At 39.0% G+C, this 116,168-nt stretch overlaps 10 protein-coding genes across 15 annotated transcripts; 2 read left to right on the top strand and 8 right to left on the bottom strand.

The window, feature by feature from the left end:
* The first annotated feature begins 11,994 nt into the window (after nucleotides 1-11,994).
* Nucleotides 11,995-14,877, top strand: LOC102223648. Its single transcript, XM_005805050.2, has 3 exons — nucleotides 11,995-12,545; nucleotides 12,677-12,710; nucleotides 13,773-14,877. The coding sequence occupies exons 1-3, from the start codon at nucleotides 12,312-12,314 to the stop codon at nucleotides 14,156-14,158; spliced, it is 654 nt and encodes a 217-aa protein (XP_005805107.1). The 5' UTR covers nucleotides 11,995-12,311; the 3' UTR covers nucleotides 14,159-14,877.
* A 6,570-nt stretch (nucleotides 14,878-21,447) lies between these two features.
* Nucleotides 21,448-24,682, bottom strand: LOC111608550. Its single transcript, XM_023333378.1, has 7 exons — nucleotides 24,186-24,682; nucleotides 23,640-23,889; nucleotides 22,805-22,873; nucleotides 22,672-22,705; nucleotides 22,460-22,516; nucleotides 21,968-22,196; nucleotides 21,448-21,819 (listed from the first exon to the last, which is right to left on the bottom strand). The coding sequence occupies exons 2-7, from the start codon at nucleotides 23,835-23,837 to the stop codon at nucleotides 21,639-21,641; spliced, it is 768 nt and encodes a 255-aa protein (XP_023189146.1). The 5' UTR covers nucleotides 23,838-23,889; nucleotides 24,186-24,682; the 3' UTR covers nucleotides 21,448-21,638.
* A 4,510-nt stretch (nucleotides 24,683-29,192) lies between these two features.
* LOC102233598 (transmembrane emp24 domain-containing protein 1-like) lies at nucleotides 29,193-37,691 on the top strand. The gene is made up of 5 exons (XM_005805090.3): nucleotides 29,193-29,474; nucleotides 33,393-33,490; nucleotides 33,616-33,805; nucleotides 36,356-36,523; nucleotides 37,019-37,691. The coding sequence occupies exons 1-5, from the start codon at nucleotides 29,277-29,279 to the stop codon at nucleotides 37,067-37,069; spliced, it is 705 nt and encodes a 234-aa protein (XP_005805147.1). The 5' UTR covers nucleotides 29,193-29,276; the 3' UTR covers nucleotides 37,070-37,691.
* A 689-nt stretch (nucleotides 37,692-38,380) lies between these two features.
* LOC102223910 (dynamin-2-like) lies at nucleotides 38,381-62,272 on the bottom strand. Of its 5 annotated transcripts, none has more exons than XM_023333695.1 (20): nucleotides 61,808-62,271; nucleotides 58,356-58,429; nucleotides 57,678-57,827; nucleotides 57,383-57,586; nucleotides 56,496-56,594; nucleotides 56,226-56,386; nucleotides 54,891-55,033; nucleotides 54,673-54,808; nucleotides 54,431-54,498; nucleotides 52,718-52,856; nucleotides 49,091-49,177; nucleotides 48,919-48,989; nucleotides 47,485-47,539; nucleotides 45,839-45,949; nucleotides 45,651-45,760; nucleotides 45,453-45,564; nucleotides 45,149-45,316; nucleotides 44,071-44,297; nucleotides 43,211-43,447; nucleotides 38,381-39,037 (listed from the first exon to the last, which is right to left on the bottom strand). In XM_023333695.1, the coding sequence occupies exons 1-20, from the start codon at nucleotides 61,966-61,968 to the stop codon at nucleotides 38,998-39,000; spliced, it is 2,553 nt and encodes an 850-aa protein (XP_023189463.1). In that variant the 5' UTR covers nucleotides 61,969-62,271; the 3' UTR covers nucleotides 38,381-38,997. The 5 variants fall into 5 exon arrangements, with proteins under 5 accessions (XP_023189463.1, XP_014326507.1, XP_005805108.1 ...); XM_014471021.2 differs by lacking the exons at nucleotides 38,381-39,037; nucleotides 52,718-52,856 and adding exons at nucleotides 40,910-41,787; nucleotides 50,263-50,401 and having other exon boundaries at nucleotides 61,808-62,272; XM_005805051.2 differs by lacking the exon at nucleotides 38,381-39,037 and adding an exon at nucleotides 40,910-41,790.
* A 2,744-nt stretch (nucleotides 62,273-65,016) lies between these two features.
* Nucleotides 65,017-72,892, bottom strand: LOC111608535 (CMRF35-like molecule 8). Its single transcript, XM_023333316.1, has 8 exons — nucleotides 72,029-72,892; nucleotides 71,877-71,933; nucleotides 71,153-71,470; nucleotides 70,329-70,451; nucleotides 69,479-69,511; nucleotides 66,601-66,693; nucleotides 66,338-66,381; nucleotides 65,017-66,242 (listed from the first exon to the last, which is right to left on the bottom strand). The coding sequence occupies exons 1-8, from the start codon at nucleotides 72,066-72,068 to the stop codon at nucleotides 66,018-66,020; spliced, it is 933 nt and encodes a 310-aa protein (XP_023189084.1). The 5' UTR covers nucleotides 72,069-72,892; the 3' UTR covers nucleotides 65,017-66,017.
* Nucleotides 72,893-74,791: 1,899 nt separating this feature from the next.
* On the bottom strand, nucleotides 74,792-81,674 carry LOC106699796 (CMRF35-like molecule 7). Its single transcript, XM_014471011.2, has 5 exons — nucleotides 81,559-81,674; nucleotides 76,411-76,713; nucleotides 76,190-76,225; nucleotides 75,980-76,087; nucleotides 74,792-75,196 (listed from the first exon to the last, which is right to left on the bottom strand). Exons 1-5 carry the CDS (start codon nucleotides 81,599-81,601, stop codon nucleotides 74,922-74,924), a joined length of 765 nt encoding a protein of 254 aa, XP_014326497.1. The 5' UTR covers nucleotides 81,602-81,674; the 3' UTR covers nucleotides 74,792-74,921.
* A 1,251-nt stretch (nucleotides 81,675-82,925) lies between these two features.
* LOC111608571 lies at nucleotides 82,926-88,169 on the bottom strand. The gene is made up of 5 exons (XM_023333458.1): nucleotides 88,046-88,169; nucleotides 87,583-87,906; nucleotides 85,387-85,428; nucleotides 85,100-85,227; nucleotides 82,926-84,555 (listed from the first exon to the last, which is right to left on the bottom strand). Exons 1-5 carry the CDS (start codon nucleotides 88,119-88,121, stop codon nucleotides 84,241-84,243), a joined length of 885 nt encoding a protein of 294 aa, XP_023189226.1. The 5' UTR covers nucleotides 88,122-88,169; the 3' UTR covers nucleotides 82,926-84,240.
* Nucleotides 88,170-91,385: 3,216 nt separating this feature from the next.
* LOC102233856 (CMRF35-like molecule 3) lies at nucleotides 91,386-96,914 on the bottom strand. Of its 2 annotated transcripts, XM_023333372.1 has the most exons (6): nucleotides 96,796-96,914; nucleotides 96,380-96,700; nucleotides 94,440-94,553; nucleotides 94,305-94,355; nucleotides 94,073-94,209; nucleotides 91,386-92,228 (listed from the first exon to the last, which is right to left on the bottom strand). In XM_023333372.1, exons 1-6 carry the CDS (start codon nucleotides 96,830-96,832, stop codon nucleotides 91,914-91,916), a joined length of 975 nt encoding a protein of 324 aa, XP_023189140.1. In that variant the 5' UTR covers nucleotides 96,833-96,914; the 3' UTR covers nucleotides 91,386-91,913. The 2 variants fall into 2 exon arrangements, with proteins under 2 accessions (XP_023189140.1, XP_023189141.1); XM_023333373.1 differs by lacking the exons at nucleotides 94,073-94,209; nucleotides 94,305-94,355 and having other exon boundaries at nucleotides 94,411-94,553.
* A 6,110-nt stretch (nucleotides 96,915-103,024) lies between these two features.
* LOC102234113 lies at nucleotides 103,025-108,626 on the bottom strand. Its single transcript, XM_014471023.2, has 6 exons — nucleotides 108,317-108,626; nucleotides 106,159-106,506; nucleotides 105,212-105,379; nucleotides 103,457-103,552; nucleotides 103,345-103,376; nucleotides 103,025-103,266 (listed from the first exon to the last, which is right to left on the bottom strand). Exons 1-6 carry the CDS (start codon nucleotides 108,384-108,386, stop codon nucleotides 103,111-103,113), a joined length of 870 nt encoding a protein of 289 aa, XP_014326509.1. The 5' UTR covers nucleotides 108,387-108,626; the 3' UTR covers nucleotides 103,025-103,110.
* Nucleotides 108,627-111,597: 2,971 nt separating this feature from the next.
* On the bottom strand, nucleotides 111,598-115,435 carry dnajb1 (DnaJ heat shock protein family (Hsp40) member B1). The gene is made up of 3 exons (XM_005805055.2): nucleotides 115,075-115,435; nucleotides 112,849-113,468; nucleotides 111,598-112,365 (listed from the first exon to the last, which is right to left on the bottom strand). The coding sequence occupies exons 1-3, from the start codon at nucleotides 115,283-115,285 to the stop codon at nucleotides 112,132-112,134; spliced, it is 1,065 nt and encodes a 354-aa protein (XP_005805112.1). The 5' UTR covers nucleotides 115,286-115,435; the 3' UTR covers nucleotides 111,598-112,131.
* Nucleotides 115,436-116,168: the final 733 nt, after the last annotated feature.

Raw genomic sequence — 116,168 nt, 5'->3', positions numbered from 1 at the left:
GCTAATCAGTCGCGTCAATCCGCCATTTTTTTTCCCTCCTCGCAGTGATTTTGTAGTCTAAGTTCAGTTTTGCCGCAGTCTCTTAGTTGGTAAGTCAAAAAGTTTTGCTTCTGGGATTCCTTACATCACCCCAGTGCCTGGCTAAATGTTATTTTTCTCAGCAGCTCTACCCACGTGAGTGGGGAAAGTCCGCTTCTGTTAGTGCTGTGTGCTAGCTTGTAGTTACCCTCTGAAGACATAACTGTACTGCATGTTTTGGATATAATTATTTGGCTTTTTTTTTTTTTTTACACATAATTCAAATGCATTCAGTGACGTTCGTGATGCTCCTGTTAGCTAACTCCTTCATTATGTCGAGGCTTTGTTTACTTCATTCACCTTGCGCTAGCGTTAGCACAAGATGCTAGCACATCTTAATACGTATCTGACATGCATAGACGCTAGAGTTAAACGACACTCCATGTTGTAGACAGGACAAGTCATCTTAAACTTGGGAATAAAAAGGTTCTCTGCCGGTGGATAAAACATATTGCTGCTATCAAACTACAAATATGGCCAAAAGGGGTGAAGTGGTGCGTTAAATAAGGGTAAACGATGGATCTGTGGAGCTACAATATCGAGAACTTCAAACCAAAGCATTGCAGTTCTACTGTATATAGACCATAAGAGAATGATTTACATGTGAAAAGGAAGCGTGTAAAAGCTCAACGTGTTCACTTGAATAATCAAAATTGTCATTGGAAAGCAGTTTTTTTGTGTCTATGTAGCTTGTCTGAGTGATCTGAATGCAAAACGTTTGTGACTCTCACCCAGTGGCTGCTGGACACAGGCTCCAACTATGGTCGTCACAAACAAGCAAAAAGAAAGAAAAGAAACCTGTAAGGATGACATTTTCACTAAACTGTAAAAAGGCTAAAAAGGTGATTTCTGGAAAATTTCAGTTTGCTTTTAATTAACCACAAGATTTATTTAATTCTTGAAACAGAAATGAAGCTGTGTCATATCATGTATCTGCATTTTTTCAACCTCATTGGAAACAAATTAAGATTAAAAAAACAAAACATTTTAGTAAATGACGAAAGACGTAGTGAATCACAAATGAGCCAGTCCCGAGTTAATTCATATGGCCTGCAGGTGCCTCCAGATGGTTCTTAAAGGTGTGGCCAAGTGCAAGTCATGGATGGCTCATAAAAACTAACCAATTCTGGTTTACCCATTGTTGGGGCTTTTACAAAATCATATTGGGTTTGTTTAAGTAGTGCTGTCTCTGATATCCCATGGAGCAATGCAGGCAGTCACTACACAACTAGGATCCTCACTAACCTGATGGTTTCAAGGGTAAATATCGTGACTTCTGAAGTATTTTCATATGCATATGTTTCTCAACTTAGGAGCAACAGCGCCACCTAGAGTTACAATTAAAGTCTTCAGTAGTTGCAGACTTGTGTCCTTGTCTGAAAATGTGAGAAAACTTTTCATATCTCTTTCTGAATGATTTTAAGTGTTTACTATTTTAATTATTATGGGAGAATACAACTAAAAGTGACTTTCTACAGTTTAATTTTTTTAAATTTTTCTTTAAATAAAGACCTGGGAGCTTCACTTGTAAATACACTTTTAACTATAAGTATTTTTATCACTATTATTACTGTAATAAGTTCAGATTTATCTTTAGTCACATTGATTACTGCAACAGCGTCTTCACAGGTCTGTCCAACAAATCAATCAAACAACTGCAGTTCTCACTAAAACCAGGAAGATAGAGCACATAATACCAGTTTTAAAGTCCCTCCACTGGCTCCCTGTAGCTCAAAGAATAAACTTTAAGATACTGTTAGTTTATAAATCACTGAACGGCTTAGCACCACAATACATTCAAGGTCTGCTGTTGTTGTATCAACCTTCTAGACCCCTCAGGTCTTCTGGTTCTGGTTCTGCTCTGCATCCCCAGAACCAAACAAGGAGAAGCAGCATTCAGCTTCTATGCACCACAAATCTGGAACAAACTTCCAGAAAACTGTAAAACAGCTGAAAAACTGTCTTCCTTTAAATCAGCGTTAAAACCCACCTGTTAAGAGATGTATTTGAAACGTAATCAATTACGAATGTAATGATGGCACTTGTCTCTATGTCGTGTTGTGATTGTTGAGTCCATGTTGCATGACTTTGTGTTTGTTAGGTTGTAAAGCACTTTAAAATGCCTTGTCGCTGAAATGTGCTATACAAATAAAATTTGATTGATTTGATTGATTGATATTTCAACAACCAGCCTGTCTTAGCAAAAAGGAAAATACTAAGAGATGATACGCAGCTCTACATCTCAACATCACCATGTCACTCCGGACCCATCCGAGCTCTGAACAGAAGATCAGAACCAATCGGGTCGTGGAGGTGTCACAACATTTTTTTCAGCTGAACACAAACTGGGTGTTCAGCACCTGTGTTTCAGAGTAAACTTTCCTGAACTGTGTATCTACAGATGTCGACCGTTTTACATGACCAAAATCCACAACTACTGCTCCATCAAATAATATCATGTAGGAACTGATTAACTCTAACCACATTATTAAAAAATATTCTATAAACATTGGTAGAAAGTCAACCATAAGCTTTTAATGTTTGAACCATGTAGTTGAGTGAAGTGACACAGAAGAAGGACCAGGCCGCAAAGGTATAACCTGACAAGATTTATTGAAGGAACTGGATGAAGGGGACGAATGAGCGAGAAAGCTGGAGGGCTTGGGCGATGAAGACCCAACGTGGAGGTCTTCAGGAAAATGTGTGCCACTTTTTTTCCAGAGCGCTCTTGGGACTCTGCAGACGAAACCTGGGGCAAAAAGGAGCAAAGCATGGTTATGAGATGGAGGGAAGGAAGAGGGGGATTAGGATGATGGGATGAAGAGGGATGGGGTAAAAGAGGTAAAAGGTAAAGAGGGGTAGGGTTGAGGAAAATTAGCAGAGTGAGAAGAACGGGTGAGCAGAGCATAAGGAGTCTGCTTGGGAAGTTGGAGGTGTGGTTTTGGCCGTGGCCCTGCTCCAGAACCTAAGTTAACATATTACCAACCCTCAAAACCCTCATTTTGAGGGTTTCTTCCTTCTTGTAATTGTGTTTTCCTCCGCTAGGTGGAGCCTGTGGTCTGGTATTCACCCACTTCACTGCGTCTCCTATCTCTATTAATATATACGTAGGCCTAAAGTTAATTGGGATATGGCTGTGAAATAAAATCTTCAACCTACCCAATGTGTCTGGTCACCTTTAGAGCACATGTTGCATTACAACTGTGATAGTGTTGTGCATTTAAATGTTGAAATGAGTGACTATATGAATGACAACTGTTTACTGAGAGCAACACGTCTAAGGTGGTATTTTGAGAAATTGAGAAAGTTTGGTCCAGTAGCAACCAAGTACTGCAAACCGAGAAATTTTGAAGAAAGTTGTCAGGTTTTTAATTTACAAAAACTTCCCAATGCTTTGACCTCTGGGACATTTGAATCCCGCCCCTATTCCGTACTATCACAGACTTTAAGATTAGGTGTAGAAACCATACTTCTGCACTTATTTGTTTTCTCAGTTTTCTCCTGTTGCTTCATGCTAAAACAGTTCCTTTTAACATCCTGATCAAAGTGGAACTGAGCTTTAATGGGCAAACACTAGACTTCTCCCTTGACTCAACTTAAATGTACGAACAGATCTAAATATCATCTTCCTTCCTACTGTCATTATCCAAAGTGAAACGTGTCCTGCAACAACATCTGAAGACATCAGGTCGTTAAATCTTAGTCACAGATGGATCTATAAAATGAATAATAACCCTGCACATCCAGCGGTTATAAAGGTCAACAAAGTGAATGTTTTGGTGTGGCCGTCACATAGTCATGATCTCAATCATGAGGAAAAGTTGTGGGTAGATATGACAAGGTGGGAAAACCAAAACCTTTGACCCAAGTCACACAGTTTAAAAGATAATTATCCCCTGACTCTGATTTAACTTCTGAATTCAAAAAAAGTTGGAAAAAAATAACTTTTAACAAAAATTGTCCTTGAAAGTTTTCTTGCATTTGGCAAATAGACATCATTTTAGTCATTCTAAGTGACCTAAAACAAGAGAAGTTCGGTCTGATTTAACTTTGATTTGGTTTCATTTGAACTGTTCAGTTTAGGTGACACACAAGAATGTGTTTTAGTTTGTTTAATTAAGGATGAATCAACAGGAAGTAGTTGACTGACATTTTTACGCCTGTCACGCAGGACTTGTAACTTTTTTATTGATCGGATGTAATTTTCTAATCTGAAATGCTGTGTTTACATTACCTGTTATTAGAAAACCATCATAATTAAGATGACTAAAAAATCAGTCTCTGCTTCATTAATCCATATAAAGTGTTTCACTTGGAGAGACTTGCTGAAATAAGTACCCCCCTGCAATGGCACTGCGCCCCCCACTTTGGGTACCACTGCGCTAACTTAATGGAAGAAAAAGTTATATTTCTTTACTCCTCCAGGGGGCAGCAAAAGCTCTTGAACTGGAGGTTTTTCTGTTTCTGTACATACAGTAGAGGAGCACTGAGTGACATCACAAAAAAACAAGAAGAAAGAAAGCGAATACCTTTCTGAACATGAAGTGAAAGCCACGGCAGTGACTTCCCAGGGAGAAAGCCCAGCGCATCACTTTGCTGTTTTTGTTTTGATTGAAAAGTGTCAGAACAAAGTCCTGACCGCAGAAAATCCAAAACAAGATCCATGTGTCCAGATTTATGACGCTCCGGTTGCGGCAAATCGCTCGCATCCCTCGCCTGAGGGAAATGACGTGCGCCTTCCTTCTGTATTTCAACACTTACTGTAAAAAAGATTTCATGTCTAAACGGTGAAAGGTTTGATTCTTATTTCTCACGGTCAGTACTTCATCATTCAAGGCTGACGACGAAAGACGCAATAACAGATGTCTGGACATTTGCAACCTATAAAATGTAATAACTCCCTTGGACGTTTTACCTTCTTTAAAATAAATAAATGAATTAGTATTATTATTAATAATAATAAATTAATTATGATCAACATTTTTGTTTTATCAAAAAATTATTTGCTAAAAAATTCTACAAAATAATGATAATTAAAGAACAATTTGTCACATGAGATAACAGACTGCATTAATATTCACGCCCTTCAAGTCTCCACCAGGCTGCACATCTGGATGCTGGAGTTTCACCCCATTCTTGCAAAGCTGTTCAAACTCTGTCAGAGACTTTGACTGGGCCATTCCTGAACATTCACCTAGATTGTCTTCAGAGCATGTCTGTGTGTCTTCTTTGTCTCGCTGTAAGTGAATGATGGAAACCAATTACTCCTCCTGGATCGCTTGTATTGTTTTTGTTGTCTTAGTGGAACCCAGGAACACTGATGAACCAGTGAACGGACCTCCCAGACACAGCAGGTGTCCTCATACTGCGACACACTGCACTCCGGTGATCTCCATCCCACTCATCGTCAGACTACAATCACCAGTTGGCTGGACCTCTGTTGAATTAAGTCTGTCACTTTACCGAAGAGAAATATTCATCCAATCATTTCTTTTTTTCGTCTTACAAATATTTATGTATTTTGGAGATTAAAGAGTTTGTTTTAATCAGACAGCCATTTTCTTTTTGTCTGTGATTGATTTGTAAACTCAATAAAAGGAAAAAACATCCGAGGGAATGAATGCTTGTTTAGGTAATTCATTTCAGTCAAGTTTGAACACATTGAAAGACCTTCAGGCAGTTTAGACATTTTTAGAAAAACAGAAAGTGATCCTGGGTTTTATCCCAAGCTTTAAAAAATAAACATGGACTTTTGAAGATCTCTGTGTTCTTTAAGGAACAGAGTTATGTGGGGGGGGTTTCTTGCCCCCACAAATGCTTATATGACATTTAACAAGAGTTTGTCCTGTTTCCATTGTTAATTTTCTCATTTTCTCTGTTTCGTAGCTACTTCCTCATCTGTCACTCCTACGCAAAAAGAGTCCCTTCATCTTTTCCCATCACACTGCTGCATTTCTCAATTTTCATTCCTTGTGATGTTTTTTTACTACTTAGGCACTTTTTGTTCAGTTTGTTTAGAAAGCACTCTGTCTCTTCATGTGATGTGTGGACTTTTGCGGAGCTGCAACAGTGAAAGTTCCTGAACCGATTTGAATCTTCGAAAAAGATGAAAAACAAAAACTCCCGAGAAACCTCAGGGAATAGAAAGCGCATTACAAAGACACGTTCTCTCCAAAGTAAAAGTCTGGTAAAGAAACTTATTGTAAAATGACAGCTTTGGAGTTTATGTGGACTCTTTTAGCCAAGGAACAACTTCAGTAAGATCAATAATTTATGTAAAGTGCTAAAGATTAATAACTGCAGATTTCATATATCTATCTAAATTGATCCTAATGAGACGACATTCTGTTTATTTACCACCAGTTTACAATCCATGTTTTCTCAAGGCACTTTACAAAGAAAGCCACTTCAGCTGAATCACAATTGACTCAAAATTAAATACATCAACTGTAATGTCTGTATGAATGGATTGAGATGACTTGTTGTAAATTGTAAAGTGTATAAATAAACTCAACTGAATTGGTTTCCGATTTGATCCAAGATGTCAAAAAAAAAAAATTCAGTTTATTGTCCAAAGTAGTTAAAACATTTTTATATTAAAGGAACCCCGCTTCTACAAGTGTTTGTGACGCCCCCTGAAAACATGACGCCCTGGGTGGTGAATCAGCTGACATGGATCAACATCAATTACTTTTGGTTTGCACTTGAAATACTTTCTCCACACTGAGAAAATGACTTTTGGAGAAGTTTCTGTTTGTCTTTGAGTTACAGTCAGAACAGTCAGAACCCCCGCTAAACAAGATGTTCTCAGGAAGACCAGGCAATAATTGAACTTGTTAAATAAATAAATGCATTCTACACAGATATCAGTTTTGAAAATTCCAATATTAATATATAACAATATTATATAGTGGTAATCAGAATTATTGGGCAAGGCTGTGTGCACAAACAAGGGATTCAATGTTAGTTTTCAAGCACGAAAAAGCTGGAATACTAATAACTACAACATGCATAACATGTTGAATTGTTAGATAAGCATATTTTTTATAGATTAGAATAAAAAAAATGCATTAGGGGAGTCTGGAAAATTCCTTAATTTGTGGAATGGTCCACAAAAACGTCAGTAACTGCAGTCGCTCCAACAGATTCCAGGCTCACAGAACCTCTGGGAGAAATTATGAACAGACTGTGCAGCTTTGCCAACTCAGAAGTTTGTTTTGTCAAATATGAGATGCCTAACTGAGGCCAGGAAGCTTGTGATGAAGGTTGCTTTCTTGAAGCACTCTGATGTATTTTTATTTATAATATGCAGGCTATGTGGTACTGGTAATCTGCAAACTTTCAAAACAAACAAAAAAACATCAGAAGAGAGAGAGAGAGAGCTAAAAATGTGACGGCATCAGAAGCGCAGCACTTGTTAGGTTGCTGAAATTTACATTAGAGTGACTCATTAAAGTTAAACCCAAGGCACCTTCTGACTCTTGTTTTTCTTCATGCAACAGTTCAGTTCCCGTTTTTGCGGCTGACAAACATTCCTGTAAAGCCAGCATGCTGCAACATCAGCGGATTAAAAATAGAGTCTGAAGATGATTACCATAAATGCCACGAGTAAAGCTGTGGAAAATTAGTGCTTAATTTACTGTGGGAAGCCCTCACCATGTGCAACATTAACCGTGAGCGGTGCGTGACTTGTCTCACAGTAACAACGCCAATGTCCAGACGGGAATCCAACAGATCAAATCAGTTCAGCCACTATGCAATTAATGACTAGCACCTACTTTCGTCTAATCGGATCGAATTACAAAATGTTATTCTGACCCAGACAATGTACATCTGAGCAAAAGCATGTGATGAGACGCAAAGCTCTGAGATGCTCCTTAATGTTTTACAGGGCCGCATTTAGAAGAGTAAGGGCCACCAGGTCAGAGCCGGTCATGTTGCCACATCTGTATGAAAGTGTCTGTTTGCAAATTTTAGTAAAGTCATACGTAGGCCTTTACATCAGCAGGTGGTTTGAAATGTCCTGTGTAACCCGGCACCATGCTGGTCCCTGAAAGACGCAGTATAACTTCAGAATTTTCCAATATTTGAGCATTGCCGAGAGTTTTAATGCAGCATTAAAACTCCACATTTTAAAAGGGCCAACTCAAGGCTCCAAAAATGAAATACACAGATTTTATGTTAAAGGGGTTCGTTTACAAAATGTAATATGAGCATCGTTTGCAGTCAAATCACCAAATACTCAATTTTTTTTATGTAAAAGTAGACCAACACAAAGTCACCAACTCAGTAACCAGAGGTTGGAGTTTAGCCAGCTACATCTTATGTCCTCTTTTTAAAACAGTAGATAAATCTGGGGATTCTACTGAGACACACAGAGCTGATAACGGATTCATTTTTGTAGACGTTAGACGCAGAAACAGTGGAACTCCTGGGACCTGGAACCTGGAATTTATTTATAAACAGGTTTGCTCTTCTGTACTAGAGCCAGAATGTGCAGAGGCACAACCGGTACAGCTCTCATTAGGAAACGTTCTGATGTGAAATTTCCTCCTCCTTTTGATTTAAATATAAGTCTGAAACAGAACCAGCCCCAGCGCCAGCACCTTCACCTGGAGAAGGTTTGCGAGATGCAGTGTGACATTCTCTCGCCACAAACCTAAACCTATTTTTTTTGTCCGTGTGTGTCAGAGGGCAGGTGTGTGTGCTTTCACTTATGTGCGGTCTGTCTGTGTTTTTTTTTTTTTTTCTTTCTTCCTGCACCACCTCATCTCACCAGACTTTTTCTTAACCAGAACCTCAGAACATAAATGTTTTCCATGATGCAGCTGCGGCGCCTGACCAATGAAACACCTTGTTTCATAAAGAAGACTTGACCGCTAAAAGATTAGACCTGCCCTGTTCTACACGAGAAACACGGCAAACTTTAACACAAGCGAATGTTTGAACTTTTCTTTCCCATAGGTGACACGTAAGAGCTTTTTCTTGCAGTTAGCGGATGCCCTGTTCTGTTTAATGCAAACAAAATAACAGCAGCATGAACATGTTATTCTTTGTAAATATATATACTGTATATATAGAGAGAGAGATTTTTTTTTTCAGCTTTCACACACATTTTCTTCACCACAAACCTCAGTGTATTTTACTGGGAATATTCCGTGACAGACCAGCACAAAGTAGAGCAAAACTGTGAAACTGAAGGAAAATCTGACATGATTTTCATATCCTTTACAAACCTGAAGAGTGCTACATCCACTTGCATTTTCAGCTCCTTTCACTTTGACTCTGGTAAATAAATCCCAATGCAACCAACCGCCTTCAGAAGTGGCCTCAACAGTAAAGAGAGTCCATCTGATCTCACTACAAATCCAGCTGTTCTCTGAAGGAGGTTTTGAACAAGCAGCATGTGGGATGGGCACGGCTAGCTAAACAGTTAGCTGTGCCAACCCTGAAGCAACTAATCACAAACATTAGTTTCACAAATGTTAAAACCCTGTGCTGACATGGTGTTTAGGGAAAGCTAGTGCTAAAAACATCCATGTTGATGCCTTCCTGGTCAATCCTAAGCGTACAGCCAGAGCTACAGTCAATGCAAATCCATGTTCTAGAATGGCCCAGTCAAAGTTTAGACCTAAATTTCATTGAAAGTATGAAAAGAACTGAGAATGGATGTGAGCTTGATGTATTTGGCAAAAAATAACTTCTCTTCTCATATGGAGACATCTAAGTCCCGAAACGCTGACAGTTGCAATTTGATGCTTTCTACAAAGTATTGACTCAACATTAACGCATGACACACACACACACACCCACACACACAAGATTTGTAAAACACAAACACGAAACGTTTCATCTGCTTCACAGTTATGGAATGGTTTGTGGTTGCTCATCACATGATCCCCAAAAACACACCAGGAAGTTTGCAGCCATTGAGCAGCAAGACGTGGAAAGTTCATGGACTGTGTTTTCTTTTGCAATGCACCGCACAGTCCAAACTTCTGTCCACACAACAGACTTTCCCTCTGACGTAACCCGAGAATCTTATTTTAGGATATTTTTCGGTCACACGTCCTCAGGTTTGTTTTGTTTTGGTCGAAATGGATTCCTGTGTCCCGTCGATCAGCGGCCTACGTCACAGAGTCTCGCTCCGCTAAGTAGTCTGGTAAATCGCTGCTGAGCGCCAGATAAGAATCTGATTTGGAAACGACACACAGCAAACATCAAAGTCGGGATTTAAATTTGGCCTTTTGAGTTTTGGCTGTTTGATGGGACATTACCATTTGAAATGTGATTGTTTTTCTTTTCTTTTCTTCTTCTTCTTCTAGCGAAAACGTCAGTTTGGTTGTTTCTAACATGAAAACTCCCAAATGGAAACAGGAAAGAAAGAAGTTCTTTTTCTTTTTTATTTCCTAATGAAGTTGGCAGAGTTTAGAGGAACTTTAAGCTTACGCAACCAGTTCATAAAATACCTTTTGCAGGAAAAATGTCAACAAAGTGCAGTTAGCTATAACCACTGCATGTGGCTGACGTCAACCTGGTCGCATAACGTGCAAAGCGGAACCGAAACGATGTTCCCGTGAATATATTTATTACACAGCAGCAGGCAAGGGATGAAAAGGCTTAAAACAAATTCATCTTCCACATGAGTGTCATAATCCCAGGAACAATGGAGAAATCAGATGAGAAATTCAGGAGCACTACTCAAAGAGTTGGTTTCTCGTGTTAAGACACGATTGTTTTCACAGTTACTGCGAAGCCTTCAGTATAAATGTGATATTTTCATATTGCATCACGTTTTGAACCAAGTAGATTTGATCTGAGCTTTCCGTTTAGAATCCAGAACTCCACAATTTTAATGGAGCCATTTATGTTTAAAAACAAAAATCTCCCAAATGTTTGGAGACATACGACAAAGAGTGGAGTCTTGGACTCACCCAGCGTCCCCCCCGCCCCCGACTGGGACAGAAAAGGCCTTTTCTGCCCTACCATCACAAATGTAAACATCTCAAATTCATTTTGCTCAGACGAGGCCAAGATGTAGCTTTTCAGTGACGCAAAACAGAGAGCGTCACTAAAAGCTCTCTGTGTTCATGCTGAAGCAAGGCAGAGGATCTGTGATGCTGTGGGTCCGTTTTCTTACAGAAGGTGAAAGGAAGCTGAACTCTTTCCGAGAATGGAGGATGTGCAATAACTGCATGACAACTGGTCCAATAAAACCGAATGTCTCGGATCAACACGAAATCGTTCCATAAAGTCAAATCTCTAGTTGATCTTGATTACTGCGCATCCGGACACATGTCATTTTATTATTGAATTTGGGAAAATCCTTCTCCCTTCCTTGGAGTTTCATCCAGCTCCATCTGATAACCTGCCTCTTTAAATACGCCTGCACAGCGTGTTCAAACCCATCACTCTATCTCTCTTTTGCTGACCTGGCCTCTTTCTCCCACGTGTTAAACTTTATCGTGTTGGAATAAAAAGAGAGAAAAATCCCGCTCTTTCTCATCATGTTCAACATCCACCCACGTGCGCTCCACCCTTCCCATTAATAGAAAATACTTTGAAGCGTCTCTCTGTCGTGTTGGGGCCCCTATGGAGAGGGCCCCCGTCCATGTGTTCTGGTAAGAGTTTGTATATATATATTTTTTTGTGACTGTATAGGAATGTAACCTGGTAATAAATACATAATAATAATGATAATAAAAAGCCCTGGGGTGATACTTTTTCTCTCTTTTCCTTTCGGTTTCCACGACACACGCTCTCCTCTCTGTTGCACTTGCGCAACAGAGAGGAGAGCCGCGGAAAGTCTAGTTTTCGCACCTCCAGTGAAAGCCGCTGAGCGAAAGCAGGGAGGGGAGGGGAGACAGTTGGCGTGTGTGTGTCTGTGTGTGTGTGTGTGTGCGTGTGTGTGTCTGTGTATGGAGGCGGGGAGGGAAACCCATGACTTCCGTATTTTTTTCCTCTATCTGAAAGCGTGCTCTGGAGAGGCCCTATAAATGACCCTGTCATGGTGCTCGGAGCCGCCACACTCTCCCAAACAGCAGGATTGAGCTGAGGTGATAAACAGAGCGGACTAAACTCCCAGGAGGCAACTGACCCATCAGCTGGAGGACTGTCTTTAACTTCTTCTTTTTTTTTTTTTTTTTACTTCTTTTTTGTTTTTACAATTCGCATCTTTTGAGCGTTTCGCGCCGCAAGACAATCTCGACAGCCGCAGACAGACAGACAGACCAATGGAGCAAAGCAGCAACCAAGCGGACGTGGAGTCGCTCCAGAAAAGCGTCGGACGGCGTCGGAGCTTCGTGGATTTCTTCCTCGGCATGTCCGTCGTGATTCTGTTCGTGGCGGTGACGGCTCTGGCTGTCGGCGGGCTGCTGGTGGTGAAGGAGCTGCGCTCCGAGCTGCGTGACCCCGCATCTGGAAGCGCCCGCTTGGTGGACAGTGGGTCCGCCTCTCCAGGTTACAAGGTAAACCGCGTTTTCGTTAATGACAATCTTATAATGCCTTATTATAATGCTTATAATAAGTTGGGTTTTTTTTCCCTAATCTTTGATTGTTTTCTGACACGTGTCCTTTTCAATGTTTTTTTCCTCAACAGAGGCACAATTTTGCGTACTTGAAAGCCGCAGAGAGTGAGTATTTTATTTTTATTTGCCCTAATTTCAACAAAGCTGTTGCTTCTTTTTTATTATTTTTATTTTTTTTAAATGAGCTCACATCTAAAATTAATTCAACAAAGCAACAATAACTACTTCAAGTGTTAATTGGCAACGAGAACATGAATTCACTGTGTGTTATGTTAAAGTGCCACAGTCGAATAAAACAAATAAATAATATGATAGAGTGAAAATATGATAAAAAATAATTATAGTTTTTATGTAGAAAAATTCGATACAATTATTTGACATTCTGCCAAATATAGAGGGTCAAAAGCACTGCAATTGAATAAATATATGTAACTGTGATAAACCTGTGATCAATTCCTTAAAAAATAGAAAAATGTGTCAATATGTCAGTTTAATTGCAAAATAGAATAATGAAATGTCTACTGTTCGTCATGCAATGAAATTAGATTGAAATTCAGATTTTTGGTAAATATGGAGCACGAAAAGGGACAATAATAATAATAAATAAAGGTTTATTTGTGTAAATATTAGTTTTCAGCATGTACTCAGTCGTGTCTTGTAGGAGCTGCAGCTCAGTTTGTGTAGGCAGGATTCACACGATCAGTCTGCACTGCTGTGCAGGTCAGCCAATCAGATGTCGGGTCTATTGACAGTGAATAAACTGCAGAACATTAAGAATAAAATGTTTATGCATAATGTCAGCATGAACTGAATGAAAAGGAAACTCTGACTTTTCCGATTGTGTATTTAAGAAAGTATTGACTCGTTTAACTACAGATTTTAACAAACAAACAAAAAAAAAACATTTATTTAATGTATTGATTACACTTTTTTTTTTGAATTGTTGATGTTACATGCTATCACATGCAGAAAAATGTATTTTATAAATATATTTCGGGACTTTTGGCCCTCAGTCCCTTTCTCCCTTCTCATTCTCAAAGCCCTCTAAAGGGTGTTTTTCTTCTGCATGTGAAATGTAAAAAAAAATGTAGGTTTAATGGATATTATCTGCGCTTACAAACCCCATGTAAGCACCTTCTAACCCCCCATATGTTTGTCTTCTCTTAGATAAACTAGACAACACTACAATGTCTTGGAACGTCGCCCAGTCCACTCTAGGGCCATCAGTTGGGAGCAACTTCCAGTACGACCCATCGAAGCGATCCCTGACGCCATCGAAGACGGGGATCTACTTCATGTACATCCAAGTCACTGTCCAGTGCACCCACAAATGCCAAGCAGGCACCCTCAAGCTGGAGGTGGCCGACAAGCTAACCTGCCATGTGGAGCTTACGGACGACGTGGAGAAAATGCCCGTGAGTAAAAAGTGCTGGACGGTGACCCAGCTGGAGAACCAAGACCTGATCGCTCAGATGACTGTACCGAAGGAGACACAGGAGAACTGGAGCTTGGACCACAACAGATCGGGCCTCGGGTTGTTCCTCGTAGAGTGACGATCTGCGGCCGCGGATGTCCAGAAGAGAACGGGACCCTGACCCTGTGGGTGGGGGGGGCGTCGTAACACAAACGCGAACACCAGTGAGTTCTGTGTCTAAGCTCAGGAAGGTGGAAACGTGCCGGTGCCGGTACCAGTCAAGAGTTGAGGTGGGATGTTTTGTTTTTGTATTGTTGTCTTTTTTTTTTGCACTGAAGATTTAAAACCAAAGAGTCTCTGCAAGGACTTTAAAGAAATCTCAGGAGAACCATCACTCACCTGTAAAATCCCCCTCCTCCCAGAAAAAACTCGGTTTTCTTGCTGTGTATTTATTTTAAGTTTTATTTATGTATCTATATTTATAACGCTGCGGGAATGTATTTCTGCTGTAGATGCCACTACATTTGTCTTGATGTGCAATGCATTGTTACCGCACTGATTTGGTTCAGTTTTGAACTCGGGGAGCTGGATGTTGTTTCATAAAAAAGGGCAACACGTCGTCAAGGAGACAAAGTTCTGCAATCGCGACCAGCGATTGCGGACGAGACGCATTCCACGTGGAAACTCGCGAGCCGGGAAAACGTTCCGCCTGTGAGAAAAATGTAAGTCCTGTGGACAAAACTATTCAAACGTGAATGTATGTTGTTGTGATCCATGTCAAACATGGATATAATGTTGTTAACTTTATTGCAATAATGAATAAATAAATAAATAAATAAAAATCAAACCGTAAAGTCATATCTGCAACTCTTCAAGTGGATTTTGTGAAGCTTTATTTAGGTGAGGGAAAGTTCCCCGGTGTCACGGAGGCTGTAACGGGAACTGGACGCACATCACATCCTGTTTGTTGATTGCAGCGAGTGGTTTTGAAAAAAGAAAAAAAAGAAGAAGAAGAAGAAAAAAACCTGTGGGCCAGCAAACATACACACTTTTTTTTTTTTCTTCTACACCTCCTGTGTTGATGTCAAGCAAAACATTTCCGGCCACAAGATATGAGAAATCCGCTTTTAATTTAGCCAGCGCAGGCAACAACAACATCAAAAAAAAAAAAGTTCACAGATTGCTGCGTTGCTTCCTATGAAGATGCAAAAATGCCTCTTGAAGGAATGATTGGTTTAACACGTCTGATGGATTTATTGCATTTAAAGGGCGCTGAATGTGCAACTCTTCCGTTTTGCCACATGCTTTCACTTTATGGCCCCAATTCATCGAAGGTCATAGGTCATCATAAATATCAAAACTCTGATTGGCTTATTAAGTAACTTAGTTTTAGCACAAATAGCACCTTCCCACTGAGTTTCTCAAGAATTGCATTCCTAAAAATATTTAATTTCAAGTTTTACATCTTCATAAACTCATTTTAAAAAAGTTCAGAGTTTAGGAATCCCTGCTGAAGAATAAAACTCAGAAATGCAAGCTTAGAAAAAAAAAAACTAACAAAAAACATCAAAACCCACAAACTTCTTGCTATCTGACAGAATGAAACTGAAGTTGTTGTTTTCTGAAACAAGCCGATCGGTACCCTAAAAGTTTTGAAGTGTTTGTTTTTAATCTTTGATCTTAAGAAGTGGATTATATCCAATAGTCTAATTTGAGATTTCATGACTTAATGGTTATTTTAAAGACCGGCATCAGTTCTAGATGCGTCTCAAACGGTCCAGTGAACTCATCAACAGCACAGGCCTGTTAACGAACCATCATTTGATTTTAAGTGTGATGAACCAGGGAGACAACTGAGATCTGCAGGACTCCAACCTTTTGGACTCCACTGGAATAAGGAGATGAAACGGGAAACGTTTGCTGCCCAAAACCCCCAAAGGACAAGGAAAAGTTCTAGCTTGGTCCAACTCACATGCTGACTGCTGTCAAATGATTCATGGCGTTGGACAGCAGTGGTGGGCACATGGTGGTCACCTGGAACTGGACGGCGGTGGAGGTTGTGATTTCCTTCGCTTTGGATTCCGGAGCAGGTCAGTGCGAAACTTTTCTGAAGGCTTAAAGACACTAATGAGACGAGGATAAAACACAAACTTGGTGTCTCGCAGGGATTTACCTGAACAAGAAAATAATTATCCAAACCACAGCGCACAGGCTGCCGGACTGGCCGTTTTGGCGAAACCAAGAACAACCGATTAAAAACAGACTTTTGAACAAACACACAGCAATTTGGAAAAATGAGGAAAAAATGCTTGTAATGTCTTGAGAAAGATGTTGTATTTGATCACACAGAAAATAGTAAAATTCAAGGGTTATCTTATATTCTAAAGATTGTCACTGTATGCACCGAAGGTGTGTGGTTGATATCAGCTATTTGCAAAGACATGTTACACATATAGAGCCAAAAACTGCTTAATGCATTTCACTGTCAGTCAAAAATCAAACCAACCCCAGGAAACGCCACATTACCAAATTTGGACTTCCTTCACGACATGGGCTAAACAGAGCTTGCCCATGTGCAGAAACTGAATATGCATTACTTAAAATATATATATATATATATACATATAAATATATGTATATATATATATATTTTTTTTTTACTATTTTTAAACATTTGACTTGGAAAGTCAAAAAAACATTCATCATTTTGAGAAAATCTAAGTGTTAAAACTGAGCTCTGGGAATGAATGCGAAGAGTTTTGGTAAGTGAAAGGTCAGAATCAAAACCTTAACCCGAGAGCAGAAATTAAACAAAATGCCACAAGACACGTCACACCTTGCGAAAACAATGCCGAACACGTTTTTACTGAGTTGATGCGTGAAAATACAATTTTTTAAAAATCATTTCACCAGCTAAATAAACTGACTCCTCGTTGTCTAAAAGTGTCCGATGCGAAACAGCAAAGCAGTGGGAAGCTATTCTTTCACTTTCTGAACTGATTATGCAAAAACATTAAAAAAAAAAAAAAAAAAAAAAAGTTTCAAAGAGTCGAACATCAGAGGCACATCAAACACTCCAGCATCTGAAATTACTAGCGTGCTGAGCTTAAAGGAACGCTGCCTCAGTTTCTCCCTCGGCGCTTGGCTCAGTAACCCACAGCCACGCAGTTCTGAGTCACTCTGAGCATCGTTTTTACAGGTAGCTGCTTTCACACCAAAAGCCGTGCAGAAAACAGGCTGAAGGCAGAAACCCGGTGAACCCGGCGGGAGGCTGACAGTAAGCGCTGCACGCAACATTTAGAGGAAGAGCGACGGCGCAAGACGACAGGTTGCAAATCTCAGACTCGCCAAGTTGTGGTCCCCTTTTGTGTTTTTTTTTTTTTTTTTTTTTTTTTTTTTTTGCTTTGGAGCGACAAAAACCCACGCTGAGAAATTTGAACGGGCGCATTTTCAGCGTGTCCATATCTCATGCAAATTTTAGTGTTCAGCGTGGAAGCTAACAAAAGAAGTCAGGAAGAAACAGCACACACGATTTACAGCCTGAATTAAGCTGATGTACTTACATTTACATTCCTTTTGTCTTCTCCGTGTTTTTTTTTTGTTTTGTTTTTGTTGTTGTTGTTTTGCTTTTTGGAATTTTAGGTCTAAAATTGGTCACTTTAAATTAGAAATCCACCAGTTCCTTTCCACATTCCTGCATCCAGCATGACGGAGGCGTTAGTGCAGCAAATCAAAAAGTCGCTTTAGGTGGTGATGTGAATGCTCCCTGTTAAATCCGCCTGCAGTGTAACGCAACAAAGCTCAACCTTACCTTAAAAGCCTGCTGAGAAGCAGCCGTAACACCTTTTGCCTTGACGCCACAACACCTGCCGTTACTTCAGCAACGCTTCCATATGGCGCAACACCCACTCTATGGCATCCTGCCTACTGCAGTCTGCCTAATATAAACCCCAACACGCCTCTCTTGAAAGGAAAAGGACGACAGTGCATTGCAAAAGAATTCACAGCCTTAAGACCTTTGCTTGCCCGACAACCCCGCGTTTCTAGATATGCTACAGAAGAGGAAAAGGTTGCATTCTTTTCAAACTGGTTTGCACGCAAAATCTCCAAAAGCGTGAGATTTAGCCCCTTTTAGTCTGGTGCCGTTGAAAGTCATCATCGGTTGGGTTGAGGTGTAAAGCAGGTTTAGGCTATGAAACAGCATCCCGAGCTTTTGCACAGAGGATCTGGTCAATGAGAAGACTACAACACAAACTCAGTCCCATCGGTCTCGTAGATTGATGGGAAGATGCATTGGAGGCAAATACAAGGTGATACCAGAAGAAAACCTGTTAAGAGATTTTAGGGGAAGTTATCATGAGATTTAGTTTTTCAATAGTTGGTTAGGAGTTTTGCAAAACCTCTATTGCAATAAGGGCATGTCTACTTGTTTCTAGTTTAACCTTTAGCTTCAGGATGATTGGCTTGCACTAAAAAAACAAAGATTCTTCCCAATCGAGATGTGAAGGCTGATGTTCCTACATGCATCTTACCCAAGTTTGCTCTGCAAGAGACCGTTTATTTACATGTGCAAATGCCAGGACCTGCAGCTCTGACGTGGTGAGTTAACACCACAGGTCTGTGACATCTGGTTTGTAAAGAATTGCCTCTCTAAGTAGTTTTAACTCAAAGACTCCTGATCATTCCTCACAGCAGAGGTTTAAAACTTGATTATCATAAGAAAGGGTGCTTGGAATCAGTCTTTGCAACCAATGTTGCTTCGATATCTACCAAAGTTGGGTGCATTTTTGTATTTCCTGGGCGGGCTCCAAAAGTATTTTTGAGGTCAACCTTGATAATATTTTGCAGAAACCGCTTGTCACCGGATCAGTAAACTTACTATGAAAGAGCACGCTGAGTCGACTAGCAGCACCTTTGCATCAGGTGATCGGGGGCGGTTGTGGTTTACGTTTCTTGTTTAAATTAAGGGGTGTCACTGCTGTTTTCACAGTCAGACTGGGGTAAGACTAGAGTCTTTTATGGTTTGGGTATGAAACTCTCCTGTTTCATGTTTGCCAAGTCCCACAGTGCAGAGTGGTGACAGTGCTACCTTTGCATGCAGGCATTTTTTGCATTTGTCAGCTTGTTTACTGACTCATTTCTGCGGTTTTGTGCCTTTCTGCAGTCTGCTCTGTGGGATAGTGTGAAAGCATTGGAGCACGTTGCTCTAAGGACGATGGCACAGCTGCACCGCTTTTCTTTCCAGTGTGGTTATTTTTGTTGTAGCAACGCGTGTTTTTGCCCAGGTTTTGTTCAGAGCCACCATTGTTGTCTCAAAGGGCGTCCTCACACCTGATAGTCAGGTGGACTCGGCTGGATCAGGGAACAAATTTTGCAGCATTTCTTACATTTTCAGCTGGTGCAGTTTGCTTTCTCACTGCCCTGCGTCAAACACGCCAGGCCATTTGAAAATGCTGTTCCTCTCGCATTTGCTTTGGTTGTACTTACCCAGAATGCCCTGCGCTACAGGCCACCTCCTGCTTTTGGAGCGATGTCCGCCAGTCCCCTTGGTGTTCACATATGAATTTTAAGCACACAAGAGTTCACTTCAACTGAACTGAGACTGAGGTTTTTAGGTAGACCAGAGTTTGTTGGTCTTTGTCCGCATCAGAGTCCAGTTGCGTATTCAGACCTCCACAAATGAGCCAGACAGATAAACTACAGTTGGGTTATAGTGGATTGTAAAGGGATGCTGTGAATGCTCCCTGAAGCACGCTTTGTTCTGAGCGTTCTTACAGAACCTTTAAGCATTTTGTCACATTTCAACAGCAGACATCCATCTACTGGGATTTTATATGACAGATCATACAAATGAGTGCATAATCAATACTTTGCGGAAACAACCTGCAGTCACAGCCGCAAGTCTTTTTATTCAAGCCTATACCGGATTTCCGGATCTATGGACTGAAATGTGAAACCATTCCTTTTGGTTTTTTTGCAGAATAGCTCTCTACCTCCGTCAGATCGAAATCTACGAACATAAATGTCAAACTTCACCACAGATTCAGAGTTGAAATTTGACCTGGACTTTGACTAGGCCATTCGAACAGGTGGATATGCTTTGATCTAAGTAATGCCGGAGCTCTGGCTGTACGTTTAGAGTCGTCCTGCTGGAAGGTGAAGAGAAGTGTCCTCACCCCGTGATGATGCCAGCGCCATGTTTCACCCGAGGGACGGCGTTTTCTTCAACACACAAAGCGATAAGTTGGGCCAGAGCACCCTCTCCCACATATTTGCTGTGTCTTGTGGAAATCTGTATAGAGTTCTTAGGAGTTCCTTTAAAAAATGTGTTGTTGTTTTTTTGCTGTTGACTTTTCCATACAGGCCAGATTTCTCCTTGCTCTTCAAGATGCTGTTCGTTTACTACTGATCTCTATTTAATAATTAGTTGATTTCTGCCTGCAGTTGGTTGCGCAGTTGTAACACCATACTTCATATGTACAATGTGCACATATAATCTAAAGGATAGTTTGTGTGTTTTTGAACACACCCTCTTTTGTCTTGATTGTGACTATATAATCTGGTCGGCGCCGCAGGCTTCAAATAAAAGGTGTAAAGAATCCAGCATTTTATCATGCAGCTGAACATTAATATGATGCAACAAAAAAAATAGAAATATGTGTAGCACATTTAGTCCAGAACAGTTTTCAAATCAAAGCTCTTGGGCCAAGCATGCACAGTTTCTTGCACAAGAAGCTTTTATATGTTTGTTTACCAGAGCACCTAAATGTGTAGATGTTTATCGAGCTCTCGCAGCAGGAAATGACCCAAATTTCTGCCAAATGCAGAAACATGTTCGTTCCTCTCACCGGTGTCTCTCAGAGGTGACCTGCTCCTCCACCTGGCGGCTTTTTTTTTTCTTTCTTTCTTTTCGTTTCTGTGCTCTCAGTTCAACTTGTTTCCAAGTGTGCAGAGTCGCGTTTGTCTTTCTTTTTGCTCTGGCAGTTCTCGACAGAGAACCTTAATCACTGTCAAACTTTCATTTCCAGACTTCTGCGCTGTCTGCGCCTATTTTTTTTTGTTTTTTTTTCCATCTGAAACTTTGCTGCGTTTCTGAAACTCACTCACTGTGGGAAGAGCTGAGTCAGCAACAAGTAGCACTTTATTTCACTCCTCCTCCTTTCTGCGTCCTTACTCAACCACATCCTGCTCCTCACACACACACACGCACACACACATAAATACAGTCATGCATACATACACAAACTCTCCCTTAAGCTGGTTGCACATTTGTACACCTGCAGCCCTGTAATGTGGGTTGACTGCGGTTTAAAGTTGTCCAAGTTGATTTTTCTCTCAGGTTATCATCTAAACAGAAAAATAAACAATATATCTATGGCTTGTGTTTATGCTACAAAGAAAGAGAGCCTCTTATAATTTGTTTTTTTAGCATTTTTTTTATTTAAACACCAAAATATGAAGAATAATTACAATGTAAATATATATTTAATCTGAATATCAGATACTTTTATATCAAAACTATTTGTTTTTTCATTGTTCTCAGAATTACATCCATCAGTTGTGGTGTACATATTATTAGACTGGTCGAAGAACTAGCACAGAGGTATTTCCATTCTTGTCTAAGAGTCTATCCAGATGGCACCCAGACAGTTTTCATTGGCCTCAGGAGACAACGTTTCCATGTTGCTCAGAGTGACATAAATTTCATCTCCTTCTTGCAGGAAGAAAATCCCAGACAGAAAACTTCTCCATTTGTTCTCGCCTGAAACGCCATCCGAACGTTTCTCTAGGCCCCAGTTACTGGAAGAAAAACAGTGAGAAGAGTCAGATTTGGTTACATTTGTGTTGCATTCAGGAGGCTGGGGGGGGGGGGGGGGGGGGGGGGGCTTATGCAACGACAGCAAATGTGGAGAATTGAGGAAAAGCTAAGTAAAAAAAAAAAGCCCACCTTTTGGACTTCAGAAGATTTATAGATGTAGCATAGCCACTGGGATTTCTCATGATCTTGTGGAAGATAGGTGACGTCGCCTCCAAAACATCCACTACCAGCTTGGAGTAGATGTAGTAGTAGCCTTCCTGCTTGATTATCAGTCGGCTGTTGAGGTACTCCATTCTTCTTCTGTCGTCGTGACCCAGTAATGTCCATTGCACTACATTGTCATTCGACTTCTGAGCTCCTGAAACACAACATTCATACGTCACAAAACTGAAACGGGAAACTGAAATAAGGTTTTTACTGGACTCCATTCAACTTTTTACACTTCCCAAACTGATTCTTGAATAGACCAAGCAAAGACCATGTTGCTCCCTCAACATGAAGTTGTGTTAAGAAAAACAAAATAAAATGCTTAAAAAGTGAAACGTCAACATAATAAGCTGATCTGATGACCAAATGTGGGTTGAAAGCTGGTTGAAATTATGACATCATGGGGATTCTTACCCATCAAGTGAGCAAAGGGCCGTTTCTGTGGCTGCAGTGGAGGAATTTCATTGGAATCTGTTGAGGAAACCAGAAATCATCATTTGTTAAATCAACAAACTAATCAACTAATGTGGAAAATGATAAAGTTCTGGGGGAACAAAGGCAGTAATAACAGCGGCATCTCAATGCTTTCGTTGAAAAAGAAAAAACACATTAAACATCTTTCCAACCTGGAGTTCCTATTCGACTCGATGTCCTCCCATTCTGGAAAAAAAAAAAGACACAAAAAAGTGGATTTGTTTAAGCAGAAAAAAACAACTCAGTGTCTGACGATTCACAATCTGTGTGCACATATATATTTACCTGCTGCTCAGACTTCACAGAGTGGGACAGGTTGTGGCACAGATTATTAGACACGCAGCCAGAAAAGGCCTGCAGGGAACGAGAAGGAAAATGAGCGTGAGCGATCTAAAAATGAGCTGGCGAGTCAAGTTGACTATGAATGACTGAAAGGAGAAATCGTTGCATGTAGGAACAGAAATGCCTGGTGACAGTAAATCATTCTGGAAAAGTGACTAAGAAGTGCAAGCCCTTTTTTTCCTCCTAATTTGGAAAATGGAAAATCTTTCCATTTAAAAAAAAAGTATTTATTATTATTATTATTATTATTATTATTATTATTATTATTATTATTATTATTATTATTATTATTATTATTATTATTATTATTATTATTATTATTATTATGTAAAAAGTGGTAAAGATAATTACCACAATGAAATACAAATAGAAACTCTAGAGACAAAATCAAATCTGACCCTGGTTAACCCTAAGATCCACAAATTCACAACTAAATTTAGGTTTTAGAGAATCCAAGAGAGCACGAAATAAAATAGTCAAAGTGTCATAACAAAACGTAAAACGTGGCTTTAAGACGAGGGTTAACGCTACATATCTGCAGTTTATAGAGACAGAGCGAGAAAGGAAGTACGAATTCACACTGAAGTCTTATGACGCCTTCGTCAGCTTTGACCAGAACTTCACGAGTAAGAGATGACCCAAGCAGAATCTTCTTCTACGCTGCCATGTGACGTAGGAGAAAATATGCAAATCGCCACGCGGAGGAATTTCCAGTTTCACTGAGCCCTAGAGGGTCTCCCCTCATTCGAGCAGACATGCCAAGAGACACTCTCCTTACCTCGGTTCTTTGGTAAAGTATGTAGATTAAATATCCCTCAACAAAGATTGACAGCGCGAACAGAGCAACGAGAAGAGGGAGGAACTTCTGGCCCACTCTGGCCCATGCTGACTTCTTGCTTCTGGGCACGGATAAGTAGCTGGCCTGGCTGTCCACCACAAACACCTGCGGCGTGGGGGCCGAGCCGTCCTCTGACATCCTAACTGGATCACAATCCGCCTGTGCTCTAGCGTAGCTTGGAGAAGAGTTACTGAAAAGGAGAAAAATGGGTCTTAGCTTAGCAGGTAGCCGGAGAAACAAAATGTGAACGATAAACGCCAAAAACAAGACAGCAAAGAGGCATAAAAGTTACTTAAGTAATGTCAGAAGGGTCTAAGTTTACAGCAGACACATGTGGCGCAACCAGAGCCTGGAAGCAAAGTGATTTCTTCACATCCTCACTACTACTTTGACAAAGACAGTCATCACTGGTCTAATGAATCAAAAGAAAGACAAGGCATACACATAATTGTACACAGTCCTCCAAGTTCTTTAAATGAATATTACCTCAGATGTAAGTGTCCGTCCACAGCTTAGTCAACCATCCAGCTCCTTCTCACTCAGACCTCTGAAGATTGTTGGCGATTGTTGGCGACCAGCACAGGCATTCAGAACCAAAAAAAACCCCCCCCAAAAAACAACCCGAAAATAACCAATAAATAATACTATAAATCTGTTCTACCAAGAGCTATTTTACGTTTCTGCCAGATCTGTCCATCTCTGAAGGGAAAGGTCCTGTCAGTGTTCAAACTTAAATCCTTCCTCTGTAGTCGTATTTGCTTGCCTGCTGTCAAATGTCACTTATATTGCTTTTGAAGCAAGCTATTGTAAGGAGGAAATGAAGATAACATGGGGAAAAGACATGTAGAGAGCGAGAGAGCAAGAGAGAGAGAGAGAGAGAGATCCGTCTGTGTGTTTGCATCTGTGAGGGACACTCCCTGCTGTATATAGCTGTCAACTAAAAACTGACACTTCCCTTTTGCTTTCTGCAGTGTTTTCCCTTCTTCTCCCTCCCGATCATGTGCACGGTTTCTCTGTGTTTCTTTTTTCTGACTTCGAAACTGCCTCGATTTTGTGAAGTCTCTCTTGAGCCTGTGATCTCCCGATGCGTTGGGCCGTGCTTGTTGTTGTGTTTAAGCTTCACATTATCAGTAGCCGTGAGGTTGAAGCAGTCACATCCTTTGTTTGACCGCTACACATCTCTGCTACCACGGGTTAGCACTATGACCCACAGTGCAGCTCATCTCTGTCTCCTCAGTCAGCCCGAGCTGATATATCTGCAAAAACATCTCAAGTTGTCTTGCATGTTGCGAGACATTGCTAATTGGACAGCAGCCGCCTGCAGTGGATGTAGACGTGTTGCAAAAGACCAAAATTAATGATGCAACTTGTCCTCCGTCTTTGGATTTCTACATATAATTACCGTCATTGTCTTGTCGAGGAGTTGCTTCATTTTACTTTTCTGCTCTCTTCCTTTTTTTCCCTATCAGTTTTACTTGTGATTCATGTTGATGTTACAGCATGGCCCAGTCAAAGTCCAGAACTAAATCCAACTGAAGATCTGTGACACGACTTGACACAGATTTTAAATATACAAATGTAAACCAGACTTTTCACATATACATTTTATGTTGCTATTATTCTTGTTATTATTAGCTAGTATGCTAGTTTTGGATTATTTAAGCTGCACAATTACTGTAAAGTTTATCATGTGATTCATGCGTACGAATACTTTTTCTAGGCACTGCCTTCACTTCAACGAGATTTAATCTCTCACTGCTAACTTCCTCTTCTCGTTCTCAACATGTGTGAACTGAAAAGATTCTTACATCAACATTTTCACAATGTTGATGCAAAAGGTATTTTTTTATGTTAACTATGTCCTATATTTAAGCTAACCTTTTCTCTAGACCTTGTAAGTTTCCCTTTTCTCTCTCTCTGTCATTGGAGGGAACAGTTTGACAAGACAAGCTCCATACGGCGAAACCTCACAATTCACTCTGGCTTACTTTCTACCCACACACTGTAACCTCTCACACAAGCCAGACGCGTTCACTGACTGCCTGGTGCAGATGAAGATGCAGAGAGGACTGACGGAAGTCGGCATGCCGACCAAATTAGGGGCCCTGCCTACAGCGCCTGCGGCTTCTGCGTGTCGAGTGGAGGGACAGTAAGAACTAGAAATGCCCTGAGACATATTAGGTCTCCATGGGGTTAACCTTACTGTAAGGCTGATGGCTCAAAACAAGAACTCGTTTTGGATAGTGGTTTCACACCACTCTTCGCTAAGACTCAAATAAAGTTGAGCTGGAAGTTTCCTTCCACTCATCATGGCCGTAAATGGCTCCCTCGTTTTGGGTTTCGAATGTTTTATTTGAGCCGAGGTGTTACGGTTACATAACATCCAAAGTCCAATCATGTTTCTAAAGGACAACTGGGCACACGAGCTTGGGTTGGTTGTAGATTTTGTACTCATCAATACAGGGTTAAAGTTATAAACTTCAAATTTGCTTGTATTTGTAGAGAACTTTATCAAGTCCAGAGGACTCCGAAGCTCTTTACGCCACATTCAGTCAATCACTATTTCACACACACATATTCACGCTGTAATACCTGCAAGCTACAACTATTAGCGTGTTATTTTGCCCATTAGTGGGTAAAATATGTATTGGACACATCACAATTTTACATTTTAAACATATTTCTAAATATGCCATTGGCAGGACATTTTCACCAGGTGTTCTGATCTAAATTACTAGTTTTCAGACTATTGTTAGAATGTCATGACCTATGCAGTTTCAGCAATGATATCTTTAATCATAAAAATACATTTTGTCATTAACACGAACACTAAAATTAGACTTACTATAAGAAATGTAAGTGTTAGTGCTTTATCAAGTAGTCGTAGGGGAACGAGTTCATCCTGACATACAGGTATCACCATGGTATCACATATTAATGACATTTACTTTGAGGTCTACAAATGTCGACTTTACCGCATAACATTTTCCACCGCACCAAAACAAATTCCCCACCGTCAACATCAACACGGTTTGTTCTTACTTTTTCATGGTGACTCTTTGAAGAAGTGACAACCTGCTTACTTCCTCTTGGTTCGAAAACGGACACTTGTTTTCACGGTTAGTGACATATGGTGATTTCCTGGACCAGCGGTGGAGTGTCGACTTGTTCAGGATGTGTGCCCACCTCTATACAACTGATGTGACCCTGAACAGGACACAGTGCGTAGAAAGCAAGGTAGTGGATGATTTATACTGATTAAATAGCAATTCGCAAGAACCTCCCCACCCCCAGCAAAATAAATCAAAGTAGCAATGTATACTTTCATAAACTGACAAACTATATTCAAAGTAGGAAACACTTTATTTGACAGGGTGTGAGTAAGACTGACATGACGCTGTCGTAAACAAGACATAACACCTGTCACGAACATGAAGGAGTCTTTATGGACGTCTATGACGTTGAAGTGTCATTCGGTAAATAATGACACTTTAATGCAAAGTTGCTTTAAAAGTGGCATTGAATGTCCATTAAAAAATGCCAACTTTGCGTTAAGGTGTCAATATTTACAAAATAACGCAAAGCTGGCACTTTTAATGGACTTCTAATACCACTTTTAAAGCAACTTTGCATTAAAAGTGTCATTATTTATCGAATGACACTTCGTGACAACAGTCACAGCCGTTCATAAAGACTCCTTCATCTTCATGACAGATATTATGTCATGTTTATGCACACCAGGTCAAAAAAAGGTTTTACCAAACGGTTAAAAAAGTATGAGTCTCAAACCATTTAACCCAGTGGTTTCTTCCCCACCCTCTCACATCCAGCTAAATAACATTTCCCATTTCCAAAAGACAAATTCCCCAGGTGATTTCATCTACCTTAGTTCCCCATTTGACAACATTTCTACCCTTTTTTAATTGCTGCTCTCTGACAATGATTTATGTTGTTTGCATTACGGTCAGATACATATTTGTTTGGGTTGTGGTTAGTGTTGCGTGTAAAAAAAAAATCTCTGTTCCTGAAGGTTTGAAGAAGTTCTTATTGTCTTATATTTCTTTATCAGTTTAATTATCACTATGAGGTGAATCGCTGGCATTTCAAGAACCACACAATGGCAACAAATAATTACTACAAACCTGCCTTGACATTTTTCAATAGAGAAACGTTGATGTCAGATGCAGTACTAAAATCAGCCTTCCTGTTTTATCTTTTCCTGTTTAGATATTTTTGTTTGTTTAGTATTAAGTAAAACTGGTTAATAGCTGAGTGAAAAAGAATATATGGGAGGTAAAAACTGACTTTTACCTCCCATATATTCTTTTTTTTTTAGTTATTTATTAATACCTTCACTACCACCAATGTTTTTCCTTCATCATTGTGCTTTTGTAATGTTTGTAAGAAAAAACACACACATTAACCCCTTAGCATTTCTCAATATTATCATAACAGCAGTTAACACTTTAGCTTGTTCTTCAGCTTGTCTCCAATGTAAATCCATCTATTTTATAGTTGAAGGTTGAAAAAGATTCTTGTCTGAAACTTTAAATAAAACATATAGTTTCAGACATGTAGACATATAGTTCATACAATATGAATAAGTATATTGTTAAGTTATGACAGTATACTTATTTATGTTGTATGAATGTGATCTGTTGTGCAAACTTCTAAAAGATATTGTCAGAACAGTATGTTTCTAGTAAAGACATTTTACATTCAGAAATGCCATCAATTGCTCCGTTTGTATGTTGAAAAGTTCAGTTTGCTGTAGTCAGGATGACGCATAAATTTGGAATCATTTTTGGACAATTTTGTCTCTGCGGCAGATATATCTGTCAATGTCCCCCTCCAGTGTAAATAAAGCACAGTATGTATGATATACCGTCTGGGTCATTAATCTGAATCTGAAGCTTCCCGTGCTCCTTTAATTGAGTAATTTGAAATGAGGTCTCCTTGATCACTTCTGGCTTATTCTTCCTGATTTGCTGAACCTTGCGTTTTAAGTTCCTGTCCACGTAAATGGCAGCAAAATCTCACCATGACTCACAATGAAAACATAATCCGTTCCAATAGATGATGTTTTCTCAGTATTATTACCGTCATCGACTTTATTATGTTACAGGGTAAGCACATTGTATGTACTAGCAAAAAAAAAAAAAAACAGTATTACGTTATAATATGAAAACTTTACTGTTAAAACAACATTTTTGCGTTTGTACAATGTATTATAATTATATGTCCTTACATTCATACCATATAAATATAAAATTGCTTATGTGATAACAAAATATATTTAGTAATAATGCGTGATATGTTTTATAACAGTATTTTTTGTTTGTCTGAGGCGCCAGCTCTACACTTCCGCACGATTCCCCTCACTCTCCCTTTTAAAGACGTCGGGTTGTTCTGATTGGTTAAGGGCTGCTACTCTTCCTCTTGTGATTGGTCGCAACCTCTGCCTTTGTCAGCTGGCATCTGTCCAATCAGAACGTCGCAAAGTTGTTCTGCGGAAGACGGATGCGAGGAAGATGTTTGTAGTCAGATAGCCGAGCGTTTGAGCAAATTTTCACCGTCATGGAGGCTTTCCGGGGCAGAATGAGCTGCAGGGGAGGACTGCTCGGCCTGACGGTAGCCTTCCTGTGCTGCGTGGGTTCCGTGCAGTGTTTTGGGCAGAGCCAAGACAGCGAGTTCACGTTTCTACTTCCAGCCGGAAGATCCGAGTGTTTCTATCAAACGGCAATAAAGAACGGCACGATGGAGGTCGAGTACCAGGTAAATGCTCGGTGGTCAGTGAACACAGTCACACGTTGTCCTCACAAACAGCTACATACACATCTTTAAGTTATTGCCCACTAGTTGAATTAAAGCTTTGTCAATTCTCAGAAGCTGTAATGTGATTAGAGTATTTAAAATCTCTATTTATCAAACACAAAATGTATAATTTTTGCTCCAATGTGGACTACACCACTTACAAAGTGTGTATTGTATACATAGTATAGTGTGTATAGCAGGTTCGTTCATATAAGTAATGGTTTTAAATTCACAAGACGACGAGGGAATTGCATAATTATTGCATCCAAGCCTATACAGGTCCTTCTCAAAATATTAGCATATTGTGATAAAGTTCATTGTTTTCCATAACGTAATGATAAAAATTGAACATTCATATATTTTAGATTCATTGCACACTACCTGAAATATTTCAGGTCTTTTATTGTCTTAATACGGATGATTTTGACATACAGCTCATGAAAACCCAAAATTCCTATCTCACAAAATTAGCATATTTCATCCGACCAATAAAAGAAAAGTGTTTTTAATACAAAAACAGTCAACCTTCAAGTAATTATGTACAGTTATGCACCCAATACTTGGTCGGGAATCCTTTTGCAGAAATGACTGCTTCAGTGCGGCGTGGCATGGAGGCAATCAGCCTGTGGCACTGCTGAGGTGTTATGGAGGCCCAGGATGCTTCGATAGCGGCCTTTAGCTCATCCAGAGTGTTGGGTCTTGTGTCTCTCAACTTTCTCTTCACAATATCCCACAGATTCTCTATGGGGTTCAGGTCAGGAGAGTTGGCAGGCCAATTGAGCACAGTGATACCATGGTCAGTAAACCATTTGCCAGTGGTTTTAGCACTGTGAGCAGGTGCCAGGTCTTGCTGAAAAATGAAATCTTCATCTCCATAAAGCTTTTCAGCAGATGGAAGCATGAAGTGCTCCAAAATCTCCTGATAGCTAGCTGCACTGACCCTGCCCTTGATAAAACACAGTGGACCAACACCAGCAGCTGACATGGCACCCCAGACCATCACTGACTGTGGGTACTTGACACTGGACTTCTGGCATTTCCTTCTCCCCAGTCTTCCTCCAGACTCTGGCACCTTGATTTCCGAATGACATGCAAAATTTGCATTCATCTGAAAAAAGTACTTTGGACCACTTAGCAACAGTCCAGTGCTGCTTCTCTGTAGCCCAGGTCAGGCGCCTCTGCCGCTGTTTCAAAAGTGGCTTGACCTGGGGAATGCGGCACCTGTAGCCCATTTCCTGCACACGCCTGTGCACGGTGGCTCTGGATGTTTCTACTCCAGACTCAGTCCACTGCTTCCGCAGGTCCCCCAAGCTCTGGAATCGGTCCTTCTCCACAATCTTCCTTAGGGTCCGGTCACTTCTTCTCGTTGTGCAGAGTTTTCTGCCACACTTTTTCCTTCCCACAGACTTCCCACTAAGGTGCCTTGATACAGCACTCTAGGAACAGCCTATTCGTTCAGAAATATCTTTCTGTGTCATACCCTCTTGCTTGAGGGTGTCAATGATGGCCTTCTGGACAGCAGTCAGGTCGGCAGTCTTACCCATGATTGGGGTTTTGAGTGATGAACCAGGCTGGGAGTTTTAAAGGCCTCAGGAATCTTTTGCAGGTGTTTAGAGTTCATTCGTTGCTTCAGATGATTAGGTTCAAGCTCGTTTAGAGACCCTTTTCGTGATATTCTAATTTTGTGAGATTTTGGGTTTTCATGAGCTGTATGCCAAAATCATCCGTATTAAGACAATAAAAGACCTGAAATATTTCAGTTTGTGTGCAATGAATCTAAAATATATGAATGTTCAATTTTTATCATTACATTATGGAAAATAATGAACTTTATCACAATGTGCTAATATTTTGAGAAGGACCTGTATTCTATAACATGCTAAGCTAAAAGTACACGTTACCGTGGTTGTTGCCCCAAAATTTAATAAATGCGTCCAAAGTTATATTTGGATGCATTTAATGAATAGATAATAAATAAATGAGTAAATTTCCAAGCACAAACCAGAACCTCTCAGCGGTAAATTGTTAAATTCATTAGTACATTAATAAAAAAAAGTTTTAATTTGTGTGAAAGTCCAAATGATGTCTATTATCCAGGACTCTAAACAAATCTATCAGTATCTGTTAAACTATTCAATATATGTAGAGTTACTCGTTTGTGTAAAAAAGCACACATTTCTGTTTTGCATAATCCAAAACGTCTCGCTTCAAAAATCAGTCCACAAAAGGAAATTGTAAACTTTTACTACCAAATATGTAGAAAATTCACAACCGTTCAATATTTTAGGCTGTCCTGCTGTGACAAATATGTCCAACGTTGAAACAGTTTTAGCTCCACTGCTGTCAGATCTGAGAGGGCGCCGAAAATTACAACCACATCTCATTCGTGAACTCATCGCCACATAAATAGGAAGTTGCTCTTCAAACCGTGTATTTGCTGAGCTTGGAGGTCTTCGTGTCGGTGACGTCATTGTTCTCACCATAGAAAGAGGAACTTGAGAATATTTCACTCAAGCATTTATTTCTCATTTTATTATGTAGTGGTCATTATATCCCAGTGCTTTTCAGTGCAAGTCCTTCTTTTGGTGTATATCTATATATATAATTCAATACAACTGACATCTCAAAAGCACTGTACAATATTACAGTCAAGCCATACAGTCAGGCCAGTTACAGTCCAAATAATAACGCAATACAATCGAATTCAATTGATTATTTATTGCCGGTTGGTAAAAGAAAGGTATGTTTTAAGCATAATCCTGTAAGTAAACAGAGTGTCTACCTCAGGGACTTAAACTGGGAGCTGGTTCCAGATAACTAAAGATCTGCCGCCCATTTTACCCACAGAATACCATTTTTGCGTTTCCTTGTGTCCCCGACGTTTGTTCAGTAAATCTTCACTTTTGCAACAACGGATTTAAGAGATGGATGCCAGAAAGAAGCAGAAGCCGGGAGAAACCAAACCCAAAGAATACATTTTTTTGGTTTCATTGTGGGAGTTTGAAGATGTGCTGAAATTGCAGACTGAATGCAAAGGGACAGAGACTTATGTAAAACCCTTGCTGAAAATATTCTTATATCTTCTGCAAAAGATATAATAATATTATTGAGTTTTACATGTTCTACACTGAAAAAACATCTTAGTGTACTTGAGATAAGATCAAACAAACTAACAACTAAACTTTCCGCAAGATATTTGAGCTTGTTTGTAAGTAAATAATTTTTTAATATTGATTAAAAAAACCCTGGTTCAACTGGCAGATTTGTTCACTTATAACAAGACATTTTTCCCATCTTCTAAGTGAAATTATCTGCCAGTGGAACTAAAACTTTTTCATCAAGATTAAGAAACTGTTGACTTAAAACAAGTTCATATATCTCGCTGAAAAGTGACTTGTAAATTATTTCAAGTGTGCGAAGATATTTACACTAGAAAAGAAACAGAATACTCGGTGAGATTTTGTGTTTTTTGCAGTGTACCGTCCTTGAATCGTTTAAAATCGCCACTGTGTTTGTGAATCTACATTTTTAAGAGCACATTCCTGTTGCTTTAGTGTGAATAAAAGCAGTTCTGCAAAAAAAAAACAAAAAAACAGTGGAGTCTTCCTACTCCACAGACGGTTGGTCCGTAACGCCATGTTTGGAGAGCGACCTTTCTGCCAGTAGTTGACATTGTCTGTTTGCTCAGTATGTAGATCACCTACTGGTTTGTTGAGCGCACATTCAAGAGTCAAGGAGGGTGTGGCCGAGCCTTTCACTGTTTGGGCATTTAGGAAAAAGGTTAATAGACACAGTTGAAAGCGTAATTTCTAAATCAGATTGTGAAACGAATCTAAAGATTTGTCCTCTTTTGACTGTACGATCCGCCTGTGGTCCCAGGTGATAGCAGGAGCAGGCATGGACGTAGACTTCACCATCATCTCCCCTCAAGGAGCCCGCCTGATTATCGAGAATCGCCGTTCTGACGGAGTCCACGTGTAAGCAGGCTTTAAATCCTTGATCAAGTTTCACCTCGCCAGCTTCACCGTCTGTTTTCTCTCTTTGTTTTTTTGTTGTTGTTGTTGTTTTTAAAACCTGTTTGTCTGCGTCTCTGTTGCCGCAGGGTGGAGCCCATGGAGGAGGGAGACTACGAGATCTGTTTCGACAACGGCTTCAGCCGCTTCTCGGAGAAGATGGTGTTCTTTGAGATCATCATCGAGGGACAAGGAGGGGATGTGGGAGGAGACGACGAGTTCCCGGGTGTAGAGGAGCCCGACGGGAGCCTGCTGGAGTACAAGCTGGATGATATCAGGGTGAGAGAGAAACAGCAGAAGAAGGTCTAGCGTCTAAGATTGCGATGCACGCGACGTGATAGAATGCCAGGTGTTCGTAATGTCAAGAAACAAGACGGTAATAACGCCAATGCTGTAAAATTGAACTAAAAATCATATGATTTGTTACGAAACGATCGTGAAGGGATAGAAAATATTGACCCACTGCCAAAGAAGATATCTTGTCTGTCGTCAATGAGGCACAAGTACAGCTCAGACTCAGAACTTTCTGCTTAAAAAAAATCTTTTATGTAGGTAGAATGAAATCATTTCTGTTTTGTCACAATATTGCCACAGTATTTGTACTGTATAGCTAGTTGAAAATAAAATAATAATTAAAACTATTTATAGTCTTGGACACGTTGCAGAAGGCGGTGAAAGAAAAACAGGGTTATTAAACCACAGAGTGTGGCACGCAGCTGAACTTTGGACTGCATCTCTAGAAGGAAGGTTTTTGAAAAGATGATGTCCTCACTGTGCCAGAGGGAAACTCCTCAAGCAGGCCTCTCCTTCAGCAGCTGCTAGCAGGCTAGCGATTAATGCTACGTGAGTAAACCTTTAGCTGGTCTGGCTTCAGAATGGTCTGGTATCTATTTAGACTTGTAATTAATTATTATATAGGGTCAATGCTGCAAACTTTGACATTAAGAGCCTTATACAAAGCAGTGTGTCTGCATATCCTTAAAAAGTCTTAAAAACACTTAATTCATGTAATCCTGACTCAGAATGTCCTAAATTCATTAAAAAAACAAAAGTTAAATGTTGTTGTGGTAGGATTAGTTAATGCTATGTAGAGATCCTACTCAGATTTCCGTTTTCACGCAGTTAGATCACAGTTTGAGTCACGCACACATACCTTCACTGCATTGTGTGACTCCTACGGTTAGCTAGCTGCTAATATGCGCTTGCTAGCTAGTTAGTTTCTTTTCTTTTTTTTTTTACATCCATAACGTATAAGTGCAGATTTATTTCCAGTTCATCTTTGCCATTGTCTCACTTCTGTTGTTGTTGTAATTGAAAATAATTGAATTGCTTCCACTACCAAAAGTAACGCAAACATTGATGCTGATCTTCAACTGTTAACTGATGAATTTTACATGACAAATGCAAAATTTTCACCGTTATTTATGTACAGTAGAAGGTGGCAAGAGTGAACTTTATCTGAGTGTTTTTTTCTTTTTAGTTTAGACATTTGAATCGTTTTGAATTAGGCATAACATTTTTAGTTACAGTGTATTCTTGTCTTTCAGCGCAATGCTTTTAGATAGGGAAAATTACAGTTTTGTCATATCCTCCTCTCTTATTTGATAATGTTATAAACAGTAGGTCAAACTTGCTAAAGGTGGAAAAGGTTATTAAATGATTGGTTTTTGCTCTCATTTCTTCACAGATTCGCTCTATTTGACCTTTTTCAGTATAGATTTGTGGAAGCGACGTGTAGAAAAGGCATCAATTTAAACATTGTGGCCCTCTTGTTAGCAGCACCGTTTACTGGTAGTAGTTCTCATCTGAAAAGGGCAGTTGTTGTTTTTTTTGTTATTAATAATACATGCCTGATGAATTGTTCCTTTGTCAGGAGATGGAACATGTTTGGCTCGTGAGCCGCAGAAAGTCTGAGGAAGTGGGAAATTTAGAAAGATGGACTAACGCAAAGTTGGTTTTTGGTGTTTACGTGAGACCTGCTGACATTTAGGAAAATGTGCCTTTGCGGCCTGCTGGATGTGGTTAGATGGCTCCCAGTTTATGCTGAACTATTGTTTGTAATCTTTAGCTAATGGGAACACGCCTCAGTGGCTGACAAGTTTAGGTAGGAAATAAATCCTGATCTCAAAGGCATGCTTAGAATGCCATAAAAAGTTATTGATGCTCAACCTGCTAAAAACATGACTAATATTAGTAATTTGTAAAGAGGACGTATGTTTGAACTTTGACTTTATGTACTTAGAAATGTGTGAAGAGAGTAATTTGTTTGGGGAAGCCCCTCCAGAGGTTAGTGATGTAACTTGGCATCTCTTGTTTAAGGTCATGTTTTAGGTCTATATATATAAATATAAATTAATAACTATTTTATATATATACTGTATATATATATATATAGAGAGAGAGAGAGAGAGAGAGAAATTTCATCAGCTATACAAGCAGACTCAGGGTGTTTGCACATCCTTAAAAGGCTTAAATTTGTGTATCTAAAATTAAGGCCTTAAAAGCTTTAGTTTCAAAAAGTGATTTGGCCTTTAATATATTTATCACAGGTCTTAAATGTTATCATAACATGATTGTTTAATCTTGTATATTCTATTTGTTTTGTTTCCTTTCTGTCAGGTTGTGTTTGAGTCGACCAAAGTTTCCGTTAAGATATGGGTCTTAAATTGCATTCATAGTGGTCTTAAAAAGTCTTAAATTTGAGTTGGTGAAACTTCAGAACCCGGAGACGAGACTTGTCCGTGGTGTAGTTATTCCTTTTTTCTTTTTTTGTTTAGCATTAGCTTGTGTGACTTGAACACCGTCGCTCTCTGCTCGGTTTCCCCTCAGGAGACCATGGACTCTCTGCACAAACGCTTGGAGCGTAGCCGGCAGATGCAGACGGTCTTACGGGCTTTTGAGGCGCGGGACCGAAACCTCCTGGAGGACAACCTGTGGAGGGTCTCGTTCTGGTCGTGTGCCAGTGTGCTGGTGATGCTGTGTGTGGCCGTAACCCAGGTGACCGCGACACGACTCGCTAATTCACTGCATTTTAACCAAACGTTACAAAGTATGACGCGCGTCCATCCTCCTTCAGTCTTTCTTTTGATTTCACTGATTTTGTCAATTTAAGTAATGGTCGGTGTGATTTGACATTTACATATTTTATTCCACTTTATTAGGGCTTTTGAGGCCTAATAACACTTTCTCATTGAATTCAATGAGAAAGTGTGTCCAAACTTTTGGTCTGTACTGTATTTATATGTAATCAATGAAGGAATAATATAAAAATTGGATCATTTATTTGTAACTACAGCCAGTAGTGCATCTATTCAGTACTGACCTGAATAAATATGCATTTAACTAAAACATTTCTATTTTAATTTACTGACATCATTTTGTACGGATCTTTTTTTTGGCTTTTTCTCCAAGAATCTCCTGCATTTACGAACCAGTACCGGGACGGTCTTACTGGCGTTTTCACTGATTTCTGTGCTTGTTGCCTTTCCGCAGGTCTACACCGTTCGCAAACTGTTTGACGACAAGCGGAGAGTCTGCACATAGAGGAAGCATGCCAGACAGACGGGTAAACAGACTGTGAGCAATAATGACATTTCTTTAAATCACAAAGTGTAACCAGAAGGTGAAGAGGTATGACAATGGGGAAGTTGAAATTCATTTTGTTTAGTGCCTTTAATGCCACGTCTGGCCACAAACCAATAAGGAAATGTGCGTCAGTGCAGTCCTACGCCTCCGAAACGGGGCGAAGGGGTTGGGATTTTTCGGTAAAGGTAGACGGTTCGCCTAGCTGCCACGTTGCTGGTTCAGAGGATAATAACGTGCAATAGTGCTGACTCTGCAGTTGCGTTTGTTTTAGTTGATGCTGGTGTTTTTCTTTTAAGGGTCCTGTTTAAAGAGTCACATTTTTAAGTCTTTTGACGCGCGTGGGAAGGAGGGAAACTTTCACAAACTGACTGCCGGTCTCTGCCGTAGACGTCTGAACAACGTAAACACACCGACTGTGTTTGTGTTTCATACTTCAATCATGTGTTTTTTCTTTCAGATGACAAAAGGGTCCTTTTTGTTCATGCAGACACATTTTATGTCTACATGTTCTGTAAGATGTAATGTATCAGCTTTTAGTGAAAGACGTTTGTGACAATAAAATCATTGTTTTACACTGAAAGAACGCAGAACTGAGCAGGTTTTTGCTTTTTGCCGTATGAAAGTTGGTATGAAAGACTTTAAAGTGTTAAAATATTAACAAACTATCCAGTTTGGTTTAAGTTTGTTACTTGATTTGATCAGTTGTTCAGTCTTTAAACTGTGGACCAGAAACTGGATCGGGTCTCAGGTTTTCTCAAACGTCACTGGAATTGGGAGGATCCTAGTTCTGAGTTGGAAAAAGTTCTGAATATTAATCATTGATGGTAATTAGCACCATGAATTATTAATATTCATGGTGCTAATTGCTATAAGCAACTTGATAATAGAGGGGTTTTTTATGCATTAAAACACATGCAAAGTTGACCATTTTAATGGACTTTTTTTAATACAACTTTGCAGTAAAAGTGTCATTATTTACCAAATAATGCAAAGTTGGCACTTTTAATGGACTTTTAATACAAATTGTAATGCAGTTTTGCATTAAAAGTGTCATTATTTACCAAATGGCACTTAATGACAACAGTCATGTTCATGACAGCTGTTATGTCACGTTTATGTCGTCGCCCCGTCAAATAAAGTGTTACTGACATCTCTACAGAGTCGCAGTTCCTCATGAAGAGAATCTGCAGTCATAAAGTCAAATTCCTTCCTTAAGGATTGAGAATGAATGTAATAACTTCAATGTTTTATTTATATAGACTGTATATATGTATATACACACAACATATACATAATCTAATTTCATTTTCACAAATGTTTTGGAGCGTTTGTGGGTAAATCCAGTGTTTGGGGGGCTGAATTTTTCCCACCTAAACATCTTATTCGCATCGCCTGAATATTTCCCCAGGCTGTCTCGAAGTTCTGCAGAAACCTAAATCTTTGATCAGGTGTTGTTTGAGCTGGAAAGCATCTAAAAAAAAAATGCAACACGAAACCTCTTGGGGGCTGTAATTACCAACTACAATTATGACTTCACAGTCATAAAGTTGCAACTTTATGACTGTAACTTTATGGCAGTAACGTCATAAAGTTATCACTACCAAATAGTTTGGCCCCAAACGTCTGAGCAGTATTTATTTACCCACAGAACATGATTTACAGTATATACAGCGCATATTTACTGTTGATGTTACGATACATACAGAGCAAATCAGTTTTTTTTTCCCCAATTCTGTTTTAGTTTCTGCAGGAAATTCTTGATATCTCTTGTTATTTTCTTTAACCAAGCGATCTTAAAGCAACTACAAAATAAAAAAAAGAAGAAAAATCGAGTTCTCCCAGCAGAGTCCTGCTGCTGATTCTTTGTGGCCGGGTTGGAGGTTTCTTCACATGGGGTTCGGACGAGAAGGAGCGTGTGGCGGCCGCCTGTGTGAGAGGACCATGAACACAAACACCTCTGGTTAGTTTCTGGTTCTGTTGAAAACCAAACCTCACTGGAAACAAAGCATTCACACCGAGATCTTTATCGTCTGGGAACCACGTTCTGAAAACATTCTGAAATGTTTTATGATTTACAGCCAGAGCTAGAACTTAGTGGAAGAAAACAGAAAACTGCCACTTAGAATATTAGCCAAAATGCACCAAGACGATCAGAACAGATCTGCAGCAAAAGTAATAATTACTCATATACTCACAAACCTGGGAAGTTTGAAACTTAAAACTTTCTCTCTGAGTAAAAAATGCAAAGCTTTCTCATTCATTTATGTTTTAGTGATGAGCTCCAAATCTTCCAGGTTGGAAAGCCTTCTTATTGACTGAATAATTGTTTCTTTTTTTAGTTTATTATGGTTGCAAAATGGCTGCACAGTGGCGCAGTTGGTAGCACTGTTGCCTTGCAGCAATAAGGTCCTGGGTTCGATTCCCGGCCCGGGGTCTTTCTGCATAGAGTTTGCATGCTCTCCCTGTGCATGGTGGGTTCTCTCCGGGTACTCCGGCTTCCTCCCACAGTCCAAAAACATGACTGTTAAATTCTCCCTAGGTGTGTGTTTGCATGGTTGTTTGTCCTGTATGTCTGTGTTGCCCTGCGACAGACTGGCGACCTGTCCAGGGTGAACCTGCCTCTTGCCCGGAACGTAGCTGGAGATCGACACCAGCACCTCCCGACCCCATTAGGGACAAAGGGTGTACGGAGAATGGTTGGATGGTTGCAAAAGCTTTATCAGATCTCATCCAAAACTGTAAAATCCAGCCAGCTGTGAAGCACGGTGGCCGAAGTATCATGATATGGGGACCTTCCTCGTGTCGTGTCAGGTTTATGTCTATTATATCCCATCCTTTCTGAATACACCAAAACTCTTGAAGAGTTCACGTTACCCGAAGCAGGAGAACGTTCTTAAAAATGGCCGCTTCAACAAGATAGTCTGGACACACCAGGAAGCAAAAAAAGATCCAGGCTGAATTGGTTTTGATGTCGAAATCTTCCCCATTTTTGTGTGCTATGTTGCATTGTTTGAGTTCATATTGTAATCCTGTAAAGCGTCTTTGAGTGATTAGAAAGTGTCGTGCTATTAAAATGTATTAATCTTATTGTTACTCCAGCGCCGGGGTTTCCAACCTGAGGCTCTGGAGCCACAAGTGGCTCTTTAAACCTCTTAGTACGTTTCTAATAAGACTTTTAGTAGTTAGAATAATTGCATTGAATTTCCAATGAAAGATGTTTTTTAGAACAATTTCTTGTCTTTAGGTTTGAAACTGTAAGAACAAAATGTATATGATAAAGTTTTATGTTTTTCTGAATATTAAAACCTAAAAGCTGAAATAAAAATGTAGCTCTTTAAAAATGACTATATTTCCTCTAGTAAACATTTCCTTTTTGTTCAGCACCTGAAAAAAAATCAAAACATTTGTGACTCAAAGCGAGTTTTGTTTCGCTGGATTGAGGTCAAAACCGGCTCTTTGGGTTGAAAAGGTTGCAGAGGAACTTGTACAATTCAATCTCCACACATTCTTCAGTTTATGCAGTAAATGTTTTGGTTTGTAAAGAAAGCAGCGACTTCTATTCCTGCTTCTTACTTAAATCACTGCTGTTTCGTTTCCCTCCTGTGGCTTGATCCCAGATTTCCCACATCTTTCCCGAGTGCGTTTGCTCCGTCACCGAGGAAACGTTTCAGTTCTGCTCAGCTGCTTCCAGGTTTGCACCATGCAAATATTTAATAAGCGTTTGCTCACATCATCTTGAGCGAAAAACAGAAGCACGAGAAAAGGCATGCGGCCAGAAGAAGCACCAACCACCAGAGCTTTTGGTCTCGATTTGGTTTTTATTCATAAACACAAAGGCGACGTTTCTCAGATTTATTTAACAAATGGATTTATGCTCTGAGGAAATTTCAAAGACCTTGTGACACTTTTTCCATTGACGGTAAGCTTTGTGGAAACTCTCAGGCAAAGGACATTCTTACATCAACATCTGTGTAGTTATTAGTGTTACATAAGACGTCAGCACTTCCCTTCTGGTTTCCATCTCTGATTTAGGTTTGCGTTTCCCACAGAGGGAGAAACGATAAACCTAACAGGAGTGTATTATTAAAAAAAAAAAGCTACTTGGTAAGAAGCCGAATGTTATAAATCAGCTTAAGTGAAGAAAAAAAACATGAGAATAATTATTTTTGTTAAATGCTGCTATCTACCGAGGTGTTTAGTGTGTCAATATTACAGATTTAACATTAGCAAGTGTTCAACTCAAACGTTTCTCCTACGTAAATATATATATATAAAAAAACCGTTGTACATCATATGCCGCTTTAAGATGGATTTTATTACAAAGTTTCTGAGGAAGGCTTAAAATTTGTCATCAAATTTATATCTTTTCATTTTGCCTTCATGTCGTCGTTGAAAGAAAAAAGAAAAATATATCTACACAAAAATGCCTCTGAAAAGCACAGACCTAAGAGCATAACAGTAGTTTGTAATCGCAGAGTGGAAACTATTTTTAGTAGAACATTTCTGCTAGTAAGTGATAGAAAAGTGTAAACAGGGTCCGAGAGACCAGATGGAGCAAAAAAAAAAAAAAAAAAAAAGAAGGAAAACAAAATGACGTTTGGGGGAGTTTCTAGTCGAGCAGGGAGGGCTCTGAAGGACGGATGATGGTGGGTCTGTTGGGTGCAGCCGGCGGTCTTCTGCTGCAGGAGAAAATGGTGGAAGAGAGGAAAAGGGGAGGGGAAAAAAAAAACATGCAAGGAGAAAATGTTACCATGTAGTCATGCAGCGATTGCTCCCAAAGCACCTAAACACCCCCCCCCCCCCGAGAAGACCCCCAGCAACACAGAATGGCAGATACGTCATGCGTGCAGACTCGTGGGCTTCCTGGGCTCGTCACCATGGCAACAGGGTCACCTATTGTGTCCGTGTAGATGCAGACGGAAAGCCAGACATGTAATGGGTCTAAATTCTAGTCGGGATTACTGACCCTGAAGCACAAACGGCGCTGGCGTTCCCGCGCTTTAAAAGCTTCAAAACGGTTTTTCAGGTGCGTGTTTGCTAATTACCAACAAAACGGTGAAGCTCAGTCCGAATGAGACCGAGTCTCAGCTGGACCCAGACTGATTATAAGCTGTTTATGCAACATTTCTATCAGCTCGTCTTACATTCATGTTGATAAACAAGGAAGATTTTGTCAGAAATCTTAAATAGGATTTATTCGTTATAAGATTAATCTGAAACGAGAGCCCAGATCGTATGTTTACATGATGCATTGAGCCCATTGGGCCTTTAATAGTTATTACCTCAGCTTAATTGAATCTTTTATATGTAGGGTGTGATAATGTCACAACATGCAACTGCAATTGATAATAAAAAATACTTAAGTGTAGAATATGAATATACATAGCCTTAAAATTCCATTATTGCTCCTTATTTTACTCGATGCTAATTTTACATTTTTGGCTTTTTTTTTTAATGACTGACATTCAATGCCATGTGTTAAAAAAAATTTTTTGAGTGGACTTCCTGAAATATCACAGCATGATGAAACAAGGTCAGGTGAAATAATTATTGTATTGGTAATCATTTATCGTGATAAATTTCTTAATATGACAAGAGTTTTGATTTACAATAAATTTCAATGAATGATGTTTGAAACCCCACAAACTGTCCAGGCTGTTAGAAATGTTGTTTTTACTACTTTCTGTTTGTTCAATGAAAGCGTCAATAAGTATCAATCAATTTGAAAATATGATTAAATACCGTTACTGCGTGCAGCTTAGTGATAGAAACTTCACTTTTAAATTACAAATGGAGCATTTTTCAATTCCAGTATGTGTGCTTGTGATGATATGATTGCTGTGCCCCTAAAAAAGTAGCAATAAATTCCTCTTATTGTCACTTTTATCAATAGTATCACAAAATGTTTCCCACATTTACATTTGCACCAAAAAAGAAAACAGAAGAAAAGCAGTGACCCTCCAACTGCCAAAAATTCCTCATGATATGACATAAACCTCACAATATGTCACAACAAAGCTCTAAATCGCGTAAGGATGTGTAGGCGTGTGTGTGTGTGTGTGTGTTTGTGTGTGTGTGTGTGTGTGTGTTTCCATCTACCTGGGAATTCCCGGCGGCAGAGCTGGAGGCACGCGGGGCGGCCTCGAAGGAATGAGGGGCACAGCCGAGTTGGCATCGTACGGCGACGGACCGCCGGGACGAGACGGAACGGGCGGCGCTCCGAACGCCGGCGACGGATTCAGAGGAGCGGGCGGACCCGCGGCGGGGCCCCTCGCTGCCGGGGGCCGGTTAGGAGGGGCTGCGGTCGATGCGAGAGGACGGGACGCCGCAGGAGGACTGAAACAAAGAGCCAGGTGTTGCTTTTAAAATTTTATGTTCATTATGGATAATCTGAACAAATCAAAGCAGTTTATTGAAAGAAAGAAGCTGCTGGTCTCATATCTGGCAGCTCTTGGGTGCCCCCTGGTGGACATTATGTATTATGATAAAGGCAGTTTGCTCTCGTTTTGATTTGTAATAAACGATAAAAATCTTACAAAAATAATTTAAAAAAATATTTTACACATATTTTTAAAATGAAACACGAACCCTTAATTTATTCAAACTATTTACACTTACACTAATATTACAGTTTTAGTCATGCTCACCCGATTTTTTTTAATGTTCAAAAAATAATTAATATTTCACCTGAAGTCGACTGTCGTTATATGCGAACATGACAAAAACAAGAAAATGCAAACATTTCATCACAATTTTACACTGCTTTTTATTTTTTTGCTTCCGGCGTTGCAGCACATAGAAATAAAAACATGTTGGAACAGAGATGTGTATTTTATGAATGACTTGATATTTTCTAAATAAATGTTCATTTTAAAGCTTTGACTATTAAGTAGGTTGAAAACCATCTAAGTTAAAAGTGTTAACTTTTCATGCGTTCCTTTTTGTCTAACATCTGTCACCTTGGTTCTTTGGCGATCCAAGTGTCGTCTACGGGTGGCGGCACCGGCGTGGAGATAGTGGTGGTGCTGATGTCTCCGATGATGACGAGCGCCTCCTTCAGGGCGTGGTACATCCTCAGCATCTCGTCCCTCCTCTGAGCCTTCTCCGCTGACTCCTCCATCAGGCTGCCCTGGTCTCCAGCCGAGTACAGGTAGGCCAGCAGCTCGGAGTGGATGAAGTCCTTCGTCTAAAGCGTGAAAAATGAATTAAAAAAATGTAAAGTGAGGAATGTTGAGCACCTCACAAAGTTATTCTTTGGTATCCTTACAAATAAGGACGTGTTTAATTTTTAACAGCACCAAATCGTCATCAGTAGCAGGACTTTGAAACGATTGTGAAAACGGTTTGAAGAAAGAAGCGAACAGATCTGGATAAATCTAAAAGGTTTTTTCCTCACTAAACCAACGATTTTCTCAGACGTTTATGACTTTCTTCTGGTAATAATTCATCTACTCTACTAACAGTAAGACTTTACTGTCATCATATTATGACTTCATGTTAGCAATTTAAAAGAAATGTCTTAGTTTGGCCCTATTAAGCTTGGGTTTGTCACATTTAAGAATCAAAGTCGTTCAAAAACAGATTTAAACAACAAATCAGACCAACATTGGTACTAGCACTAGGAATGCATTTGACTTTTTCTGCAAACCTTCAGTGGTGATGCTACGTGCTAAATGGATTAGCTGATTTGCTGCAGAAGTTAAAGAGAAGTGAAAACACCCGTCAAAGACAAGAAATTTGCAAAAATTGTTAAGAGCTTTTTTACTTTAAACATGTTGACAAAATAGAGCCGAAAAATATTATAGCTGAGGGTACTTAAAGGAGTTTTATACACTGAAATCCCAATGAATGTCTCTGGGCTTGGTCAAATTTGTGAAGTTAGAAGAAAACAGAAATCGAGTGCATTCGCTTGTGTGTGTGTGTGTCTGTGTTTGGCCTCATTGTGAAGTTTCCTTAAAACCCGTTTAAAATGCACCAAGCAGAACCATCTGGCAGCAGAAATGCTCAACTTTACATGGAAGACAAATCGGGACGTACGTTGTTGATCATGAGGTGCATGATGGTCTTGGGCATGAGGTCCCTGATGGACTTGTTGACGATGCTGATGTACGAGTCCACCAGGTTGCGGATGGTCTCCACCTGGCGCTCCAGCTGTGGATCCATGGACACCGTGTCCCCGGGAATCATGGAGTCCTCGTTCTCGTGCTGAGGGACACCAGAAGCGGACATGACGTCATCCACGCAGAGGAAACGTTTTTGGAAAGCCAAAAGAGAGTCTCTGCTTGCAGTGTGCCTGAAAACTCAACAGGGAACATCTAGTCAGCTGTAATCTTTTGTGCACCTGGTCTTTCTCTGGGTAAACACCGGCTCTGAGGAAGGAGGCCTTCCAGCTGTCCACGTCTTCCTGGGTGTCGCAGGCCAGCTCGATCTGACGCAGGTCTTTGTACACGTTCCTGTGAACGAACAGAACCGAAACATAAAGCTTCAAATCCAACGAGTTTAACAAAAAACAACAACAGAAAAGCAAAGATGTCAGCACCTTTGTTCGGTGTTAAAGATGGCGAAGACGTGCTTGCTGGACATGAAGCCCTTTTCCACGTCTCTCAGCTTCAGATTGTCGAGAGGCAGCATGAACTTCTTCTCTTTCTCCTGATGAAACACTGTGTGTGACATTCTGCCAGAGACTGACAGCTACACGCTCACTTCCTGTTGTTTCTGCAGGTTTACCTCCTCGTCTTTGTACCAGGAGAGAGACTCGGCGGTCAGGACGAACCAGTAGTCCTTGGATCCGCCTTTCATGATGCTGATGTTGATGGTGAGCCAGCCCCTGCGGATCACCTGAGCGGTCCAGAGAAACACCTGGTATTTAAAAACTCATCCTAAAAGAGGAGGCAGAATGCTACAGGCAAATGAAAATGCAGCTGAGAGAGTTTGGTGCTTCAATTTGATATTTGATTTGCCACAGTTTTTCTACTCGCTGTTGTTTCTGTGTTAACATTGGTAACTTTAAATCTGCAGTACGTAACTTTTATGAAGAAATATGTTTTTCACACATTTGTTCAACATACTATGACAGTATGCTTTGAGAGATAATATATGGGGAAAAAAACAAGCTTCTCTGCCTCCTTCCTGTTGTCCTACAGTCACTGGAGAAATACTCTGCATGGTCAGAAACAACCAATCAGATCAAGGAGGACGATCTTAACGCTGTCAATCATGCTCGTGTACACGCCGGTCACACTCTGCCATTCGCTCTCTGCTGTGATACATCCCCTTGCTTTCAGCGGAGCCTGCTATGAATGTACGGGCTAGTTAGCATAGCAACCAATGACAACAGCTAAACGGTTTTCCTGTAACTGTAAGTTGCTTTTCCGCCGTTAGCATTTAGCAGCGCTTACACGAACATGATGGACAGTGGTAAGACCCTCCTCTGTGTTCTGATTGGTTGTGTATGAATAGAAGTGGTGCATTTCTGAAGATGGGAGCAGGACCACAGAGAAAAGGAGCTCGATTCTTTCACAGATCGACTGTCTCATGTTATTCTGTCAAGATTCCACAGCAGTTTTAACAAATATGTAAAAAAAAAACATTGTTTATAAAATAACCTACTGCAGCTTTAAAGAAATACATAAAACCATACCACAGAAATGCAGCACTCTGACTAAAATTATGGACTGAGTTTTATTTGCAGAGCTACAGTACAGAAAACTGGGAGAAAATAATCTTCACAGCAGTCATGGTGCAAGACATTTTAGGTTGTTTTTGACGTCTAGCGTAGTGTAGAGAGTTGGAAAATGTCTCTGTGCTCCTTCAATAAAACAATACTCAGCATTTCAAATTGTGATCCGACGGCTGATTTATTTTTAGGAGTTTTTCGCAAATCAGATGATCAGAGGAAAACCACTCCAGCCTTGTGATGTAACGGTTTACAGCGTTTTACAGACAAGCCTCACCACCTGCTGCCTGTAAATCTGCAACAATTAATCTTAGCTTTCCCGTATTTCTTCTAATTTCATCATCATCCATAAATAGACGCAGAACAAAATTCTTAAAAGCTCAGAAGAAGCTGTGATGTCACTTGTTTACACTTAAAAGCTGACCTGTGAGTTCTCATAAGTCTGCGTAATTCTCACTTCCCTCTTCCCTGACGGGCATGAAAAAATATTTTTCGTCACTATATTGAGCGAGCAGCGACTCCCCCCACCCACCTAAAGAGGAACCGGGGGCCAGGTGCTTACTAGACTCTCCCCTGAGCGGTTTAGAAGGAGGAAGAGAGGAACAAAGAGCCAATGGGGCCCAGGAAGTAGCATGGAAAGATGAACAATAACAGTGGAAAAACAAAACATTGCAGTGATGTAAGAGAGCTGACTTACCTGGTTGGGCATGACTCTCTTCTTGGTGGCGTTGGCAGCGGTCCTCTGCTGGGCGCTGCAGGAGAGAGGCGTTCAATAAAATCAGAACAAAAACTGGCAACTATGAAGCGTTTTAGGACCCGGTTTCTTTTCACACACTGGAAGAACCATCAGTCGACTCTTACACATTCAGTCTGATTCAGTTACAAATGAAAGAACATTCGAAAAAATTACTCTGATCAATATAAGTCCAGAATATATTTCTTTATTTACTAATATTCCGTTTATTGTTTTTAATTATTGCATAGTTTAGCATTTTTATGGCTGGTTCAGTTGTATTTTATGACTACAGCATATTTCATCAATTATTTTATCAGTATTCGTCCCCAAAGCAATAAAAGAGTATGGATGAATGAGGGAATGTTTTATTGTGTATATATTTATTCTAAACTTTTAAAACTCAGGTACTCTATTAAGTATAAATAATATTCCTATGCAGACATCAGTCACACTTTGTGGTTTAAGCATTAGTCTTGCAATGTGCAAATCTCTACTTATGCTTCAATTTCATTTTTATGTATTTTATATGCAGAAAAGCTCTTAAACCTGACAGTAATCCAATGAGAAACCAGAATCATCCCAAAGCAAACCTGAATTTGATTATTTATTGAAATGACTAGAAATGGCTCATCCAATTTTGACAAGGCAAGGTAAAATGTGTTTTAAATGTAAATAATTAGTTTTATCTGTTGCACGGACATTTACATCTTCAAAATAGGTCAGTTGTGCGTTAACATAAATTCCTTTTAACTTTGCTAATTTAATGCGCAATTAACGCACAAGCTTCTCTACCATTTGGACCTCGGCAACAATGTGATTTGAACGCTGTGTTCGTCTTTGCTTTGGCTGTTTCTTAGAAAGTAATCTCTGAAAACAGTTCCAGTCTCTCTGTGAACATCGCTCAGTTGCGGCTGATAGGGACAGAAACAAGATGAACTCGCATAATCATTTTACTGTTGTAGACAAAAAAAAAAATTGCAGCAGAGCATCTTTTTACATGCAGTTATTCACTACTGAAGCAACACTAACCTGCTTTGCACAAATAAAAAACTGTAAATGCAAAAGCAACAGATGATCCCAGCCTTTTGATCTAAAATAAAATATAACATAATGTAGAACATATCATCCTGTGGCTTTTTAACTCTGAAACTGAGAAGTTTTTGGACCCACGTCGTTAGAAGTGATGAATTCACTTAAAGAAAGAACACTGGCTGAACACCGCAGAGCCTCTCAAACATCCAGCATGAGCTATGATGCGACATCATCCTTGAAAATTTTACAGTTATCCACAGACCAAATCTATCTTAACAGCCAATCAGAGCATTGAAGCTGGATTTTAGTCCCTGGTAATTATCTGCAGATTCCCCATTAATCTGTATCAGAAGTTTATCTTACTTTGCGAAACCAATGAAGTCTTCATGGTTGGTGTTGATGTAAGAGAGCTCAATGTCGATCAGCAGCAGCACCTGAGAGGGAAAATACGACACGCTACATTACCTGCACAAACAAAGCCTAACTACAATATCCCAGTATACTGGAAATCTTTTTGCTGCCAACAAATGCAAACCTGGTCTTTGGTCTTGTTGTCTCTCTCTCGGATGTGAGTGGTGACGATTCTCTCCGTCTCTTCTCTCAGTCGAGGGTACGAATCCAACTGTAAACACCGACATGTGTGCAGGAAGAAAAAAAAAACAGCTGCAGACTGACGCAAGTAATCCCAAGCTGCACACCTACACATTAGCACATCGTGCAGAGCTCCTACAGTGCCTTGTACAGATATTCAGACATTCATATTCCTTTACGTTTTTCAAATTTTGCGACATTGGAACCACAAACCTCTGGATGTTTTATTGGGATTTAATGCGACACGCCAACACAAAGTAATGGATGATCACGAAGTGGGAGGAAAATGACACAACATTTTCAGCTGCTTGATAAATAGCTTTTCACTGCACCACTCTCGCATTAGGAGGAATCTTTGTTTAACTTGCTGGGTTTTTTTGTTGCTTTTGCATTTTTTCCTAGAAGTGTTTATTCTAAAACAAGTGAAAACAAAATTTTTTTAACCAAAAACAGTTTTGCTGCTGCAGATGAAACTTTCGACTGTCTTTTCCTGACATCTCCGGGTTCCAGTTGAGTCCAGGCCAGTACCACGGTGTAACATATGCACTACTTTACGTTGATCACATAAAATCCCGATGAAGTGGATTGAAGTTTGTGTCAAGTTGGCAGAATTGGAAACAGAATTGGAGGACTGAAAACCCCACAAGGCACTGTAATTACAAGCTGCACGGATTGTATTAGTACACCTGCACATTCCCCGAGCAGCGACACTTTTACAGATGGTTCAAATAGGACTGCATGCACCAACACGTTCACCATCTGCTTGACGTGAGTCTCAACAAATCAGTAAGTAAATCAGGGGGAAGTTGACTCAGGAAGACTGAAGAGTGTGTGGGAGAGGTTTCTAAATTTGCGTGTGCGGGGTGGAGTTTGATTTAAGTAGGGGAAGGGGTGAGGACTTGTTAGAGAGCTGATCAGTGTGATGACGGGCTGCGTTTAAATTCAGTTGGTCATTAGATTTATAATTGAGAGTCAACATTGAGCGGTGCCTTGAAGCGGTGGTGAAAAGTGACGATCAACAACGATGAAGGTGGCTGGTTAGTCCTTTAAAAGCTTTCGATTTTGCTCTTTCGCTTATTGCCTCTCACTCTTCGTTCTGCTTCTGTTCACATTTACCTTCTCCGAGCACTTCCTGATCAGGGTGACAAGCTCGGTGACGACGAGGTCTACGCATTTCAGACAGGGGTCTTTCAGCTTAATGACCTGCTTTTTCACTATGGCCTCAAAAGCCAAGTCTGGGGTGAAGAGACCTGTCCTGTGGTGAGGCATCATGGGAGTCGGAGTTTCAGTGTCAGGTAAAAGAATGAGGTGAGCATAGCGTGGGTCATAGTAGGACAGAAGGGAGAAAAAAAATGTTGGGGAAAGAATAGTTGGATGGGATATTGTGGGGAAGGAAATAGAGCATTGAAGCATGTGAAGAGAGATAAAACAGGAATTAGGTTAGCTCTGCTTCATGTTCAGGACAAAAACAAGCTGCAGGTTCTTAAATCTGCTTTATGGGACAAAAACAGCTTTTTAGTGACACTACAAGTGTAGCCAAAAACAATGAAGTGAACTTTGAGAATCCAAGAAAACTTCAAAGAAACTAAGAGAAAGTTTGGCTGATTGGAAAGGAAACAAAGAGAAGTGATGGACAACTTAAAACTTTCCCTCAGTGCTGCACATACAGAAAGGGGGAAAAAAAAACTAAAAAAAAACCAAACAAACAGGAAGCAGCAAACCAGAGCATCCCACCAGATCAAATGCCCAGAAAGGATGACTGTGCAAAGATAAAAACTCTTGTTTCAACCCAGTTCAAATGAGGCCTGCAGCTTGTTTTGCAGTGAACCAGCACAGAAACATTTCACATCTGCCTGTAAGCACGCAGACAGCATTCCACCGCACTGCAGTCCAGCCAGGACACCAAACCCTGTCCACAGACGGTTATATATGCTGTGCATGGACTGGACGGTCAAACGGGACCCAAAATCCAGCTTGAGCTCATTTGTTGACAGCTAGTAATTGACCTACCCACTAATCACGAGTTACAAGGAAAACCGTTCAAAAAGGAAGATGCAATAGTTGTTATCTATTAAGCGGAACACCGTCTTGGTGACTTCCAGTCAGATTGGGTCATTATTGGTCATTTAATGCTGCAGTTCTAAAAGTTAGGGTTATGAAACGGAAAGTTTGAGGCTCTGACATGATCTTCCCGTGGCGGTGTGGCTCTCGTGGCACGATATTTCTCCTCAAAGTGAAGTTTGGTGAAGTGGAATGTTTTATAATGCGAATGCTTGACGTGAGGCCAACGTCTGAGTTTTTATTTTACAAAAACGGCCGCTGCGTCTCTATGAAATAAGTCGGCTACTAATTGAACCCAAAATTATTTAGAAGTTACTGACAGGTAGATTTAAAAAGCCTCAAATTATTCTAAACAATTTGGGTTATTTTTCTATTCAACAGCTGAAATAGATTCTTTTCAATGTGCATTCCTTTCAATACAATGAATCAGGAAATCTTTTACTGAATTTGGGATTAAATAAAATTCAGTAGGGGAAAGTATATAAATATACACTAGTTTATCTGAGTAAAAGTTTCAACTCAGCTGCTTTGATGTTATTGAACAGTGTTTTTCAAAGTCTGGGCCACTGGAGGGCGCTAGAAGGGAAGATCAGGGGGAAAAAATGTTAGAATAAGACAATTCAATCTAATAAATGTTTTAATCGTAACTATTTAATCACTTTTTTTTATCAGGAAATCTAACGTGTTTCAGTGACTGTTCTAAAATATAAGTACAAATAATTACTTGAAATGTCACTTGCCATGCTTCTCTTTCTGATTGGCTGCCAGTCAAATTCATCAAGCTGCTTTGTTCCTCACTGTTCCACACTGAGGCTAAAAAAAGCCCCCAAGAAGTCACAGTCGATTAAAATTAGAAGGTATGAGGCGGTATTTATGCTAAACAAATGCAATAATTATTAAACAGTGAATAAAAGTTAGAAAAAACACAAAGAGTTGATGGTTTTTACTTGTTTTTCTGTGGCTCTGTAAAGTGGGTCCTCAGCAGAAGCTGAAGCTGACTGGGTGAAGGAGCCAAGGCATGGAAATGTTTGGTAAAATTAAAACAGCAACACAACGTTTTACTGACATTTATGCAATTAGTTTATTCTTGTAAAGAAAGAGAGTTTATTGGCTAAAACATGAGAAGTAAGGGTCACATTGTAGGCATCCCTGTTGTGTTCTTTTGGAGACCGTTGATCTCACGTAGAAATCTTATTTGACTCGTTTAACATGGACTTTGAGAAGCAATTGGATTTTTTGAGGTAAATGTTTAGCCACACTTGTTGGCACCTTTCTCAATGAAAGCAGATGTTCTGTCACAAAGTGGGATTTTATCGATTACCGTAGTAGTTTTGTGATTTTTCACTGGCGGGGATTTCAAGGTCTAAAGCTGCTACCGTCTGCCTTTTTCAGAGGGTGTTCTTCTCAGTCCATGAAAACAAATAAAAACACAGCGCTGGACAGATATGGCTCCTGGCTGCACTAACTGTGCGCTGGCACGACAGTCCGACAGGCGGCCATGCAGCGATACCTTATTAGTGCATTGTCTGACTGTGTTGATGAGTTCCTGGATGACCAGGTCGATGGATTTCAGACAGGGCTCTTTCAGTTTAATGATCTGCTTTTTCACAATGGCTTCAAACGCCATGTCTGGGGTGAACAGGCCTGTCCTGAAGGACATACAGATAAGACACATGGACACAAGGACTGAAAACAAAAAAATCAAAGACAGGGAAGACATGAGCAGATGAGATGCTGTGGAGAAAACCAGTGAGAAGGGGAAGGAAAAGAGAACCTGGAGTCAAGGCAGTCATGTGGCAGACAGACAGAAGGTTAAAAACATAAACCTCATTTCCAGAAAAGTTTCTTTTAAGGCGGCCATTTTGTTTATGTCAAAGAGTGTGACAGATGTGTTGCGGTAACAGATATCAGAGTTCATCTGTGCAAGCATTCAGCTGAATTGATCAGAGGTGATTACCACTTTTATCCAGAAGAGGGCGTGCCTGTGCTTGTCTTGTATGAACTGGAATGAAAGCCTGATTGTTGAAAGGATTGTTAATGGAATTATAATCACGCAATAATGGACCCAATCAGACATGTTAATGGAATTACCATTGTTCAGTAAATGTAAATAAATGGAACTACTTTACTTGAATAACAGAGATGCTTGTTTTTTAACATTAGTGGAGGAAAACAACTTTACAGTGACACTAATAAGCATCTGAAGCATTTCTACTGTTTGTAGCAATGAAATATAGCAAAATCACTTTATTTTTTACAATTAAATCTGTTAATTGTGGTTCTTCTGGCTAAGACGATGTTTAGAAAGCATTAGAACAGAAAAGTGCATAACATTTTACTTATTTTCTTTTTCTTAATTTCACAATAGAAACAGTTCTGTTTTGTCTCTACTTTTCCAGTAATTCAAAGCCAAGTCAACTGACACAAACAAAGCCTTATAAAAAAAACTAAATTATACTATTTACAGATCAAATGAGAAGAAACGTCCACTTTCTGACTTTATTAAACTTATGTGTGCTGCCACACACTTACTAAACACACAACAACACAAAATAAATATCAGAATATTCACTGATTAATGTTGTCGTATTTAGAAAAGATAAACCAACACATTCAAATATAGATATGCAACACAATGATAAACATTTATCTTCCTATTTTTTGTGATTTTCTGGCGAGTGTTGGTCATCTCACACTATTATCTTTGAAATGAAAATGTTTCGTACAAACCGTCCGTCAGATGCACCTGACAGGTGACGGAAAGTTATTTTCAATCCTCCGCTCATCGCCTACTTTCTCAAAAACATAAATTGGGGGCGTGCCGTGGTGGCGCAGGGTGTTAGCACGCCCCACGTTTGGAGGCCTTAGTCCTCGATGCGGACGCCGCGGGTTCGACTCCCGGTCCCGACGACCTTTACCGCATGTCTTCCCCCCTCTCCTCACCCTCCTTCCTGTCTGCCTACTGTACAAAAAAATACGAGCCACTAGCGCCGCAAAACCTCTTCGGAGAATAAAATGGAAAAAAAAACAAAACATAAATTGATTAGCAAATGGGAAGATTTGGGTTTGCTGCATACTGAAAACCATTTCTGGAAATGAGGTTTTCAAAAGTGATGACGAAAAGAAAACAGAAAAAAGATGAGAATCGTGTAATCTGGACAGCTGACAGAAGGGCGGGAACTAAAATGTGGAGTAGTTTTTTTGGCATGCTGGCTGAACTTGCCTGACTCCGTGGATGTTCTTGATGGCGTAACTGATTTCTTTACGAAGCTCCTTCTCATCAAACTCCATCTGAGACACAAAAGCCGCGTCACATTTTACTTGTTGTCAAAGGGCTTCTTTAGTTTTAATTGACAAGCAGGAAAAACCTTAGATGCAAAACGTTTTCACTTTTAGTCAGAAAGAAAGTCTGTCCTTAAATCCCACTGCAGTTTAGAAACATGTCAGAGAAATCTCCAAAATTACCTTCACCAGCTCGAATGGGAAGCGCTCATGAAAGATTCGGTTGATCTTCGCTCCGCCGGACAGGTTGGAGGTGTCCACCTGGTCTCCGGACCCTTCAATGCACTTCTCAAAGTCCACACCAAACTGCTGCACCATCCTACAGATTCATGCAACATCAGCTTAGCCAAAGAGTTCAAACACGTTTTCATTTGTGTCCGTCTGTATGTGTTTATACGAACTGGAGCAGGGCCTTGGTCTTCCGGGTCGGGTCGTCGGGGCGGAAGTTCTTGTACTCCTCCACTTCTTTCTCCAGCGACAGCATCTGGCTCTGCAGCTTGCTGCGTAACCCCGGCAACGTGTCACGGATGTGGTTGGTGAGTTGCTGGAGGAAGAACAAAATTAGGTGGAGACGATATTAATTTTTCAATTTACAGGCACTTAGAATGTAAACTCCGTCTTAAATATGTTCTCGGAAGTCCAAATTTACAAGTTAAGAAAAGAAGAAAACATTTTCTAATGTTCAGAAGGATGGTTTTGTTTTCACCAAAGGCAACCTTGAAATCTGAAATGATTGTCGGGTGTGTAACATGATGACAGCTTCCGTATTAAACTGTTTACTTGCAACTTTAATGGTTAGTGTTAAGTATGTTACACAAATTAGTGAGCAATAGCTGTTTGCAAATGTTGCTAAATGTGCAAACTGATAGGAAATAAACTGTTATTAGCCTTTGCTGATTATAGTAATTAGACTACGTATTGAACTTCCTTTTCAACTTGGAACGGAAGAAAGCGAAGAAACTCTGGAGCTCATTGTGTAACAAAGATGATTCAGAAAGTGAAAGGTGATAAGTTTATTTTAGGTCCTAACCTGCAAAGAATCAACCAGAGACACAAATTACTTTTCTGCAGAAGAGGAGAGCTGAGCCCGACGCGGAGAGCCGCCGTCAAACACTGTCTGGGATCAACTCCGCCGGCTCTTTGTTTCCTCTGCTCTTTATTATGTTTACAAGGAAGGAGGTTGGGCTTTTTCACACAGTCACACAAAGAATTGACCAATGACCTTTACTACAGGATGTTCTGGAACCTTCTGTGGACATGCCATTACAAGGGCACGAGGCTGACCGCAACCAATCAGTTTCACAGAAAGCTGTTAACACAGGAATGTGTTAACGTTTTTAGCCTCCAGGCAAACATCCTAAAATAGTTAATAGTGTACTACAAAAGAGAGAAGTCAAGTAAACATCAAACAGAATAATAATATGAAAACATAACCTTTCAAATAAACTCACAAGTAAAGGAACTTAGATAATTTTTCTAACAAAAGGCTTTACTTCAGACAGGGGCTTTTTCTGATTGGCTGCAATACAGACTGCTACAAGAGATCCCTCCTGCTCACACTATAGAGACTCTGAAGAATCTTGGATATAAATATCCACGTTCCTTTTGGGATTGACAAAATATTACTTAACAGAACAAAATGTACCAGAACATGGTTTGGTTGGGTGTGACGTGTCTCCCAAGCAACACTTTCAAGTCAAACGACATGACGGTGTTTAAACCGGGCCGGGTCTGACCTGGTTGAGGGTCTTCTGCAGGTGCGGGGTGCCCATGCGCTCGGCGATGTGTCTGTATGCCGGGTGAGACAGAAAGAACTTCCTCTCAGCCGCCAAAGCAGCGCGGATATCTTTCTTTCCATCTATGTCCTTCTGACTGCGGTTCACCACCCCGATGTAGCCTGACGAAAAATAAAAGTGAGATCTTCTAAGATCGCATTTCTAAGATCTGCTTAGAGCCAGACTGAGAGAGACCGGCGACTCTGAGAAAAATCACGTGTGCAGAGTTACCTCTGCGAAGTGGCAGCAGTTTGTTTTCCAGGATGTCTCGTGCATCTGTCCCCTCGTCCATCAGGTCCAGCTTCGTGATCACGCCAATTGTCCGCAGCCCTAAACACAAAAGTGTCACAATGATGGTCTTAAAATTGCAGCTGGAGCTAATTTTACCTGAAAACTCCTTGTGATCGTCATATATACAACATGTCGCTGCAATCCAATAAAGAACAGCTAACTCACTGATGATATCATCGCGCTTTGAAAGATAAAGAGCTAAAGATAGAACTAATTCACTCATTTTATCTCTACTTGCTTCCCCTTGGCTACCAGGAAATCTTTTAATAATTGAATAGTTAATTAAAACTACAATCCAGCTTTATTAGTGAGGCAACGAATGACAAGAGAGCGAAGGGAGGAAGTGAGAGGAAGCTAAGAACAAGGACCACATTCATTTTATTCAGTACTAAACTAAGTTAAAGTTAGATTGAATTATACAGGGTTTCTACACGTTTCACCAACTCAAATTTAAGACATTTTAAGACCAGTTTGATTGGAATTTAAGACCTTTATATCCAAAGAAATGTACAAACTTCATCCAGCCAAACAACAGGAGATAAATTTGCACTTACCCATGACAGATGCACAAAAAAAGCTAGCTAGCAAACAAGGGTATGCTAACAATGAGTCACAGGATATAATGCAGATGTGTGCATGCGAGTCAACCTTTTGCCTGATAAAAGTCCTAATTAATGGTCCTACTAAGACCAAATTTAAGACCTCTGATGAACAAATTTAATGCCAACTTACTTTTTAAATGAATTTAAGTCAAGTTAAGGCTTTAATTTGAATTTTTAAGGATCCGCGGATTAAAACGTAATCCAGGTCTGAAGGGACGGTCTCACCTTGTGGGTCCACCTCCTTGGCGATTTTGAGAGCGTCTGAGTTTGCCAGGTCTGTGTTGGCCGGAGTGACGGCCAGGATTAGGCAGCTCTCCTTGACGATGAACTGCAGCAGCATGTCTCTGATCTGGTGCTCGATGTCCGGAGGCTGGTCGCCCACGGCTACCTTGGTCATCCCCGGCAGGTCAATCAGGGTCAGGTTCAACACTGAGCCGAGAGAAAGACGAAAGGAAGGCTGAAGTCAGCCGGGGGAAGTTTAAATGCGTGGAGTAACGGTTTTAATGTGTGGAGTCGGTACCGTTCGGGGAGTAGACGCGGAGGTTGATGGGGACGGGGGAGATCCCTTTGTTTGACCCGGTGATCCGGTCAGTCTCTGCTTCAATCTCCATACGGACCTCATCAAAGTCCACAAACTTGCGTCCCTTGCAGTGCAGGAACTCCGCATACTCTACAGAAGGAAACGAGTGATGAAGGCGGCATTGAGCACAGATGACTGGCGCAAAATGAAAGTAAAATCAAGGACACAAAAATGTGCAGAATAGCAGCCATTACTACAGAAAGAAAAATGTAAAAAAAAATGTAACAATAATAAGGATAAATTACAAAATAAATAAATAAATGATAAATAATTTAAATGAGAATGTTGTGAATTCTTATTTTGACCTAATTTGATGCAGCTCCCATGAATCTTTTTACATTTTTGACAAATTAAGATCTAATATTTTAGAATATTACAAAAAAAAAACTATTTAAATTTTCTTATGATGATGACTTTATAAAAGACAGAACAATAAATTTGATTAAATGCACAGCCACTCCAAGCAAGAAGGAACAGAATAATCCAAATTGGTATCAGGTAACACGGTTGCAGCGATGGAACAATTTTTTTGATAAATTCAGGATTCAAATTCTAGCTTACTGCTGCTACTCACGTTTTAAAATAAACCCAAAGTTTTGTACAAAGACGGAGCTTCACCTGCTTTACTGTTAACCAGCTGGAGGATGAGCGGACGGCGGGTGACGATGCCGGATCCTCTGGGTAAAAAGTCTCTGTCAGACAAAAAAAAGATTAAGAGTTTAGTTTCTGGAAACACAAACTAAGGAAGAACATTTACATGTTGATCCTTCATTCTTAAACAGAAGATAGAAGCTGCAGGGTTCTTGTTTATTTTCTGTTTGTTTTTTGAAGGTATCTCTAGCGTAGCGCCTTTGTGATCAGCTGTGTCCCCTTTCTGGAAGAAAGCATTGCTAACCTATTGCTGTCTCTAACTTGGTGAACTCTTTTTGTTTGCATAGAAAGCTCTCCTGGCTCAGTGTTTCTCTGATTAGCTGCGTCTCTTTCCTGGATGGAGTCTGTAACGAACATTTATTGTGGCGATTGGTTCTATGGACTCTTTGTGATTCTGCATTTCATCTCCTTTCTATCCTCCCAGGCCACCATCATGGCCGCTGATCCTGAGGACGGTTCTGCTGGAGGTTTCTTCCTGCTCAGAGTTGTTTCTTTCCACTTTCACCACATGCTTATCTATTGCAAAATCATTGACTCAAGGCAATCTTCTGGGCTCCTTTACCTTGATTGACTTTTTCCTAATTTGCATAAAAGGTTCGGCTGAGTTTGACTGTACTTTATGATGTTTGGATTAAATTGCTGTTACTGTATTTAATTTAATATGATTGCATCTATAACTGGGTTTTTGAAGATTTAATTTCTGGAAAATCTTGATTTTTTTTTCCCCCACTAATGCCCTCCTTGGGTTTCTGTATTTCAGAGTGATGTAAACACACAGAGAGCCGCCATCTTGTTTGATGAGCCAGTTTTACTGATTCTGTTTATTTGGACTCTGAATTCAGGTCAACTCTACAACAAAATACAACGGTCAGGCTAAGATGTTTTTCTTTTTCCATTATAAGAATAAAGTGAAGATATTGCAAGAGTACAGTCGTAGTAATTCAAGAACAAAATCATATGACTCAAACTGGAATAATATGATATTGGAATCATAATACAACACAACACAAAAAATTGCTTTTTTCTCATAATTTTAAGATGTTTTTCTGGTAAAAATGTTGTCTTTATTCTGCTAATATTATGACTGTGTTCCTACAACTCACAGAAGGAACGACTGAAATAAAAGCCACTTTTTGAAACTGTTTTCTGCCATTTGTAATTTCTTTGTTAAGAGAATAAGCCGAGAACAAAAACAGACTGAAATTGCAAATCGGTTTGACAGAAATTAGAGATTTTAGATGTAAGCCACATCGCCCAGTCCTGGTTTTACTGCAGTGACTGAGATTGATATGAATTATTGAATCTGGACCAAATTGAACTGCATGTTTCCCCGTGAGCTGGACCTGCTTCCGTCTTCTGAAGTGACTTTAAATGACATTCGCTGTAAACGAACACAATCTAAATAAAGTTGAGGCATCTGGCTGTGCTCCCTCTTCTCATTGCACACGTGCTCATCGGAATGGAAACGTCTGCTCAATACAATCGCGATCATTTCCAGGTCAGTGCCCCACATCTCTGCAGGCGAGGAGAATATGTCTGTTTTTCTGTCCGTCTGGCTGTCAGGTCAGCAGGGAGACTCAGCATTTTATTCAAAAGACAGCAACTAGAGCGAGTAAAAAAAAAAACAACAACCTTCATATATGCACTAAGGTCAATAGCGGAGGACATGCACATATATGTTCCCGCTGCTCCTGAAGTTCAGCGCTGCTGACTGAGCAGTTAGGATGTTGCACAACTTTGATTTCCATCCTGTTTCCTCAGTCACTTCAGATCATGAATCATTATTCTGGTAAATCACTCAGAAACGCCTTTTATTGACTGCCATTTCTGGAAGAATGTTAATCAGTGATCTATTTCACGTTACAAAGGCTAAGCAACAAGAAGTGAGTCATGGGGACTGTTTGATTTAGTCAGATAAGACCAAAACTCCAGGTTATAGAACAGCCCAGTCAAAGTCAAGACCTAAATTCAATTGAAAATCCAATCTGATTGAGCTATTTTGCAAAAAAAAGAAGAAATTGTTAAATCTTTCAGGTCCAAAACTAGAAAGGAAAGACAAAAAACATGCAGCTGTAGTTGCAACTAAATGCAGGTCTATAAATCAGTGACTCAGGGCGACTGAATACAAATGCACCACACACTTTTCAGATTTTGATTTGCACATTATATTATAATACTTAGCAACCGTTAACTAATTTGTGTGCAACAGAAAACACCAATGACCAAATGTGGACAACTCAAAGGGTTAAGGTCGAACGTCTTTGCGAGGTTCTGTCAATTACAAATGAGGAGAACCGCTTATTTGGACCGGTCAGAAACCAAGAGCCACTTATTTTAAAAACTAACACACTGGAGTCAAAAGCCTGCATGGCGTCCCTGCATGATTACCGAACATGGGAACAGCTAGCAGCTTTGTGGGTGTCTGGTACCCGGTGTGTCATGTACGCATGACGGTGCAGCTGGTGACATGACTGACGACCCGGGCGCAGACACATCAATGCCTCCACTGTCTCTCTGTGCGGCTGCTGCGGGGCTCAGAAACAAAAGGCGACAGGAAAAAGAACACGAAGACGTGGCCGTCCAGTCTACTTTCACTCTCACACACACACTGCACTTTCGCTGAGGTTAAGAAAAACTATGCGGATGCACCAATCTTCAGCAGATTCAAAGCAATTCAATCTTATTTTAAAACAGACGTTTTCTCACCATTTCTACCAATTTCTCTAACTACCTCCACAAAAAAAGGGATTTTTTTTTTAAAGTCACAATTGATGTTTGGCTTTGTCAGGATTTCCTTAATCAGCCCCACACATAAACACAAGATTATGCAAATGGGTGAAGCTCCTGTTTCAATTCCTGTGTGGCTCAATGATAAGCTATTATATCTGCCAATGACCTCAGGAAATCTACAAACTGACCTTTCTCTGCCACACCCTTAAAATTCAAACAGCGACCTATGTGACGTGAGGTCTGTGTTTACAGCCAGGCAATCTCATGATAAAGCAGGCTTTGTGAATGTTTGACAAGACATGGCTGATAGGAGGCCCTGCTGACAGCATTAGATTAGTCACACACTCGCAGTCACTTTTTCACCTACTCTCAGTGCCTGATTAAAGTGCATTTTGATGTATTTTACACTAATTTTGCAGAATTTATGTTGCCTGTCAAACATCTGTTTTTTTTAATGCGTGAGCTACGTAGGAATGGACTGTGAATAGCTCCAGAATGGAAAGAATCAGTTTTGAGGGAAAAAACGTTACAAACTGGGAGGAACCGACGCACTGGGCGCCGAAACAACTGCTTAGCTGGCGAGTTTTGGGGTTTTTTTGTAACGCAAGTGTTTATGAGAAACTAACAGTAGCTAAACTCGGTCTAAAAGCAAAGAGATGAAACGGAAGAGCAGACACGGGCTGTACAACCTTCCAACGAAGTTCTCCAACACGGAGCTTTTCCCTGCGCTCTGCCCGCCGACCACCGCGATCTGCGGCAGGTCCAAGTTGCAGCTCTGGCCGATGGAGCTGAAGGCGTCCTGCAGCTTGTTGATGAGGGGAATGAGGTCCTCCATCCCCCGGTTTCCCATAGCGGTGCCTCGGTGAGCCCTGCGGGCTTTTGATCCCAGACACCTCGCTGGTCAAATTACGGTTCGCTCTTCCAAAGGGAGGGGAAGAAAAAAAAAAGTTTCCAAATTTCTCAGCAACCTGCCACTGTTTCTTTTTGAAAGTCTGCCTTCTACTTCTTTTTATTTATTAAGGGGAAAAAAGACGGGAAAATTCGGTGAATTTATCAGCTAGTTAACGGGTCAGTGAATAATAAAAGTAACTGGCTTACAGTGAAAACTTCTGTCATCATCCGGTCAGGCGACACCCAGCCGCCGCCGGAGGTCGAAGCCCCGCCTTTCGAGGTCTGCTCGTCCAATCATTGGTCAGATTGAGCGTCCGTCATCGCGTACGTACGTAGACTCACGCACGTCCATGTTTTAACTTACGAACTGGACGTTTCTGGACTTGAACTTCAAAAGTAAGAGCATTATTTTATTATCGCTTCAAAAAATATAAAGGTTTTCAGACAGTGAATGAAGTCAACAGTTTTGTTTTTTCAAATTATTTTTGATATTTGTAACTACTTTTGTTATCATTATTATTAATTTGGTGACATTTTCTAACATTTGAACTGATTTATTATTTTTTTTAGATTTTTTTAAATTATATGAGCTATCTAGAAATGTGTTATATTTCTATTTCTGGTCTGATACTTATGACAGAAAGATATGGATATCTAAAGCTTAAAGACCTAATAAGAGTAAATAAAAATGTGTACTAAATATTTATTTTAACAAGATATAAGGACATTCTGAATACCCAAAATGTTCATTTAGACTTGGCAGAATTTAATTATAAGCATCTGCTTTGAAGCTTTCTGACTACCGTAGTGAAAAAAATACTTCAGTATATTTCAAATATACTTACATTTGTGAAAGTACATTTTAAGTATATTTTAAGTATTAAGTGTACAACCTATAAATACTGTATATACAAAGTATACTAAACGTATGCTTTTACCAATTTTGACATATTAACTTTAAACATACTTAAATATAATTGTACCAAAATACACTTTTAAGAAATATATTAAATAAAAGTATACTTTAAGTGAACAAAATATGTATATACGAAAATACACACTTGTTCAAGTGTATATTTAAAAGACATTTTAAACATTTTAAAATATCTTTTAAAGATATTATGCTCAAAATAGAATTTTTAAAAATTCACTTAAAATTCACTTAACGCTTATTTTAAATGATTAATTTCAGTAAGTTTTAAATTACATCTCAGTGTATACTTTAGGCTATTAAAGTATGCATTTTTAGGTGCCTTAATAATCTTTTACTATTTTTGTTAAAATGGCAAAGACTAGAAAAATAACAATCTTAATAGTGGAACTTGATGTAATGTTGTTGAACAAAGCAAATAATGTGTTCATTAGTTTCACCTGTAAAGTGTTTTGTAATGGATCCTTCTGTGTTCTGGTAGCCTGATATGTTTGCAGTACCGTAGAGTGTATGAAGCATGTAATGTACAAAGTGGCAAAGCAGAATAATAAAAGACATTAAGTAACTAAACAGTGTACTTCATTAGCAATTATAATAAACCAAAAGTGTAATTGTAGCATACTGTAATCACACTACTAATATAGAAAATATGTCATGCCAATGTACTTAAAATACATTCTAAGTATATTTTATATGTAATTCAATCACAAAAATAGTACGCTCAAAATATACTAATCAAGCATGTTTATATTACATAAAAGCAATATACTTAAAGTACACTAAGTTTAACTTAAGTTGTCCAAAAAAACAACTTAACACTTAGTACACTTTAAATTGTGATTTAATACAATTTAAATACTATTAAAATACACAAACACAAGATTAGTTGTTCCAAAATGTCACACTTTAAGTTAACTAATCCTAAGTGAACTTGAAGTATACTCATGACTTAAAGTATGCTTAATTTTTCACCAGGGCAAAATCCTTTCAATAAATAGCCGGAAAGCGCCAGAGCTAAAACTTAGGTTGTATCCTCTGTTGACAGGCAGGGTGAGGATACAATTCAGGTCGTCTGGCTGAAACTTGAGCGTTTGCTGAATCAATTTTCTTGAGAAATCCAATCTCGACTTTCCAATTGACTTACCTTGTTCCTTGAATAAAAAGCGAACACTGTGGTGCCTCCGCATGCCGGCGAGACTAGGCTAAGAACCAATAAATGACTAAAACCAGATACACAAGTATATGCAAAACTAAAAGGAGGAGATATTTTTCAGTATTCAGCGGTCAATATCTCAACCAGGGACTAAATGTAATGAACCTCTAAATCCCAAGTCACAAAGACTATACCGCCATCACCCAACGGACCCACTGAAGGAGACCGCTGTCTTAGCCAAATGGCCGAGAAGCGATAAAAAGTTTCTCACCACATAAAAACTCAGTGAAAAACTCATGCATTTATTTTCAGTATATCAGATTATTTCAACCATGTCTCTTCAGAAAAGTGGGTCACCTGAACTCCCCTCTTTCAGAGGGAGCATTTGGTTTATTTACTCCTTCTCTTTGGGAAAGATTCGCTGCAAAACCAAATGTTGGCTTCTTTAAGAGGTAAACATTACTGTTCACAGAGGCTTTTCTCATCTTTCTCATTTCTAACATACGTTTATGACGTTTACATGTTTTAAACGCCACATTTATTACGCACGTAAAAAGATACAACGTGAAACTGGACTTATTAAACGCTAACTACGTTGTTGTAATTTTTTTAAATTGTATCTGCCAAAGTATCCACCGTCTACCAACCTGTTTGTCTGCAATAACAGACGAGGCCAGACTGAATAAGAAGCGATGTGAGCTGAGTGGACGGCAGAGAAAAATCTGTCGTTAATAATCCCATAACTATCCACAAGATGGCGCTGTGGAACAACAACACAGAAAAATGCTACAGTACTTATTTGTCATAAAATATTAGTGCCTAAAACCTGGAATGCTATGTAAAAAAAATAACAAAAAAATTTTAAAAGAAGTGTTTAAATCTTCTAATTTATAAAGGGTAAAATTTTGAAAATGGCCAGAGAAATTATCCCAAACATTGTGGGAAATCTAAAATAAAATCAATTTTTAAAAAACCCCTCCCAACTCACAGTGTCACACATTAACATTATGTTGCAAATTTTGTGTAATTTATTATGGAAGGTTGTGACTTCAGCCTTGTTAAGAATATATGTCCTGGGAAATCAAATTATTACTAACATTCTTTTAAAGTTGTAATTCATTGTGATTTATGAAACTCAGGTTCAGAATACATGTCAAACAATGGAAAAAATATTTCTGAAGGAAAGTTAGCTTTTAATACTGATACAATATTTGATCAAAGTCAAACAAGATATCTAAAATCAAGTCTAAAAAGCCAAAGAATAGACATTAATGCATGAAATTAGTAAAATAAAAACTCCAAATACAGTTCCGACTACACAGCTGCAGAGTTACACTTATTCACAAGCAAACAAAACAAAGAATCAGCACGTCCATTCCAGTGGCAGCCTACATTTCCCATAGTTCACTAACACCTCAGGCTGCAGTAACACCATAGGTTTCAGGTTCAGCTGGACAGAGTTAAGGATTCGCCCTCCTCTCAATTCTCCGCCCCTTGCAGGTGGCTGCAGCTGATGCTCCTGGCAGCTTCTCTATTGGGTTTGGAGTAAAAGAAATCAAAAGGTTTCCTGACTTCGAGACATTCCTTCTTTAAAATCCCTGCAGCGGTTTGAACCGCCCTTTCTCTGTGTCTCAGTGGCGCGCCTGAAAATTCTCATAGGATGCCCATATTAGGGCGTCACAGCTACAAAAAATATAGAATTTCATTTATTTATTTACTTTGCCTGTTTACATTCATGTCTTCACTGAAGAAGATATGACATGAAATAAATTTCTCGGGGGCACCACTGTGGTGGCCAGCATTTCTCAGTGGTCCCTCCCTCTGCCCCCCCCCCCCCCTTGTAGCCGCCACTGTTAAGTACCAAGAAAAAGATCAAATTCTCTACAACATGTTTCAGAAAAGACACGCAGGAAGTTTGGCTGCTCTATTCTCCAGGCTTTGTGACGGTAGAGTAGAGCGTGGTCTCTGCTGGAGGATGTGCAGAGGCATTTTGATCACTACCAGTGGTGGGATCTCCGCCCTGGATATTGACGCTGGCGTAGTGCAGCTGGTCTGCAAGTGGGTTCACTGTAGAATACAGAGTGCAGACTGTGTTTGCTTGTTTGTTCTGCATCTGTATCTCTTCATATTGGTGATCTCTATCGTTTCTCTGGAAAACAGAACAACAATTAGGACGAGTTCCAGAGTAGCGACGAGAAAAATGATCCTGTTGTTATCAAATGTAAATGAGACACAAATACAGACCTCTGCACTTTGTATTATGTTTATCTTCTGCTCTGATGTTTCCCCTGAAGCACAACATGCAAACATAGTGAATATTTAAATATTACTACAGGATATTTATGTTTTGTTTGGGATATTTTACGTCTTGTCACACAGTCAGTTTTTATGAATTTATTGGCACAAAATCTGAGTTTTAAGTTGCTAACCTGCTAAATGAAAAACCATGCTTATGACAGAAATTGATTTAGATTAATGTTTCTATTTTTTACACAGCCGCCCCTAACCTTGTCTGTTGCAGAGTTTCCGTCTGCACAGTATTAAGACAATCGCAAGCACCACCACGACCACGACACCACAGACAATACCAGCAATCATTCCTGCAAACAAAAGAAACAGCAGGAACAAAATATTAATTTGGGTAAATTGACAATTCGGCTTTTCAAGACGTCATGTTACAGTGTAAAAAAAAAAAAAAAAAAAAAGGACAATCCCTCTTTTACACAGCTTGAGTCCATTCCTTTCACATGTACAAAACAAAAACACATTTTAAAAATGTTTTTATAGAGCAATAATAACTCCTTCTTACGGAAGAGGATTAGAGTTGCTGAAAAAAAATAATTCTTACTTTTTTTCACAAAATTATGACCTTTTATCACTAACATATGCAGATTTATGCACAACATTTATGTTATCTAAATGGTGAGGGGGATCAAAACAACCTGTGATTGGTGACTGTATGTGCAAACCACCCATTTTCCTGATTATTACATATAAACATGTGTTCTCACCTTGGTCTCGTTAATATTTCTTTTGCTGTACTACATATTATTCACACACCAGATGTATTTTACTCATATTGGCAGCTATACCTAGAATGTAGTCTCTGCTTTATTACCTTAGAAAACATTTGTAGCCGAGTGGTAAATTTATATTTTCCACTTTGGTTGAATATCTATCCCATTTAAGGTGTTGATTTATTTTTATGTTACAGCAGCAATGTTACTGAGTGATTTTGTTTTGCTTTTATTATTTTACAGTTTTTCTCAATTGTTTCCATACATTTTTTTGAAAGCCTGCCACATGCTCTCAGAACTCTACATACAAATATAAGAACACACACACAGTGTGTTTCTTGTGAAAACGGTGAGTTAATTTTCTTCATGAAAATTGTGCCAAATGCAGAAAATTGTGTGTTATTTTGAAAAAAATATTTAGATTTAGAACAGCAATTTCAGTGTAAACAGGAATTGTGCCTGTAGTTTAGCAGAACTGGTTCGGTGAGTTGGTGCATGAGTTACATGTTGTGGTCTTTATTTGTGTCTCAAGTACTATGGTTTGTGTGTAAACAATGGAGGAAAATTGTATTTCTTATTTGCATGTTTTGCATATTTACAGTTTTTCTCGCTGAGGTAGTTGATCTGTGTTGCACATTTTGGCCACAATTACAATTGATTACTGGTTCCCAAGACTGGACAAGAAATGCATCTTGGGACTTCCTGTTGTGCTGTATTACAATGGCTGCGATCTGTGATATATGATATGGCGCTAATTCTGGCAAAAAAAAAATTGGTAAATGTGGACATAACATGTTGATAGATTCACATTTAAGTGTGAATCTACTTAAATGTCAGTATTTTAATAAGACGGTGTATTTCCTAAAAGGATTGTTCAGGAGACCTGCAGGTCAGCCATTTCCTGCGTTAAGAGCTGATATAATAATTCATGTAACAATTCCACACATTCTAAATTAGTGTGCAATTCTCCGTATTTTGCTTTTGCAGCCAAAGACCACAGCCGTATTTCTTTTTATTTTATGTCTTGTGTTTTCTTTTGTGCAGTTTTTGTTATTCTGGAATTTTGCAGCATGTTTTCTGTGCTTGTCAAATAGATGAACAATAAAATTAAACTCAACAGCCCCATCATTTATAATAACAACAACCAACAGCTGTTTTTTTATCTGGTGGTAGTTCTTGGTCTTTACCGTCGCCATGCAAAAGATAAAAAATCAAATAACACAGTTAGAGCACAAACAAACATTTTAAAAATGTTTTTGTAGAAAGATATCCTTGTATACTTGGTGTTCTATGGCCTTCATGTTTACCATATTAATCCTCCTGTCCTGTTCATTTCTGAGGCACAGCAATAATGATCCTGGGTCAATTTGACCCGTTGAGTGTTTAATCATGCAATAGTATCAGAAACCAAAAAATTCCTCCAAAACATTTTTGTATTTGATTATTAACTCCAATACTAACCATTTCAATCAATATTTGTGCAATGATGTTTTTCTATTTCTCACAAATTAAGGATCAATGACGACAACTTACTCATTTACTCATTTGGACATAAAAATGAAATTTACATTTCTTATGTCCACTGAAAAAAACCTAGACACAAAAAAACAATAATTTCCTTGAAATTGATCTTTCATAAAAAAAAAATTACATTTTGATTTTTTTTTTTTTTCAATGGGTGATCTTTATAATTGAACTTGAGACACGTATACTGTTCTGGGTCAAATTGACCCGCTGATTAAAATCAAGATAAATGAGTCATGCAGAGTGTTTATGTTTTCTCCCACTTCTGCTGAATGTCACTCAGTGTGGGTGGAGTTTGTCCACAGGAACAGAAAATGTTCCCGTCAAAAGTTGTGTGAACATCCGCTTTCTCGCAGTTTCCTAGTGAAGTACAGAAAATAGTGAGAAAGTGGGCTTGTGTGACATACATACCGGCTTGTGTGCGTGCATGTATGTGTGTGGTGTGTGTGTGTGTGGTGAAATATGATTCACAGCTGCCAGGAAACATAGAATTGGACATTTTTTAAAATCTTTTTTACCCTTCAATTTGACTGCCGGGTCAAATTGACCCAAACACTATCTATGTATAAAGTAGACGCAGGGAGGATTACAAATGTGTAAAATGGATACATTTTCAATTTATATGTAGAGTGCACCTATTAAGACAAATAGAAAAAGTTTCATGCAAAATAAAAATACTTCCAACTATTTTTGAAAAAATGTTAAACTTTAAAACAGGTCAATTTGACCCGGAACGTAACAGGAGGGTTAAAGAAATAATCGCAAATAACAGACATAAAGTTACAGTGCAAATAAACAAGACATTAAAACATGTTTTATAGGATGATAATAACTCCTACTTTACCTGTTTTTGGTCTTTGGGTTACTTTTTCATCGTCTAAACGAGATAACCACAAATAACAGACTTAGAGTTACAGTGCAAACAAACAGAAACAAAGATGATCTTTAGAACTTCATCTGGTCCTAGTCAATTTAGGTTTTCCTAAAATGGTTTCATTTTGTTGGTTTGCTCATATGTTTGCCACTCATAAATATCTTATCCTACTTTTATCTCCTCAATTACTAACAAACACACCAGTACTGCGGCAGTGCAAGCAGATTATGTATACTATGAAGAACGGACAAAAACACTAACGTTATTCACATTTTCTGGCTGCTGACAGGTGGGATTTTTCTCGGTGTTGGACCTTTCAGTGATCCTTGTAACGTCAACGTAGAACTCATAATTTGAATTGACTAATTGTGAGCTTTTAATTTTGCAACAAACATGAAAGCGCGACAGTTTTCCACCATTCGAGGTGAACCCAACTCGAGACATGATAACCACAGTGACGACGGCAGCAACTTCAACAAAAATTGGAAAAACATTTTTCACGTGTGCATGTCATTACTGAAGTTTTTATGTCAATGTGCAACATAAAAGACGGCCTTTTGCCGTTTCATTCTATATAGTAATGAAAATATATATTCTTGCTATATTATTGATCAAATGTATTAAAAAATTGAATTTCTAAAAGATAATTTATACTATTATTTATTTTTGCAATGTTGTAATACTATTACCACTCCATTAAAGTACTATCTTGAATATCCAAGTTTTCTAATTTATAAGACGTATGCATAAACCATTAAAGTGTTATGATAGAGGAGGCATTTACATGAAAGGGTGGAAACAAATAGCAGGTGTTTCTTACCACAACCAGAGTCAGAATCACAATCAGAACCATGATCAGAATCCCTGTTGGACCTAATCTTCACTAGCAGTGGTGGTAGTGGTGACTCTCCCTTTTCTGGATAGGTCTGGACTGTAACCGGGTCTGAACAGCAACAAAGTATAAGTGACAAAAAGCATAAGGAGCATTACTTGACGTAAAATTGATCTTAAAAAATAAACTTAACTCATAGAAGTAAATATGGAAAGAAATATATAACAGCTCTAAAACAAACAGCTCTGGTTTCAATGGGTTTTAAGTATTTCTTCTTTTTTTTTTACCCTTCACAATAACAGTGAAAAGGAGGCTGTGGTTGCAAGCAACCTATCTGTGTTGTGTGACTTGCACCATATTTATGAAGTGGAGTTTTTTGTTAGCTTTGTCTATGCATAATTCAACTGGACCCTCATTGAAATGATGTTACAAGCCAAACTATCAACAAGCCATGTCAAAACACAGGGAGAACATATCAATATTATGCTAGCATGGCAGGAAGTTTCAATGCGCAAAAATGTCTGCAAAAAGCAAAACTTCAGATGCTTTACAACAAACATTGAAGCTTTGAGTGTTTTAGGTGGCCTGTTGTTTGGAAAGTTTTATAGCTTTTTCATTCACATTAAGCCAAATGTTGGAGGAGGAACTGCTGAACACCATTTCAACCTGAGACATGATTATTGGTCTAATGTTATTTGGAGATTTTTCAGATCCCATAACTTCAGAGAAACCCTTTGTACTATGTTTTTATAAGGGCGCATCATATTGATAATTTCTTAAACAGCGATTCACTCATTTAGATCAGTACTCACTCAGAACATGGAGGACGACTTCCTGCAAACAAGTGAGGAAATCATCTTTTTTCAAGGCACACCAGTATTTGCCCGAATCCTGCTGAGTCACCATGGAGATGTCCACCTTGTACAATCCTCGCTGCTTATCATCGCTGAGGGAAATCTTTGCCAGTTTTGTGTAGTTTGAAAGCTGAGCTGAAATTATATTCGCGCAGCCGTTGTTTCCGTCGAGTCTGCAGAAGTTTCTGATGCTGTTTTTATCGTCTTGTGAATATTTGCAGGTGAAGGAAACAGAATCTCCAGTGTATGCTGTTTGGTCCACTGATGCACTTTTGCCTTTGGGAGAGTTAAAGAATTCAATCACGATTGTTTATGTTTATTAAAGGCACGTTTTGGTTTGTTTTAAGCTGACTGTTAACATTTAGACACCATTTATGATTCAAAATAAGACATTATCGTGATTGCTAATTATTCTTAATGTGTTTGAGTAAAATGCATTACTGCGTTTAAATCTGTCTAGATATATTTTGTTCTTTTCAGTAACTGTAAGTACGCGCTAACGCGTCATTTTTCTACTGTTGCTGAAATACAAAGTAGTAAAAAGAAGAAAACACATATTTAATAGTTAATAAATGTAACACAGTCGTATTCTCAGGGACAGTGTTTCTTTTTAATTTCTGTTTTGCTCCTGATATAATTTGTAAAGACATTTCAAAGTATGTTTTACGACCAATGTACTTACAAGGGGTGTTGAGGGGCGCTCCATTATTCTTCACTTCTAAAGGTAAACTTCCCCTGACTGTCATGAAAAAATTTAACAAAAGGAATTTCATTTTCACACACTTAACTTGTTTAAGTCCCAAATCACTTTATGATATAAAAAAATGCTCTTACCTGTCAGCAACCAGACAATAGTTGTAAAATATATCCTCATTGTGGAGTTTAAAACTGCTTGAACTGAAACTAATATTGGCCTAAAACTTTTCCTCAGGAAGTCAGATCCGTGATCGTTTCTGTTCTTTTTGTTGTTTTTTATTTTTTAAATTATGGTTTCAGCTTCTCCTTTTTTCTACAGGACTTGATGCATTTGCATGTCATTTGTAAGAGCATCTGCCTCCAGCGTGAGAAGGAGAAGAAATGCAGAAGCGAAAGCTGGAACCTGATTCATATGCAGAGTGAACCTCCACCTGCTTCATGTGACAAAAACATGGCTCCGCTTCACTGAACAATGTCCACAGTGTACGACTTATCTTTGGATCAAAAACAATTAGCATACCAGCTATTTAGTTTCTCGGGGCACATTATGTTAACATATTTCACCTGGAGGTAAAAGTGGAATATTCAAAGCTCAGGCTATAATAAGAAACATGTTTGAATTTTGACTGAGTTGATTTTCATGTGTGAACGTAGCCTGGCACTTTGCTGAAGTAGATATTAGGGATATTATTTTTGCATGGATGAACTAATCCAGTCCCAGTTTTATTACCAGATACGTCCAGATAGAGGCATTTTTCAGATGAGCCGTTTCAGAGTCCCTGGATCACATTTTGTTATGCTGCAACCTTTAATTGTTGGGATTTTATGGGACAAAGATGAAAAAGTGCACGATTGTAGAAAAAAAAAAACATTTTCAAACAAATGGAGATCTGAATAGTGTGATCTAGATTTGTATTCAGCCTTCCTTTCTACCAGATACAGCTGCAAGTATTTTGGTGTAAGTCTCTAAACGTTTTTGTGAAATCGCTCAAACTCAGTCGAATTTCACCAAGAACTTATACAAACATCCATTTTCAAGTCACGATGTTCATTCTCAGCTACCTTTGCTCTGGCCTTTGACAATAAATGTAAATATTACCGAAAAGCCTGTTTATTTATTGTGCAATTTATGCTGTTCATTTGATCAAAGGATGAATTCAGATCTTATTTTCTCAGAGAATGGAAATTCATAACTCTTTCAGAATATGAAGCTGCACCAAACTAGGTCAACACAAATAGCAACAGATATGTAAATTCTTAAAATGTTGCAGTAATTTACATTGGTTACGTACTTTACAGCGTTGAGTGAGGATAGTTTCTGTTCAGTCTGGACCTCTGTCAGAGAAGTATAGTTTTAAAATGGTTTTTTGTTGTTATTTTTAATGGACACTTCAACTTTTGCCTTGAGTTTGGAAGGAAAGACTGTGTGTGGGTGTGTGTGTGTGTGTGTGTGTGCGTGTGTGTGTGTGTGTGTGTGTGTGGGTGTGTGTGTGTGTGTGTGTGTGTGTGTGTGTGTGTGTGTGTGTGTGTGTGTGTGTGTGTGTGTGTGTGTGTGTGTGTGTGTGTGTGTGTGTGTGTGTGTGTGTTACTCGGGTAGTAAGTAAATTACTACACGTCTTTTTCCACCATTAATGTGACACACGCCCTGTGTAATTTAACAGCCTACAACCGGTTTGATATGAAAAACAGCTGTTTTCATTTGTAACCCAAATCTTCCACTGAATTTTAAAGCATTTGCATGTTGTTTCCATAACAGGATGTGGAGACAAACAGTCAGAAATGCGTAACATTACTTATTCAGCTCCTTCATCACATCATCTCACCAACATGCTGTGAATTATTTCTTATGGTCAGCGGCGATTCAAGTTATTTAAATGTATGCTTACATCCGCTTTATAGTTAGCTATTTATGAAGAGCTTTTTTTCTTTGTTTTTGTTTTGCTTAAATGCATATATTGCATTCATGTTAAGTATTTGTTCATAACCAAGTTATAGAGATTGATTACTAGATAACAACATATTTTATGTACAAAAAACAACAACAAACAAAAAGAAAACTGCGGGGCCATTTTGGTTCAAAAGCATTTTTAAACAAAGTTTATTTCACCTGTGGTTTGATCCTTAACTATAAAATGCTGCGCAGGATTTACTTATTTTGAGACAAAACTTAAATGGCAAAAAAAGTTATGCACTTGATTTCAGAATATGTCACCCACGAGGTGATTTTAAAAATAATAAAGATTTTGACTCAAACAAATAACTTATTGGAATAATTTTAGAATTTAAATGAGTGATCGAATAAAAAAAAACATTAAAAACATCTATTTATATGTGATTTGTTCTAAAAGAAACAAACCAGAGAGATTACCACTGAAACTTCTAAGGCAAAAAATGTGCAACAATGCAGAGCAACTAATCAAGAAAGTAAAAAAAAAAAAAAACAATATATATTTTTTGACAATTAGAAACTGTCCACTAGATGACAGTATTGTTTTGAGTTAACATGAACAGAGTTTTGTCTTAATATGTATTAATATTTTTGTTGGATCACTGTTTGAAAAAAAAAAAAAGTTTGATTATATAATTAGATATTCCTACCAATTTTTGAAAAACGTCTATATACTTTTTTGATAACAACATGGAAATTTTATTTCTTTGTTCCTTTTGAGTTTCCATGTATGAAACTATTTAGCCTAAATTGTAATTTTCTGTATAATTAACGTTGCTTTAAGAGGAAGATAAAATAAAACCTCCAAAGCATTCAAAGGTTAAATAAGAAGGAAAAAAGTTGAGTATGAAACTAAATAAAAGTTTTGCATATTTTTAAAATCTTTTTGTGCTGAGCGTTTGAAATAATTTATAATGATAATAATTAAAAAATAAAACAGCTGACAACTGAGCCTGAGTGAAATACATATTCTGATTTATAGGACACATGAATAAACTTAAAAAACATCTTATGTAATCACTAGATATAATTTTCTCAGTCAAAGATGTGAAAAAACGATATTTGTCTGAACTTTGAAGCTGTTCAGCCGCCAGGTTTGGATTTGACAGATGAGTATGTGGTCAGTTCGGTTTGAGGAGAGGCAGCGCTGCAGGCTGGGTGTTTGCTGAAGATGACGGTGGAATAACAGAGGTCATCTGACTGGATCTCAGGCTCTGAACGGCTGTTGGAGTACAGAACCTCCGGCTGACCCGCGTTGATCCTGAAATCTGGCTCCCCAGTGACTGATGACGCGGCGTTGGCATGTTGGGATTTCTTCTGGATTGAGGGCTTCGAATACGTAACATCATCATTTTTTCCTGAACAGAGCGAGGAAACACAGAATCACTCTGCAAACCGGACAACATTCATACGCTACAACGGATAAACATGAAGCAAGAATAAGTTATAAAAACAATAAACTACTGTACATCATTTGTTCTCACATCTCACTTCTTTCTGTTACAAATAAGTTTTTATTTAGACATTTGAATACGATGGAGTATTAGGGCGATGCTAAGACAATACAAAAAGAAGAAAGAATTACAAGAATGAAGTCATAATATTCTGACTATAAAATTCTTGACTTTATCCTCATTTATTTCTTAGTTTTTTGTAGCGTGTCCCTAATACTCCGTTGTATTTGTTCTTCCATTATAGGCAAGAAAAGAAAATGTTAGTAGATACGGAGTGGTTGCTTTTAAAGTCGTGAACATGTCAGTGTTTTTAATCACTTATTCCATCACTTCATGTTACATCCGAAGTGACGTGAGCCGGAGAAACTCTGCCTGAAACCGACTTCCAGACCTAATCGTGATCGATCTTCAGCTTTGTAGAAAAGAGCTTGGAAAAATCTCAAAAGGACTGACCTCAAAAGACGGCACCAGATAATGACGGCAGAATAAAACGTCTCGTCTTTTTTTTATATCCAAAGAAAATGTTGAAAATTGTAAATTTTAATGAAAACCTGTTAAATATTGTCAACTTTACTTGTGATCAACATGTGTTTAAATGTGCTAGTAGGTTGGTTATGGGCAAGTTTCTCTTTGTCCTGTGTGTTTGACACAACCTTAAAAGTGTGTTTCAGTGAGTGTGTTTTGCACCTTTCGACGTGCTGACGTCTCTTTTTCTGAGTCTGAAGAATAACAGCAGGACGGTCGCCAGAGCCAGCACCGCCACACCAAGACCTGTTCCAAGATACACCATCTGACCTGGAAAAAAATATATAACTAGAATTAAAAACAAGCTCAGCAACGGTAGGCTGATAAGAACAAATGTTCTTATCAATAAGGCACTAAGACGGAAATGCTTACTAGAATCCATCATCTTCAGGTTGCTTCCTGGACTCTCTATTACAGAAAGCAAAAGGAAAACTTTGACAGGTTTTCATGCTCCAGATTTCGTCACATGCTTTTGAGACGAAACAAACCCGGTTCAGAGAAGCTTCCTCATCAGCAAAAGGAAACGGAGCTAATATTTTTATCTCGACAAGAAGTCATAATGTTACTTCTCCCACAGGAACAACTTTACTCACCTTCTGCTACAGTGAGGGTCACCTTGCCGTACGTGTCCACTCCAACTCTCTCAATGCCACACCAGTAAACTCCTCCATCGCTCATTTCCAGGTTTGATATTGTTACATAGAATGTGTTCCCATTATCTTTTATAGAGTACTTCCCCTCTCGCTGCGTGCTGCTTTTTATCAGGACGTCTGCGTCAACGCACGTTCCTTTGCAGAAATATTTGACATTGGTGGTGGCATAAGAATGAGAGCATGTTATTGTGACTGATCCCCCCACAGTTCCTGTTACTGACGTGGTTTCAGTCTGAAAGACCCCTAGACAAAACAGAAACACATAAAGCCAATTTCTGAACAGACTTTTGACAACAACAAAAAAATCCTCCAAGTGTGACGTTTCTGAATTTCACAGATTAGTACCATAAACACGTAGTGGCGCCTGTAGCAAAGATCAGAACCTTAAAGAAGTTTGTCTTTTGTACCAGCAGCAAAATCCAATCTTATATTGAAAACATTTATTCAGTGGAGGAAAAAACACGTTTGAGATAATATCAGGTTTGGGTTGTTTGGGGCTGTTGTTTGCTTTTCTCTGGTAACACAATCACGGGCAACCCTGACAAATCATTAATCATCAGAAATGAACGTTAAGTGAAGAATTTAAAGGAATTGTTAGCATTTTATGTATACATTTGCAGCTGTCAAGAGTGTCAGACATGTTGACCACTGTGCTAACCGCTAACCTCGCTGACAGACATGTTGCATTTGTCATGACAAAACTGTGAAATCACTTCGATCAAACTGATCTCAGTTGGTTAAAAACAGACTCGGGCTCATTTCCAAATTCCTCTCAAATAAACCAGGTTTTTGCAGTTCATGCTGAAGTGTTGCACCATTTTATTGGTTCATTTCTTGCTTTTACTGTTTTACCTTTTAGTAGATGACTGTCGTCATCGTCCTTTCTTCTTTCACTCAGTAGTTCAGTTGAGTGTTACTGGCCTTTTGTCCACAAGATGAAAGGCAAAAAGCATTCAGTCAAGGTGTGACGTGTTTATAGTTAATCAGATGTTACTCTTGGTGTATGAATATTTTTGAACTTTGTTGTAAAAAACGGACAACTCGCAGTAAATTTAAGCTAGTACACTCAGTTGTTTTTAAACACCTTGTCTGCTGGTGGCGGTCAGAGCACCCGTTGTTAGTGCGACCCCGGGCAGCCGTGGCTACCGTCCAGTAGCTCACCGCCGCCAGTGTGTGAATGTGTGTGTGAATGGGTGAAAGACTGATTGTCTGTGAAGCGCTTTGGGGTTACTTGACAAAGAACTACACAAGTAGTGTGTAGTTCCTGTCGTAAAAGCAATATTTCAAAATGATGCACAACAAAACTCGACTAGGTCATAAGTTAATTTTGCCAACGTACACATGATAAAGATGGAAATGGAGGTAAACAAAGATCACTGTCTGGGAACCGCAGCATTTTCCACTGTGAGATTGCTGTACTGCAGTCAAAGGTTTATTTATCTTTTGGGGTTTTTACACATTTTTGCGAGCGCTACCAACAGATAAGTATGAGGGGCCGTTTAGGACAAAATTTACGTTTTGTCTCTCACACACTACCAAAAAGTCTCGCATACTCCAAAAAAATAGCCTCGCACACTCCAAAAAATTACGTTTTGTCTCTCACACACTACCAAAACGTCTCGCATACTCCAAAAAAATAGCCTCGCACACTCCAAAAAATTACGTTTTGTCTCTCACACACTACCAAAAACTCACGCATACTCAAAAAAATAGCCTCGCACACTCCAAAAAATTACGTTTTGTCCCTCACACACTACCAAAAACTCACGCATACTCAAAAAAATAGCCTCGCATACTCAAAAAAATTACGTTTTGTCTCTCACACACTACCAAAAACTCTCGCATACTCAAAAAAATTACATTTTGTCTCTCACACACTACCAAAAACTCACGCATACTCAAAAAAATAGCCACGCACACTCAAAAATTACTCACGCACATTCAAAAAATACTCAAATTGCGTATACACACACTACTAAAATGTCACACACACACACACAAACGTTAACTTTCTCGCTCACACACACTACTACCAGCTCGCGCACATACACTACTACCAGCTCGCGCACATACACACAAACGTTAACTTTCTCGCTCACATACACTGCTAACAGCTCGCTCACATACAGACGTTTATCTCTCACATACACAAGACTAAAGTTGAACACACACACAGTACTAAGACTCGTTTTATGTATGTGTGAGAGCGAGACTTTTTATGAATGTGTGAGAGCCAGACTTTTTATGAATGTGTGAGAGCCAGACTCTTTTTGAATGTGTGAGAGCCAGACTCTTTTTGAATGTGTGAGAGCCAGACTCTTTTTGAATGTGTGAGAGCCAGACTCTTTTTGAATGTGTGAGAGTTGTCACGGAAGAGGCGGGGCATAATTTTTGGATCAAACTGCGCATGCGTAGATCCTAAACTATAAGTTTCGATTGTTGACTCACTGTATGTTCTATTACTTAGTATATTTGTGCTTTTAAATATATATAGAACGTTTAACTTTCTTGTAGATTAAATGTGCTATAGAAATAAATGAATCTGATTGATTGATTAAAAATAGCAAAATTGCTGTAGTACAATCTGTCCACTGGGTGCCAGTATTACAGGAATTATTAACCGGCGCCAACTAGTGCCGAAGAAGAAAGAATTTGCTATACCGAACATGGCTAACTCTAATTCGAAACGAGAGAGAATTGGTCAGGCAGCTGCCATTTTAAACACCGCTCCGGAACGGAACAGAGATGAGAGTTCTGAATCTACTGTAGCACTGCGGGCAGTCGTTGAATCGTTTAATGCGCCTGTCAAAGTGCTGGTTGCCTCCGGAGAAGATAGAATGGTGTTTAAAATGGCAGCTGCCTGACCAATTCTCTCTCGTTTCGAATTAGAGTTAGCCATGTTCGGTATAGCAAACTCTTTCTTCTTCGGCACTAGTTGGCGCCGGTTAATAATTCCTGTAATACTGGCACCCAGTGGACAGATTGTACTACAGCAATTTTGCTATTTTTAATCAATCAATCAGATTCATTTATTTCTATAGCACATTTAATCTACAAGAAAGTTAAACGTTCTATATATATTTAAAAGCACAAATGTACTAAGTAATAGAACATACAGTGAGTCAACAATCGAAACTTATAGTTTAGGATCTACGCATGCGCAGTTTGATCCAAAAATTATGCCCCGCCTCTTCCGTGACAACTCTCACACATTCAAAAAGAGTCTGGCTCTCACACATTCATAAAAAGTCTCGCTCTCACACATACATAAAACGAGTCTTAGTACTGTGTGTGTGTTCAACTTTAGTCTTGTGTATGTGAGAGATAAACGTCTGTATGTGAGCGAGCTGATAGTAGTGTATGTGAGCGAGAAAGTTAACGTTTGTGTGTGTGTGTGTGACATTTTAGTAGTGTGTGTATACGCAATTTGAGTATTTTTTGAATGTGCGTGAGTAATTTTTGAGTGTGCGTGGCTATTTTTTTGAGTATGCGTGAGTTTTTGGTAGTGTGTGAGAGACAAAATGTAATTTTTTTGAGTATGCGAGAGTTTTTGGTAGTGTGTGAGAGACAAAATGTAATTTTCTTGAGTATGCGAGAGTTTTTGGTAGTGTGTGAGAGACAAAACGTAATTTTTTTGAGTATGCGAGGCTATTTTTTTGAGTATGCGTGAGTTTTTGGTAGTGTGTGAGGGACAAAACGTAATTTTTTGGAGTGTGCGAGGCTATTTTTTTGGAGTATGCGAGACTTTTTGGTAGTGTGTGAGAGACAAAACGTAATTTTTTGGAGTGTGCGTGGCTATTTTTTTGGAGTATGCGAGACTTTTTGGTAGTGTGTGAGAGACAAAACGTAAATTTTGTCCTAAACGGCCCCTCATAGATAAGGGTGCAGCGCATCTTAGCAGCAGATAAGCAAAAAACTGAAATGAAGCCATTTTCAGCGATAAAAAATAAAGCGTAAAATGTTGTGTTTTTATCTTTTATGTTGTGCTTATCTTTTCACCGCTGCAAACTGTGACATTAAAGAGATAGCTACACTGTAAAACATTTGAAGCTGGTTTGACTTGAAAATGTTTGTCCACCTGCTGCCTTGAAAATGCAATTCAAGTCAAGGAAATTTTATTGGTTTTTAACTCAGAAATTAAAGTTCATGAAGTTGATTTAACAACAAGAGACAAGTTATCTAAACATTGTTGTTTTTTTTTTAAAGTTCATTAATCTTGACTGGTGAGTTTTAACTTAATGCTGCAATTTAAGCCAAATAGGTATTTCACTATATGCAAGAATTAAAAAAAAAAACTAAAAAAAACGTACTACTCAATATCAAGTTAAAATAACTACTTATTTTACTTTAGAATAATTTTAATTCTTGTTTCAAATTGCATGAACTAAATTTCTGATCTGATAATGAAATTTCTTAAGCATTATAATGAATTCTCCTCAAAAACATTTAGTGTGAACGGGACATTATCCTTACGCTTCGTAAACTGTCAGCTCATTAAAATAATCATTTGCCTTAACAACACACAAGACTCAGATCAATGTAACACACTTTCATCTCAGGATACAAAAACACGCCGCTAAGCATTCTGGGAAATAATTCTCACTACTCTCTTTTTCTGCTTTCAGTTTTTTTTTTTTTTTTACCTAAAAACTCTAATTTATTCAACTCTTGGAGCTTTGACAAAATTAATAAAAATGTTAACACAACTTACTGCTGTAAATGTATCTTCCACAAACACATAAATTTAGGTTTGAAATCTAAAACTCGCTAAATTTGTTTAACTTAAAGAGTAGAAGATAGTAGACGCAACAAAAAGCTGCTCAAATTGTTTACAGTGTACACACATCCACAAGAACAGCTTCACAGCACTCCTGTGTTCAAAGGGCGATAAACTTTACAGAAGAAAAAATGGATAGTACATTTGTGAAACACATTCATTTATATCTTTTTTAAAGCCCTAAATGTTGTTTTCCACCCCCAGAAGAACCAAGTGAGTTTCTAAACCACTGTAGAGAAATGTTCAACCACAAAAGATGAGGAAGAGAGGAAGATTTCAGGGGATGAATTAATAAATCGAAGTGAATTTACCTTCCAGAACGAGGACAACAGAAAGAACCAAACTCCTCTTCATGATTTCCAGATGGTTTGCACGTCCTGCGTCGGTTTTCTTAACCCAGACATCAAGATTGAGGAAATCTGTCTGCGCAGCTGCTTTTATTTTTACTCAAGTTCCTTGCTGTTGTTGCACTTCCCCACTTCTGACCAATCTTCTATTTTAAAATGAAGACATTCCTTTGCTTCTCACATTTTTCTTTCTTTAGCTCATTTGCGTGATAGAAGGAACTTCTTCTGGTACACTAACCTCAATGTTTGGTCAACTTAAATAAGTCATAAAGAACTTATTACACCAGAAGAAACTCTTCATCGCCAGAAAGAGGTAAAATTCCAATCTTTTGTAGATTTGCAAAGTTGTAGATTTGCGTTATGCTGTGGTACACACAGGAGGAAACAGTATGTCCTGTTTTGCTGACAGAACCTGGCTGCAGTGAACTGCTGACTGGTTCACTACACAACCAGTTGCTTGTGTGAAATAAAAACAGCTTTTGCCAATTTAGTTGAGCATAGATTATAGCTTTAACCTCAGTTTCCTTCCCTGTTACCATTTCCCATCTGCTTCCCAAGAGATGGCCTTCTTACTTGTAGTTGTGCTCTATAAACCTTATAATTGTATTTTAAACAAAAACTGCTTTTCTACATTTATTCTTTTTGATATTTCACTGCCAACACCAAAACTAATCAAAAAACAAATTTAAGATTTTCTTTTTCTCATAATATTTCTTTTTAGAGCCAACTTTAGATGCTTAAAATGGTCTCTTTCCCCCCCCCCCCCTTTTTTTTTTTTTTTACATATTTGTTAAAACTGTCACTATGTATTGCTGGTACAATCTGAGAGGGATAAAGAATCAGAGCCAGGAGGAACTGATCATCCTTGTCTACGCACAAATGACAACAAACCAAACACTGAACCAAATACAGAGAAAAAGCAGAGACCAATGTGATCTTAATAGTGATTTTAACATTCCTGCTAGCTTCATTGTTTTCTTTCTATAAATTACAAGCCTTGATATTCCAACCCGTAGTCAGAACCAAAGAAGCCTTTTGGACGTGGGGTGAAACATTTTCAAGAAACAAGAGAAAAAGTCCAGGTACCTTCTATTTGACCACATCAGAATGTCCTGGATGATTGATCTACTCCATGGTAATGAGGACAATATGTAAAATAAACCAATCAGGTCTTAGAAGGCGATACATGCAAAGTGTCAGGCTCAGTCACTTATCATTCATTTGTGCCATTGAGACACTGGCATGGTACATTTTGCCTAAAAATGTCACTTTCACGACACTTGGAGAAGAACTTAAACAAAACAGTCTAGCATGATGTGATTGCTTTTATTTTAAACAAAAATGTAGCAAGTACAGCTCACTTATATTGATAATTACAATTATTTAATTTTTTGCAATTCTTACCAAAGCAAAAATCTAAAGTAAGCACAGATCAAAGTTAATACAGTATTGGATTTCAAGTGTTTACTGTTTCGAATGATAAACCGTTATCCAGTTCTGTCCTTCCAAAAAACACAAGTATCAAGGCGATGCACTGCAAAAGCACAAAATGTAGTTCCCAGTGCATAAAATCCTAGTACACTTGAAATAAGACCAAACTAACTTGCAGTTTAACAAAACATTTTTACCACATTAGTGAAATAACCTGCCAGTGGAAAAAGCACTTTTTCATAAATGTCATGAAGTTGTTGACTTAAAAAAATTGTTTGTAAATCTCATCCTGTGTATTAAAAATGGAACTTGTAAGTTAGTTTGGTTCTACTTTAGGTCAACTAAGATATTTGCATTAGAAACCAGTTCAAAAATATTTAGATTTTTTTTTTCAGTGTATTAATTTGCTTATAGTGATCTTTTAAAAACACCATGATGGATGATTCTCCAGTTTCAGACAATGGCTTATCATGTTTTCTCGATTCTGGAAATATTTCCAAACAGACTTTCTTTGTGGCAGTTTATCAGATTGGCAGTGTGCAGCAACAGGTGGGAGAGGGACAGCTCACATTATGCTTAACATCATTGGAGAGAACACATCTGCACATTTTTTAATCTCATTAAAGCCGCTTTCAACTGTGCAAACACCTTTAATAAGATGCAAATAATTCTGATAATTTACCTTCTTCATTTATCACAAACAGCCGACAGAAATCTGTTTAATTTCACTGAGCGTGACATGAGAAATCTGCCTTTCCAATAGTATTGAAAGAAAATAAATGAAAATGTCTGTTTTAGATTAAATCCCTCCACTGTAGCTGAATGACATTGTTTTCCTGATCCTTGTTGACTTATCAAAATGCTGAAAATCATTTAAAAACTTTTTTCAGTTTTCTTACATTTTTTTGAATGAAAAAACGGTTTAATTTGTCCATATTGTCAGATAAGTTGATTCTGCATCCAAGTAGGTGAATATATCTTAATACGACTGTAATTTTGTACATTTTCACAATAAAGTGATTACCTTCTTATAGCAAGTAGGTCAGCAGCGTGCAGGTAGAAGGAGCAGAGAAAAGTCTGGCACTTCTTCCTTCATGTCATTGAAGGAACTTCAAACTATAAAACTGAGAGAAAAGTCTTTCACTTTTTACAGATTGGTATAACTTAATACCAACAACCAACCCACACACTGTTCCTGGAATAAGCTACAGTATATCAGTGGACAATCTGCTCTTTTGGAGCTCGTTGTTTGGAGCTGCAGCTCCCGTGAAGACTGTGGTAAACATGGTTTTCCAGTCGGCCCCGGTCCAGAAGCTGGTACTGGCAGATATGTCCCAGGACGTCTACATCGACGTATTCACCGAGGCTGCAAGAGATGATGGACTCCCTATGCTCCTCTGTGAAGCAGGAGTAGAGGTCAGAAGGTGGCCGAGGCAAAGCGGAGAGGTCAATGCAGTCCGGATGCGAACACCCGCAGGGCTCTGGTGCCGCTGCCGCCGAGGGCATCATCGTCTCATAGTCAGACGACGTCTACAGGGAGGACAAGTCAGTGGCGTCAATGAACAAGTCAGGAGTTAGAGCAGATTTTTACATTATAAGATCAATTAAATGTTCGCATAAGGTGGCAGATAGTGTGATTCTATACTTTTATCTGAATCTATAACACCCAACAACAAGGAGATAAGAATGGTAAACACTCAGTTTACATCTTGTATTTAAAACGTCTAAAAGCACCAGGTGTGCCGACCTGAAAGAACATGAGGTCACTTGTGGTTGTGGAAGTTCAGAGTGATTAAACAAGCAATCAAGAGACTTACAAATAACTATTTTTATGAACAGGAAACAGAACTGCCCAGCACTGAAGATGAACAAGATTGGTGAAATGTGCTGTCGTTTAGTTGTCCATTCATTCATCCATTCTCTGTACACCCTTGTCCCTAGTGGGTTTTGGGAGGTGCTGGTGCCTACAGTACAGACCAAACGTTTGGACACACCTTCTAATTCAATGGGTTTCCAGATATTTAACTTGAGGCCTCAATGGGTGTTATTTTATTTAATTATTTTGTAAACCAACCTCTCTTTTCTGGCGAGGGGTGGATCTCCTGTGCTTCGCAGCCAGAAGAAGACATATTGTGAACAGACACACAAAGATCATCGCTCCAACGCACAATATAATGGTCAGGGACAGCTGCATGGTGAGCTCTGTATGATAATGAATAAATAAGAATTAACTTTAAAACAGCAAAACACTGACCAAAGTATATGGGAACGTATCAAAGTAATGTATTGAACAGAAAAGAATATAAAAGCACATCAAAAGTATTAGTAAACAATATTGTGAGGTCAAAGACCAATACTCACTGTGAACTGGTGCAGCCATGGTGGAGGCAGGGACTTTATGCACTGGAAAATGTAACAATGCATTGAAGCTGAAGTATGTAACTTTTTAAAATATATATACATATAAATTTTTACATATTTGTTGAAACTGTCACCGTGTCGTGGTAGTATAATATGACAATCAGTGAAAAAATGATCTCCTCTGCCTTCTCCCAGTGCCTACTAGAAACAACCAATCAGAGCCAGGAGGCGGGTCTGAGCCCGGCCAATCACAAGCTCCAGTGGGGTGACTCATCCTCTCCCCTTTCATCTCTGCGACGCCGCCGCTAACAGTTCCTGTTCAGAATGCTAAGGCTAGTTAGCACGTACGCAGAAGACGACAAATTAACGTTTTTCCTGTAACTGTAAGTTGTTTCTCCACCATTAGCACATTTAGCAGCTAGTGTTTGACAGTACTAGGACCCTCCTCCTGGTTCTGACTGGTAATTTGTAGGTGTTGAGATGAAGTCAGTGACTCTTGACTTCTTAACTCTGAACTCTTACAGCGGCTGTAACACTGACGGAGTTAATTCACTGACTCCGCCCCGAGAATCACAGGTAATCACAGGTAACGCAGAATGTTTGAGGAGTTTAAGTGTTGGAGGGAAAAAATCGAGTATTCAGTCAAATTCTTGGCTAATTAAATAGATTTGTAATAATCTGGAGTACGGTTTTCACCATCTTGAACGTGTACATACATATTTGTCAGAGTTATCAACCTTTCTGATCCCGGTTTTCTTTTTTTTTTTTTTTTAACTTTGAAAAAAGGCTTTTTCATGTTAAAAGAATATTCCACACTGATACCAGACATAATGTATGTTGTCACTATTCCAGCTGATATTCCAGGATATTCCAGCATATCCTTCTCATATGCATTTTGCAGCAGGTTTGAATCCTTTACTGCCTTTTATTTTGTATATAATCACCAGTTTGCTTGAGAATGAATCGCCAGTCGTTAGCATCAGTCCCTCTTGGTCCCCTCACCCTTCTTCCAAGATTCAAGCTACAAAAATGATTATGTAAATGTTAATATCTCTGTAACTGAGGCTTGTTGTTAGAGTTGTAGTAAAAATGTATTATATAAAAGTGTTGAAATCAAATCTGACAGAGTTCATCTGGGCCTGCTGGATTTGCCGTGTTGTTTTGAATCAGAGTGGTGCATTTAGATGGTAACAGCAGCTCAGCGAGGAGGCGGAGGAGATTGATCTTTTCACACATTATCTGTCTCATGGCAAGCTGTCATGACATGGTGACAGTTTTAACGAACACGTAAAAAAACATATTCTTCATAAAAGTGACATACTGTCGCTGTAAGTACAGAGGAGCAGCGTATAAATAACGTGACTGTATCTCATCTCCAGTTGAATTTTACACAAAACAATGTTCAGGGATGTTTATTTGACGTGTATCGGCTGAAAGCTTCATAAACTCAGGGATTTATTTGAAGCTTAAAAGTTATGAATTACTAATATTTTCAAATATCAAATGTACCCATGTTGTTTTCATGCAGAAGCTGTAATAACAGGTGCATGAGATTGTTTTTGGCTTATTTAAGCCAAGAGCAATTCATCTAACTTGACCTCCTTTGTATTTTGTCACCTTACACCCACAAACCTCCGTGTGCGTCAGTGGGATTTTACGAATTAGACCAACTCGGGCGTCAAAGTTATATTTGGGTATGTCTCTGCCGGCTTTATGCATATTGAAAGCCAAAAATCCCATTCTTTGGAAACTCTGTCTCTTGTTCTTCATAGGTACTGAGTGAAAAACATACAGAGCTACTTTAGTAAAGGAAATGCAGCATTTCGTTTGCCACTTTTTCTTTTTTTACAAAGTCAAATATAATTGTTCTCATTTCCATGTCGACGTGGTCTTGCAGGCCTTTTGCTACAGAAATTGAAACTTCTGAAAAGGAGAAGATGACATGGAAAACTAATATTACTCTGTTCTCATTTATGGCTTGTGCTACCTGTCATTTCTAAACCACAGCAGGTCAACAGCGAATGTTTCTCACATTAGCTGGTGAAATGTACAGGTGGAATTTGCATGTGGTATGTTGCAGGGCAATCATTTCTGACAAAAAAACCCAAACAACCACATTTAATGTTGAGTTATGATCTGAAATCGGCACAACTTAAGGTTCAATATTCTGTTGTGATTCGATGCTTTCAACTTTACCTTGGGAGACATTCAGATGTATCTTCATGATGCGATCACCGCTCCCAAAATCACCACAATAGTACTGTCCGCTGTCGTTTAAATACAGTACATCCAACCTAACGATAAAGTAGCCCGCTGTAGTGTTGTCGTAAAGAGAGACGCGCCCTTCTCTTGTCCACTCGTTGTGTTTGGAAGTTCGGACCACCTGAACGAAGGACTCTTCGATGTCTAAACAGCAGAAGTGTTTCGTGTTGTTTTTCCTGTCGCTCGGATACTCGCATATGAAGTCAAACATTTGACCCTCAGTGCCAGAAACAACTGTGGGTTTGTCACACATCAGAGCTGGAAAAAGATATATTGTTTTAATGCATATCTGATATAGATTAATCAGAGCAGTCAAGCGAGCAAAGCTTTCAGCAAGATGTTAACCAGTGTTGGAAATTCTGACTAAAAAAGTCGAAGTAGAGAGGACAATGCTTACCTCGGATTTGTAGAAAAGTAATGAAGATGACTAGAACTAGAGATGTTCTCCATGAGATCCCCATTTCTCCCAGCATTTCCAGTTTGGCATCAATTCCCACACTCACTGTCACACGTCCACACCAACCAGGAGGCAAAATCTTCTGTTTGAGTCAGGTACTTTTCTGGTCCTGTTCAAAAACGCCTTCCTCTTTCTCATAGAGCTAAACCAAAGTGAAACCTTTGTGGCTTTTGGGATGCTAAAGCTGCTGTTGTGTTAAAATAACAGTTTATTTTGTGCCAACAGAGACAGATGCTTTGTTAGATACATTTGTTCTAAGAACATCCCTAAGTTAAAATAAAGTCTTGGTATCTGTTCTTATTTCTTTCGGGTATTGTTATATCTGAAGAATTGTCAACCTAATACTGAAGCATACTTGCTGAGGTCGCTGTGTTCAGCATGTTTTCCTTTAATTTAGTATTTACCTTTTCATAAAGCTGGAGCTGTGTCAAGCAGCGTTCATTATTTTTCTCAGCCAAATTTCTCTCTTTGATTTCCTCAGATAGGGATGCCTTTGTTTTCTGCAACTGTTGAAGCAGCACGTGTACATGCTGTTGGAGGTCGATAACATTGTCTTTGGTTTGCTTGTTGGAGACCTCAGGTGAATTCTCCACCTGGATGTTGTCTGGTTCAGGAAAAGTGAGACATTGTTTTGTTTTCTCCTTGTCATTTAATGGCTGTTTCTTCAATTGTGGTAAAGAGGTCACTGTGTCCTTGGGAAAACTTTCCTTTTCTAAGGGAGCGACCTGATCACCTTCTTTTGCCTTGATTAAAACACCTTGCATTTCAACATCTTCAACAAAACAATGTAGCTCTAATGGAGGTTCTGACTCGGGACACGTTTTCCAAAATGCCTTATTTGCGTGCTTACACTGCGCTGCCTGATCACTGACCCACTGTCTCCTGTGTTTTGGAGACGGATTCTGTCCGAGTGACCAGCTGTGGAGCAGAGATCTCACTTTCCATGGTACAAGACCCCTTTTCCAAGAAAGCTGCCTCATCATGTTGTTTTCCCGACACAGAACTATCACGCTTTTCAACTATTTCAGTGGAAGATTCTGCAGTCATGCAAATAGATGCTGCTTGGAAATGTTCTTCTGGGGTCGTATTCACATCCTTACATCCTTGTATCTTCTCTGGTAGATGCACAATCTCCAGTGTTTCAAAGGTGGATTCTTTTTTTGGTGACCCATGGAGTGGTTTCTGGAGAAATCATTTGACCTATTGGGCCTAAGTCATACACCCAATTTCCATACGATATGATTTTGTTGTCGTTGTCATCCTCCCATATTCCTGGTGTCTTCTTGACACGGTTACTCTTAGATGGTCCGTTTCTTCTCTCTCATTGTCTCCAGTGTTTCAGAGGTGGACTCTTTTTTTGGTCACCAGTGAAGCATCTTGCTTTTGGGTATTTTTGTCTGAAACCTTCTCATCAAGGGGGCGTGCAACTCCAACCAGGCCTGAAGTGGCATCATCTTCTTCTGCTTACGCTTAAGTGGCTGTTTCTCTCTGAGTTCATCCACGGTCTTCTGTGTTTCAGAGACAGATTTGTGCTTAGTGGCCACTGATGGGTTTTCAGCAGCCCTAAGATCTCTCATAGTCCATGTTAAGTATTGTCCAGTCATTTTGTCCTTTTTTCTCTGTTACCTCTCAGACCTTGATCACAAATTTGCAGGTGAAACATATCACAAACATCTGCTAGACGGTTGTGATAAAATTTGGTCGATATGAAAAGCTTAAATACAACAATTTATGTCACAAAATTCAGAGCCTTTTTAGGTCCCTGGCTCTGATGCTGCTGGATGAAGAGATGACGCTCTCAACAACAGACTTATAGAAGATTTGCAGCAACTTGCTGCAAACCTTGAAGTATCCGAGCTTCCTCAAGAAGTACAGTCTGCTCTGTCCCTGCTTATGGACGGCTTCTCTGTTGCATCTCCAGGGTCAGATCCAGGGACCTAAAAAGGTTTAACAACTTGATAAAGAAGCTGATTCTGTTCTGGGGACGACTGTGAAACCGTGGAGGTGATGATGCAAAGGATTCTTTATAAAACCAATAAAATTATGGACAACCCTGACCATCCTGTTCATGAGACTGACTAGGGAAAACGGTGTCTTCAGTCAGAGGCTTCTTCAGATTCACTGTAATACAGGCCTCTAGAGGAGATCTTTCCTGCCAACAGCCATTGCAATCCACAATAACTCTTAAGAATCTGAATTAATGAGTTACTACATTTAATTCCCCTTTGTGATCAATAAAGTATTTTTGAATTTGAATTCTATATTTTTAAATGGCTGGTTGATATCACAAAATTTCAAATACCTTTAAACCTTGAATTCTCAGATAAGTTGAAAAGGAGGCATCATGAACGTACTGCAGGAGCACAGGGAAGGAAGAAATTTAAACTATTAGTTTTGTTATACATAAGCGGTAAAATTAGATTTTTAGTACACAAATTGAATGAATTCCTGTTATTCTGGGCTAAGAAAGGGCCCAGAATAGCAGGAATGCAGTATTGTATGCTATGAAGCATCGCTGCAAGTTCACATCCCTAACTCCAACATCAGGGACATTTCTTAACTGTGGTCTAGGCCGTTACTCAGTGGTCCCAAATCTCCTTTTAAATTAAAGTTTGCATTTCATTTAAAAATCAAAGAGAAGAGAAGTGCAGAATCCAGGATGCTTGAAGTGTGTGTGGAGTTCACACAATCAGTGATGATTGGATTTGCTATTTTCATGTTGGTTATTTGTTTTAAAAAAAAAAAAAAATTGAAACACCAATTGCTAGGTAAACTCTTGGCTATTGAGACATGATAACTCAATGTTGTTTCTCGATGTTGAGAAACAATATTCAGAAATGTTTCTCCATATCGTTTCTCTGGACTTCTGGACTTTGTTGAAGCTTTAAATTTTACCCAATATCTAACGTTTGCCCTTGATGAACCGGCAAACCTTGTGGAGGCTTTGAAGCTTACCAGAAATTGCCAGTGCTGTAAACCACCGTGCCCCAAAGGGAGAAGTACAGAGGTGAACCAGCCGTGGGAACGTGGCCAACACAAGGAATGAACGGCTTCACACTTCCTCCGTTGCCATTGCTAAAACTACAGGCAGACAGATGTCGTCGTTTACAACTTCTCCATCTGTTTTCTGATGGAGAAATTGGGGTGGGGGAGATGATGCGTTCGCATACCCCTCAGAAAGTGTGTAGTTGCCCTGAACAAACACATTTATGAATAAATTGTACTTTATTTAGTCAAAGTTAAAAAACAAAATATATTTCCAAAGCTTGTTTGTGCAAAGTAAGTGAAACAGAAGTTTTTATTGGGAAAAGTGACAATGATTTACACAGTGAGGAGAAACAAACCCGGACAACACCTGTACAGTTTTTGATACTTGATATAAACATCCATCAGTGTAAATATATACAGTACATTTAAATATCCACAGTTATATAAGTTTCCAGAAGGCATGAAGCCTTTATAAATAAGCAGCTGGTGCTATTAACCTGAGGTCACAAAGAAGATAATATTTAACTTTCATAAATCCTGTATGTATGCAGAGTGTTTACGGAAAGTACTATTTGTTCCTTAAATTACATTGTTAGCATATAATCTTTAAAATTCTATATGACTCCACTTACTACCACTTAAATATATTGTGAACTTAAATCACTTTCTCTACTCTCTATATTGTTTTTTTAGTTACACCAGTTTAGTCATTAGTAGGTTTCAGGATTTAAAGCATATGTATAGTGTACAATAACATTGTAAGTATTGCTTAAAGTGACATTATTCACATCTTTTTAATAAAAAGTACTGTATTGCCATCCTAAACGTGATTTATTCTTGAAACATCTAAACCAAACCAAAGCGATGTAGAAGGCGGTTCAGTAGAGACAGACTGAGACACACTGTTGATTTCTGCCGCTGCAGACGGCAGCGGTGTGATGTAGATCCTGTGGTCTGCGTCGTCGATGCTTTGCTGATCTGCTGGTAAATTTCTTGAACCAGAGGAGAAAGGAAGGTTTTCATAAACGGGAAGGGAAACTGGACCTGTGGGTCTGGTTGGAGGCTGTTGTAAATGAGCAGTAATGACAGATATATCACTCTTTGCTCCCTTGTCATTAAATTGGCATTCAGTCGCCTGAAAAAAGAAGAGAAAATAAATTTACTGGCACTCGGGTTTGAACATTTTGAGCTGATATTGATGTTGATGTGTCTAAAAACAGGTCTACGCCAAATCTTTTTTTTGTAATATGTCAAAAATCTGGTGTAAAGAGATATGCAATTACTTGTGCTTCAGTATTTAATGCATAGACTTTGTAAGGCAATAATACCGGATGTGGTTATATGCAATTGTTTGTACATTAAATCTATAATTTACCTAATCCTTATGTGCTGTGTAAATGTTATATCTGATCTTTGTTGATTGTTTTTTGTTTGGGTTTTTTTCGGAAAATGACAAAGTTTTGTTTGCTGAAGAACCTCCTAGAATAAAGAAATGAAATTTCAGAATGTGAATCCTGTTCATGAGCAAAACAGTTTTGGAGAACTGCAACATACTCTAATCTCCCATATGTCGATATGGTCATGTGAAAGTAACACACATTTACTGATACTACTCCATGTAAAGTGTCTGACAACATCACAAGGGGCAAGTCGCTGCCTGCTGGCTGATGACGAGTCAACAAACAAAAATTTGATTGGGAAACGCAGAGAACCAACGTAAAAAAAAAGTCATTGTTTACAGTGAAACGTGTTTTGTACCGAGATGGACTGAAAGGCCAATCGGTGAGGAGGAAACTGTTTCTCCAAAAGAAACATTAAAAAGCCAGATTACAATCCTCATAAAATTTCACCTGCATAAAGTGAAACACAGATTATTTAGATTGGTCGGGTCTATTGCCACCGATTTAAATGGCCGTCACCATGCTGTGGTCATATGCATGGAAGCTATTTTCTGCATTTGTTCTGAGGTGGGATGGGAACAGAAAGGTAAAGCCATTGGAAGGGTTTTAACTAAACTACCACATTTTATAAGTTCTGTTTTTCAGTAGTTTTTGTTCTGTTTTTAAATCCAGAATTGAGACACTTGGACGTGTGCAGTATAATATATAATTTCCATTCATACTACAGTTGTGTCTGTTTTTCATGTTAGCTAATATTTAGTGATAAACTGCATTTAATGCTCTAAAAGTTTCTCCCCATCAGTTTGTGGCAAAAATAAAGAGGGGATGGAACAATGTTTTGTGTGCAAATAGCTCCATGAAAATGTAAAGTCTTTTAAAGACTCAAGTTTACAAACTAGGCAAACATTATGAGATGACAGACTTCAGTGGATGCAGATGTTACCAATATTTTGCAGCGATATGAATTAATACATATATATATTTTTTTTTAAAAGTCACTCTTTATAAGGTTTCCTGGCTGTAAAATATGTTTAGCTTCCTCAGTCATCATCAATGGTAAACCATGTTCACCTTACGGGATTAATCTAGACCTGCAGACTCACCACTCGTTTTATTTTTGCTTTAGTGCAAAATAAAGCAAAATTGATGCTTTTTTCTTTCACGTCACACTATTTGTTGATGTAGGAGTGCGTGAGTGACTGAGAGGGAGTGATTGTTTTACTAAAATGTCAAATCGCGCCCCCAGCAGATGTGTGACAGAGGTGTAAAACTGTGGAAATGCTTGATCACTCCATTAGATGTGGGATAAACAAAATGTTTTCTAAAATGTCAAACTATTCCTCCCCAAGGTCCCTCACCCATTTGACACTCTGACAGTAGATGTGGTGGTAAAACACCCCTACGCAAAAAAACTATCGCAGACTTAAAAAGAGAGAGCGAGAGAGATTGCTTTTGGAAAAACCCGTTTCATACGTTCCACCCCTGCAACCAGAAAAAGAAAGCAGCTCTGTCAGCTCTGATTAATCTGCTGTTAAGAACAAGTCTGTTGCTTAAGTGTGCTGTGTGGACACTTCCTGACCTCACTCCCAGGCTCTTTGTTGTCGAGGCAAAGGAGGAGCCGAGGTTTTGACATTTCTCGGCGTTTCCTGGCGTACACAGCCAGGGTGAAGATTATGAGTGTAGCAGCGGTCCCGGCCGCAGCGAACAGCACGGGGTCTGATCAGGTGCAAGATAAAAAATTTAAAAAAAAATACGTTATCTGATTGTTTCCATGCACACACTGTACAACAGTTGAGTAGAGAGAAACCCACTGAGGCTGATGTTAGCCAACACTGTGACTGTTGGAGTGGTGCTGTTTATCACTGTAAGCAGAGACAACGCATTAGGGATTGATTATTTTAATGTATAAAGACTCACGTATGAAACGAAACGACAGGCACTCCTACCTGCCACGATGTTTCCTGTCGCATTTGTTCCCATGCGGGTTGTCAGTTGTGTTGAGTTGGTGTCGGTCGGAAACCAGGAGGAAGAAACGATGGGTGGAACCGTCGTTTTAAAAGCTGTTCAGAAGACAGAAACAAAAGAAGGTTTTCAGAAGAAGGTGTTAGGTGTACTTTTCTTTAAGCCGATATTTCTGTATGAACATTTTTTTTATTGGTCCGATATAATACCCCTCACTTAAGTTCTGTGTTAAAACCAGTCTCCTATTAATTTAAATAGTCTGTTTCTCTTTGTGGCATGAGTTACTGAAATAAATAAAGATTTCAATAACACTCTTAATTTATTGAATATGAATATATTTATGTTGCAACACCACATAGACCATAATTAGTCTCATGCACGTTAGCTGTGTCTCATGGTCTAAATCTTCAAATTCTGACAAAACCTAAGAATACGATAAATGATCGTATTTTTGCCTATTCAGAAATTCATGTAAAAGTTTTCATATTTGTAACTTTTAGAAGTCAGTGATCATTGTGTTCAATTCTAAAATAATGACTGCATGTTCATCTTAAATGTGCAAACCTTCTCAATTATGGAGTATATATTATGAATGCAGAGATTAGATTGATTCATCCAGTCAGTTTTTTTTATGTCAGAAAAGAGCATTCAAAAATAAATCAGTTTTATTGCTGGCTTCATGCTGGGTGACATTTCTGCCTCCAGACACCATCAGCTCCTGCTGATTTCTGATATTCTGATTGAAAAAGAATCGACAGTAGCATTCTGTCTGATTCAACCAGGATCGAATTATCAAACAGTCCAAATCAGTCGCTTTCATTTGCTTTTGTTTGCATCTCACAAGGTTTTCTTTTATTCCTCTTCTATTCAACCGGGGAGACAGATTTTGGTTTAACCAGCAAAGTTTTTTGTTTTTTTTCATTCATATAAATCTTAATTTGGCTCCAGACTGATGCAAACTGGGTCCAATCAACTGGCTGGACCGGCAGCAAGGTTTCACACTGTGTGGTGTCCTGCACCTGCCACGGTCCAAAGTTGGTTCTAAGAAAGGGATGACCCAACAACCTCATTTCAGACCACATTTTGACATCCTCTGTTGAGTTCTGATGTGGATTTTTTTTTTTTTTTTTTTTTTTTGTGGTGGCCAAGTGGTTTGGAAATTTTGAATCAAACCCACAAATTCACTTCCCCAGTCAAATTCAAAATTGGTCTAAGAATTTAAGTCTAATTTTAAACCCACCTGCATTAAACGTCTAGACAATTCTGTCAATAAAAGTGTGATGATTCTTTTAACTAGGACCAATGAGAATATTTTAAAACTTTAATTCAAACGATTCTTATTCAGAAAACTATCCTCTTGACTTTTGTAGTGATGTAGAAATTGTGTAGGGAATGTTTGTGAGTTCATTTCATTCACTCAGTTATAGCATTTGGTAATAACATTTGTAAAATATAATATTTGATGAAAGTAATTTGATTAATAAAATAAATAGTGATAAACTTCCAGAATCTCGTTGCTTCCTTAAGCGTGGGATTGATCGTTACCCTGGACAGATAAAATATTTATCCATCAAAACTGATTTGTTTTTTTTTAAAGTTTTACAGCTTATCATAAAACTGATTGAGACCGTTTCTATTCAGACAAACCGAAGCATTTAAAGGAACTTCAGTTCTAAGAGGTGTTGCACACTTTTTGTTAAAATTTAAGATCATCCAGCTGATACCTATTGGTTTCCAGAGATACAATTCACAAACGAGCAAGACAGCCCGATTTAATTTTCAGACACACCGATTTTTAGTCGTTCTCTACGATGTATTCCTACTTAATTACTCCTACACGTAGACATGCACACGAATCCCCCACTAACAAGAAGTGACAGATGGAAAACAGAAGTCTCTGGTTTACACTAAAGACGAAACGTACCTTTATGTACAGTCAGGTTGACCGACGTGTACGTGTTGCTGATGGACCTGATCACGGCACACCAGTACACGTGTGCGTCTGACAGAAGAAGTTGTGTGATTGTAACCGTGAAGGAGCCGTCCTTAGAGTCCACCAGAGTTATCCTTCCAGCGGTGGCAATCTCACCAGGGGACACGTCAACCAGAATGTCTTCATTGGTCTTGCACGGGTCTGTGCAGAAGTACTTTTTGTTGTTGTGCGCCAGTTTATGAGCGCACTTGAACGACACCTCTCCCCCTTCTACTCCCTCAACGTTGATCTCGGCTCCCAGTGTCAACACCACTGTGAAAATCATTTCGCATTAGGTTAGGCTTTCAGTTGAGTATTTTAAAATTAATGGCAGAAATTGCATTTATTTTTGCGTAACTACTTCATACCTGTAAAAAGACAGCAGAGGACAGAAAGGCCCCTCATTGTGGCTCGGTGGTCACTGCAGGGTCGGTACGGTTTGTTAGAAGAGCATGTGGAGATCAAACCTGGTGCTAAGCCTCACCACCGTCTGAGCTCTCACTAATGGAATTACATGTAAACAAGCCTTCACCCCCCTCTGACAGCTTCCTGTGGTTTCTACTGCAGACAGCAGAAGATGGGAGCTGTGGGCGTCAGCAACCCAAGAGAAGTGATAGTTTCTACAGTATGCAGAACCTCGTTGGAATCCAGTGAAGGGGTTTTTTTTTAATATACCAAACAGGATTTAGGATTCCAATATGTCTTCACGTTTCAGTGAAAAGTGGAATAATACTTTATACCACTTGTCGCTATAGTGCGCGCATGTAAAAGCAAAAGTGGTACATACAACAGAAAATAACCTGTTGCATGTCACGGCCACTGTAGTGATGTATTGTAGACACAACACAAGCTTTTAACCAGACATGGCAGAGTTAGCTAGCAGGTTAGCTGCTCAGTTGTTTCTGTAACTTCTTTAGCTCCACAAACTTGCAGGTAAATCTTTCACTGAATAAAGTTAGTGAAATGTGGAAGGGACTTGACAGAAATCATGGGAAAAAAATACTTCATGGACTTTAATTTTTGTTAAAGAGAAGTGTCAGCTAGTGTTAGCATTTGTTCATAACATACTGCTGTATCTCGTTAAACAGCTGTCGGTGTTCAAAGTAGAATTTGTAAAATCATGTCGCAGTCCTTTCATCTCAATACACAGTGCATTTGGAATATATTCATTTTGTTACACTACAGTCTTATTCCAAATCTACATGCAAATATACCAAAATTAACGTGGAGTGTTTGGCAAATTTATTAAAACTAGAAATCCACTAATTCAGCCTTTTGTCATGAAGCTCAAAATTGAGCCGTTTCCACTGATCATCCTTGAGATGTTTCTACATCTTAAATGGAGTCCAGCTGTGGTGAATTCAGTTGATTGGACTATATATGGAGAGCCACACACATGTCTGTATAAGGTCAGAGGTGCTAAGGAAAATGATTATTTAATGCTAAAATACACTTAATCTTACGACATCTGTAAAGGGATAGCCAACACTTTATTTGGAACAGTTTTCTGTGGAGCATGGGGGAAGCAGGGCCTTTTCTTCCCCATTGACACAACAGAGCAATAAATTTGCATTCCAATGGGAGTGGGGGCTACGCAGGTGTCTGTGAAATCTCATCTTAGGACGTTTGGCGCCAGGGATCTTCCGTATCAGGCAGAGATGACCACGGGGTAGTCCGCCCTCTGCTTAGATAAAAAACAGGCACCTTTGCTATAAATCAGGAAGTCCCAACTTTCTTTGGGGGCCTGAGGGAGCTCTAATTGGACGAAGAGCAGAACGCCTTTTTTGCATATATTAAATAGGGAAACACCCTTTTGGTTTATAGTTTCAGGTCATCACCGGAGAGGGAGAGTTTTTTTCCATCTTTTTACTCCACGCGGGCGCCTTTGTCTGTCTCTGTGTTCGTTTGTCTTCCCTTTGTGTGTTTTTTATTTTCATGAGAAAATGCATATCTCTGTATCTCTGCAGCTTTGTTGTCGATTGCTCAGTATGAATTAAACTCTGTGATCTGTGACGTCATTGTGCCTTGCCGTCTCCTTGCCAGCTGTGACGAGATCCGCTTGCGACCCGGCTAACAGGTGGAGAGGAGAGCCATGCTTTTTCCAAAAGTTTAAGCTAACCTAATAACTTTTCCCCTTAACAGAGGTCAAACACCAAGCATGAAATCAAAAGAATTGTCTTTAGACCTCAGAGACAGGATTGTCTTGAATCACAAATCTGGAGAAGGACTCAGAAATATTTTCTGCTGCTTTGGTGATCCCAATGAGCTCAGTGACCTCCGTCACTCTTAAGTGGAAGAAATGTGGAAACGCCAAGACTAATCCTGGTGCTGGCTAAAGTGAGCGATCGGGGAGGAAGAGCCTAAGGGCTTTGGAGAAAGGAGAACCTTCCAGAATGACAACCACCTCAGCGGCTATCCACCTACATGCTCTCTAACACCAACACAATGATTCTCCTCCCAAATGTTAGGGGGGGGATTCATATTTCTGTTTGCTAATTCAAATGCCATTAGAATTTGGCATTTGAATGCCAAATGTGAATTGACTCCTTGGAGTCAAGAAATGGAAGCACTGACTCAATTTATCCCCAAGGCATTTGACCCACAGCCACCACTTTGGAGAAGGAAACGACCTGGCGTAGCAATTCGAACAGATCTTTAGCTAAATGGCTTAATATTCTGGCAAACTGTCAACATGTATGGCATAAATTTTTATACCATAGATGTTATATAAATTTGCTTTCATATAACAGTCATAACAGCTGAAATATAAAATATTTACTTTGACAAGCAAAAGAATGTTGCATTAGAAAAACGGATACTTGCAGAGTTTATGGCCAAATGGCAACATGTAAGAATAAGTTGAGGGTGCGGGTAAACTTATCTGCCTGCTGTTTTTTTTTTCTTTAACTAAAGACAAACTTTAAAAACAGATTGTCATCTGAGTATCTTTGACTCAAAATGAAGAACCTGGAGGCTTAAATGTACATGTGTATGTGCACAGTGACAAAGTCTGATTGGTATGAGGAGCTAGAGTAGACACGCAGTAGAAACTTATTTTTTCTTTTACCTAGAAACAACACACCGTTTTATGATTTGTTGATAACCAGCTATATTTGTCACCATACAGAAATCCCCAGATGGTACTTCTGTTGTGGTCTAGTAAGAAAAAGGAGAGCGTGGGCTCAGTAACAATGTTCAGGTTAAAAATAAGGAACCCCGGTACTATTGGTGGTATTGATCAGCATGAGACTTGCTGTGACAGAAACAGAAAGTAAATAAAAAGGTGGTGTTGAGATTTTCAAGATTAGACGCAAATTATTGTAAAAACAAAAAACAAAACCCTCACCAAAAAAAAAATCATGTGAAATAAATTGTGAAACAAGGAGCTCAGTACCACCAGAGTAATAAAACAAGAAGTTTGGGGGGAAAAAAGAAACAACTAAAAAAGCTTTAAAATGCACAAATAAAAACTAAACAGAATGTTTCTGGATGAAAAACCTTGATTTACTTTGTTCTTTACTACCAACATGGATTTGTCAAATTGTGAAACTTGTAACATGAGTTCTATGTAAATATTAACTGATTAAAGAATGATATTATTTTTTTATAGTTTACTCGATATTAGCTATGTTTTAATTTACAGTAGCTCTAAGAAGTGTACACCTTTGTTAAAATACAACGGGTTTTATGATGTGAAAATACATGCTCATAATAACTTTATGACATTTTTACCCTAAATATGAAACTTATTTGACTAAACACAAACATAAAAAAGCAGTTGGTCGAGCAAATGTGAAAAAAATATGGCAATAATGTGGTTACATAACTGTGGACACCTTTAAATATTTACTTTATCAAAGCATCTGATTAATTTTCAGCATTCAGGCTTTTGAATTTACGCCTTATATTAAATTATACTGAATATGGAAAACCTGGGGAAAAGTTCAGAGGTTCTAATGGGATCTTCCTGACATTCGCTCATTTACATCTTTTAGTTTACAAAAGCATTAAAAAGACTGTACAATGGTATCAGACAGGAGAAGAGTACAAAAAAAAATCATAGGATTTTATATGGAGCAGTGACAACAATTCTCAGAAAAATGAGAAAACAAATAAATGTGACAAGACTAAAACTAAACATTTCTCCAAAATGACATCCCCCTGTTTTCTTCAAAAGTCTAAGCTAGCAATAAGGTCGTGTGAAAATATTCAGACGTGGAAACAATGTCAAAATCGACGTGTGAGAACAAGTCAATTACAAGACTTTTAATTGCGGTGCTTATTGCCATGTCAATACTGAATAACATGCCTCTTTGTGTAGATCTTGATATTTTGTTTGCCTCAGTTGTCACTCTCCAAGATCTAAAAGATCATATGGAACACATAAATATTCAGAGATGTTTATTATTTTTACAAAAAAAAAAAAAAGAAGCTGCACAGAAACAGAGTAATTCCTGCTCATTCGAGGCTGATGGGATCCAGCCCCTCGTACGCAGCCGCATACCGGAGGCCATCGTCTGCACCTACCATGCGTAGGCTCATGTGAAGCATGGCGTGGGCAACTGAACTTTTGTAAGGTAGTCATAAATATCTGCGTCATCATGTTTGATGCTGCCTGTTTCCGACAATTAAAAACCGAGAGCTGAAAACAAATCAAAAAGCGGTAATATTTATCCACACGCACATGTATACAAACACTTATGCAACCAGGTTACTGTCACTTTTTTTTACTTCAATGTTTCTTTTGTTCGTTTGTCAGTTGGATTAATCAGTAAAAATGTTTTGTTTTGTGTTGAAAAAGTTCAAAAATAATTTATGACCCTCATTATTTCACATTACAAAAGCCTGTAATTAAACAGGGAAGAGTGTACACTAGACACACTGAATCGATAATATGGCTACAATACATTAATAAAATCAACGCACATGTTAGTTTAAGTGTGACAACATTTAGTCATCTGGATGTTGGAGGAAGACCCAAAACACACATTTGACCTCAGACAGGAAATACGTGGGTAGAAAAGAGGATGGATGTTGCATTACACTTAAATTTGAAACTTTTCTCTGTTTCCTTCCGTGAAGTCTTCTGCTTCTTCTTTGGTTGTTCAGTCAACGGGAAGTGGCGCCCCCCAGTGGTTTAAAATATGTAAACACTGTAAGAAAATGAACAGGTCTACTTCACAAGTTTATCTCTGAATCTTAAATACTTAAACTGGTCAAACCTAAACTGGGTTGAATAAATATTTAAGATTCATAAAACCTCGATATATGTTAAAACACTCACAACAAACTCCCATAGAAAGCATTTTAAGTTGTTTATTTTTTGCAACAGACCTAAATTAGACTGACATGAACATGACTATATGTAATATAAAAGTCCTGGTCTTTGTAAAGCACAAGAACAGCAATGGACAAAGCTTATCTTCAAAGAGTTTTTTGTAGTTATTAATGTTTGAGATGTTAAATATATACAGTACAGACCAAAAGTTTGGACACACCTTTTAATTCAATGAGTTTCCTTTATTTTCATGACTATTGACATTGTAGATTCACACTGAAGGCATCAAAACTATGAATAACACATGTGGAAATATGCACTAAACAAAAAAGTGTAAAACAACTGAAAATAGCCCTTATATTCTAGTTTCTTCAAAGTATCAACCTTTTGCTGTGATTACTGCTTTGCACACTCTCTGCATTTTCTTGATGAGCTTCAAGAGGTCGTCACCTGAAATGGTTTTCACTTCATAGGTGTGTCCTGTCAGGTTAATAAGTGGGATTTCTTGCCTTATAAATAGTCATGAAAATAAAGAAAACCCATTGAATTAGAAGGTGTGTCCAAACTTTTGGTCTGTACTGTATTTTCTTTAAAAATTGCAGCATTTTCCAGAATGTTGTTCAATAGCAGAGTGGGTATGTGTTTATGTACAGATGGATTCTCAGAAGAAAATGTACATGGCTTGTGCACCATTCATAGACCGCTGGTGAACTGGTTGTGAGACCAAAAACTGCTCCAGACAGTTTTTCTTTTAGAAAAAAAGTCATATTTTAACAATAAAGCTAATTTCTGGTGTAATATTAAAAGCCGGTGACAGATGTGGAGAATAAAACAAGCTCAGGGACTTCTGCAGTGTGAATACTTGAACTGGAAACTGGAAGTGTTTTCTATTAGTAGTTTTGCAGATTTAGTGTAAAAATTTCAATAGAAACAGGGGATCAATTTTGGAGTTTGGGGGTTGATTTTCTTACTCCCTCAAAAAGTGATTCGTTCACAAAACAAAGAATATTCAACAGATACAATAAAAACCAACTGTATTATTGTCAAATAGCTCACTTTATTTAGCTCTAAGCCTCATAAACCTTATGAAATTGAAAGAATCGCTGAACAACATTTATAAATACTCTTATTCTAAAGCAGACATGTTAAGTTATGCAACTCTTGTGTGGCGCCCTCTGCTGGTCTTTTTGTCAACTTTTAATTGCGGTGCTTATTGCCATGTCAATACTGAATAACATGCCTCTTTGTGTAGATCTCGATATTTTGTTTGCCTCAGTTGTCACTCTCCAAAATCTAAAACATTGTATGGCACACATAAATATTCAAAGAGATGTTTATTATTTTTGCTGAAAATACAGTGAGCGGTTTTTGAAATATAAAGCTGCACAGAAAGAGTAATTCCTGCTCAATCGAGGCTTCTGGGATCCAGCCCCTCGTACGCAGCCGCATACCGGAGGCCGTCGTCTGCACCAGATCCTGGATGATCGTCTTCTTCTGAAGTCTGAACCCCAACCGCGACCTGAGTGCAGGCAGCATCTGCGTTTTCCTGACAGCAGTCGTCCTGAGAATAATTACATTTTCATGTTTTTGTTTTCAATTACGAAACAAATCGGATAAAAAAAAAAAGCCCCAACTTTACCTCGTTTTTGCTCGCCGGCAGTCTGTTCTCACCTGAAACAAGCACATGGAAATATTCATTTAGCCGTTTCAGGCAGCAAAACTTTGGAAATTCTCCATTTGTGATGCCTCACCGCCCATGTTCCGCCAGTGTTTGTAGAATATCAGAGGAATAATGGCACAAACCAGAAAAGCCAGGCTACCAGAGACGATTATGACAACCATTTTGTCTGCAGACAACAGAGACTACTGGTTACTACACTTTATATACATTTGTATTTAAAAAGCAAGATTGTACGGTAATATTCCTAACAGGTTGGTAGATGTTTTTGTTACATTTCTCTTGCCTCAACATTCTGATTCTCTGCTTCATTATTCTTCTACATATCTGTGAATGTGTTTTACCCAAGGGGCAACTTTATTTCAGTGTTGCCCTTATTCTTCCCTTGCATTGCATTTTGTTTGCTAATTTAATACCCAGTATCCGGTTAAATAAAAGTTATTAAAATAAAGTATATACAACTAGAATTAGGAAGTTGGACAATTATTGGTTGCACAGGACAAACAAAAACTTAGCATTTATATACTCAAAGTTTTAGTTGTATAGCATTAGTGTGGCAAGACTGCCAAGTTACAGTCATATTTTAAAAAGAGAAAAAAGGTGTTGTACCTCAGGGGTGTGTGTTTGGTCCTCTGACGTTTGGGTTCTTACAGATGTCAGCTGACATTTTTACTTTAATGACACATTGACTCTTTTAAACACCAGTAACACTTTTAAACTGGATGCCTTGAATGATTGTATTGAGATCATTTTACTATTTATTTTTATTTTGTGGTAATTTGCATCTTAATACATAAATGGATTCAATATAAATACAGAAATACGTGCCATCAGGTTCACTTTGTAATTAATATTTGTTAATAAAAAGGTTTATAATCTAACAAAACAATCACCAAAATATTAAAGCTGGATTGCACAGATCAGCCTCCAATTAAAAATGGATGAGACTGATGTCATCTTGGCTAAATTTACGCACATTTCTGTCTATAAAATTCAGCCAAAACAACAAAAGGCCTGCAAGTCAATTTTGAAATGATTCTCATCTTAAGCCAGCATATGAATTCAGCTGCGCGGTCCACATTATGCAGCTGAAAGAACTCTGTAAAGTTGGTTCAGTTTTAACCAAAACAGATGTGGTCATTCATGATTCATTATCTCCTCTAGAATCAATAATTGGAACTCATTATAAATTTGCCTTCACCAGTAAAGCTTTCATAAACCGATTGGTTTAAATGGCAGCAGCTAGAGGGTTGTTGGGTTTTTTTTGACTACATGTTACTTTTGATATTGATTTCAGGATTTCATTGATGACTTAAGGGTCACCCTTGTCTTACATATTTTAGATTTTTACAAGCTCAGTTTTTCTGCTTCTGCTGTTGGAGTCAAATATTGTCCGAGATTACTTTTTTAAAATACTTTTTTCATTTTATTTTAGTAACTGGGTGTTACCACTTATATTAGAATAAATCAGATTGACTTTGAAAATATCTGTTCTGTTTTACTGCAATTTATATAATTTTATTTTAATAGAAACCGACTTTCTTTTCTGCACTATACATTAATAAATTATTAACTTTGTGTTTGTATAAATCACTTATTTGCAACAACAGTTGTTTTCATGTAGCGCAATATAAAAATTAAAAAAGACTCGACTAAATTTGGACTAAACTGGCTTCTATGTACTTAGAAACTAATTCGGCTTGTTTTTGTTGTAAAATTGCCACGAAATGTTTTATTACGTCCGTTACAAATCAAAAAAAATTCTTAGACTGATCAATGCATTTCGATAGCTGCTCTTTCACATTTTAAGGTTTGCTTGGCGAACTACCTGTGACGTTGTTTGCTTCTTTCTGTGTTCTCTTCCTCCCTGAAGGTGGCAGCGTTATTGGTACGTCGGATGCTGCGCTGCTTGACGGAAAGCCACCTCTGGGAGAGAGTAGCCCCGTCTGCAGGACGGTACTCGGAGTTAGAGAGGATCCAGCTGGAACAGTGAAAGCTTTGAGAGACAAAGAAACAGCACGACTGGTGAGAGACAATATCACTACATAGGTCTGGACTCATGTGACACTTTAACATATAGTGAAAAACAAGAAAATTCAAACAACAAAATCAAATATGTACACATTCACAGATTTTTTATTTGAATGTCAGAGTCTTTCAAGTCAGTCAAAATTGAGATACAAGGAGTTGAATGGATCCAAAATGAGTTATTGTGACAGACATAGGTTTGACTGTTTTGCTAGCTGAAAAGGTATTACTAAATACTTGCAGTCACAGCTAAAATTGTTTGTGCAGATTCATGTTTGAAGTATAACTTTTTCATTTTACTAACGTAGTATTAACATTTTGCAGTGGCTAAAGCAGAGTTCTGACTTTAATCTGATAGAAAATCCATGTATGGAATAGATGATTAAGGTGAAGGCAAAGGAGTTTTCCAATTTCAATGATTTGGATATCATCACGCAACAAAAATCACAAAATTACTGGTGGAAACACAAAAAAGCAGGTAAGCAATGATTAATAATTAATTTAAACTTCTCCATCATTCATCCCTAATTTGTCTGTTGTGTTTCTTGGTCGTCATAATGCTGTTTGTTCACTACTGATCTCTAGCAAAACTGCTGGAGTTACCACTGACATTGAACTACACACAGATGGACGTTGCTTCCTAATTGAGTTGTCTTGGATTTTTTTTTTTTTCTCCGAGTTACCGTCGCAGACTTTGAATGGAGGTGTTATCCTTCAACATGGTATTTATCTACGCCAAATACTTACCATCTACAACTTTTAGTCTAACTTCCTGGTACGTGACGTTCAAGGTTCTCGCCATTCCACAGAGGTAGCTCCCAGCATCTGCTGTCCTCAGCCGGTTTATTGTGACAGTGAAGGCCCCGCCGTCTCCTCCATTGGACTCCATGCTGTATCTCCCATCCCGTGTCACGGCAGAGCTCGTCATCTCCATCTGAATGATGGCGTTTTCGCCGGAGCAGACGCCTTTGCAGAAATGCGTGCTGTGGAGCTCAGAAACGTTGACTGGAGACCAGCTGCTGAAGCAGTGGATGGAGACGTTTCCTCCAACATGGCCGCTCGCCTCCAGAACCTCTGGGGCGTCCAGACTCACAACTGCAGGGTGAAACGAAGGCTGCTTGAAGATTAATCATTATTTTTAGCTAACTTTAATGCACAGACGGTATTGTGTGGACATAGGAATTGTGATTTTTGTTTATTGAGAGTAATTTAAGGTTCGCCTGGAAACGTAATTTTGTCATGTACATGTCTGTCACCCCAATAAATTAGTGTAACACTACGATGTGGGGCTAAATATGTATTACCACAAAATAGGAGGTTGTGGGTGGAGAAAAAGTAGAACACTGAGATGGAATAGAGCAGCTGTCCAGCCTTTAATTCAACTTTCATTTTAACAGAACCTTTCTTGGGGCCTCATAAAAAAAAAAAAAAAAAATTTAAAAACAAAGGAGGAAACGCTCCTCTTAAACTCCTTTTCTATAAATCAACTGCAGTAACTCATCTTGCATCAGTAATTTTACATTAATTGAAATGTAAAAATCAATAATCTTACATTGGTGTAATCAAAATGTCAAATTATTCAATATCTTAATTAAAATGTTGATTTGTGTTTTGTTTCTGTTCAATCATCATGGCTCACAGCCAAATCCAGTTTCTCAGAAAAATATTACACAAGACCAACAAGAAGGAATGTTTGATACAGAAATGTTATGTAAAGGCCAACACAGTCATGGGGAAGACTGCTGACTTGACCGTTGTCCAGCAGCCAGCCATTGACGCACTCCACAAGCAGGGTAAGCAACAAATGGTCAATGTTAAAGGAACTCACCGAAATATATGACCACAACACTGAGTGGAAGGAAAATCTGTAGTGAAGAGAAGTTCTCAAGAAACGTATAACTGCAGACCATTGTTCAGCAAAGAACTGGATTTGGAAAACAAGGTCCCAGAATCAGGTGGAAGAGTTTAGAGGCAAGATGGTTGAGGTCGTTGGCTCCCTTATGGTTCCTCAAGTCGAAAGCCAGCACAGCAGTCTGCAAGTCAATGATGGGTACTTCATGCTTCGTCAGCAGAGATCCTTTCTCTTTCCCATATTGCTAGAAACCTGTGGCCTGCTTAATAATGTGGAACATCCTTCTTAAGTAGATTTCCTTTAATTGAGCTCACCAGACAAACTATTCAACCCAACTCTCTGAAATTATAGTGATTTAAAGAGCCCTGACACACAATACCATCTATAAATTTAATAGCACAACAACAAATTTTATCTTTATGACACTTTAATCCAATTTGCATAATTTGGAACACGGTGTACAGTGGCTCATTCTATAGTAGTCAAATATTGTTTATACCCATGGAAAAAGTAGATGCTAACTTTTTTTTTTATTTAACCAAGAAGCTTTTTCTGATACAAAAGGCGTATGAATAGTATTTTCCAAGCACTGGAAATTAATAATTGCAATTTTTCCTCTTTTTTTTTTTTAAGTGATAGTACTATAAAAATAGGCATTTATTTTATTATGTCAAATTTTGTGAGACACAAACAAGGAAACAAGTGAATAGAAAGCACAAGTTTTCAAAAATTGACAAGAATTAAGATAAAGAAAGGACCGTAACGAAAGACTGCCAGGAAAAGGATTTAAAGTACTGAATTGTTATGCAACACAAAATTTCACGGTGGATAATTAATTCTGAATTTAAATTGCATTCAAACTTATTTTACTTTATGATATTTATGAAACTAGAGTCTTCTTCAGTTAGGATCAAACACGTTAGTTGAAGTTTATGCCGAAGCGATTTCAGTATAAAATATTCTAAGCATTGCAAAATCTTCCTCTTCTCAGTACAAGAATATGGAAAATCAAAATATCGACTCTTTCAAATGCAAACTGAGCAATAAACTTACCTGAGAAGCAACAGAAAGTGAAGAGGAGAGACCTCATTCTTTGATTCCAAGTAAAAAGAAGGAACTTCATTTTTTACTGCCAATCTGATTTACTGCCATAAGACAGGAACGCCTTAAAGAGGAAAGCAACGCTGCGCTCAAACAATTCTGCAGCAAATGATTACAGTGGCTCGTCTTCAGTTTGCCTCAGCGTAAAAAGAAAAAAAGGCATTATTCTGATGTACCAGGCCTCTATTTATTCCTAGTAGCAAACATACAGCGTGCAGTAGTTCTTCCCATCACTTTCACTCGGCATTGAAGAACCAGCTCATGACTGTGGTGGGCTATAAAGTCGTCAGTGTTCGTGCCGAGCTCCCCCAGCCATTTGTGTGCCTCCAAAGGTCTAGAGCCCATTACGCTGGAGGCCATCAGACTCAATAAGTGGTCTGTCTGCAGACCGTGTCACGGGTATCTGAGGGCAACCTGAGGTCTATTTGTTTCAACCATGATGGCCCCGTTGAAACCGCACACAGACACTGGGAGATCAGGCTCCTCACCAAAAAGTATCAAAGGAAGTATCAAGGAAGTGACCACACGCAAGATGAGCTCAATGTCATGTAGCTTTAGTAGAGGGGATGTCAGTTCTGTCTTATGACATATTTGGCCCTGTACCAACTCAGGAATAATTTAGGATCCGACTTTAATTAAGTAACAGACGTTTTTTTTGACAAATGCTGGTAAAAAAAAAAAAGTTGGCAGGAAATTTTGCCCAACGTTTCTGCCACGGCATCGAAAAGGTCAGTAAGACCGTTAAAAGAAAAGAATGAGGTAATTCACAGTAAAACTGCAAGAACAAAAATGTCGGCACTTGTATAACAGTGAGTTTTATTTTTTTAAAACCTTGCTACCGCCATTTTCTGTGTGCAGTACGATAAAGTACGTAAACTAAATTTCTTGGTGAGAAAAACGTTCGGAACAGATCGACTTAAACTAGCACCAAGTACAACTACCCAGTATGACCCAGTTTTCTCCCCCTGCGTTTCATGACATAAATGGTGACGATTTTGGTTCAAATTGGTGTGGGAGAATTACACAGCTGCTTCTGATTGGTCGGCCTCACATCCACTATGAAAATTTCCCCTTCCACCACATCCCAGAGATATGCTCTGTTGAGATCTGGTGACTCCAGATAAGAGACCGCTGGAGCACAGCGAACTCGTTGTCTTGTTTGAGAAACCACTTTGAGATGATTTGAGCTTTGTGACATAGTGCTCTGTCCAGCAGGAACGAGACATGAAAAATGGCTAGGGTCACAGAGGTCAACAAAAACACTCAGGTAGGCTGTGGAGTTGAAACAATTCTCAACAGGTACCAAGACGTCCTGACGTTTTACAGGAAAATATCCCCAATGTGCAGGGGCGCCGCCAGGAATTTTGGGCCCCATGACAAAAAATTAAATTGGGCCCCTCCTGCGCACCTTCTGTTACAGTTTTTTTGAGTCTAACCCATCAAAAGCATCACAATTTCAAAGGCTTGCAACCTGCTTTCTTCGGTCCAATACTGATACTAGCGCAATATTTACAGCTAGTGAATTTTAAATGCAACAGTCTGCATACACTGTGCAAATAGGTTGCTTAATTCTTTATTATTATTAGTTTTAGCTTACTGAAATGTCTCTCCCCACCAGCCACAGTCATAGGCAACATGCAAAAGATACATAAAGCAATCCAGACTCCTCAAAAATGCAATGAAGTTGCATTTTATTCAAGCTGCAGTATATAACTTTAAATTAAAAATATGTTTCTATGTTTATTTGCTAAAGCTGTCACCATGTTGTGTATTACCACCTGGACTGACATGAGGCTATTTTTTGTTATCTTTTTATAAAGATTGTTTGAATTTCTGTCAGTAATACATAGATTTTTTGTTGTGTAATTCTAAAAAGAGCAGAGAGACAGGAAAAACTGATAGATTTCCTGGAATTATGCTAACTCTGTTGTCATTGAACATAGTGTTGCTTACCTTTACCGTCACTGGGACGGGAGGAAAGGACGCAGGGGGTTATGCTGGTTAGGGGATTAGAGCTGCTGCTGACTGACTCATCTGTTGTTCAGTGTGATAAAAGGTACAGGGACAAGTATGTTGGTAGATTTGTTCCTTCATTCATTAAATCAGTGCTTCTCAATTCCAGTCCTCAGGCCCCCCCTGCACTGCATGTTTTAGATGTGCCTCTATTCCAGAACAGCTGATTGAAATGATTGCATGTCAATCAAGTGCTGCAGAAACCTGTTGATCAGCCACAGATTCAATCCAGGTGAGTGGCAGAAGGGAAACACCTAAAACATGCAGGGCAGGGGGGCCTGAGCACTGCATTGAATGAAATGGAGACAAACAGTAGTCTGTAGCTAAGCGAGGGGTAACATTTAATTTTACTGCTAAAACATATTTTAAAAACATGATATTAATATTAATTTTATTATTAACAGGGCCCTCAATTTTTTTCTATTTCTATAAGCCTCCCCTCCCCCCACAAAAACTGTTTTGTGGGGGGCCCCTGTCCGCCAGGGGCTCTTGAAATTGTCCTAACTTTCCCCCCCTGTACGGCGACCCTGCCTATATGACTATCTCACCCCCAGGATAAACCATTGAGGCAGGAAGGACTCATATTTTTATGTTGTTTACTCCAATTGTTTATAATTTATCATGATAAATTTCTAGTCACAATAAGAATTTTGATGTATCGTTTCCACGATAAATTCCAATTGATGATTTTCAAAAGCCCCCAACTTGTCCATATTGTCAGGATTGCTAGTGTTTCCATTTTCTCCACTGTTAAATGAAAATATACATAAATTTGAAAATATTAAATTAATTTAGCATGTGCAGCTTAGTGATATGAATCACTCTTCCTTATGTTTATGGTGTCCTCAAGAAAGTTAGTATTTTTCAAGACCATTGTCTTTGTTTCTGGGGGAGTGATTGCTGTGTAACACAGTCACCTAAAAAGAAGTGATCATTCTTATTTTTTCATTTTCTCCATAGTACCACAAAATATTGTGATAAATCTTTAAGTCCATATAAAACTTAACTCCATCTCGTGTTATTTGTAAGAGAAACATCATATTTAACAGAAATAATGGAAACATTCTTTGTTGTGGTTAATCGAGTTACTCAAATTAAATTTTCAAAGCTTGTTTAATATGACACTTCATGGAAGAGCAAGATGAGGAAGTCGCCTGAAGAAACCATTTGATTTCAAACACCTACAAACCATCTCACAGAAACATACAAGAGACATTGGGTGTAAACAGCACCATTTTCCTTTTTATTGTTCTTAATGCAGCATTATTCAGAAGACAACAATATTTCATCTCGGTGTCATTCTTCAGAGCGTGACCTGCTATTCTTAGTAAAATAAGCCGTTTTTCTACACTTACGATGTGTCAAATACATCTGTGTAAACCATCCACTGCAAACCTGGATGCTTAAACTTCATACAAAAAAATAAAAGTTTCTTGATGAAAACTGTTACAGACAAAAGAGTCTGTAGAATAGTGGCACATGTAGTCTCTCATGCATTGCTCAGTTTTCATGAAAAATATAAACTCACTTAGTAGACCAAACACCACACCGCATTGGAAACATATTTACAATCAAGCTTCTGAAAAGCAGCACTCGTTCAAAAGTCTGTATTTACACTACTGAGGACCGTGTGACATTCGGGGCAATCCAACCACAGAAGCGTCGCTCTTGGCGTCAAGTCTAACTTGTGAACGTCCGTGTTATAATTCACGGGTAAAAAGATGGCGGCACAAGTGGGAGTTCAGCGGTCGTGTTCACGATCGCGGAAGAACCTGAGCGATGGTGTCCCGAGCGTTCTTACTCAGCCGCTCCGGGAACTTCACCTCGAACTCCACGATCAGGTCTCCTCGGCGATCGGGTCGCTTGGGGTAGGGCAGCCCCTCCCCGCTCACCCGTCGCTTCATCCCCGGCTGTACAACGTCCGTGGACGTAACGGTCACCGTCCTGCCATCCAGAGTGGGCGCCTGGACCGTGCAGCCACATAAGGCCTGATGGAGCAAGAAGAGCAAAGAACGGTTAGCGACGTGATTCCCCACAACACTGTTTAAAACAGCTTTGAGTCAAAATGTGGGTTATGGAGGGATTATTGGTCGATGCCTCGCTGCGTCGCCTGCAAGAAGCTAGCAAGAATACAATATTATAGCTATTTACAATTAGGTTAATAAAATTATTTACAACTTGCAGCCAGCACAGATCAAACCTCTCCGCCTGGTACTAATCCTGCTCACATCTTTGCGCTGCTTCCCGTTCGGCCTGCTGCACCTTTAATTTCTGATGGCTTAGTTTTTCACCTGTCTTGATGGCTGCAGGTACGTGTCAACATTTCAGCTAATTGTGACCAAAATACAAAGAAATGACCGTATCTCATTTGTCCTTTACATGCTAAATATAAAATCTGCTTCTTTTTTTTTTTATTAGTCTACAACCAAATAATCCCTCTAAATTAGAAGTTTCAAGTAATCCCGACTTACGTCGCGTAGTGAGACCTTGGCGGTGTAAATGACGTCGGAGCCGTCCCGCTTGAACACGGGATGCGGTTTGTCCTTCAGCACGAACACCACGTCCGCTGGAATGTTCCTCGGCGTCTCGTCCCCTTCTTTGGCGAATGTGATCTTGGTGCCCTCTTTCCAGCCTTTCTTTATCTGCACCTCCAGGATTTTCTCCTCCGTCCTCGTCGTTCGGCCGTCGGGGCTCAGCCTTTTCCGGGAGATCTTCATCTTTTTCGTGCAACCTTGCAGCACTTCTTCTAGTGACACATTGAGGTCGTGAACCACGGGTGGGTCCTGCTGCTTCTTCACGACGCTAGTGTGACCACCCATTCCTCCCATGCCGGGGCTGAAGGAGTGCGAGAAGCCGCCCATGCCTCCGGGACCCATTCCACGACCAGCCATCCCGAATTGGGCAAAGGGGTCGTCAGTGTCCATGTTTTCGTCCATGCCGCCGTTACGAGCGCCGAAGAACTGCTCAAAGGGGTTACGGCCGCCGAAAAACTCTGCGAAGATGGCATGAGGGTCTCCATGGAAGGTGTAGCTGTAGGTGCCAGGTCCGCTGCCCCCTGTTGGTCCTCCTCCGCCACCACCACCTTTCAGACCTAAATACAGGAGAAGAGGTTAACATTTCGCAATACTAATTTTGGGATGCGCAAGTGTAATTGCTGATTGCACAGGTGACATCGGTCTCAAAATTACAGGAAATAATGACTAATAAAACTAGCCTTGGTTTGGATTTTATATAAAGGTCATAGATATTGCACCATCGAGATCATTTAAACAAAGGCAATGAAACAGCAATTCAGCAGAATTGCTAATAATACATTTTCAGTAGGGTTATTCTGCATTAACGTGGATTAAAGAAAAATTAGTTAAAAGCAGTGTTTGCAAAAACTTAACAAAAGTAAGGAGAATGTTGATGTTCTACACCTGCATATTCTTGAATTGGTTGGGGAGCTTGAGACAATACAGAATACAAAAAATGAGGATGAACACAAAACATTTCAGCGATGTTTGCAATACTTTTCGTATTATTCATTAAAGTACATCCTGTTTATCCGACATGCCCTCTGTATTTAGAGGGCATGTAAGTGTTTGTGTTAATATTTAGAGTTATGATGAGGCACTATTAATTAAAAACAGCTTTCCTGAATAAATAACAGCAGCTGAAATGTAATTTCAATGCAATAAACTGCACTAAAGTAAATCTGTATTGTTTTAGTTCTTTTTATGTGTAAAATTATTATGCTCATTTTCCTTTGTCTTTTTTCTGTTCTAATCATAAAAGGTACTAGAAATCATTTTTATCTATTCATTGTGTTAATGAACGTGAATGTTTTGTTTTTTTCTATTAGTTTTATTGAAGATTGCTAGTTATTTTTTATACATCGTTTGCCATATTTGGCTTGATGGTAGATTGCATTCTTGTTTCTATGTTTCATTCTACTGCATGAAAACTTTTCTATAAATATATCCTGACTCACTGTAAGCCGACAGCTCCGTGCCCACCATGTGGCTAAAAGCAACAACTAGTTGTGTGATCTGAAAGTTGTCCAGCCCCTCTCACAACAAAATGTGTCCTCTCACACACCAGTGTGAGAGCATTTTGCAGGTTTACGTCTAATGTGTGTTTTATAAAAACTTGATGTAACCATGGCAACACACCACACAGGAAGCAAACGTTTGACCACTATTTTTTTTTACTGTTTCTGTTTAAGTCAGTCGCGGTGTAGCGAGCACTTGAATTAAAGAATGTGCTAATCGGGTCACGGCTCTTTGCTTGTCATTTTGTTTTGGCAGAACTGCAAGTGAACTAACTGCAGGCTACTTACTACCAGTAGCATCTTCTTGACAACAATGTGGCTAAAACCGCCTCTTCCTGCAAATACACAGAGTCCTCCAGTAGCGCTGCTATTATTAGTCGGGCCACATTCCCGTTAGGATTCCAGCCGATTTATTATGGAAACAGGTCCGGGTTTGTCCTGTTTAAGTAGGGCCTCGGCTTTTAGTTAGCCGTGAAGGTAAAACTCTCGATGAAGGACGAACAGGGCTCAAAGCGCCATGACACAAACAGATTACCATTAATCACCGTTTGTCACTAAAATACTAACATTTGCGTCGGCTGACACGTCAACCAAGATGTTTAATAAAGTTATTCTAACATAGCGGGGATTACCGAGCGGACTACATGTTCAAGATGACGCTTACCTTCTTCTCCAAAACGATCATATATGTCTTTCTTCTTTGGGTCACTCAAAACGTCGTATGCTTCTGCGATTTCTTTGAATTTCTCCTCCGCTCCAGGGGATTTGTTCTTGTCGGGGTGGTACCGCAAAGCCTGCTTACGATAAGCTTTTTTTATATCATCCTCTGAAGCGCCTTTCTTAATTCCCAAAATGTCGTAGTAGTCCTTGCCCATCTTGGTTTAAATGTTTCCCCGAAAGTTGTCTGTCCGCGTCGGCCCCTGCTCGGTCGTCCGTCTCTACTCGGGCTGCCGCCGGAGTTCTGAACGTACTCTATATAAACAGCGCAGAAACTTCCAGACTGTTCCACACGCAGCCAGAATCAGCTCCCGCTGTGACGCCACAAGTAAAGCCACGCCCATCGGGAAACGTTAACTCCCATGGTGCTTTCACGTGCTCTGGGAGATTTTTTTTTTTAAATTTAATTACGGTATTTTTTTTTTAACAACGTCATAATTTAAATGATTCTCAAACTTTTCACAAGACGTTCCACTACCGCAAGCTTTACAGACTTTCTGGTATAGCAGTAAAGCAGAACTTAGGCTTTCTTTTTAGTTTTATGGGAAATTTAACATTACAATCTCTTGTGGTGGCATGTTGCCTTGGTGTTTGAATGTACAGAAATAAATACACTATTATTAGTCTAATGTCAGTTTATATCAGAGTAGTAAGATCTAGCTAATCTTAATAGTTTTCAAACTTGGAACTGATTAGGTGTGATTTGACGTCATTCGCTAATCGAAGTTCAAATCTCGGAGGTAAATGGAAAGCAGCATAACATATCCAGCACGTGCGCCTGGAGTACTACATCACAGTTCATTTTTGTATTTACTATATTGCAATTAATTATGATGACAATTTCTTGAGTACAACTAAAGACAGCCCAGATACCAGCAGTGGTCATTGTAACACATGTTGATAACCATGATCTTAATAAACACCACAGACTTTGGACTTTTTTATATACATGAAACTAAATGATATCATTGATTCAGATGATTATCATTTTAAGGGGGGACATCTTAAACCATCATCATTGACAACCTTCAACAGAGCAGA

The sequence above is a fragment of the Xiphophorus maculatus genome, chromosome 5, assembly GCF_002775205.1.
Source record: "Xiphophorus maculatus strain JP 163 A chromosome 5, X_maculatus-5.0-male, whole genome shotgun sequence".
Classification (NCBI taxonomy): domain Eukaryota; kingdom Metazoa; phylum Chordata; class Actinopteri; order Cyprinodontiformes; family Poeciliidae; genus Xiphophorus; species Xiphophorus maculatus.
This window is presented reverse-complemented; position numbering and strand designations above follow the sequence as displayed.

Bases quoted from the DNA above. Each gene is read 5' to 3' on its own strand.
- LOC102223648 (XM_005805050.2), top strand. From the start codon at position 12,312: ATGGAGCAAAGCAGCAACCAAGCGGACGTGGAGTCGCTCCAGAAAAGC. The intron at 12,546-12,676 runs GTAAACCGCGTT...TTTCCTCAACAG, and splicing joins CCGCCTCTCCAGGTTACAAG to AGGCACAATTTTGCGTACTT. The intron at 12,711-13,772 runs GTGAGTATTTTA...GTCTTCTCTTAG, and splicing joins GTACTTGAAAGCCGCAGAGA to ATAAACTAGACAACACTACA.
- LOC111608550 (XM_023333378.1), bottom strand. From the start codon at position 23,837: ATGTCAGAGGACGGCTCGGCCCCCACGCCGCAGGTGTTTGTGGTGGAC. The intron at 22,874-23,639 runs GTAAGGAGAGTG...CGTTCCCTGCAG, and splicing joins TACTTTACCAAAGAACCGAG to GCCTTTTCTGGCTGCGTGTC. The intron at 22,197-22,459 runs GTAAGAATCCCC...GTTGTGTTTCAG, and splicing joins GCCCTTTGCTCACTTGATGG to GAGCTCAGAAGTCGAATGAC.
- LOC102233598 (XM_005805090.3), top strand. From the start codon at position 29,277: ATGGAGGCTTTCCGGGGCAGAATGAGCTGCAGGGGAGGACTGCTCGGC. The intron at 29,475-33,392 runs GTAAATGCTCGG...CTGTGGTCCCAG, and splicing joins CGATGGAGGTCGAGTACCAG to GTGATAGCAGGAGCAGGCAT. The intron at 33,806-36,355 runs GTGAGAGAGAAA...GTTTCCCCTCAG, and splicing joins ACAAGCTGGATGATATCAGG to GAGACCATGGACTCTCTGCA.
- LOC102223910 (XM_005805051.2), bottom strand. From the start codon at position 61,968: ATGGGAAACCGGGGGATGGAGGACCTCATTCCCCTCATCAACAAGCTG. The intron at 56,387-56,495 runs GTAACTCTGCAC...ATTTTTCGTCAG, and splicing joins ACTGCTGCCACTTCGCAGAG to GCTACATCGGGGTGGTGAAC. The intron at 43,448-44,070 runs GTGACAGATGTT...TCTTTGTTTCAG, and splicing joins TGGATCGCCAAAGAACCAAG to TCCTCCTGCGGCGTCCCGTC.
- LOC111608535 (XM_023333316.1), bottom strand. From the start codon at position 72,068: ATGAGGATATATTTTACAACTATTGTCTGGTTGCTGACAG. The intron at 71,471-71,876 runs GTAAGTACATTG...ACTCTCCCAAAG, and splicing joins AGCGCCCCTCAACACCCCTT to GCAAAAGTGCATCAGTGGAC. The intron at 69,512-70,328 runs GTAAGAAACACC...TATCTCGTTTAG, and splicing joins TGATTCTGACTCTGGTTGTG to ACGATGAAAAAGTAACCCAA.
- LOC106699796 (XM_014471011.2), bottom strand. From the start codon at position 81,601: ATGAAGAGGAGTTTGGTTCTTTCTGTTGTCCTCGTTCTGGAAG. The intron at 76,088-76,189 runs GTAAGCATTTCC...ATTTTTTTCCAG, and splicing joins CCTGAAGATGATGGATTCTA to GTCAGATGGTGTATCTTGGA. The intron at 75,197-75,979 runs GTGCAAAACACA...CGCTCTGTTCAG, and splicing joins AGACGTCAGCACGTCGAAAG to GAAAAAATGATGATGTTACG.
- LOC111608571 (XM_023333458.1), bottom strand. From the start codon at position 88,121: ATGCTGGGAGAAATGGGGATCTCATGGAGAACATCTCTAGTTCTAGTC. The intron at 87,907-88,045 runs GTAAGCATTGTC...ATCTTTTTCCAG, and splicing joins TACTTTTCTACAAATCCGAG to CTCTGATGTGTGACAAACCC. The intron at 85,228-85,386 runs GTGAGTATTGGT...ATTATCATACAG, and splicing joins CATGGCTGCACCAGTTCACA to AGCTCACCATGCAGCTGTCC.
- LOC102233856 (XM_023333372.1), bottom strand. From the start codon at position 96,832: ATGAGGGGCCTTTCTGTCCTCTGCTGTCTTTTTACAG. The intron at 96,701-96,795 runs GTATGAAGTAGT...TGATTTTCACAG, and splicing joins CCTCTGCTGTCTTTTTACAG to TGGTGTTGACACTGGGAGCC. The intron at 94,554-96,379 runs GTACGTTTCGTC...TCTTCTGAACAG, and splicing joins CAACCTGACTGTACATAAAG to CTTTTAAAACGACGGTTCCA.
- LOC102234113 (XM_014471023.2), bottom strand. From the start codon at position 108,386: ATGAAGTTCCTTCTTTTTACTTGGAATCAAAGAATGAGGTCTCTCCTC. The intron at 106,507-108,316 runs GTAAGTTTATTG...TTCACCCTGCAG, and splicing joins CACTTTCTGTTGCTTCTCAG to TTGTGAGTCTGGACGCCCCA. The intron at 103,553-105,211 runs GTAGTTCGCCAA...TGTTGTCTGCAG, and splicing joins AGAAGCAAACAACGTCACAG to ACAAAATGGTTGTCATAATC.
- dnajb1 (XM_005805055.2), bottom strand. From the start codon at position 115,285: ATGGGCAAGGACTACTACGACATTTTGGGAATTAAGAAAGGCGCTTCA. The intron at 113,469-115,074 runs GTAAGCGTCATC...TCCTGTATTTAG, and splicing joins TGATCGTTTTGGAGAAGAAG to GTCTGAAAGGTGGTGGTGGC. The intron at 112,366-112,848 runs GTAAGTCGGGAT...TTGCTCCATCAG, and splicing joins CCAAGGTCTCACTACGCGAC to GCCTTATGTGGCTGCACGGT.